Raw genomic sequence first — 140,110 nt, 5'->3', positions numbered from 1 at the left:
TTTCAAAATACAAAGTGCCTGCTGGGGTTGCCTCATAGCATGTCCTTATCAGCTGCAGAAATGGAGAAGCCGAAAGTCCTCTGGAGGGAGAGAGAGATTTTGGAGCCTGAGGAGAGCACTGTGATTCCTCCTCTGACCCAAACGAGAAGGCCAGAGGATTTCACCCACCGTTTCCTGAAGTGAGCCCATCACATCTTTTTGGAGCATTGCGAATCTCAGCGAGCTGCTATTTCACACAACGATATTACATCACCCAGCACTTGAATAGTCCTAGTATTGACATGCTCTGATTCATATTATTTTATTGGTACTGTGGTATCAAGAAGTCCCAAGCATAGAAAACCTCCTCTATGCCATGAAGTGAATGAACACCAGGGAGAAAAGGCAGTCCTTGCCTTAAAGACCTTAGTTATCTTTCACTTCTAAATCTATCTGGGTTTAATCTCTTTTGTAGCGCCAGTTTCTGTACCCCACCTGCCTTGCTCAGAAGTGGCAGCAGCAAAGGGCTCAAGGAAGAGACAGACAATGGCATGAGTGAGATGCAAGATGTTTTGTGTGTTCTCAGATGTCAGTCATAAAAAAATAAAAATAAAAATGCCAGGGTCTGGAGAATTGCATTGCTGCAGACAAGACTCCTTGAGGTCTCAGGTCTCAGCAAACCAAGAGGAGGAGGTGGCAACACCAGGTCCAGCTGCCTGGCATGCAGCAATCCTCGCTGCCACCTTCGTCTCCATCAGCGTGCCGCCGGCCGCAGGAACAGCCGCTGGCTCAGCTCCAAAGTCGGCAATGAGCATCGCTCAAAGCCACTCCAGTTTGCACTGTGTCAGCTCAGCCTCCCTGTCAGGTGCTCTACAACAGCTCACGTTTTGCGGGCCCATTGCTTTCGTAGAGGTTTGAGTTTCGGTGGTTTCTAACGACTTGTTCAGTTGCTACCGAACTGTGGAGGAGTTGAAAAGTCAGCTGTGCTCTTGGCAAAACCCAAGCCAAACAGGTAAATGAAACGCCAGTACACAAGGTAGTGCTTAGCCTGCACCATGTCCCTAAAATGACTCTACACATCCCTGAAACTGCCTGTTTTCCTCCATCTGCTGATATCCCATGGCTTCCCTGGCACCAGTTGCTCCCTGAAGGCATACAGCCATGCTCTGCAGAATCATCCATTTGCAGAAACATCTGGGATGAAAAACTGAGCTTTCTCTTCTGCTGCCACAAGCCCATTTACTTGGGAAATGCTGCTGCATGGGCAAAGGCACAGTGGCACGATGCAAAAGGCTTCTAACAGGTGCATACATCTTCAACCCATTCACCTCACAGTCCACTGCCACACATGATTCAATTCGGAGCAACAAGGGTTTGTTTGTTTGTTTTTCTCCCCAAAATACATCAAAATACATTGAAATATTTAACTTAAAAAAAAAAAAACAAAACTATAGGTAAATATCTTCTTTTGCACAGACATCTCTATCTATAAACTCAAGAGCCCTTCTCCTGTTGTAGCCTTCCACTAATACACCTCTCAAATAAAATCCTTGTTTTCATATGTATGTGTATGTATACATGTAAATATATGCTTATATAGAGATGTTTTATATAAAAATAAATATATAATTTAATCAGAATGCAACGACAGCTATATTTGCTTTACAAATGAAGGACCAATAGAAGACAACTTATTATATTATAAGCTTCTATCAGTCAGGAAACTGGACCTCCCCTAATATTAACAATTCCAGCACTTTGTACTTATTGTCCATGACAGGTTTTTTTTTAAGGAAAAGCATCAAGAACTGACTGAAAAAAATCCCAGCCTGATGCCAACACAGGCAGCTTTTTCACTGACTGCTCACGAGGAGGGAAACAACTTTCATTTACTTGGCGGCCGAGACCGAGCAGGTGTGCAGAGAGCTGGAACGGAGCCTCATGGCTTGGCCTTCAGGGAAATGGGAACCAGAGATGTGCACGTATCTCGCTTGTACTGGCTGGATGGTATTTTATTGTAACCAGGAAGCTTTTCTCTCTAGAGGCCGGCGTCTCTCCCATCTTGGTGAACCAAGAAAGGAACCAAATGTCCCGTTAGAATGAATGGAGAGCTAATGCTCATCTGCTTGATTTAGGACTTAGATACTACATTGTTTGGACCCAGATTCAAACCCTAAAGACAAAGCCATACATCGTGCAACATTAAAATGCTTTATTTCATCTGTCATCCTGGATTGAAGCATGCTAAGCATCTCAGGAAGGCTTCTTCGGACACGGGCATTTGATCTGATTGCCAAAGGAGCATCTACAAACCTAGATAAATCTACCCCACAAATGTTATTTCTGTGCCATAGCCCCCAGGCTGGGAACCCAGGAAAAGGGCAGCTTGGGCATACATTGACCAAAAGAAAGAAAGAAAGAAAAGAAAAACAAGACTTGAGGTGAGAGACGGGGGGGAGGACCAAACACATTTCTTGAAGATTTTCTGCAGGTGGCTTCAGTTTCTAAACCACTTGTGTCCTTCACTACAGAGTGTGTGGCTGTCCACAGCCCCTTGAGGTTTACTGATCTTCTGTTAAGCTGCTGAAGCTAAGAGCACAGTGCTTTGTACACACAGCCACCAAGAGAGCTGACAGCTCAGAGGCCTGCAAAGCAGCCTGGGTGGATTCAATTATTACGGCTTCGAGATGAGCAAGTAGAGCAACAACAAAGGACAGTAGCTTCAGCCTTTGAAATGCTAGCGTAGAGCATGAAGGCAGTGAAAAATAATACTTTGTTAACTTCTTGTGTAGGAAAAAAAGCAGAACACTTCCTTTAATGACACATTAGCTGACAGTGGTGCTTTTATGACTCTTTCGTAGTCACTGATGAATCACTGGATGGAAATGCGAGGACAGACTGTTCCTATCTAAAGGTTGCTGTCCTGGTACCACCAGGACACTGTCACCTGCAACAAGGTGCTGCTCCTTCTCCTGCTTCCTCACACAGCATCGTCATCAGAAACCCAGCTGGTCAAAGCTTTTGCGGGTCTGATTAGCCTGAGATCACCTCTGAGCACCCGGAGGTTTGCGTGTCACCAGCAGAGCCACAGCCAAAGGCAGCTCGCCACCATCACTGCCAGCATCTCGGCTGTGTCACTGCCACCACAGCTCATGCTTCCCACCACAGCAAGCCAAGGTGTCTCTGGAGGTTACCAGGCTTTTCTTCCGCTGTATTCCCTCCTAATGCAGTTCGTATGTTTAGACATTTCCTTTCACAGGCAACCGTTCTTTCCAAATTCCTTACATTTTAGATTATATATCCTTGTTTTTGATCTTTTGCATTAAAAAATGCTTTCATTTGAAGCTTAATAGTGAGGGCTCAGTGCATCTGCCAGAGTTCCTGGCACAGCTAGCGTCCTGCAGGAGCAATTACTTTCCAGTGAGTCTCCAAAATTGCTTATTTACTTTCACTTGTATGCCAAAAATACTTTAAAATCAGGACAGTTTTTTCCAGTTACACAATCACCAGAAATATCTTGAATCCATACGCTTCCACTGTGGTTCAATAGTTAATCTGAAAATAGTCAAAACAATTTATAAAGTATGCAAAAAGTGTTCTGTCCCAGGATGAAGGCTTCAGAAGCACAGCTCCATGTGGTCAAGTCAACGAACGCTACAAAGAAAACTCAGTTCCCCCCTCCCCGTTATAACAACACAGGGGAAAAGAGACGGCAAACGCTACGGCAGCCAGGCTCTGCTGCTCTTCGGCAGCTTCCTGAGTGGAATTATCGCAGCCAACCACTTCTAGAAAGCCCTTTCATGTCTATTCATGTTGGGTTTATTTACTACTGTTGGCAAAACAAAATGACATTTGATTTCTGACAAGCCAGGAGATTTAGGATTTTTTTTCCATTGGTGCCTTTCAATAAATTATAGTTAATTAAGAACTTTAGTGAGCAACAATAGCTGCTCCTGCCCCTTTTGATTTACCAAAAGCACTAATAAAATGTAGTTTTCGTCTCTCCTGGTTTAAGAATCAGAGTCTGTCTCCTCCCTGTCCTGGGGGCACAGGTAAGGAAGCGTACTACACCCACAACACCCATCTTCTGAAACATCTTCTCAAAGGACTTTTTGCAAATTGAGGACACCACCACTTGTTTTCCTTACTCATGCATATTTTAAATTCCCTTTTAAGTTTCAACGGTTTGCATCGGTGTAATTCAGAGCAGACTGGGGCCTTACATATTTTGCATACCAACTAGTTATGTGAGTCCAATTTCTGAAAAAAAAAAAAAAAAAAAAAAAAAAAAAAAAAAAAAAAAAAAAAAAGATTATATGAGCATTATGATGCAGTTGAGGAGTAACCAGCTGGAGAAAAAATTACAAGAAAACCAGAAGGATTTACTTTTTAATTTTAAGCGCATGTTCACAAATGAATGCAAGCATTGTGTCCATCAACAATGGCCGGAATGGAATCAGCCTTTCTTCAAACCTACTGAAGAACCATGGTCTTAATTTGTAGGTTTAAGTTACTAGCACTCTTTATATATATATAAGGCATCCAGACTTTAAATGATATTGCAAAAGTAGAAATAGCATGATAAACCTTCAAAGCTGAAATAAAAAAGAACCTGTGTTTTAACTTAGCGTTGAGTATTTATACAGCCGGCACCATTTAGTCCGGCATGTTTGAGTGAGTGCAAGTCTGTGGTTGCAGTTGTGTATAAAAATATTGTAGCCTGCTCCTGCTTTAGGAACTAAACTTCAGTTCCCAATAGCTCCCTCTGTAATTCTCTTTCCAAATAAAAGGAAGAACTATTCCTGGCTCGTAACGGTGTATTTCTGTGGCTTCTTGAACTATAATGAAGGCAGTCTGGAATGTTAAAAATTACATGCTCAATGCCAGTTCTTAACCCAGGGTAATTTAGGCTTTAAATGTTTTGAAGTTTACATTTTGAGTCTGTTATTGTACAACTTCTTAATTAAAATGTTGCTATAGTCCAGATCACTAATGCTTCTTGCTCAGAGATCCATTAACATCTATCTTAAAACCACTACTTAGGGAGTTTGATAATTTTGGTATTGAGGGCTAAGGCCATCTGCTTGGAAAACTATTTGGTTTTTATTTGGCTGCTTCTAATTGTAGAAATTCAAAGACGTCTTTGATATCCACTGGACTCCAACAACAGAAACATCACTTCTCTTTCAGTAAATGCTTCAGTGCTTGTCTTTACTATAGAATAAATCTTGGTGCAGCTCAGGAAATAATCATCCAAGCTTGTCACTGGTGAATCAGGTTTGGATATTCCCCTGTGCACTACAGGGAAAATATGTACCACTGATGCTCTTTGTCATCTATGTGTTTTCCCGTTGAAATGCTGCTAAAAGATCAGAAAAATGTGCCAACCTCACTTGGGGCCTCTGATGTCATCAAAACACAACAATAGCTATTGTTCAGATTAATATTGTCCTGGACTCTTGTTATGACCTGTAGCAGAGTCATCAGACTAGCCTAGAAATATACTTTCATATATACATCCTTTGTACAAAGAAGTGCAACAGTAACCTGACTTTAACCCTCAGTTTAAGTTAAAAATCCTCTCATTTGACATGCAAATGGAGGGAATTTAGAGCAGTATCAGTGACAGATACAAAACATGAATGTTAACATCACAAGATTTTTTTTTCTTCTTTTGATGGGGGGGTATCAGAACTGGGCCAGGTTTTGAAAAAGATTCCCTGAAGGCTTTCTCAGCCCAGCCCCAGAAATATCCACTGGCTGTAGGAATAACCCAGCAGGACAGCAATGGCTTGGTAATAATTCTGAGTATTGAGGGGGAAGTCAGAGCTTTCTAGCTGAAAAGATCCATGTGCTTTCTCATACCAAATAACGTGGTAATTATTTAATTACTTTCAGCCCAGATTTAGGTTCCTCTTTGGCCTAAGGCACTTGAATACACATCGTGTGTGTACATGTGTGTGTGCATTTACATAACATACCTTTCTCCAGGACAATGTTTTAGTGCCAAGGCTTTGGCCATTTGACAGTGGGAGGCTCTTATATCTTTCACGTGAAGCACGTCTGCTTTTTCTGACAGCTCATTAAAACCTATGGGACCATATAGTAAAAGCACCCTAAAATGTGAGACAAGACACAGACACTGCAGTCCAGGAAATCAGCTTGCTAACAGCAGAGAACACCCTGTCCAGCCTGAGCCTGCATAATGCACAATTACACAGTTATTATCCTATTTACATTTACTAATTATTGTCCCATAATAACACTTTCCAGGGAGCATCCTCGGGATTCTCACAACTCCCTCCGTGCACTGTAATGTCCACTAAGAGCCTAAGGCAAAACCTCGAGGCTGCTCTAGCAAACACAGTTCTTTCCTATCAGAGACCTCAAGCCCTCAGTCGGTCAGTTGAAAGGTATGCTAAAAAATACACTTGACCTCTTCAACCTCTTTATATGGCGTTTCAGACCTTGACTTTTATCACCCTGCACCTTGATATGATGTACTGAAGAAATGCAAACCCCTCTGACACATCAGATTAAGCGCTCTCTTCGCACCAACCTCATGCTTTTATCCACAGCCCATCTCTGAACAGGACATGGTATCTGACCCTTCAGCTCCATGCCTTATTTTTAGCTCTGAATTTTGTTTTTCAGGTGTAAGTAGAATGAAGTGTTATTATTTCCACATAATCAAGGCAAAAACAGTTTCACTTTCTTTGAAGCTTTTTATCTCCCTACAACTGGATTTGAATCTCTGACTTCATCACCACAACCCCAGAGCCATAACCACAAGGCCACATGGTCCCAGAGCTGTTTTTGGAGGTGGTAGAGATGTGAGTTATTTTAGAAGCTGCTAGCTATAAATTTCAGTTATATTTGAAGGAGGGTAAGTTAGCTTTGAAAGTCCTTGGTGAGTCTGTCCTTCAGAGACTAGTGGGCAATTACTGAGGCCACTGGCACGAGCTTGAATGGAAGGCTGTCCTGCAGTTTCTACCATAAACCATCCAGTCCAAACAAACAGCAATTGTGAACGACAGTTAAACTAATTGTCCTTGTTGGTATTACTATCCCAAGACGGGTTGTGACGCAGAAAGTCAATCTGCACAAAGTCAGTTTTTCATTACAGTGAGCTCCAAATAGCATCAAAACAAGTCAATTTTAGACCGCTTGACTACGCTTGATAAATGCAACCCAAACACCTTGATTCTGTTTTAAAAGCCTTCACCCTGACCCTTCAGTTCATGATGCATTTTTGCACTCTTGGTTTCCTGCCTGAAAATAAATGTGAATCTGCCATTGCACACCACTTTTTCCATAAACTACACAAAGAGGTAGGGTGGAAAATGCTATGAAATCCAATTGCAACTGCAAAAATTGCATTTGCAAAGTAAAGATCATCTGCCAAAATGATATCCTGAATTTGAAAGGCTTGCTTGCTGGGATTTGTCCAAAGGAGTGTGCCCCTGGCACACCCAAAGCCCAGTTGTTGACATGAGATAAAAGCCCTAAACAAGCAAAGAATGAACAACAGAATGAGTTGCTAAAACTAAGAAACATGGGATTCATCTTTCACATCTAAAAGCTGTTTACATTTTTCTTGTCTCACAGCAGTAATTTTCAACTGCAAAAGTTAGCCACATCTGTGTGAAATGTAGATAACTTTGGGAGTGAAATGATTTCAGTCAGAATAAGGGTCATCTGAGAGATGGTGGTAGTTACTCATTCAAGATCGTGCTTGATAGCTCCAGCTCCCAGTTCAGTATTTCATTGTCACAGATAGAGCAAACCACAGCTGCTCGAGCAGTGCTGTCGATATCAATAACACAGAAACTAATTTTACTCTCTTCCTTGTGCTATACCTGATTCTTGCCATTGGAGATGCCCTCACACAATAGACAAGGTCCAAGGGAAAAGCACATGGCAAAAATGCTGCTGGCTTTCAAAACCAGCAGAGATGATCAACCTAAATATATATATATTTGTAAGGCATAACCTAGTGATTCAGGGGCGTGAATGAGCGTAATGAAGGACTAAAGAGAGCTCTTTAAAAAGGAAAAAAGGAAAAAAAAAAAAAAAAAAAAAAAAAAAAAAGGAGTTCCTCAAATCTGTGGAGCTGGAACAGTATTACCTGCAGTATTAGCTGTCCAAGAACTGGCCATATCATCCCAGGGTGGGATGAATTATCAACCACTTTCTCCTTTAAGCACAAACTGTCTTATAGGTCCTTAGCCTACATGCCCAGGCTGTGAATGTTTAAAATGGGGAGAGTAAATGCACATCACTGCCCTGCTGAACCTGCTCCTGCAATGATTGTGTTTGTGCCTCCAGCATCTCAATAAATACTCGGTATAAAGAGGCCAGGTAGATGGCACAGATGGTTCATGTTCATGCCTACTGTGCACAAATAATCCTTAAGGTGCGGTTGACTCAAAAAATGATGAGACTACTGGAAATGCTCCTAGAAAATTAGAAAATCACTTAGGTCCACTGTTCTGGAGTTATCCACAATTTCAGGTCATTCTTACTGACAGGCATGAGAAGTGGCTTGATGGTAAGATTTCTTAGCATATTGTAAAATGTAAACTCAGGATAAAATAGCATTCTTGGTGTTGAAGGTCACATCTATTCTGATACGTGGAGGCATTTTTGGAAGCAGCAGTCCCTTTGGAATTGCAGCGAAAAGTCCCAAGAAAAAAATAAACCGTGGAAGACTAACGTTATGCCTGAAACACGTGGGCAAAGGCATCGATAAAGTGCAACTGACCTCTTCTGCTGTCTCTCAGGAAATCAGAAGTCAGTTGTGCCTGCTATAACTATTATTTAATAGTTGTGGAATGGCAGCGGTTGTTGACCTGCACTCAGCGCAGGACACAGGCCTTTTACCGAAGAGCTCACAACAGCCATTTTGTCCTGGTTTCCAGGAAGGAAAGGTTGCTCTGGAGCCTAAGAAAACCGTCACAAAAAATCTCAAAGGAAGAAGAAACAAACAAACAAACAAACAAGGAAAAAATTTCACTAGAACCCATCTTTGGAAAAAAAATATATATATATATATATATATATAAATATATAAATATTTTTTTCCATTCCGAGGAATAACTATAAATAAAGTTTGAACTATTAAAAGGGTGAACGCAGAAAAAAGAGCTATTTACATAGGAGCATTTTGTGCTGTTTCAGTCTAATTTGTCACCGATGTAGGAGCCTCATACGTTAGCTGGAGGAAATCCAGAGCTTTCAAAGGTTTTCTGTCAGGGCTTGAAAAGTTGCCAGTTTTTTTAATGGAGCCGAGCAGTCTCAGGCCTGTTGTTCTCAGAGATTTTGCGAGCCAGGGCCGCATGTTAGCAGGAAACAGAGCCAAGTGGGCTTCCTGAGCGTCTGAGAGAGGAAACACTGTAATAAGCATGGAGGCTGTGGTTAAAAATAACTCTGGTATATAAAGGCTGCAAAGGATCCCCTCTCACTCACACACGCCACTGCCTCTTGGCTGGCTGCTGCGCGCTGATTTCATGTGAATGAGACACTTTGCCATCTCCGTGGAGCAGGTGGTTTTTAAGCAAAAGAAGGCAGAAAACAGCCCAAGAAGAAGTAAAGAACACGATGGTCCATATTTTGCATGTTTTCGGCAAACGCCATCGTATTTTTAGTGGAAGAGCACTGTCAGGCTGTCACTTTAGTGGAAGAGCACTGTCAGGCTGAGAGAAGCCGTAGTTACAGGCACAGCGTTTCGGTATCTAACTTTAGGCTGAAGTAAAAGTTACGCTGAAAAATAACTCGGTTTTCTGTGATCTGAAACTCAGAAAAAGGGAACAGGGTGAATCATGCAAGCTCTTGAGCAACACGAGAAAGGGCCCCTTAAATTGTCACCACAGGGCCCAGTGTGGCTTGTACCACTTCTGCTCCGAAAGCTTTAATCCCACTCTGTGCCCCCACCCCCCCACCCCCCCGCTGGTGCTGGCCAACTGGAGAAGCTAAATGTGGCAACCACACGGAGCGGATCGGCAACCAGCAATCTGTGTTCTGCAGTCCTGGAGCTCTGCTTGCCTGCCAAGCAAAGACGGCCTGCTTCTCCTCGCCGCGTTCAGCTTGCACAGAATGAGCCCCATCTCTTTTTTGCTTCCAAAGGCAACGATTTTCCTTGCAAATGCGGGATAAAATCCTAGCAGTTGTTTGGCAAATTAATGCCCTCTTTTTCCCTGCTGTAACCTGATCCTAACATCCATACTGAACTCCATTCTGAACGCTTCTTTGTAGCCCACATTATGCTGTAATTGGCAAAACACGTTCTTCCCAGGCTTGTATTTTTATTGCAAACATTTATTTGGCACTTTATGTGGCAAATGAAAAGAAAATTTCACAACTCATTCTACAAAGTTGCATTGTACTAGGCTGTCCCTTGAAAAGAATTTTATTGCTCAAGAATAGCTGTAACCGTTCAAGGGATTTCAACAGTGTTATGCTCTTGAACTATAATTGCTCTGTATACTATATCTGCTATAGCACCAAGTATGAATAATTTCGATCAATATCAACCCTGAAATCTGGCACTTAATTTCCCCATAGAGCTTAGTGTCAGTAATAGGTGTGACATTCTTTGAAGGCATATCAGCTCAACACTTCAGAGTAAATTTCAGGGTGCATGAAAAAATAAGTTGGACTGTTGTTTCTGAATGGAAAGCAAGACGCAAAACACTGCTCCTGAGCTCAGAGGTATCCAGGAATTTAAATGTATAAATATCCCAAAAAGGTAGGCATTAATAGCTCAAGGAAAAAAAAAATAAAAAAAAATGTTCACAACAACGGTCATAAGCCTCTGGAAAAAAGTCTGTCCCAAAATATCTCACTGAAGTTTCAAAGCTTAATCATAATGATATAACAAATCGTGATCATGGAAAATATATATACCATTCTGAATACTTCAGTGATCTAAGTCTGAGGACTTCACAGTCCAGGAAGACAAATGAGATCAGCTGCTCTATACATGCAGCCTATCATGCAAAGATGCCTGTCTTCCTCTCACTGGCTAATTCACTTAGCTCTGATTCATACTTCCATGTATTCAAACAGGGAAAGTAATTCCAGGCAGCAAGCAATACCAATTAACAGTGTCACAGTTAATGAAATGCTTGCTCCAGTATTTCCCATTACACAACTGCAGGACATATGACTAATAAATAATACAGGTGCAGTACAAAGAAGGCATTCTGTAAAGGAGAACTAAACCCCACATGTTCATCATGTTAAACAAGGCTTACCACCCTACACCCTATATGAACTCCTACTTTGAGTGTTTGGTGACTTTTCCTCTACTTATCAGATAAAACCATAACCTACAAAGATACTGTGCACATCAATGAGGGGGATTAAAAAAAATAATAATAATCTTCCTCACGTCTAAGTAATTCTCTGCTTGTGGCTGGTTTTGAGCTTTGTCCAGTCTTCTCTCCCTCCCCTAGTTAAAAACTGTGAACTTCAAAGTGACAAAAAATCTGCTAAGAAAGCCATCTGCATCTGCCATGCTGACTCAGACTGGAACAGATCTTACAAATTAAAAAGAAAGAAAAGTGCATCTGATTAGCTCTTTGAAGTTCCCTCAAACAGATTTTTTTTTCCTGCATTAATTAAACCCCAAACACAGTTCTCACTTCTAAAACCAGTTAACTTTGCATGTCTTACAACATTACTAATTGTTCAGAGTGGACATAAGAGATAATACATCATTTTACTTTTTTCTCCTGTCATCTCCAGTAAATTATGTAAGTTCTTTCCTAAAACACAGACCAGGAAAGACATGAAAAGTATGAAACGTCACGATGAAATACTCATTCTATTCCAGTATTAAATGGTGGTTTTCAATCTATTATGCTTTCTTGGGGTTAATGGAAGCTTTTACTTCATAACTCAACCATCCATGACCTGACTTAGTGCCACTGTGCTGACACAACTCACTCGTGTATTTGCAAGGGGGAAGAAGGCAGAGTTGGAAACCTTGCCCAGGGAAGGCAGGCATGTCCAAGGAAGCTGTTGATAGGCAAACAGTTTGTTCAGGCTGTCCTTCCACTTTCTTACTTACACAGAATCCCATTTCACTTCCCTGCCCCATGCTGGTTCCCAAATATTATCTGCAACTTGCTAGGGCAGAGACGAGCTCTGCCTTTTGAGTTTCATCTTACCGGGCTCTTGACCTCACCTATTATATGTTTGTTAATAGCAACAGTTATTTTTCTGAATGAAACCAAATAACTACTTTCTGGCCTCTGCCACACCCTTACTTGTACATCTCTTTACTACTGATTCTGTAATGAAAGCTATTTGGCAGCAATTGAAAATTGCTATACATAATCAGAGCCCAATAATTTAGGCAGTTTCACTGATAAAATTAAACGTTAGTATGGTTTTTGAAACTGTGGTATCATTTCACAGTTCTGTAAAAAAAAAAAGAAAGATCTGTCAAATGTGTTTTTAATTGACAGCTGAAAGGGACATCTGCAATACAACATATGTGCGTTCAACACACATGTCAGTAAATGTTGGCAGAAACACAACTACATACCTAATCTGAGCTGATAATTTAAAAACTGGCATAAAATGTTTGGGTCTGAAGGGTCCCCGAATCAAAAATGACAAATAGTAATTTACAGCTGAATGCTACCATCCCTCACATAGCAAAGTGGTGTAACAATACATACTTAACCTCAATTAAATTCATGAGACATCTGACGTTTTGCATGATTTATTGAACCATGAGCTTGCTTTAATGACAGGAACAGCATTTCCTTGAGTATTTCTGAGACAGTTTTTCTTTTTTATAAGTAGACTTATTTATTGAAAAGGACTTTAAGCTTAATTTTACTTTGCATCTATGGATGTCTGCATGCAGTGCTTTAAAGTATCAACAGCTGACATTTGTTAATCTTTGTGAAATGAGCTAATAAGGCTTTCACTAAAACAAATTAAGATTGCCATCACAATGAATGGAAATGATAGACCTGTCAATAATAATGCTGAAAAAGCAGAAGTGCTAAAAAATACTTCTGTTCTCTCTTTGGGAAAAAGCCAGATGCTGTATTCAGATCAGACAATAATGATGTTGAAATACTTTCCATTCCAGTAACCAAGGAGGATGTTAAAACAACTGCTACTCAACTCAAACAATATTAAGTTGCCAGGTCTGGGTAACTTATAAGTAAGTGTTTCAAAAGAACCAACTAAGGACATATCCAGATGGTTAATGTTTATTATCAATCAATTTCAGAACAGTGGGGAAGCCCCAGGTGACTTGAAGAATGTTAATATTATGTCAATATTTGAACAGGGTAAACAGAATGACCCACATAGGCTCATCTGTGTTATATAAACCTGAGCAAAATGCTGGAAGGACTTAATGCAGAAAAAGAATCATAAATAAAGAGAGTTGGTTTAGCTAATGACAATGGCTTTTGACAGTGTTTTAAATAAGGCAGCAGCGTTGATGTAACAAGCAAATCTCTGTAAGGATTTGCCTTATGCAATATGGTTTTCACAATAAGAAACAAGAAAATGACAAATCAATATGGTGTGCACACGCAAATTGGTCCAAACACAAGCTGATACATCTTGAAATCTAATTTAATTTTAATCAAGCAGGTTTATTAGTTCTTGATCTTTTTTATCGTCACTTACAATTCAACATTGCTAACAATGACCTGGAAGAAAACAGAAACTGTTACTGATAAAGTCTTAGATGACAAAGATCAAGGAAGTGCTATATAATTAGAAGGACATGCTATTGTTTAATAATTATTATAACTGCTTCACTATTGATATAGAAATAAACACCATGCATGGCCATACAGAGAAGCTTTAAAGCTTCTAGGAACAAAAAAATGCAAGCAGCTCGGCTTTTTGGCATAGGCAAAACCAGATTGTTACCTGGGTCAACAGAACACTAATGGCAGCAAAATTGCCCTGCTAGAGATGGCCGTTGTGAGATGCCTCTTTTAGTGGTACCTTTTCTTACAGGAAGTAAGGGCAACACACTAGCTGCTGCCCACACACAGTCTTCACCTCCCCTCTGTGCAGCCTTAATAGGCTGGGTTCCTCCCAGCTGCTCCAAGCCTCTGATGATGCCTCCCAGCCCTGCATCGTGGCCCACCATCACTCCCACCCAGGGCTCTCTTCTACTTCTTGGTCTTCTTTGTGCCCCATATATTCTGATGTCACTAAAACTAAATCCAGTTGAAAAGTCTTGAGCCTGCACTGAGTGCTGACCATATTTACATGGTGGTGGTACCCTTGGCTGGGAAGCTGAGATGCCGTGAAGGAGCTGGGAGAGAGGAGGGCTTTGTGAAATTCACTCACGTGTGAGCTTCCAGGGGAATGCCATAACTGGAAGTGTGCAAGTTACCCCTCAGCTAAAGAGGGGTACCGTGTTTGTGTGCTGATTCATGTTTTTGGTGCTCAATCTTCAAGAAAGATTTTGAAAATGTGCACACAGTTCAGAGAATCACAATAAATAAATAAATAAATAAACAAATAAACAAATAAATAAATAAAAATATGTCATATCAAATGAGCCCCATCAGTTTAAGGTTATCAAAGAGATGAAGGTTCACCTTTGTCTTTAAGTTCTTGTATGGGAACAAACTCCAGTCATGAAAGGTCTGGCTCAAAAAGGCTCCTTTATCAAATTAATTTGTGTTGTTACTTTAATCAGATAAAAGGCTTACAGGGTTAAATCACTGTCCTGGAATTATGAGATGCCTATCTTAAAAATACCTGTATATTTCATTTTATGTGGTTATTTACATCATTTTACCAACTTCTTCTTTGAGATTAGACTTTTAAAAGTACTCATTCAGAATCTGCAGTTTGAATTAACCAAAACCTTGTGAGTCAACAGAGCTGTGGTAATTTGAGATACAGATATGGGCACACAGAAATCCTATGATAATGTTTGTCTCATTTAAATATGTAATGATTGGTCATAGCCTTACTATCACTGGGATTCTGAACAGTGTTCTGAGAGGTCTAATTCTCATCTTGTTTACCCTGCTGTTACTACGTTAGCTCTAGGTGCAAGTCAGGGCTTTCTGAGAACAATCTCATGAGAAAGGAGAGCTTCTTTTGTTTGTTTATTTGAGTTCTGCAATGACTCAGAATGCTCTAGAAGCCAGGTGACGTGGGCATTCTCACCAACTGATCCAGCTGCAGTTTCACCAAATGTGCAGTTCATCACACAGCCCCGACTCTGAATCTTCTTTTATTAACTTGTGGAATCTTGACTACAATCCCTTCAAAAGTTTCTCTTGATGTAAAAGCAACAACAGAGATCAGCAGCAACACCTATAAAAATCAACTTTGTCATACAAAAATGGTAGAGCCTGTGTTTACTTTGGCAGGAAGACAAATCACACTTCATTTAGTTCTCCTCTACCCACAGCAGATTAACAAATACCTTTTAATCTCACATTCTTCACATTTATACACCAGTGGCATCACTCCTGATCTATGCTGTCATAAGTGAGATCAGTGCCAGAGTCTCGATTTTAGATGTTTTAAATAAGCGTTGCATGCAGGAGAAAAAAAAAAAAAAAAAAAGAGCCAGAAAATTTAGCACAACCACAAACCAAGTGGAAGGTCATGGCAACGTTGTACTCAATTTGTACAGAACTAGTGACTCACAACGTAAATAAATTCTCGCATTCATCTTACCAAGTTTAATATAGTAACATTTTTTTAGCTTTGCAGCTTTATTTGAAAACAAAAAGAAACTAAAGGCAGTTAAATTATTATTTCATTAATTTGGCTTTCATCCTCACTGCCCACTAAGCATTTCCTTTATTCACAGAAAAAAACATGACAGTTAGGTGACGGAGTCAGTGCAGGGCTACCAACGAACGTCCTTTCAGTGCCTACCAGCAGTCAGCGTCTGACTAGACTTCTCAGTGAAATGTACACATACAGTTGTATATCCTAGAAACAAAATATTTTGTTATAGCTGTTGCTGAAATCACAAGCACATAAACTGACACAGACATTCAGGGTGTGTTATCAAGGGAACATTCACATTCATTCGGAATTCATCAGAGTATATTTTCTTGGCTGACTCACGGCACCATATATACGTATTGTACACTTACTAACATTTTATTAGAGGAAAAGAGTTTACATTGAAAGATTACACAAGTGTGACATTACATAGCTATGAGTCATACATCTTTGTGTACTTCGTTACCATGCATTCAGTGTATTGATTCTGCTCCAGTCACAGAAGTTTGGCTGCTCCTCCTGGCCATCCTGTGAACTTTTAGAATAAAAACTATAGAAAGTTATACAAGAGATATTCATTATTTTAAAACATGTGTAGCTATTGAAAAGATCATTTATTCACCCTAGCAACTGTGCTTTCCCGAGATGGCTGCATACAGCCACAAGCCTGGGATGGGCTTTAGTGAACATGTTCAAAATGTTTCTGAGAACCAGAACCCATCAAGGGCCATCGCTTTTTCCTCTCCCAGGGCACACAGCATATAAAAGTGAGAGTTGTTCTCCTACACTCTTCTGATCTCAAGCTCACTTAGAAATCCTTTCAGAAGTGATTGCAAAGGAAATATGGAGGAGGTACAGGGAAAGCATAGCTCTTTCTCTGAACAGGCTCTCAAAGAATCGGTCTATCCTGTGATAGATGGTCGTTTTTCCCAATTTCAGAATTGCCACTTTTGCTCTTTTGGTCTTGGCTGGCTGCCAAGCAGCTGCGATTCTCAAAAACAGGAGCCTGAACCACATTAGCAAAAAATATTGGAGAATAGCTCCTTCTGACTGGGCATCTGAGCTAGAGGCCAAGGTAAGGGAGAGGAACAGTCTTCCCTTCTAAAAAATTCAGCCCAGGACCATGATTTGGCTACGGCCAAAGCAGATCACAGAAGCTACTTGCATTATTTCTCTCATAATGTCATAAGGAAACGTTGATTTTGGCAATCTTTGTGCAGCAAATGGAAACTCCGCTAGAGACCCGAGCTTCCATTAAACGCAAGTCTCCAGCTTTTTCCTTGCGGGGAGACCGCTTGCGAGTGGGGTAAAAAGACTCTCCTACAGTAGTGAAGTGGGTCTGTGAGGCTGGAGGGTGACCATTGCGTTCATCCACACGGAGCAGTGCCTCTGCCTCCCGTGCTGTGCTTGTTGCACCTCCTGCTCCCACCCAGCTCAAACTCTTTTTATGGGGCACAGCCCAGGGACGAGGCCAGGCTGTGGGGCAGCTGCTGATCTTCCTCAGCATCCATGGGGCAGGGAGCCATCCGCGTCCCCCATTTCACAGCAGGTCCCTCACAGTGTCACTTGGAGCACGGACCCATCGGCACCCCCTCATGTCCCAAAGAGTCCCCTCAGCGTCCCCAGGGCAGGGACACCCTCTGTGGCCCCTCATCCCTCAGCGCCCCCAGGGGAGGCAGGATCCCTTCAGCTCTGGGGTCCCGAGGGCAGGGTCCCTTCAGCGTCCCCTCAGCTCGGGGTGTCCCGAGGGCAGGGAACCCTCAGCGGCCCCCGGGGCAGACCCCAGCCGGAGGCAGCGACCCGAGGCGGGGGTCCCGGCTTCGCGGCCGGCGGACCCCGCGCTGAGGGGAGGCGGGTGGGGGTGGAGGGGCGCGTGGACCCTTCACGGCCCCGCTCCGCCCCTCTCCGCCCCGTTCGGGCTCGGTTGGAGCTGTTCGCGTCCTTTTATACCGGGGCTAAATTTAGGCTGCGCCCGAGCCGCTGCCTCCCGCCCGCCCCGTCCGGGACGCGTTTCCTCCGCTCCCTGCAATTGGCTTGAGGGCGCCCGCGCCCGCGTTATAAGGTGGGGAGGGCGGCTCGCCGCGCCGCGCCGTCCGCCGTCCCGCCCGGCCGCACCATGGCGCTGAGCGACACCATCCTGCCCTCCTTCGCCACCTTCGCCAGCCCCTGCCGAGAGAAAGCCCTCCACGAAGTGAGTCCGGCCCCTGTAGTCCCCCTCAACCCGCCCCCCGGCGCGCTGAGGCCGGCGCCGCTCATCGCAGGGGTGTGCGGCGGTGCCGCGGCCCCGCTGCTCCCTTAACCCCGCACCCCTACAAAGCCCTCCGTGTTCCCCAAACAGCACCGCTAACCTTCTGCCTTTTCTTTCTCCCCCAGAGGTGGAAGTGCGACCAGGAGGCCAAGGCTCCCGCTGGCACCTGGGGCAGCCTCTCCCCGCGCAAAGAGGATGAAGACCTCAACAACGTGCTGGATTTTATCCTTTCCATGGGCAGCGACAGCTATGGCCAGGGAGCTGCCGGCGGGGACTATCCCCCCACGCAAGGGGAGAGCAGCGGCTTTTACCAGACAAATCCGTCCCCGGGATGCTACAGTGCCCTGGAGCAGGGCAGCCCTCCGCCCTACAACGCTGGCCTCATGCCGGAGATGATCCGCTCCGAGATGGACTCCAACTACTGCCCACCTGGCAACGTCCACGGGCGGTTCTTCGTGACGCCCAGCTTCGGGGGCCCGCAGTTCGTCGAGAACATTAAGCCCGAGCCTGACATGGACAATTATGGGCCAGTCATGGGTCTGGTGCCCCAGGCTTGCCCGAAGATCAAGCAGGAGGGCAACGCAACCTGCATGATGGCCTACGAGCAGCCCCGGGTGGCCAGCTCTCCCCAAATCCCTGGGGCAGAGACGCCCCCGCTGAGCCCCGATGATCTCATGGTGAATGACTGCCACACGCAGATGATGTGCACCTCGTCCGTGTCCTTCCAGCAAAGCTACCACCCAGCCTCCAGCTTCCACCACCCGCAGACCCATCTCCAGTACCAGAACACCTCCCAGTTTGGCCTTTTCGAGGACAGCCTGCCCTTACAACCCTCTGCTCCCAGAGGCATGCTCACCCCTCCTTCCTCGCCTCTGGAGCTGCTGGACTCCAAGCCAAAAAGAGGACGGCGCTCCTGGCCTCGGAAGAGGACAGCCACTCACACGTGCACCTACGCAGGCTGTGGGAAGACCTACACCAAGAGTTCGCACCTGAAGGCCCACCTCAGGACACACACAGGTAAATACCGCTGGATGCTTCATCCGTAGATAAGTTGCTTGCCTGTTGGGATAGCCACCTGTGTAGAACAGTTTGTATGCAGAGCGCAGACTGAGCTTTAACCCTGTAGCCTCTAAACTCCAAAAACTTTAACAGTTGGGCTGTGACAGGTGATCAGACTTATAATATCTAAGTGTTTTCCAGTGCATATGAGGGTCAAAACTGTTATAAGGGCTCATATCTTCCAATGCTCTTTCTCAGAAGACTCAGTGCAGGTACAGGATAGTAAAGGAATTGCTAGAGGAGTCTTGTGGCTTAATATTACTTGGATCTTACTGCAGAGAGCTTGGTGGGAAATAAAAGGATATGCTGAGATAAAAACAGAAAGTTGCCTAGCGTGTGATGCTGTCTGTATGTGGGAGTGCCGTGCTGAGTCACAGTCTCTGTGATTTCTCCAACAGGTGAAAAGCCCTATCACTGCAACTGGGAAGGCTGCGGCTGGAAGTTTGCTCGCTCCGACGAGCTCACCCGTCACTATCGCAAGCACACCGGCCACCGGCCCTTCCAGTGCCACCTCTGCGACAGGGCATTCTCCAGGTCAGACCACCTGGCTTTGCACATGAAACGGCACATGTAGCCCCAGAGACTCTGACCTGCGAACAGTGGACGTTATTTAACTGCTCAGGTGCAGAATTGTTAAAAACCTGTAGCTGGTACTACGTAGGGAGGCACCGACACTCTAGCAGTGGAAGCCGAGGAGGATTTGACACAAGGAGACTTAGCCAGTCATCTCCTGCAGAGAATTTGACGTGACTGTATCAGTGAACCTGCCCGTTCCATTCAGGAGAATAGGGGTTATTTATGCAGCTTCTGTGAAGGGTAAACTCTGTAAGACTCCATACAGATTGTATAGAAGAAGCTGTAAATACGTTTTTTTCCAATTCTAACTGCCCAGTCCTAAGCTTTATGAGACAATGTTTGTATGGAAACTGCCTGAAGTTGACCCTAGAAGAGATTAAATGAATGTTACTGTAGCTACCGATGTTATTTTAGATCTCAGTTGAAGGCATGGCTAAGAGAACACTCCTATTGTTAGACTGTTTGTTTCACAGGTGCAATAATATTCTTGTTTGCCATGATCTACACTAGAAGTACAGGGCTTGATGTCTTGTAAGAAAATAACCTATTTTACTGTAATTTTTTTATATATTGTAAATAATTTTATACAGTGAGAAATATTGTATATGTAAATAGAAGACAAATGGGTATTTTGCCTATTTCTGTTTTTATAAAAACGTAATTTTTCAATGTTTGAAAACATTTCATCTTTTTAATAAAATAAATCTTTAATTCCTGTGATTTTTTTTTTTTTTCTCCTTTGAGATTTCCCTGTTACTTCTTCCCTGATGGCTGGACCAACAACCACCTGCTTATGTTTTAAAATATCAGTGATAGTAAGAAGACTGAAAAATCTGAGCTATGGGTTTTCTAGAGTAGATAACAGAGGACACAACTCATTCTCTGGAGTAAACAAGATACAACATGGTGTTTTATCAAAAAAAAACAAATAGGAAAGTAGATCGTATTCAAAATATACTTCCTAAAAATGGTTAAGTAAGCAACACTGTAATTTCAGTCTCATTTCTAGTTTATGCTAGACTATTTTAATAGCATCCTTAATGTTTTCCAGATGCAGTTATAGTTTTGCCAGCAGTGTGTGGGTTTTTACTATAAATTTAAACACTGCATTTTTGTAATTACGGAGGCTTATTTTAAGGCATCCTTGTACATAAATTATCCTTGCTCTCAAGAGCTCAGTGCAGAATTCCAATAGAACAGTAGTGGAATTTAAACATAAATTCACAACACAGGTTAAAATACCTTCATAACTCATTCCCAAAAGCTTAAATTTGCCTAATAATTTTGAACCCTACCTAGATCTCAGGAGTTCAGAGAGATACTTACTATTTTGGAGGAACAGTTAACTACTAATCCAGATTCTGAAAACTAATTTGACACATGCTGGATACTGCAAGAGCTACAGGAGTAAATATCTGCAGCAAGTCAAATAGAGCCCCTCTAAAAGCTCTTCCACAGCTGTAAATGAGATCATAAGTCCAAGCAGTATATTTATGCAATTACTTTGAAACTCTGATGAGGCTTCTCTGTTTTTGCAGCAACAGTTTAGCTGTGAGCCTTGATAATTCTCAAACAAAATCACTGTTTGTTAAACACACAGATTTAGCTTAATATTAACGTATTTTTTCTTAACATCTGGACAGTGTGAACTTGATTTTAATCAAGATTGTGACATTTTTCTGACTTTACAAGTTAGAATGCAGGAATGAAATCAACAGGAATACATTTAAAGAAAGTACTAATATAGCTATTCTTCTGTGAAAGCAAAGTCTGCAGTTGTTCATGTGGAACAGATGTATTTTAGGCTTCTAATCATTGACATGGAAGAATGAGTTCCACATTTCACTTTTATAGCTCTTTCAAAGTGAAATATAAGGGAGATTTAACATTTCTTCATTAAAAACAAAACTCATTTATTTGCTAGAAAAAAAATTGCACAACCTAATTCCAGAAAGTGAGGATGACTTAAAGATGTTCTAAACTTAGCACATGCATTGTTGCAACAGTTCTAGGTATTTCCTTCTCTTTCCCCATAGCCAAAGATTTTCATATTTCAGCATGCCTTTTGGTGGTTATAGCCTTAAGAATGACTTTTTTTTTTTAATTAATTCCTACCCTTACCTTTCCATAGTGATTTCTTTCCCTTGCTCTTTCTGAGGAATTGGGAACATTTTTTAGTCATTCCAGGGTTCAGTGGTACAATGCTATCTTACACTATTCCCTTCATTAACATAATTAAATAAAAAAGAATGGGGGTTTGCCACCTCAGTGCTCTCAGTACAGCCACCCCTCGGTGCACAGTCCCACATCTGGCTCAGGAAGGTCCCGAGACAGAGATGTCCAGCAGCAGGAGGGACCCTGGCAGCATCACCACCTCCTTATCGTGCTCTGCTAGTCCCCAGCCACCTGTGTTGACCTCTAGTAGAGGCTAGGCGAGCCTGCAGTCCAGCCACTTTTATATTTTCCCAGATTACACTTGTGGGAGACAGCCATCGCCAGTGGACTGTCACAAAGCACATGAACCCTGCGCTCTGCCTGCGTGCAAAGAGAACTTTTACTGCATTCACCACCCCTTAAACAAATGTGCATGGCTCCTCTGCAGGACCCACTGCAAGAGCTTGCATGGTCCTCCTCCCTCCTCCGTTACCTCAGCACGGGAACGTCCAAACTTCCCTTTGCTCCAGTGAAAGGTCTGGCTGTGAGGCTCAAAACCTCCGCTACCTCTGCTCCTGTTCACTAGGTCTTCAGACAAGACACTTCTTATCTGCACAGTGCCGTGTAACCAAACAAAGCTCAAATCATGATGAACAGCAGGGACATGCTCTCCCGTGTTGCTGTTCCCCCTGTAAAAAAATAAGCAGGTTGTGTCCTCGGAGCTTTCAGATTACTTGCGACTCATCTGAAAATAAGGCAAAGCCATCCTCTTATATATAAGTATTTTTTAAAACGAGATAGAAAGATATATAAACACAGGCCTCTGAAAGTGGGGAAGGACTGGGGGCACAAAACATTAATAAAAACCTGTGATCAACTTTATTCTAATTGCTGGAGGGAGGGCATGTATGATAATATTTGTGTGGTCTTCACAGGAAACTGCAGGTTCTTGAATTTCGAGATAATCTCTTAGCATAAAGAAAGAGATGCTGAGCTCATTCTTCTCACATTCTATTATGAGTAATTGTCAACTCTTTTTTTTTTTTTTTTTAATTGACTTAAATTAGTACATCCAAAGATGTGCTGGTGTGATTCCACCACGCTAGCAAGCTTCCCCTGGCCAGCAGGAAATCACTAACGCTCTGCAACGTATTTTAATAACAGGACGTCAGCTCATAATCTTGTATGTGATTTTGGTCTAATTAACACGAAAGCTCCCAAGCATCTCCCAGGGAGCCTGCAGGAAGCACGGAAGGGCAAGAAGTGCCCTTCCAACCTGCAGCTACCCTGGATTTGTCTTCGACATGCTAGAAAAAAAAAAAAAAATCGTAGTCGAACACGATAGGAGGAAATGTAGAGTCCGTTGTAAACAAGATTTTCACACATATTCTTGTAAGATACCACAGTGATGGGCTCACTACACTTGCAAGATAGATCACCAGATTAGATAGAGCTAGTTAAGCACAGAAACTAACAAATCCTGCACGATGTTCCAAGTGAAAGTTTTAGCAAGCAGATCTGAGCGCCAGCCACCATCCAGCACCGTTTCTGGTTGAAGTCAGTTAATTCCACGCCGGGTTTCAGAGCGCTGTGTTTCGCTACGCTGAAAACCGTTTTCTCTCACCTGCTGACTTCAGAAGTGTCAGTTAAGCCCGAGCTACATGGGAACTCGTCTTCAGCAAACACCGTAACACGCTCAGCCTGGTGCTGCTGAAACAGCACCGAGCCCCGACCCCACGTCCTGCCGCCCCGCGGGGCCGCTGCCATGGCTCAGCTCTCGGGGGAAAAGCAGCGCCCTGCCGGAACGAGCAGCAGCACCCCAGCACCCTGAGCAGGCAGGGAGCTTTTTTTCAGGGGTTATAAGCCCTGAAAGGGAAGGCTGGAATGGAAAACCCTCGTGCTTTTCTGGGAGCTTGCTGCAGAGCATGGATGATCACAGCTGGGGGAGTTTGAGCTTTAATTGTGGCCGTGGCTCACCTCATGCGGGGATGGGGGATTTCAGTTTGTGGGAGTCCTTGGTTGCTTGCAGCCGTTTGCAAGCTGCCTAAAAACACTCCCTCATGCTAAACTTTGGTCCTCCATCCACAAGAAGTGCCAAAAAAAGTTTGTCCATTCTTCAAATTATAGGATTGTGCGGTTCTGTGGTTTTCTGTGGTAGAAACTCTGTGGTTTCCAAAGCTATTTTGTGCACCTATAACAGAGAGTAGCTGTTAGGCTTTTCTTAAATTTAATTTTCTAAGCCAGAATCCCAAGCTCTAGCAATTTCTTTTGCTATATTTAAATAAAACAAATGCAACGAAGTCATGTAGCCATCGCTATGGTAACTGGCAGTGTTGGGGGGAAAACATAAAGAGGTAAATTCAATCCAAACCCCCTGTGATTCAATAGGGAGAAAGCTATCCCTGTTGCTAACTTCGGAAACATACTTGGTGGCATCTATAAACTTTAAATTCCTGAACGTCCTCAAAGCAATCGCTCTCAGCTCGTACCTGCCTGGGACTCATCCTGATCTGCCCCGGGGTGCAGCAGCAGCTCCCTGTCAATAATGAAGACCCAGGCTTAGGCACACGTCCTTTCAGAAACGTGCTTGCCATAGATTCAGAGAAAGAATGGATACACAGGCCAAGCACTACGAACCCACAGCACGTAGCCATACGTGATTTACAGGCTCTGGAGGTAATGGGCTCCACTTATGGACTCCCAGAGACTCCTTAAAGCTCCGCACTGTTTGATCCCGAACACCCAATTCCCCATTTCTCAGGCTGAGATTGGGAATCGCCTCTACCATGAAATAGTACTCTACACTTCTGGTGCACAGAGGAGACAGGGATTTATCCTGAGCTTGCTAGGCAGAAAATACGTTTGATTTAATCTTTTGAGGTCTGAGTTTTCAGCCACAATTATTTGATCTTGTAACATTTTATGTAAACACAAAAAATGAGTCATACGCACTGCTTTATAGGCTGGAAATGTATTAACTTTACAAAAAACACCTTTCCAAGCACAAGGAGAGCAGGAACAACAAAGTTCTCATTTACTCTGCAACTATAGTTAGCGTTAGTTACCTCCTTATTTGCCTGCTTCAATTATAATTCCTTTTAGTAAATCAAAAGTATTCCATCCTTTGTAGTAAGCATAAATTCAGCAACACAGAAATTGCAGATGAACTTCCTTACCTGTCCCAGGTTTATAATTAGATATGGTATCCCTTTAAATCACTTTTACTTTGGTTTCTTGCACTTCTTACAGCTCAGAGCATTCCTGGAGTTCTGACCTATCATTATGTCATCAGGAAACATCTGGAATATCACATTGGACATTCCCTGTGACATTTAATATATAAGAAAAGCTACTGAGCCTGAGGCTTAAACACAAAGAAAAAAAAAAAAAAAAATCCTTAAATCCCAACAACCACTATTTTTTTTACAGCCCATACACGATGACAGCATCAATAGTTTTTTGATATTTTGATGATTTTGTATCTCCAGCACTTCCAAAACTAGGGATACGGATGCCTGGGTGCCTTTCCCACAGGTGCAAGGGATGGGCAGAGGAAGCCTGCAGCTCTCTGCTGGTCTCTGCACAGCTTCCTTGTGAAATGCTGTGATTGAGGACAACGTTTATGGGCAGTTCAACAGCCAAAATGTATTATGCTGGCAGTTGGCAAAGAGCGTTATGAGACTTCATCAATAGGGAAGGCTGCAGCATTCGTAAGAGGTGCTGCATCAGCACCAATAAAAAGTTATAATTGCGGTCATTAAATGAAAAAAAAAATGCTCGCACTGCCTTTGCCAGAAAAATCGGCACCTAGAACCAGACAGGAGGTAAAAAATGTTCACTGTGACTAAACTCAGTCCCGCAGAGCAGCCAGGAGAGTCAGCAATTTTCTCCCAGCAGCCTCTGACAGGGAAAAATGCGACTGCAGCTTCCGTGGCAGGGATGGCAGCAAGGGCTCTGAGAGCTTTGACTTCCACAATCCACGCTGCTCGTGGGGTGTTTTTAGGTCCAGGCAGCAATGCCACATTTGCTCTTGAGGTTTAACAGCTGGGCTAGTTGCTTCGAGTTCCTTTATGTTGGAAGTTTCCACTTGTAAATGTTTCTTCCCGAAGAGGGATGCGTGCGCTTTCCTCCCTTCCTTGCCGAAGAGGCTCTGCCTGGAACCTGGAGTTCTTTCAGATGACGCCTGGATAATGCAGATCAGGCACAAATTTGGAGAACGCTGGGATCACTGTGTTGCATAGGTCAGGCTCCAGAAACCGAGCAGGAGCAAAACCACCGAGCTGTGGCCCACATATTTTTTTTTTTTGGTACAATTACATGATGAAAGAACCTGGTTAGGAAGTTGCGTCTGTTTGTGACATGCTATAGCAAAATCCTGGCTTTAAAATGTCAACGTACTAAAAATATTGCTGGAGAGCAATTTCAAGATAAACCTGCCTTGGCAAGCTGTCGTTAACCATGCCAATATGTGCAGAAGCTGAGTAAATAAAACAAACACATGGGAGCGTAATGAGTCAAAGTGAATAATGCAGAATAGCATGAGAGTGAGGTGTGTTTTTCCACTGAACAGAAAGGGCTTGTCTCGGGTGATCTCTGTAACCCCTCCCAGCGTAAATTGCCTGGATGTTTAGCATTGCGGCACACAAATTGTTTTGGAAAGGGTGCGGCGTTGGATTTTCTGACTGGTCAGTGCAGAGCAAATGTGCTCGGGACACGGAGGCGAGGACAGAAGGGAAAGCAACGTGCCGAGGGCTCCCGCCAAAAGGAGGAAAAAAAAAAAAAAAAACACACAACAGACCTCAGCACCAACAATAAAGCAGTTGGTCTAAGCAAGATCCGCGAGTTTGACACGAGAGCTTAGGAAATCATGGACAAAAAAGTAAAGAAAGATTGCCGAAGTCTCAGAGCTCCAAAAAGTAACTTTTCATTTATTATATTAAACAATAACATCTCTCTTATTATATTAAACAATAAGCACATGAGATGGGTTAAAATTAAAATACCTTTCTTTCAATTTGTTATGATAGTCAAGAGATAAATATAACTATGATAATGTACATATTTGGAGATATTAGTCAAATTTAGGTCAACATTGCAGTTTCCACTTTATGTTTCCACCTTTTTTAGGTCATACTAGAGAAAGTCGTATTAACAGGGACACCAAGAAGAGCACGCTATAATTGTAACAGCAGAAGGAACCATATTCACTAGGAGTCTTCCTTTTATAGTTAAAAGGGAAAGGCAGAAGTTGGAGAAATGAAAATTCCATTTTATAACAAATTAGCCTTTATTTATAAAACTTTCAAGTAAAAAGAGCATTATATCAACTGATCAAACAAATGTGTCAATGAATAATAGTTAACATATTTACTCTAAAAATAAATCTTCTAAGATTCCACCATACTCCAAGCAAAATTCCTTTCTAAGAAAAGGTGTTGTGGAGTCTACAGAGAGATGCAATGGCTGACACACAACAAGAACTTGGCTGTTCCTCTGGCGTCGGAAGATATTTGAACGAGATCATTATTAGCACAGATAATTCACTTTAACTGAGTTCAAACGCAACATTAGGATTAAACAGAAGTGAAATTCCTGAGAGGGAGGAATAAAACGCAGGAGGAGGCAGAAATCAAACTCTGACATGAGGGAAAGCAACAATTCTACTTGGACCAAAATTCCTTGGGCCTCGGTTCTACAGAATAAATACTCTTCTCAATGGAGAAACACTAAAGAAGAAATAGTAACCCCAAAAGGATTATAAGAAGAATCCAAGAAAAGTGCATTATCTTTCAGCATAAGATGACAAAATGATTTCTACAAAATTTCTGTCAACAGATTTCACAGACAGGAATTAAAAACAAAAAAATGTTACAAAGTCGGACACGGCTTGGAATTGCCTACACTTTGCGAGCACATGACATGAAACATAATACAGTAAGGACAGATGATCCTCACAGGGCAGAGATTTCATAAGGAAAAATTTGCCAATATAAAAACATTTCATACAGCAGTATTATAGGAGTACTGCTTTTATGAGCATCTGCTTTTATTGCAGAATGACTGGTATGTTTTACAACAAGAGCATTTGACTATGTCTCAGGGAAACCACTTGAGGCAAATGCGAACATACTGGTCTATAAAGGAATAAGCGGGTAATTCAATATCTGTCCTACATGCAAAGTTTGCATGCGTAGGTTCAATGTGAAAAATTATCTGTCTTTCCTGTTTTAACTGTTGTGCCTCGGTGCTGTATGCAATTCATGGTTTTCCATGAGTCATTCCAGCAGTGACGGTACTCTGTATAAAATACACATGTGCCACTATAAAAGCCTACTAAACTCTTTGTGATTGCTCAACGTACTACAGAGTCTAATAATTTATCCAAGAAGAAAGTAGAATCACCTCCATTCTTTCCTCAAAGCCAAGAATGCAATGGATAGTCATTCCTCCTGAAGTAAAAACTTAGGTGGAAATGGAGGAAAAACAGAACTGAAATCCAGATGACAATTATGAGCAACCCATATAACTGGAATGAGGCAAGAAAAACACGTTTTCCACCTTAGCATGTGCCTGTTTGATCTGTGTGTGTGTGTTTGGGGCGTGGGGGGGGGACGACAGATCCTTAAAAACAGTATTTTAAAAAGGAGAAAAAAAAAGAAAAAAGTGAAATAGAAGCAAATGTAGGAGAAAAATCATTGCCTCAGCCTGAGAAAAAGTTCACGTCACATGACCCACACATGCAAGAAGATCAGAAATTAAGTCTACATTTCAAAAAGACACTTGAAAAACTCAAAAGAATGTGAAATCACATCCAGTGCAGATGATACCTACTTTCTGCCAGGTTTCTCTCTCACACTTGGCACAACTAATGAACACAGGTTTTCATGCCAATAAAAGTAATCTTGAAACAAATTTATTAGTAGTAGTCATTCCTCCTTTTTTTTTTTTTTCTTTCACCAGAACTTTGAAATTCTAAGAGCCACGATCTAATCTGTATTTCTGTATAGATTCCATTTCTGTATCCCTCTCTCTCTAGAGAATACATACTTACACATAAATGTTAATATATAGAATATATATGCATATTCTACATATTCATTGTATATACACATTTTATGTACAGCACAAGTAACTATATACTAGACATAGTATGTGGACATATATAGTATATACACACACTATTATTACATTATTCAATACACTATATATATATATACACACAAATAATATGGATCTCAATGTACACTGTATATGCACTGTGTATACTCACATTTTATATATCTTGCATTGTACATATTTTATCTGCCCAAATAGCAAAAGGCCTATTTGTGCTTGAAATTTCACTGTTCTGGAGGAAGAATAAGATCAGTATCTTGCAATAAATTTTGTCTTAGAGTAAGTGCAGTTATTATACAAAACACTAAGTTACAAGCATAAGGGAAGAATGTGGGCAATCTTCCTTTTTACAAGGAAGGAAAACTGTATTAAATAAAGCAGAGAGAAATCACAGCTAAGTTTTCCTCTACCACAGTGTCTAAAATGTTGAATCAAAAGTGTTTCAGTAAACCTAAGGTCACTAGATCTTATACACTGTGCATAGAGGACATTTGCTTGATCTTCTGTTATTGTCCAAGCAAGTAAGAAGAATGAGTCCATAAGGAAACAGGAAAATAATCAGTTCTAACACTATGTGGAATGCTAGATTAATTCACATTTCTGGCTTCCTGCTCAACATCTTGAAAACACCGACTCATTGCCTGAGAAGCATTATAAATTACAATATTTTTCAGTACTGACAAAGCAGCAGAAAGTCTTGTTATGGTACATAACACAGAAAATGAATCAAGCTATTTAGCTCATCCACCCTGTCCCACTGGAGTGACATCATCCAAGTACTAGTCCAAAAGTGGTTATCCTTTCAAAAATGACACTACATACAAATGGTGTTTTATTCTAGCAGAAGAGACACTACAAAGACTCTTGCCCAGTGAAAATGAAAAGGAGAATCTTACTCACGAATACGATTTGTTTAACTTCACTGAGAATCCTGCACTGCAGCCATTCAATTATGAAAACTGCTCTTTCACAGCAAGTTTCATATCTTGTTAGCTATAGACAGACCATGTTTGTTTTCAGAGACTTTGAGTCTTGTAAACCAACAGAAAAGAGAATTCATTGATGTTTTAATACGTTTGATCATTTAAGCTGACATATTTTAGAGAAAAGTTATTTCAATGAGAAGGGAAAGCAAATCAGCTTCTGTAAAATTAGAAATCCTACTGCATTCAGGAAAAAAAAAAAAAAAAGGAATAAAAATCATCAAATGGTTGTTTTGATGCTAGAATGCATCTTCTCCCCTTCTGAGGCAAATTAAAGATTCACATTATTTGTAGTACCAGTAGCACAGGAGACACACAGAAAACAGGGCATTGTGACTCCTAAGACTGCATTTTGAGATAGGGGGTTTTGGGTTTTGTCTTACATATTGCTGCACGTGTAAATGAATGGATGTACACGTGTGTGCATGCACACACAGACATGCACTCACCCATATAGCTAGTCACAAAATCCTGAGACAACCAATGCTATGTTTTAGCGACGTTTCAGAACTGAAAACTACTAATAAGATTAAAATAATCCAATTTGATAGTTATCTCTGTGCAAGGAAAGCATCCAGAATAAGGCAATTACAATAGCATGGGGAAAGATTGCTTTCATTCAATGAACAGGCACTATCATTGTATTTTGAAAAATAAAATTAAGGAAGCAAGGGCATAAAAAATGTAAATGCATTAACGATGACAAAGGAATAGCACGTTTTCCAGAAAATAGGGAAAATGTTACAAGATAATGGCTGCATGTGTAAAAACAAAGAATGTTAAGTACCCGGTTTGTATTCCTACAGAACCAAGGATAGGAAAGCAGATGCACGTTAAGGACATTAAAAAAAATTGTGCTAGATGCCTACACTATTTAGACATAAAAGTGCAAGGCAAAGACAACTGAAGTCTCAGAATTCCTGTAATTACCAGAAAAGGCATTTTAGTAAGTAAATAATTCACAGACTTATCAGAAGGGCTTTCTATATGACATGGAAAACGCGTTGTGTTATCCTTACCAGGTGGAATTTTTGAGTTCCTCAAGTGTATATAAAATCTGTTCCTACTTGGACTTACTACTGCAAGACGTGTTTAAAAGCCAATCCAGTTCTATAATTTATGCATGAACATGTATTTTGCAAATAAAATCTGTTTGAATTGGGCCTTATTTCAGCTAAAGAATGCTTTATCTGCAACCCCATACTGTAAGATAGATGGAATTAAAGAAAACAGAGGTAGAAACTGTCTCACACTATCAGATGGATAACACAGAAAATATGATCTTTGTTCTGGCAGGCAGAGCAAAAGAGTAAAATGACTTGTTAGGGAGAACTCAGCTCAACCTTGCTAAGTTTTAAGTTGCTTGATTTTACATGAAAGAAGCACTCAAACTTTTACCACAACCCTGTAACCACATTTGCTTATGAGATAAAGCTAGATTTTACCTAGTTATTTAATTGCCAAACCATCATATTTGTCCAATTTACTACAACTGAATTAACTCCCTCTTTTACATCACCTACAATTAAAAGCCAATGCAAATAAGTGTTTAAATAAGGAAAACTACTCATTCTTACAGGATTCAGATTTGAAATATTTAAACACTTCACTACGTTTGTATTCATCATATATAAATTGCCAGATTCTTTCATAAAAGCCATATATCCTGGATAAAAAGGGAACATCTAATAATGAATTTATACTGGAGACTTTGATGTAGATAACACACCCATTAGCCTACTATGAATAATTAAATAAATGTAACAAGTGAAAGCTAGTTCTATAAATATCTTTTTATAACATTTTCTTTGAAATTCATACTGCAGCCTCAAAAAACAATGGAAGTCAGGTAATAAAAAGCCAGGTTCACAAGTTGCAGTTTTCTATATGCAACATTGTCTTCAAGATAAAGAAATTTTGCCTTCGGTATCTTAGGATCACGTGTTAAATTTCTTACAAGCAGTAAATTTTATCTAGAACATATAATACAGCTTATACAGTGTTTCTTGCATATTGCGCATTTGAAAAGCCACACAGAGCCCAGTTTGATTGAACCAGACAGCCTTGTTTAGAGTTGAGGGTGACTAGAATTATTTTCACAACAGAAACCAAGAATTTAGTATTTTATAAAAGCCACGTTTAAAGGATTCACTCGGACAGGGTGGAGCCAAACAACCTCTAGGAGTTTGGCATATCAGCCTTACTGAGCGCAATAGCCAACTCAAGGTCTTCTTGTTCTTGTCTCCGCAATCGAGCTAGTCTTTCTTGCTCTGCTTTTTCACTCTCACGCTTTGCCCAAGCCAGCTGCTGTTCTTCATTTCCAAACTAAAAAACGAGAATGGAAAACGAATTAATAAATTTACCAAAAAGCTAGTAAAAAACCACAATGAATCAGACTCGTTAAAGAATATATGAATCAAGTATACCAAGCTGTCTTAGGGTAGTTCTCCTGAACTAAGACAAATTCACTCACTCATTTCCTCACTTCATCCTTTCCTTTATCTCCTTAACATCTTCCTCCTCCCACCAGAGAACTAACCCATCTGGGCCGCACGTCCCTGCATCCATCTCCCAGTTGTGTATGGACGTGGCCAGAAGACTGGAGCCAAACAAAAACCCCACAAACACAGAAGTTAGCGGTTTGGGAGCATCACAACCTACATCCACTTTTGAGGATAGCAAATGTGTAGCTCTTAGCTGGTTAAACCAAGACTTATTTACTCTTCTGCAAGTCCATGGCAGAGTTTTATTGCAATATTTCCTGCTAAGGGTGAGGGGCTTCAGTAATGACTCTGGAGACTGCTGATTTGTGGGAAGATTCAATGCTCAATCAAAAGTTACAGGAGCACTTCTTGCAACTGTTCATAAAATACAGGTTGAGTTTTTCCAGTAAGAAATAATGTAAGAGAATCCAATTTACTTCAGCAGAAAATACTAAAGAAATATAACACATTTTAACATCGAGCTTCCAAGCCTGTTTGTGCTTCCCAAAACACTTTAAGCACAACGCAACAAAACTGTTCCAAAATTATGGTCCGGTATTGAAGTATGTACAAGCTTGTTTGCTCAAACCTTCTCCATAAAGTACTATAAAAATAGTTAAATAATAACAATTTAAAACTGAAATACAATCTGTTACTGTTTAATTTTAGCACCCACCGAAGAGGATGATGTTAGCAGAAGTTTTGGCAGAGGTGCACACAAATGTTTGCATTATATCCCACTCCTAAAATTTGCTTTGTTCTATCTTTTTTTTAAATGTTCAAGAAAATCTGTTTCTTTTTTTCCCCCTCTCCTTCTCTCCTGGGAGAGAGAACTACACGGAACGTATAGTTTTAATTTCAGCTGAATGTACGCTGCACAATTGCCCTCTGGACCTCAATACAGTAAGTCTGAACACAGCAAAACAGGCCACGGCACCAGCTGGCACGGCTACTCCTTCCCAGACAAGCTTGAAATATTGAATTTTACTGAATTCTAAATGCAGCTTTAAGTAATAGACCTATGCCTAGCTGCATATGTGCTATGTGAATGCCCCCACCTTTGCCTTTTCCACTCTGCATTGTATCTGTGATTCATATTTTTAAATAAATGCAGCTATTTGTATTTGTTTAAACCCAAGTCCAATTTGCATTTACTCAAGTTAAATTATGCCTTGTCTGTATGCTCACACTTCCTCATTTTATTTCTCACAATACCTGCAAAATCATGGTAATTTGATGCAAAGCTACTTCTAAAGCTACTTTTCTTCAAACAGTGCCTCTGCTTACAATGCCACCAAAACTTCTCTGAGAACCTTTGCACTCAATGTTATTGACATACAACAGAAGAACCACACATTTAATATCTTACAATGAAGAAATCCTACTATCATTACTCCTTTAAATATTTTCAGGGAGCAGATGACAGGCAAGATTTAAGTGCTAACTAGAATTTTAAATAGATTTTTAAATAGATTTTTTTCAAGATATAGTGAAGACAGGCTCAAATAGAAGCAGGACTTCTCCACGTATTCCAAGGATTCAAAAAGAACATCCTACAGCTAGGACCAAGAAAAACAGTTATTATTTTCAGTAGTTTCAGAAATACAGTAAGCTTTGGTCAAACTTTCTGGGGTGCCTTTTTTTCTCTTTAATGTTGAGAAAATACATTTACTTATGTAGCTTGTATCTTTGGATAAATCTTCCAAAGCTTATGACAGCCCAACTTATGACTTGTTTACAATACACACTTTATTTTAGTGGAAGAAAAAAAAAGTAAGAAAAAAATTGGAACCAAATCTGTATGTGCCTTATTACAAAGAGTTGGCATGAAGTAAAATTTTCAGGAGCATAACTGACCATTAGATATTGAAACAATTATTCTGGCCACTGATTCTTGCACAGATGGCCTACAAAAAGGTCATGCAACTCAGTTACAAATCATTTAAAACAATAACATTTTTTTTGGATATGTCCAGGTTTCAAGAAGTCTATAAATATGTATCACTTATGTGACATTTCATAAAAACTCTCATAGCTTTTTTTTCAAAAGTACACTCAGACCCAATGGCTAAATGAGGAAAACAGCAGGTTCTGCTGCAAAACTAATGACATACAAAAAAACAAGCTATGCTGACTTGTGTTTGCTAAATTACCAGCTTATATTAAGAGAAAGAAATCAGCTTGGTTCTAAGTGCTGTTTTTTTGGAAATTGAAATGCTTTCTTTGCATTGACAGATAGTTTTTCTTGTTATTCCGTAAATTGAAGCTGGAAACTAGAAATACTTGAAACATGAGCTACCAGAATATTTTGGTTTGTTCCAAAGAGTCATACCCAATGCCAGTAAAGAAGTTAAGAATGTAATACACTTGAACTCTGGGTGCATGATTTGGCCAATATCTCTTAAAAAAAAAAAAAAAAAAAAGGCACATTTTCTAGAGTGCTACTAAAAACTAGTGAAGATCTTCATGTTATTCACTTGCAACAGTAAAGAATTCCAATTTGAAGTCAAGTTAATCAATTACTCAAACCTACATTATTCTAAGAATCTGTTCACAGGTTTCATTGACTCAATCTGCATGTCAAAATACCTTCTGTAAGTAAAATTGCTTTTAATTTTCTTTATGAGCAAAATTTCCCAAAGAATAGGTGAAGACAAGCACATCTTTCCTGATTACGAGGTAACTAGTACACTTAAGACTTTATACAGAAGGATTAAGAAATATCAGGTGTAGCAACATAATCGTGTTATATAGGCAAGCAAAAAATAAACACTGAAAAGAAGCAAGAAACACTCTCTTCTCAAATTGGTAGCATTTTGTTGTTGTTCTTACAGGAGTAGAAAGCAACTCACAAAATAAATTAAAATTTAATTTTATTGGATGAAGTGCCACCTAACAATAGTTAGAAGTGGCTGCTACTCAAGATCTCACTTTTCCTAATTTTTCCTCGTCTTTTAAAGTTACTCTCACCTCCTGGAAACTTGATGGCACAGAGAATTAAACGCTAGACCACCCATTGGGACAGTGATCAGAGATTTTGGTTAATCGCTTGATGCAATCCATCAGTGTAAGCCACTCTTTTAAGTTAAGAAATGCAGTCTGTAAATAAGACAACAATAGCTGGGAAACAGTCATTCCATTCCTTGTCTCTCATTCAAGGATGAAACTAGGTGGTGTTCAAGAAATTTCAGATAAAGCAAGTTTTGCGTCTTATTTTTATTAAGAATGTCACCATTTTGTATACAATCACAGAATTTAACTGTGCACCAAATTCAACAGGCTAATACTAACTGTGGTAAAGCATACATAGTATCTTCATCTTTGACATCTTCAGTATCATAGATAAATTAAAGCACTGAGGCCAGCCAGAAGTATGCATAGATGACCTCGAGTAACAATATAAAATAGAAAAGTGATACACATTTACTAGGAACTAGTAACTAATAATCAGGGGAAAACATTTAACAAATCAGCAACCTGAAAATTTCAGCTTAAAGATCTCCACTTGCTGAACACTGAACTGTGTTCGTCAGAGCTGAGTGACAGATTAAGCTGGCAATTTCACTGCGTGGCAATGTGACAGAAAAAACACATGAAAGAAGGAAGAAGTCTGAAGCTGTGGATAGAACAGATTTCTACCTACGTGTGGAAGCATAAGAACCACGCTGCTACTATATTTACATTGATTTCCAATTCAATAACATACCTGCCAGCACTTAAAACAAAGCCAGGCTTTTAGAAACCTGGATATATTTAATGAACAAGTACTTGGCTTCGCCTTCTGATACTGTCTTTCGGAGTGCAAAATGGATGCTTCTGTATTGGTTCTACAAAACAATCGTTTTCTTTGTCTAACAAGGGCTTTTCTACAATACCAGTAACTGCAACAAAATTCAACAGCTAAAATTTCAATCTCTGTCTCGTTTACGTATCCTTAGCATCACATTCCATTGTATACAGCAAACATTGTGACAGGATTGTCAGAACTTTTTTCACAACAAATACAAATACTTTAGGGAATCTTTCCCTTTAAGGATTCACTTCTCAGGATATGGTGAAATTGCTATATAAATGTCTCCAACAATTATTTTTTGAATCTTTACATCATTGGCTCCCCAAAACCAGTTTACAGAATAGCCTCCATGCAACAAAAACAATACACAGATTCTGCTACAAAGAATTTGTGAGTAAAGGCACACTGTACTAAAATAATTTAAATGCAAATAAACCCTTCAAAATTTAGTATGAAACTTGAAACTTCTTTTTTATTGAAATAATACCTTTTTATTACAGAAATATTAATACAAAAACAATGAGGACAGCATGAAGGTACTAAGAGACAGAAGCCAGTGAACAGTAGGTTTGCAGTTAAAACAAAAACCCAATAGATTGCTGCAAGCAGAGCAGAAAGTGGTTTGCTCAGAGACAATGAACTTAACTTACAGAGCTGAAGTCTGCAAACCCCAAGGAAGAGTCTTTAGAAGTTTTACTTGAAGAGGAGGGAGCAAATGGATCTTTTCCACTAAATGGGTCCCCAAACCCCTTTTTACTCTGAAACGGGTCACTGCTGTCAGCCCCAAATGGCTGGAATGGATCATGGGGCTTGGGAAAATCTGAAGACCCAAGGTGGCTTACAGGAGTACTTTTACCTGGAAAGTTTAGGGGAAAAAAAAAAGGAGAAAAAAGAGAAGTTACTTACCACGGACAATGCAAACCCCTTAAATAGGAAACTTGTGATGCAATTTAGCATCATCCATTCTTCCTGGGGTAGTTTAAAACTTAACCAAATACAATACTATTCATTTCTCAATGCAAATCATCTCAAATAGTTGATTTAATTGATTATTTTTCTTACAAATACTCCATATTAATACAATCAAGGTTTAAAATTATAAAACCCAATGTAAAGACATTTGATCAGAAAAATTTGACAAGCATGACTTCAGTTCAATTTCCAGGATTAGAGACATTTCAGATTGAGATAATATAAATGTCAAAATATTTGGAAACATATTAGTAAAGATAAGTAATTAACCATGTTAAACAGAACAAAATAGTAACTTATCTGTGACTTTACAGAACGCATGCTTTTTTTTTTTTTTTTTTCCTGGAACTGGTTTATACTTGTACCACTATGTGCAACGGAAAACAGCGTGATGAAGAAATCACCTTGTTCTGGGGTGCTTGCTGTGCAACCCAGTTTCTGTAGGTGACTTCTTGTTCTTATACTCTACCCCAGTAACAGATGCAATCACAGGAGCTATTGTGTATGCTCATGAATCATGGTTGCAAATCTTGGTTGTTGCATGTAGAACCTCAATGGTTACTTTTAAATTCCCTTTGGAAAAACTGTTTTTAGGTCAAGTAACTAAACAGAAAAATGTAATTCTTTCATTTTATTTTATTTTTTTTTAAAAAAAAGGTCAGTCATGATGATAATGTATACTTGACAAACGATAAAGGAAAACCTAGAAACATTTTTAAAAGAAAAAATATTTACAACTTCTCACATAGCAACCTGAATTACATACCTTATTTACATTCATAAAACTATTTTTTAAAGCTTCCAATTGTCTGAACTATAATTTAATAGGAATCTTATAATTTACTCACATCAGGGCACACACATCAGTGTGTACTTGCCATGTTTAAGACATGGCCTGCTATCTTTTAAGAAAGTACTTTCAGTCAGTGGCAGGTGCTTATAAACATTAAAAGCTGCATACATCAGGCAGAATTTGCCTGAATCTGTGGCAATCCTCATTTGTCAAAGAGGAGAAATAAAAGATCAGCAGACTTGCACTAACTAAATAATCCATCCAGCAGCCTGCCTCCACCTGCCATTAAATCCCAGCTCAGCCTTCCCGATCCCAGAGGCCACCCAAAGGCCCATGCCCTGCGGTCAGCCTGCAGGACATACAGAATCAGAGAATGGCCTGGGTTGAAAAGGACCTTAAAGGTCATCTAGTTTCAACCCCCCTGCTCTGGGCAGGGTTGCCAACCACTGTCCAGCCCAGCCTTGAATGCCTCCAGGGATGGGGCATCCACAACCTCTCTGTGCTGGTGGCACCGACTGGAGGACTGCAGGGGCTTTGTGGTCCTCAGGCTCGGTCAGGAAGAACCAAGCAGAGTTACCTCAGTAGCGCTACCACCAGCCCTGTTCTCCACTGAGAAGGCATTCAACAGATATTTAATGCCTGCCAATAAGCCAATGGAAAAAATGGGAAATGAGAGCAACAGGACCTCAGGTAGGACCACATCAAATTCCTGATATCCTGAGTTGGAAGGGACCCATGAGGCTCATCAAGACCAATTTCTGACTCCACACAGGGCAAGCTAAATGTTTAACAATCTAAGAGCATCATTCAGATGCTTCTTAAACACCAATTGATCATGACTTGCTGATCAGCAACAAAAATCTTAGAATATTACACGCAGACATTCATCATACTGGAATGTATATGCAAGAATGTTGTACCCTATACAGGGAAAATTATTTTTTCCACTCAGGTTGGGTCTCAAACTGAATATGGCAACTGTGCGTCAGGGAAAATGCAAAGCAAGTTAGGAAAGCCCTCAGGAGAACGAGCATACAGAAAGAGGTGCAGGAAACAAGACACGTGCAGCAGGAGACATAACTGGGTTTGTTTAGTCTTAAGAATATTCAAGGGGAACCCGATCATAGTCTTGGCTGCAAATCGGACACCAAGAAAAACTAATAGATTTAGACGTTATGAAGACAGATTTATATTAGACAATTGCTAAAATTTCTAAAAAACTTAAGAATACTCAAGACTTCTTAGGGAATTTGCTGCATTCCCCGTCATATCCAAGGGGTTCAAGAAACGGTATCTAGAAAGCACGCTGGTCGTGCTGCCTTGAAGCTGGACAATGGATGAGCTCTTAAATGGTCACTCCAATACCATTTTCCATGGGGAATTTTTCAACTATAATTTTCCAACTATATTTCCAACTAATTTTCCAACTATATGTGGGGCTTCTAAAAGACAGGCAGATCCCATCAAAGATTTGTCCTTCATCGAAGGAAGTGACAAAATATACAGGAAATACCAGCAGCATTTGTTCTCCCCACAAGCCTGGACCCTCCTTAGCCAGTGTTTCCATCTGCCTTTGCAGAGGCCATGTTTTGTTCACTGGAAACATTTTACTGCATTTACATCCCGTTCATCTCCATCAGATCTCACCTTCTGACACATCTATGCAATGTAAGGAACAAACCTGGCAGAAGATGATCAACTCAGCAGTCTTTTAAATATAATTCTGCAGATAAAGGAGCAAATCATTTTTTGAATTACAGAGAGCTTTCTATTTTTAGGTCAAGGCAAAACAAGAGCCTACATTTTTTTCTTGTTCCCCTACTGCCAGATATAGCAAGCAAATTCTCTCCACCCTGTATTGTTCCAAACCAGATTTGATGGACGGAGGAAAGACCAGTCCATTTTAAGCTGCTCCTTTCAGAGGTTAAATCTTCTGTTGCTGAAACCACTTTGTGGAATTGGTGACTGTTAATACGAATGCAGGTTTTGCAACGTATTTGCTCAGCAAACCTGTTTTTTTCTAGGTGGCCTGTTTAATGTTTTTGCACAAAGCCCCTAGTGGTTTCAGAACATAAACAGAGAGCATCAGGGGTTTCTTGTGCTTCATCTTCAGGACAGATCAAAAAAGAACAACTTGGCTGTAGAGGAAATGTCACCGTGAATACTAGAGTTACTGCTAATAACATAGAAAATGTTCATTTTATGTTCAGAGTGCCATTTTCTTTAGTTCTGTTTGCTGAAGAATAGAAGAGGAGAGGATTTTAATGCTGTTATTTTGAAGAATACCAGAAAGGGGGCAACCTTTATGAAACCTAGGTTACTTTTTGCAGAGAAATTTAAGGGCAGTGCCCACACGGAGAAGCCAATCCTAGCACTTGCAACAGACTCCTCAACGAGTCCTCTTTTGGTCCACTCTGTATACTGCTTATAGCCTGTGATATCCCGCCACACTCAGCAAACATGGTTTTGAAGGCCTGGCAGAAGTTTGTTTGGTTTTAGATGTTCAAATTTACTAATTTATTGGCCACAAATTAGTAATAATGACACCAGAGTTCTCTTTCTTACGATACATCCTTGCTGGCTTACCCCAGGTGTGAATCCCCCAATGCAGTAAGTATATATTTAAATAAAACTTTTGTATTTATATGTTTAGCATGTCAGGGATGTGGATAAAGTATTTCTATAACATAAAGCAAAAATACAAAAATCATATTTAAAAAATTACCAACTGAACTGAAGGACATTTGTAAAATCATAATATTGCAAAATAAACTATCAGTAGTTACTGAGGTGCCATTAATCTTATACATACTGGTGACTAAAAATACTACATTTTATAACGATACTGCTTAACATTTTTGAGGTATGGCAATATGAAAGCAGAGGCAAACAGTTGTAACCCTTACTTATTTGATTTTTCTGCTAATAGTTTCAGGGGAAAAAAGTTTAGAAAAAAGCAAAACAGGTCCTATTCTGAAACCACAGCAGTTTCAGCAGTTACCCAAGTGGTGCACCCAAACCACACCGAGGACTCACTTCAGCAAAAAGAGATGATGAACAAAATGGTTTACCACAGCAAATGCTGTTAACTTATAGTGAACTCCACCCATGTGAAGGGTTTATCTAATTTCATACCCCACAGCAAACTTCAGGGTTGAGATCTATAGTTCAAGGCAAATATAATCTCACTGGTAGGATGCAATTACAGAATTTGACTTACTGCATTACAAGATACTGACAGTGAAACAATGAAACATTTATAGTTTTCACTATATTCCATGTTTCAGGGATGATCCTAGCTTTTTGCTTAGAAAAGTACCCCCTGTATTACAAGAAATAGCATGTTTTTGTGTGTTTAAAGACTTGTATTATGCATGCTGACAGGCAAACATGGCAGAGTTGAGGTGACATGGCTTTAAACTTTCACTACACAGGTACTCCTTTCTAAGAAACGTTCTAAAGTGAAAAATATGCTCTAAGAAGTCAGTCATGCTATGTAGGATAGGTAGTGACAGTATGAGTGAAGTCCATACCTGCAATTATGTCTGAACAAGTAATGCCAAGGTTCCTCACACATCTTGTCTTGTATCTGCCAGAGGAGGTGTTACTCTAGCAAATTTTGAAGACTGTGCAGTGTGTAAGGTGTTCCCCAGCAGAACTCTCCCTTGGCACTTAACCTAATTTATCTATTATTCCTAACTTACTCAGCATGTTTTTTTTTTAACCATGCTGTTAAACTATCCAGCTCTTCCATTGATGTGGAATAAAACTTTTGTAAACTATGAGCTTTAGGAACTTACAGAAAAAAAATTATTACCAGCTTTCAGTGTTCTTGAAAGTCCATTAAATTAAAACCAATTTTCTACAGAATACTCAAAGGTATTTGTCCTCAACAGGGGCTATTTTTGCACTGTATTTCAAACTCAACTGTTTGGCTATCAAGCTGTGTGCACAAAATCATAATATATAATTTTTAGTAACAGAAAGTAAGGATTTTTCCTATGCAAAAAAAAACTCAAAACAGTTTTTGCTTATTATTTCCAAAATTCTCACCTTTTGCTAGTCAGTAACTCTCACCGTCTTAGCTTAAGACAAATATTGTTAAAATTACAGACTTCTGAAAAGGTGAGGTTAGCAGAGGAATCGTTGTATATGCAGATAACGAACTGTTCTGAAACAGATTCTGAACAACCTATTTCAACAATCGGTACTGAAATATCTTTACTGTGAGAGATCAGCATAAACAACAGAATCAAAGCGTGAATGGAATTTTTAGTTTGTGGCTAGGGCAGGTGCTCCACCCATGAGTCATTTATCCTAAACAACAAGGGATGCCTGTATTCTAACGCAACTGTCAGGTCTTCTAGAAGGTATGAAAAAAAAAAAAAAAGTTTTCCTGTCTGTCACAAACTTTTAGATTGAATTTTTCACAGTCAGCTGCAGATGAGGAAAAAATAAAGGTGAACAGGCACCGTGCTACTCGTGAGTAACCTTGGGGACTCAAGAAGCTCTAAGGAAACAGGTGCGTGGTACCACTTAGAAATAAACAAAGCACTCCTGTGATCGCGCAGTGAATAACAGTACTCTATATTCCCCTTTAGACAAAAAGGTGATCTGTATGTCTTGAACATGCCCATGCAAGTTTAAAAAATGTTCAAATGCAAGGGAATTATTTTAATTATTTTTTCTCTCGTTAAACTGAATGCTTAACAGAGGGCTGTTAATAAGAGGTCAGTGGTCATGTAAACTGACAGTACTTTTGCACTGCTTTATAGATGAAAAATAAGTCTAAAATTATAAAAACAGTCAAACCATAAAATGCCTTAAATTTAGAGAAGTGACACACAGAAAAAAGAACTATATTTATCAGAAAGGACATAAAGGGGGAGGAAGCATCAAATACAAAGGCAGGCAGCAGCAGAACAGGGCTCTACAAACATTGTCATTCCGAGAGCTGCCTGCCCTGCCCCTCCGATTCATGCAAGCAAAGCTGTGGCTGACAGCATGAAGGATCTGATCACGCACAGTACTGCAAGGCATCTACAATATTTCAGGGGTGCAAACAAAGTTCAACAGTTTGGGTCTAGCTCAACAGCTTCTAGTTTTCACGGTAGTTCAATAAGATATTAAGATCTTAATAGATCTTTACTAGATCTTAAAGACCCCACCCCTTCTCATTTTTTAAAGCCATCAGCAGATTTAGATCTCTTTATCTTCCAACTGGCAAGATGAAAAAAAAGTCACATAAGCCAAATCTGACTGATTGAGTCCTATGTCAGTGGGGCCTTTAGAGACTTAATTGCTGTCAACAGCAAAATACTTCTATCAGCTCTGCAATTTGTCATTTGGTAAAAATACTGAACTCTACCACCTTAGTAAGCTAAATTTGTGATTAATAATATTATTATGTAATAATTTCTAGTCACTCATATTAAATATTGGGCAAACCTTTGTGTTGGCACTCAGGTCTTTTGTGACTCCACACAAGCGAGGCATCTCTGAAAGATGAGAATCATACTTACTAATTCAAGGAAGGTTAGTTAGTCCCCTATTCCGTCTTCTCAAGATTTTTTGCAGTATTTTGACATTTCAAAAAACACTGCCTGTCAAAAAAGCCATGTGAGAACGGAATCGAAGTCCTGAACTCAAAGATTGAGGTGTTAACCACTAACCTCTGAAATGCCAATTTATAAATTCAGTTTCCATAATGCATCAAAGCTACCAAGAATAAATGGATCAAAAAACAAAGACAAAGTTATTTGATGAACTGACTGTGTGCAGTCTGGAATAACAAATTCCCAATACCGCTTATTTTAATACCTGTATGTCAAATAGCAGCTAAGTAAATCCACTAATTTCTTTTTTACACGGGATGAACTCAGTACTTAGTCCTTTGATTACCCAAATTATGATCTTTTTCTGCTATTTAAGTTTTTGTTGGGAATACCAATACATAATTTTGTTAAGTACATTATCATTGAATAAGTCCATCATTAATATAACACCCACCACCTCTATTAGTCACTAATATTCAATATATTTAAAATAAATCCTAATATTTACAAAGACTGAAAAAAGCTGGAATGGTAAAAACAATTGTTTTTATTAAATAATCACTACAAGAAGAAAACACACTGAAACTACAATTTCTTCCTCCATTTTTTGGACTTTTATATTCTTTCAAGGTTAAAAAGGTCAAAACCACTATAAGCAAGCAATAAAAATTTAGAAGAGGTTGAAGGTTACACACTGGTTAGTGGTGAAGGTTCTTCCACTAATATCACTGGTTAACAGTACTGTTATAACCGCAATGTGGAATGCATGGTGCTGCATTTAAAGGAAGTGGGTAAGGGTGGGGCAAATGCAGTAGGTCCCACGATCAAAGCACTAGAGCATTGAATTTTACTTATAACCCAATCACTGACACCCACACAGCAGCTTCCTGTACTTTAAAAAAAAAAAAGAAAAAAAAAAAAAGAAAAAAAAAAATCTGTTTCTCTCTTTTTGTAATCAACAACTTTTACCTAGAAACTAGTTAGCGGTGAACTCTGACTGATTTCAATCTGCAGCTCACGGCAGAAAACATAATTGTTAATCTGTGAGAACCTGCATAGACCATTTTAACTGCCAGGTTTCAGTGTATCGTCTCTTTCTGACTACTTATTCCTAATTACACAACAGTTCTCCAAAACCCAAGAACTGGTCTAAAAAGTACAAAATGACCAGAAGTTCTGTAGTGCTAAATAGCACACGGAACGCCTTAAGACAGAAAATAAAATATATTTATAAATCTACACAACTTCAGTTGTTTGTTAGGACAGCTTGAGAAAATAACTTCCATTGGAATTAACATCCCTGTCACACTTTGCTGAAGCACTTCAATATATACTATTATTTTCTGAATATAAGTAGCAATCGACATTGCCTTGTTTTCATTTAATAAGCCAAGGAGAAGACAAATACAAAGCTCATGATGCAAAGCACAGACCTGCTTATATCTGGATAACCTTTTTGTGCTTTTTGAACATTATTAAAAGGACAGCATCAATAAATAGAGGAAAAACTTTCACATCTCTCAGAAGAAACCTTCAAGTCGTCCGGTACCACCTGGTGAACATCAAAGTAAGTCAGCCAAGTCCCAGGGGAGTTGTGCTGAACCTAATGTCCATCAGGAACCTCATGGACTACGAATGCATTCCTGAAGAAAAAGAGCATGCACATACTCCTTGGGGGATTTCTATTAGAACATCTGGTCAGAGTAGCTGAAGAGCTTTTTCTTAGCTGATCTTCCTCAGCCTAAAAAGAATCTTAAACCAGGTAGGGGACAGAGATACTGATTTTTCAAATCTTTGCATGTAACAAAGGGGTGTTGGAGCTTTGACATACACCTACATCTAGGCTCGTTGCTTCTAAAATACTTCTTGTCATTCTTTGTTTTCACTCACTAATTCATTAACCTTCCTCCAACTCTCTTTAAAGACTGTACTTTAAATAGTTACGTGGAAAAAAAAACAAACATTTAACCAGAAAAACAAACATATGGAGCTTTCTCTTGGATCAAACATGGATCGGTTTAAGACTGAGAAACATCTGAAAGATCTTGAAGACTTTGGTTCAAAAAGAAGAGGAAAAAAGGAGGAAAGTGATTTATGAAGAACAGAACAACTGTAAGCCTGAGAGTCGGCCTAAGATACAACTTTTTTAACTTTAACAATCTTGTGATGGTTATCCCCTCTCCTAACCTTAGTTTTTGAGAAGGGAAAGATACAGATCTCAAGGGTGTCTAATCCATGCCACACAGTGTTTGCCTATCCTTGCCAGATAATAACAACCACAGACAGCTGTGAACAGAAGTGCCTGCTAACACAGCCATCAGATCATTGCTGCTTGTCAACTTCCAAGCTTCAAAAAAAAAACAAAACACCAGTGAGTACAAAAACAGAAGAAAAAAAAGAAAAGCAACGAACCTTTCAGTTTATAGGTTATGATTTATATGGTGAAACAATGATTGCCCACTGCAACCCTTCTACAGACAAAGCTGCCATAACTGAGAAATCCCCTTAAGCACGACCTAAAGAGCATCTCCAGAGCCTGTCTGTATTTGAGAGCAGCTATCTGAACTGCACATTCCTTTTGCAGGTTTCTGCAGGTACACCTGAAGGCCCTTTGATCTGACCTTCACAAAAAGAGGCTATGTCTGACTTTTTTCCCTGTCCCAGTGTTCAGTTCCAGAGGTTAGCTCTGCCTTTGTCTTCATGAAGAAAACAGACCTGAGCTGCAACTCCTCATTCATCTGGACAAAACATGGATGTGTGGGCAAGGAGGGAAACCATGGCACACTTTGGCCACATCCTGGTTGTCCAGCACACTCTGCAGTACCTTGACAGATGGATCAGACAATGCTTGTGTGTCACTTAAGTCCTAACGAACTCTGAATGTTGAAAAGCACTCAATCAGGAGCAATCCCTGATGGATTTTATTAGTTTTCCATGTCAACTGCTACTTTGGGAAATCAGGCAGTTTTAAAGCTCTGCAAAAATATTAAATGGTATTTTCTACTTGAGTTTTGAGTGTTGAGGACAAGTAAAGCTTTATGTGAGATCTCTATTGCAACTAAGAAAAAACAAGCAAGTCACACAAGGAATTTTCAGTATTAAGATCTGACCCTTTCTACAAGTTTTACAAAAACAAGTATGAACTGGGAACAGAAAGGCAACCTATAGATTTGTCTGTTAATAACTAGCATTTATCCATCTTTCAGCAAGATCTTTATCACATACTTTTTTTTTTTTAATTAAACAGACCAATGAGAAAAGTAAGAAACAACGGAAGTTTCTTTTCTGTTGTTTGTTTTCTGAGCAGTGTTCCCATTTCTAACACATATTTGTATGCTTCTATCTCTTGTTTGAATCGCAGTATATTACTATAAAATTTCTCATGCTCTAAGTAACCACCGAAGATTGCTTTAGTGTGGAAGGAAGGGAGGAGTATAACTGCATAAGCACACAAGGCTCGTTTGCTTTAAAAAAAAACTGCTTTGTTTCCTCCTCAGTCTATTTTATCATAACAACATTTGCTTTTGGTAGAGCAGCGGAACCTTAAAAATATTGTGTCTCCCAATGAAAGGGAGAAGTACACATTTAAACAAATTTCTGAAAAGACGGATTAAAGGCTGAGTGCACACAACTAAATTCAAAACAAATTATTAAAGCTAGATGTCCAAAATTCTTCAATATGCACAAAAGAAAGATTGAAAAGAGACAAATACAACAACAAAAAATATGTAGGTGAATCAATTCTCTGGAATGTATTGCTCATTTTTGCTGTTAATATAACACTCTATTTGCTAGGAATAATCATGTTTCAAACAAGAAAAAAAAAACAGAAAGAAACCACATGAAAGAGATAATATAGGTGTATTTAGTACTTGACTCTTTCAACTCTATGGAGGCCCTTTAAACACTGAATTGTTTTATGCAGACATTTCCTAAAAAGAAAAAGATGGTCACTTACACACCTCCCTTGAAAACCAAAGAAAGAAAGAAAAAAAACATCATAGGTGATGGCAAGTAAGATTACCTTCAGCTTTTGAACTTATGCTTCTATTGGCATGTGTCCTATTTGTTGGTATTTGTCAACATCACATATTATATCTTTTTCAAACTACTAAATACCCTCTAGTACCTCGAAGTGGGAAATACTTACACAAAACAAGCATGGAACAGACTGCTTCAAGAACTTTTCCACAATCCTAGAGCATTTTCTGGCAAATTTTCATCAATACTCACCTACACAGAACCTCATCATTCGACTTCAAGGTTTTAGTGTGCATCATAATCTTTTGAGGAATAAAGTCATAGTAATAGGAACAAATCAATGCTGCTGCAATGGTCTGCTTATAACTCTGTTCTATTAAACAGTATTTTCCAAACCTGGGATCAATCTATGGGACACCCTTGTGACAGCACTGTTTCATGTTATCCAAGGAGCTAGTTCTAGCACAACTGGTTTGCAAAACCAGTCAGAACAACAATACCTGTTATAAACAGGATGAGTGCAGAGTGCATGCTTTTCTCCAAAATGCAACTGCAGAAAGGTAGACAATTCTCAGTAGTATGACTATCAGACCAGTAGAAAGGTAGACAAAACCTTCCAAGTTCTAGACGTTGACCCCCATGTTTGGTGTAAACTTCTGTGCCTATTCAAATGAAGAAACCTGAACTTCTTTTTACTTTTTTTCTCTTCTTCCCTTTTTTATTTTTATTTTTTGGAAGCCAACTACATTTTACTCCTAATATTAACTGAACTATATCATTGCTGTTAAAAGTAGACTTGAAACTAACAGTTCTAAAGTGGCTTCAGTTCTTCAAACAGTTTCACTGGTATCTGAATGTTTTGACAAATCAGCTCTAGGAGGGCAAACAAGTTGAAGTTGAATCTCCAATCAGTTCCAGAGTTCCAGTCTTATTTTTTTTTTGGACAATTCCTGCCAATTTACTGATAATCTCATACCTTTTTCCTCATGGTTGAAATATAAGATGCGATAGAAGACCGTCAACTTGTCCTTACTTCAAGAATATACAGTAAATTGGGGGAACTGGTTATTAAGAAAGAAAACCTCCTTACCACTGGGTGGCTTGGGCCGTGGAGGGACATTTTTCTTCGGTGGTAATGCTGGTGTGTCTGATTTGCTTTTGAAAGGGTCATCTGAGAATCCCATCCCTCCAAAAGAGGAGGTGAACGGGTCTGAAGCTACTGACTACAACAGAAGAAAAAGAAAAGGAGTGTAAGCACATTGCAGAAAATCTGGCGTTTCACAGAGGCTACAGGTTAACACATGGAAAAACATTAACTTCAATTGTGTAGGTCTGACCTCATTTTTTATGTCACTAGCATAAGATATGAACATCCACTGTCAGAGGTACTAGGATTTCATTAACACTAAAAGATATTTACACTCTTAATCACTTAAGTATGTCTAGAACTTTTACTCCTAGCAAAAAGCTGATAAGAAAAATAAAAGGAAGTAAAACTCTATTTTTATTAGTTGGCAATGAACAGTCATATTACAGTGTGGCCTTTACTCTGTGATAAGCAGAACCATGAAACAAAGTAGTAACTGGAAAAACATGGTAGCTTGCAGAACAGACACCCTTTTTCCAGGTTTTCTTAAGTTACACATGCCTATTTGTTGTTTTTGTTGTTGTTTTGTAAAAGCTCAGGGAAAAATTTAAAAAATTATCATTTTAACATATTTCCTATATTCATCTGGCTTTTGCAAAGGACTCTAATAGTGATTTTAAAAGGCACAAAAAACTATGCCATGCAGGAAAATTTATCATCCCGAAAATGACAAAGAGGAGCTTTGTAGGCAAAGCTAAGGCTCAGCCAGAGCTTCACTAAAGCTTCCAACTCAAGCCAAACACACCAATATCAGTAAAGACTGCTGCCACCTAGTGGGGAGCTAAAAATCCCACAAAACGGTAAGAAAAGTTAGGAAAAAAAATACAGAATGTTTAATTAGCCAAAAAGGTAATATATTTTCTAGTAAACATTTACTCTACGATGTTCAAGCATTATTGTGTTGCAAAATGTAAAAAGTCAGGCAACTGTAATTACAAGTCTGCCTCAAAAAAATAACAGCAGAATGACTATCCAGACAAGACGGTAAGACATAGTTCTATTTAGAATACCCTATATACCCTGTTTATAACAATAAACCAAGAAATAGCAATTCTGTGCAAAACTGTGAAATGTAAGCACACAATATTTTCCACCCTCCCCTGGTTTCCTAAACTCAGGGAGAAGTTTAAGAACAAGTTAGAATATCATGAGAGATGCAGCATCCAAGTGGGCCTCAGAACTTAGCAATATATTGCCAGGCCTAAACTTCCTTTATCTGGAACAACTACCTTTGCTTACAAGGAGTTCTTTCTTTTGCTCCACTGGTATTTGAAAATGTATATGAAAAATCAATTCCCCCCCTCCTTGAATCTACTGGTCTTGGTAAGACTTCACTGTACCCGAGACGGATGAATAATGTTTTGCTAAGTACTTAGTGAGACTGATCGGAATAAAAGCAGAAGAAACATGTTGTCAGCTCAAAAAATACAATCTTATCACACCCTTCAAACAAAAAAAAAATACAATTTTTTTTAAAGGACATTGGCTTTCCTTGTAACCTTTACCTTTGACATCTGACTGAAGTCTGCAAATCCCTCCCCACTACTGAAAGCGCCACTTCCAAATGGATCCAATGTTCCAAATGGATCTGAAACGGATGTAGAAAAAAAAATATATTTAAAATATTACATAAGAATTCTGAATAACTTATTGCCAATAAGGTACGAAACTGGGTAGGTGATTAAACACTTGCATTTTAACCTGCCAAGTGATGTTAAGAGAAAATTGCACAGAGCAATAGGTTTTCTATCAGTTGTTTGAAAGAAAAAATAGAGCAAAGTATATAGTTAATGTGAGGGCTTTATCTTCATAAAACATAGTAAGAGTACAATGGTATTTACCACCAGTTCACAATATACTTTGTTTATTCTCAACTATTTGATTTTTCATTCATAAAGAGATACCTACTTATTCATCTTCACAAGAAAAAATGTTCTTCTTACCTGGACCTTTTGAAGAGACACTGGAAGATGTAAAAGGATCACTGCTTTCAAAAGGGTCAGACTAAATAAGAACAGATATACATAATTATTGTTCTGCTGTACTGTGCACTAGTCTTTCTGTGCAAAGAAAAATCTATTTCTTTAGGACAAATTATTTCTAGTTTCAGACCACTCTATTGTGGACATGTGAGAGGATGAAATTGAATGAATAGATGAAATATGGAGCATTAATCCATTTGGCTATTGACAGCATTGAACAAAAGTAAGTAAACTAAGTATCTACATGCAAAACACATTTCAAGTGAAAGTTTATCACATGAATGATATGAGTTCCTAAGGCAAAATTAAAAAATCACACTCAGAATCTGAATTGGAAGAGACCCACAACAATCATCAAGTACAACTCCTGGCTGCACACAGGACCACCCAAAAAATAAAAATATCAATAATAATTAAAAATATATATATATCAAACCATATTGTCTGAGAGCATTGTCCAAATGCTTCTTAATGCTGACAGTCTTGCTGCCATGACCACTTCCCTGGGAAGCCTGTTCCAGCACCCAGCCACCCTCTGTTCAGTCATTAGTATTCAGTCTTTAAGCAACAGAGACTGAATATTCAAATCAGACATTTATATTATCAGTAATTCAGAGATACTGTATATCCCAAACTTCTTTTTAAACAGATGGTGTTTACAGCTGCTCTTCTGCACAGAAAATCTGCTGTTACCTAAGTACAAACCTATAGACTTCAACTAACTTTCCACTGACTGATATTAGTTCTAACTCTTGGGTGGCAATAGTCAATGAATTCTGTAAGAGTAGAAAAATAAACAACAGCAAAACACCACACATACATGCCAGTACAGCTCAAGAACTCTGACTGTGATTATACATTTGACAAACATGTTCTGGGCAGTCCTTCCACTGTATTGGCTCTATAATCCTTTAGCCAGATCAGTTCTTCGATCCGACTCACTATGTGACTGCACGAACAAACACCGATGGAGTGGAGGTAATGGTGTGAATGAGTGAACGTTGGAGGTATGAAATTTCAAACAGAAAAAATGCACCCATCTTCATAATGAAAACGCATCATTATTATGGAACTGAAAAGATCAAGCTCCTGATCGCCCCAAAAATCCATACTAATTAAAAATAAAATGAATTGTGTTTTCACCACTTAAGATAAAAGTTTTTTTTTTTTTTGATATTTCTTTCCTTTTAGCTTGTCAATAGTGAAACCTATTGTATGTGAATTTATAAATTACTGACCTTCGAGGGTAAAGTGGAGGGTTTTGTGAATGGATCTGATGTAAATGGGTCGCTCTTCACCTGTTTCTTGAAGAAGTCCTCAGGGGCAGAACTGCGAAATGGGTCACTTTCCTTAAATGGATCGCCTCCAAATGGATCTAGAAGGAGTGTTAAAAGGCAAATAGGATGTAGCACCTACTAAGCAAAACAACAAAGTAACACCGTAATGAACCATCCTACGTTTCTCCTTACACTCACTGATTTTTTTTCTTTATTAAAACCAACACCAACAACACCATCAATCGAACAAACTGCCAGATAGTTAGTACCCAATATAGAGAGTAAGTTGTAACAAGTATGTATTTTCAGTAAATATGTGACAGGGTTACAAGACTTTACTTAATGAAAAGTTACCCACGTTATTAACATATTGATTCTGAATGCCAATATGGTCAGGTTTTTAAGTTCCCACATGCAAAACAAAAATTTGAAGCCCGGGAAACCTTGCAATCCATCTTTGCATTTGGCTACAAATTGTTTATCTCATCAGTCCTGTTATCGTAAGGGCTATTACCTGCTGGAGCAGGTGGTTGTTCTGCAAAGGGATCATGCTGGAATGGGTCACCTATGCAGAATAGAAAAATAGTTTGTTTTATCCATTATTTAGCAAGATGATAGAAGTTTGAAAATGTAATTTACTCAACAATTAATCTTCAAGGTCTCAGGTAAGCCATTGGTCACTTACTGCCTTTGAAAGGGTCTGCTCCCTTAAATGGATCAGATTTGAAAGGATCTTCTGACTGGAATGGGTCTGTATGCAATTCTTGTGTGTTATTTGTAAACATCAAGGCTTTATTCTTAAATGGGTCATCCTAAAAATTAAGAGAAGAAACATTACAGCAACTCATCATTATTAAAATGTTCAGCTACCCATTTAGCAGAAATTCTATGGTATCTTGGTTCCTGTTTAAAGATCCTAAAAGTGACTTCCTAAAGAACTTTCTGAATAAAATTAACTTCCTAAAGAGCTTTCTGAATAAGTGGCTTCTAAGCAGAAGTAAATACACAGCAGAAACAAATTTGTATTGTGGACAATAAAGAGGTTGCCAGTAGAGGCCAACCTACACCTTTCTCAAATTATAAAAAACCTCTTCATTGCCCAGTCTGTGCCACAGTAGCCATATGTGCATATAGCACCTGTATAACAGAGTTCCATTGGCAACTGGAGCTTTTCACCTCTAAGAAATACCTCATACTATCCCACTGATACTGCCTCCAACACTAGAAAGATATCGGTTTTCTGTAATCCCTTTACAGGATGCAAATGAAGAAATCTTAATTAAGACTTCTCAAAACAGAAGAGGAAAGAAAAAAAAGGAGGAAGAGGAAGAAAGTACTAAGAAACAGGAAAGGGACACAACATTTTAAAAATTTACTATGAACATATGCCAGAGTTTTCTACCAATGATACTTAGGTTTTATAAATAAGAGAAACATTCTGAAATTTTCCACTGGAAATTAAGCATAAAATTAGTCATGCAAGCACAAAAACGAAGCACTAAATTGACCCTTAAAACCATTTATCTCTATGCATTGCTGTTCTTAATCCACAATCTTTTTTTTTGTGCATTATGTTTTTACAGAGAAAGCGCAGGGCACAAACACAACATGCCTTTTGAATACTTATTAATACACTATAAATATATATGATGTTAAAAAATTGTTTTCACCACCAGCATTAAAATTTTTGCCTTGCGCTGGAGATTTCTACCTTGTAGGAATCATGGTATTTGCTAACATCCCAAAAGTCAACTAAACAAACATCTTAATGATTTTAGATTAAGTTACAAATTGTAAAATACTCAAAATAACAGTATAAAAGTTTTACCATAGTTCCATAATTGCTTCTTTCTGTCTGCCCAAGGCCTTCGCTTATGTCTGCTAAATTTGTCAGGCTACCACCATGAATCCCATTGAGAGCTTCATTATATTCTTCTATACTCTTATTGACTTCTTGATGACTTTCTTGAAGCTGAGAAAGTTTACTTCTTGCCTAAGCGGTAGAAAATATTTCAGTATGTTACTCATTCAATAACCAGTCAGAAAGGCTTAATTCATGCACCAGTATTTTTTTCCTCTTCTGTAAAGACATCTTTCTAGTTGACGTTCAACTTTTAGCATTCAAGAAAGCAAAGGTGATGTCATACAAACTACAATGAATACCTGGTTTATTTCTTCCTGTGTTGATTTTAAAGATTTGATTATTGTTTCAAGCTGCACTTTTCCAGCCTGGATACTCTGCTCTAGTTGAGTCTCTTCTTGCTGGAGGCGATTCAGCTCTGCTTTTGCTCTATTAAGATCATCTTCCTGTGATTTTAAGTCTGATTCCTGAGATTGAATCTGCATTTTCAGTGATGAAATCTGAAACAAAACATTACAAAAATCAAAGAAATTTCAAGTAAATGTACCTTAGCACGTTATGAATTTATAAATAATACAAAGCTATCAACTGCTACAGAAGATGAAAAATGTCATTTGAAGAACTGCATACCTCTTATTATATCACACAAAATCTTTGGTAAAAGCAGGGAGGATGTGCAATAAAACTAAGAAATATTAGTATCTTAAACGACAAAAAATACCACACTAATTATAAAGGTAATCAAAGTGTTTCTTAAATAGTTACACTGTAGTTTTCAGAACTTGGATCCTTTTCCATTCAAATATTATCAGGTATTACACAGCTAATTTTTTTAACTCTGATAAGAGTTACATTTATACCATTGCACAGGACTCCGCTCCACTTTCTTGCATTACTTTAGACACTGAGTTTCTACATGAACATAACACGCTAACTACACTGACAGTTGTACCCCCTGAAAACCTAACTTTAACTCAGAATACTGACATGAGGTTCACAGTAAAAAATATGCACTGCTGCCCACGGGCTGTCTCATGGGTCAGAGGTAATGCTTCTCAACTATTCTAAGTGGCTGAATAAATATTTCATATAATTACAGAACAGCAGTAATTTACGTAGGAAGGGACCTCTGGAGATCATCTAGTTCAACCCCACATTTATAATCTTATGAAAGGCATTCAGGCTAGCACAATCCTTTCTTGGACCTCTGCATTTGTGTGGAAATTGCTATTTATGGTTTAAAAAAAAGAATAAATAAATCAAGCTTATTTATGAAATAAATGGTATTTCCTTCAACAAAAGATGTGATATACTTGAGCACCTCAAGGATTAGCATACACTCACCACCTGTGTTTCTTCCTGGCATTTCTGCCTTACATCATTCAGCATATCTTTCAGTTTGGCTTTCTGCTGGTCCATTTCATCCAGGCGGTCTTGGGCATCTTGTTTTTGAGCCTCCAGCTCTTGCAAGTTACTTGTCTCCCTATCTAAATCGTTTTGCAGTTCCTGAGGAAAATTCCACAGTTTAACTTGCATTTAGCTTTTGTCTTATGGGAATGATCAATCATAGAAAAACAGGTTGGCACACTCCACAAGCTTTTCTATGTCATATAGACTATTTCCTGCATGTGCATGCTTTGTTTCAGCAGGAACTTGTATAAGATATCGTACAAATCAGTGCCCACAAAATGGAAAGAGACTGTGATGCAGAACACATGGAATTGACTTACCCTTGCTATAAAAAACAATCCATTTTGAATAATGATTTCATAAATTACAGTGCCAGTCAAGCACTAATAAACAAATATTTAAAACCACACATGTAACATCCTCTACTTGTATTAACCAGCATCAAAAGAAAGTATTTCTGATGGAGAACAGGAAAATAAACACCTTTTGTAAGTTAGAGGAAAATCCCACACAAGGGAGGAGACTTGCCCAGAAACAACATAAAACAGAAGAAAGAATGCTTTATGACCCCTATATTATTTTAGATTACAATAAAAACTAGTAATTACAAGCAGAGGAGTTTTTACCTGAACTTCATTGGTTTTCTGTCTGATTGATTCTTCCTTTTCCCTAATGTCCTGCTCTAGAGAATATTTCTCTCTGTAAGATAAACAAGCAAACATTTTCATGACTGGTTAAATAATACAACACAAACATACATGCAAGAATCAATTAAATATTATTTTGGAAATACCACAGAAACAAAAATGCCAGCCCTCATTCCGATACATTCTTTCAAGAGTAAAGGTGTGTACATATCAATTATTCTTACAAAATAAGAAAAATTCTATAATTAATCTTCTGAAATCACCTGCTAGACTCCAGGCTGCATTTGCAAAATTGGCTAATTGTGTGGTATTGTTGGGAGATTTACCAACGACTTCAATGACAAGCAGTAACAAACTGATTAAAAGTAACATAATTAAAAGAGAAGTAACAGACATGAGTAGTATATACTTAATTGGTTCTCCTACTCCAAGATTTTGTTAATTGTCCACAACTATTACCTCTGCAGCTGTGCAATTTCTTGACTAATATCATCCAGTTCCTTCACCCCTGTAAATTCTCCTGATCCAACAGAACTTGAACTATCCTATTAAGAATAAAATAGTCTGTTAGAAGGCAGAGTCAGAACAGAACTTACTTTACAAAGGCTGAAGACAAAGGTGAAACACAATCATGATACGCAATTGCAAAATCATGTGGAAGATATCAAAATACTACTACACAATAACCACTGAGTATGCCACACAATTCTCCCTGTGAATCTCCCTTGCCTTTTAAGGGAAAAATGTTGTCAAGTTATTAAGAAAGGATCTCAGTATTTGGTACAAAATCTGACATTATTTTGAAAAGGATTTCTAATCCTTTGAAAAGTCCCTGTAAATAAACAAAAACTACAAGATGGAACTCACTGCGAGTATGATAAATCAGGAGACTTACCATATTTAAATAGCATAGTAAAAGGAGGAAAGTACAGAAAGTGCAAAGCAAGAGCAGAAGGTGTAGAAATAAAAACTTTTTTGAAGTTACAAGTACATGAACAACGTTGCAACATTACAATTACTCACACGGCGCATTTCTGTTAGTGCTGAGATCTCAGTTCCTACAGGGGTCAAGTAACCTGACAGAGTCTATAGAAAAAGGATACAGGAAAAAGCTTAAAAGGACCAGAGCAATAGCAACAACAAAAATACACTCAGAGGCTCAAAGGCTTTCTGCTTAGGGAAAGTAAACAAACAAAAAAAAAGTAAAGGGAAATACTACTTAATTTACAGAAAAGGTGAATGCATTGACATAACAGAAGCGTTCATTAATTTAAGTTTCAGAAATACAGTGAAACACTATTGAGGAATGGAACACAGCAGGATCCAGTAAGAGATTAGATGCTCTTATGACCAGTAATATGCAGTTAACAGTGATGGATACAGGGCTATGGACTGTCATGGGAAAAGGGATGAGTCAAACACCAGATACCAGAAACTAAGTCATCACCCTTCAGTTTCCCATTAAAAGAGTTTTACATTTTCATAGGAGGAATGTAGTGCTGACCACAGCCAGGGTCAGGCTACTAAGACATCTTTTAACCATTCTCTAAAGTTTACAAAAACTTCTTTGAGACAAAGAAGTATTTTTCAAGCTAGGCTTTTCTCAGAGTTATTACTGCTTTATTTATAAAATATGCTACTGTATTGTTCTTTATTTACTGTCTTGTCAAAAATTTATGTATAGTTTGAAACATGAAAGAAAACTCTGTACAAGGAAATAAGAAAAAAGGCAATTCTTTACCATAATATTGCAAAACAAACATACTACGAAGCTAATACTCAAAGTCCACTACTGTTAAGGCACATAAGCTCAGTGTATCTACAAATAAGCAGTGACTTACCTGTATAGGCGTGTTCCTCTCTGTGGGAGGGATCATATCTGGGGACAACACTTGTGGAGGATCAATCCCTTTACTGACCTTCTGTTGAATGAGATACATTGCTAGTGCAAACTGATCTTTGCTTAGCTTTCCTATCTGTCTTGTATCTGCCAAAGCCCTGGTAAAAAATAGATCATACTTATAAACACGGGAAGCATACTTCCTAACCAAGAAGTCTGAAATACAAATATATACGTAATTTTATTTTGATTCAGCCTTATCAGAGCTTGCTTATTCTAGTGAAAAAAATCCATGAACAGAGCAGCACTATTAGACTTAGCTGAACAGAACAGCATTACTATGAGAAAGTTCTTAATAGCACTAGAACTACAAAAAAACAACCAGAATTCACAGTGTGACCTATACCTTTACCCCACTTTCAAGAAAGCAATGTGAGAATTTATTTCTCCCTTGTTTTTCATATAGCCCACATGTTGTAATACTGCAACAAGACAAGTGAAGGAGGGTGATGGGCTTTTTTGTTTTGTTTTAGTGCTAGAATTACAATTCTGGATGGATGAACTGCCTTAGTGAATTGCAAAAATACAGCTACTAGGGAATTCTTACCATATATGTGCTAGGAGAGTCTGAGATAGACCTGAATGCATAAAGATGTCCTTTACTTCTTGGCCACTCACAAAACCATCCATGTCTGTGTCTGTTTTTAAGAAAATGTCATCATATCGCACTTTCTCAGACATCGGTACTACCCAATTCACAGATGGCTGTAAAACAAAGTTTTATATTTCAGTCAAAAGAAGATAAATCACCTTTACCGAGGCACTGAGTATATATAGTTTTCGTCAGATTTGGATTTTCTGAGCACATCTCATACAATCAAATCTGGTAAACAGGTATTTCCCCTTTTCCATGGATGTTTTAGCCAAACACTTTTTATCTGAATTATGAATTTTAATAAATTCATATTATGATAAATACAAAATAAATTTTAATAAATTAATCAGCTGATAAACACTAGTTCTTTGGTAATACAGACCCAACTAGGTATACTAAGTCCCCAAGCTAATAACAAAGCTCTACACAGGAGTTTTGTAAGGCAGATTAATTAATTCCTTGGTATTAAAGCAGATATATGAATAAAACCTTTCCATGGAAAATGGAAATTCTCCTTAAAATTTGCTACACCTCATGGTCATAGTGACTAAAATTCACATATTCTTCTCCATTCCTACGCCATTCTCTCTGCTCAAATCCTCCAAACAACAAACATTTTCAGAAAAAATGCTTACACCAGGAAGAGACCAAAAAGAAATTTTATTCGTACCTGTGCTTGTTTGATGCTGTGCTTAGGAGACAAACTCCCTGTGCTGTTCAGGCTGTTTACACTACCGTGAGATGGAGTGGAACGCAGGCTATCTTTTGGTGGAGGACTTGCAGGGAGAACAGGAACTGCACCAGGAAAGACGGGCGTCTTCTTTCTTTTAGAAGGTGGTATGAGAGAAGGGGGTAACAGCGAAGGAACTGGCTCTTTCTCAAGAGCTCTATAAACCAAATGCATGGCCTGCAAAGGCAAAGAGATCAGATATTACATGTCAACAATAAGAAGACAAAGCAAGATTTTCCAGCATCAGTCATTTACATATTAGTAAAGCAAAAGACAGTAAGATTAGCGACATAAGCCAGAGCAGAGCATCATTCTGAACGTTATTCCGAAAAGTTTAATCTTGATGACACAACCATGCATCAGTATGGTTTTGAAAAAGGTCGTAACTGCATGTGAATGATTTAGACCTTAAAGCAGACTGCAGGAGAGAAACCTGCAAAGCTCAAAAGACAACTGAGAACGACTTGCTCCAGCAGACACACTGTCAACTGAGAACTTAAAGCAACCTACCACAGCAAATTCGTCTTTGTCCAGGTGACCATCTTTATCAATATCACTGAGATCCCAGACCTACAACAATTATGATAAAAACAGTGACTTTGAGAACAAGTTACATTCTGTGCTTTTCATGATAATTGTCATTGTATTAAGCATGCTCTCTAACAGCTCCTAACAGATTTTTTGTGGAAATCATATCAGTTATATTAGACGTAGCTAAGCATTCTCTCGTGAAACTGACTGGATTTAGAGTTTTCTGGCAACATGAATCAAGTATTTTGTGGAAACAATGGTTCTAACAAATTCTGCATGCAAGAGAGGCAGGTTTTCCATCATTCTGTATTGCAATTAAGGATTCAACAAGCTGACTAAAAACATCCAGAGGTGGCTTTTGGAATTCTCCAGACAGTGTGTGCTAGCAGATTATCCCAAGTTGTTTTACAAGAAAGTTAAGATATTTTAGAAAAATCAATATATTTCTAATTTGCATTGCATTCCAAGATTTCTAGTTTTCTTTTTTTTTAGTCAAAAAATACATCCACTTCTCAGAATTACTTTGCCCATTTCTTCAATCTCCTATCTTGTGAACAAACTCTTCTTGAACAGGAACAAGCTTCCTGCGTTTTGATCATGAAAATAACATGAGAAAATATGAAGACCTTCAAGACTGAGTGCTTCACAATATTCAGGTGTAGAATTAAAACAAGTCAGACTTAAATTTTACAGATAATATATAGAAAGAGTTCTTCTTAAATACATGAAAGCATATCATAATGCAGATACAGCTCTTCCATAGAATGTATTAATTCTCAATCATATCAACATGCAGACAGTAAAAGGAACACATTTTAAATTCAAGTAGGAAAATACTTGAAGGTTTGCTTCCCTTGCAAGTATACAATGGATGTGCTAAACTCAGATCTTAGAAGTATTTATAAATATACGTGAAAAAATACTTGACAATTTGACAGCTACAATAAACCAGGATGTTTTAAAGTGCTCTCTTATACAAACAGTGGATAGATTTAATGGTATGTCTAATAACTTGCACTTGGAAAAGTGACAAAACAGTGGAATACAATGTTATTAAAGCTATTACGGTTTAGGAAAGCTTTCTGTTGTTGTTGTGTGTTTTTTGTTTTTAATACAATCTCAATCAAAATTTCCAGCTCTTAAACTGAACACGGAGATAACGAAGCCAATCTACATTAGGGCCCAAATTACTATTATTATTTTTACTTCTAAGTGGATGACTTCAGACCCTACTTAACGTTCTAGCTTTATAGCAAGCACTTGATGTAAAATCTCAGCCAAAACATGATCTATGTTGATAAGTTACACTTAAATATTTAACACTGCAACTAAAAGCTTAACAGAGAATAGCTCCATCTAAACAGCATACTTACCCTTCCCAGGATATCAAGAGGTAGCTTTGAATTCATCAGTACTGGTTTTACTTTGTCTCCTGAAAGTAAACCATTTACTGGCAAAAGGCTTTCAAAAATACCATCAAACTTTGCTTTTTCTTCCACCTAGTTGGTAAGAAATAGCCTGAATAAGTAAAAAAGTGTGCCTGTGTGAGTGTTGAAAATGAGATCTTGCAAGAAATTAAGACTGGTCAGTAATGCATTTATTCTAAATTTCCAAGCTTTCTTGCAAGTGCCACCATGCAGTATTTAAATGTAAAATCCATGGAACTAGATTTAGGAGCTTAGTTTCAAGGCTAAAGTTATGATACCTAAGAGATTTTAACGTGCAACATGTAAGATACATTTCTGTAGTGTTCTGAAAGGACAACACAATCTGATTAAAACACTCCTGACAAGATTTTAAACTAGATATTACTCATTCCAAATAATTTGTTTCCCATTTCATAGTACAACATGCAAGTAAAAGATCAACGTTAGAAGCTATTTTGGAAAACGTTTGAATCTGAAAAGTACCTAAATACAAATATTCCAATGTATGTATCAAAAGTTACTTTATTCCAGTGATATATATCGTGTATATCACTGAATGCTGTATTAGAACATATGAACTCAAGCTTTAAATTAATACTTCAGGATGGATTTCATGAAATGCTTCACTATTCTCAGTTGGGTTCCTTATACAAACAGGAAAGTGCCTACTAATAGGATTCTGAAAGAAACGTAGGCAGAAGATTAAAATTCATTGTGTCTTAACAACATCACACCAGGGGTTGCCAAAGGTTTGTTTAATACTTATTTCAAGCATAAAACTGCAGCTCAATATTCTCTATTGTGCACTGGGAAGGAAGGACTGCAAAGGAAGGACTTTTGAAGTGGGAAATATATTTGATACACAATTGTCTCACTGCAAAAATTACAGACAAAGAAAATATTTACTTTTAAAGAATGGATGGAATGTGTTGTCTTTTACACTTACCCTAACAGCCCAGTGAGTCTCTGTTGAAGGTGGTGTGATCAGCAAGGGACTGCTAGTGTCATGCTAAAATGAAAGATTTAGTTTTATACAAAGACATGCACACATTTGTCTCTAATCCTTACTAAATGCTTTAAGAGATGGTTACAGGCATGAAGCTTAACTACACTGGAAAAAAAAAAAAAGAAAAAAAAAAAGCTGTACATATTTCCAAATAAAAAAGTATGCCATACTAACTTGTACTGTTACAGTACTTGGATGAGGACACCGCTCACTAGGTCCCCAGCCCCAGAACTACGACAAGCTAAGGTACGATTCCACATCAGCTTATGTAGGCAAAGCTGCAGTCATGCCCTTCACTGTTGATCCAGTCCCAAAATAATATTTTTTTAATTATCTTTATATATATATTTTCATTAATTTAGGTTTTAACCACATCAGCTTCCTGAACGAGTTAAACTCACACTGATTTTGGAGTCCAGGAAGGGGCTGGAACATATTACTCAGGAAGACAGGACAGTTGCAGACATGACTGCAGCTATCTTACGGAACAGTCTGACAGCAACCTGAAGTCTCAGAACCATGACATTTATGAGACAGATGATTCCAGTATTTCAGCTGAAGATTTAGCTCTCATATAATACATACATACATTCATGTACATATTACTTACAAATTTAGGAGGTGGCACAGTCAAGTTCAGATTGCTCAGGTTAACATCATGGCCATTCTGTGCACATGCTACAAGGCGCAACGCGACATAGAAACCCTACAAACAATAGTGCCTTCTATTAAAATAAGCAAGCAGTTTAAGTCACCCTCTCCAATACATATATTAACAGCGTACATGTTCCCCTAAGTATGGAAATAACAGACGCAGAGCCCCACTCAGTTAAATGCACAGCACCAACTACCTCACCGCTTTTAAAGATGATTCAAGAAAGACTTTACAAAAACATGGAAAAGGGAGAAAAAAACTAGTGCTCAAGAAGGTTTGTTCCACAACTATTTTTAACATTTGTTTCTTAAGAATTGATAATATTCAGAAAACAAACGAACAATGCTCCATATCTGCATGTTTACAGAGAATTTATACTCCAAGCCATTTTTAATAATGCCAGTTATGTTCTTCCATGCAAGAAAGATTTCTAAAACAGGTCCTAAAGTCATGGTTGGTATTTGTCAGTTTCAGTGGCTTCAGTGACTATGTATCTGTATCACGCACAGTGATTATTTACAAAACAAGAGGAAAAGAAAATGAGAACAAAAGTTCTCCAGCACCCTCACTGAGTTAATGCACTTGGATACGAGCAGCACTAGGAAAAAAATAAAAACAAAATAGATCTTGTAAATGAAAACTTACCAAAAAAAAAAAAAAAAAGCTAAGAATAATTATTAGGGATGTCAGGACTTTCTTGAATCAAGGTTCAACTGTGAAAGGTAACGTAAGAAGTTTACAGGCACATTTTATTTACCTGTTTATCCAAGTACCCTTTCCCTTCTGGGTCAGCCAAATCCCATATCTGTGGAGATACAAAATAAAAGCCATTGTAACTTTAAAATAAAATTTAATTCAGCTCAACACTTCATACTGAATGTCTTCTTGAACTGTTCATTGCAGCTTTTAAGTTATGAAATATAATGTTATTAAATTCTCAGGTTAACAACAAAAATGTTACACAAAAGACAATTTCTCCTTGCTGCATCCAACAAAACTCAGACCAAGACCTTGGAGCTATTACCAGTCTCTGACTAACAAAATGTTCAAAGGATTTGGTTTACATTCCACCGCATTCCCGTCTACAACCCCCTTCTGCTTAATCTTAGCTGCAGTTAAACAAACGCACAGATAATTACTGCACAACATTGTCTAATTCCTTCAACTTACTTTCCCAAGGATAATATCAGAGAGACCAGACTTTTTAAGGAACAACGCCGCTTCACTTGCCCCAACTCTCCCCGTATATGCTGGATCTACCTGAAAGACAAAAATTGGCATTCAAGGGAAGCATGTCTGCCATGAAAGGAGAGATGAGAAATGAAATCTCTTATCTCTAATTCAAAAGTTATACATGCATGTGGCTACCACTCAGCAGAGAGAATTTACAGAAGTTTAGCATGGGAAAAGGGGAAGAGAAGAGAGGGAAATCTTGGGTAAAGGAAATCGTACTTTCTTTTTTAATCTTTTTTAAAACCTACCTGTTTGTAGTAAGTTTCATATAATGGATTTCCAGTTGAAAACTGAAAAATAGGAGAGAGAAGAAAATGAAGAATGAATTGCAATCACAAATAGCCTACCTTTAGCAAGTGAAAGAAAAAAAACAGCACATACTACTTTGTGTATTACTTCTATTAAAGATTTTTTTTAAAAAAAGTTAATTTGCTCATGTTTCAATTACCAAGTTTGGAACAAAATGTGGAAAGTAGTGATCCCCCCAGACTTGCAGCCAACAGACTCATCACCTTCCCATTCACCAACATTCATAATTACACTCACACTTTTAACACTACACGGTACAAGGTTGTGTTGAACAGCTTTGAACTATTTGCAAAGGTGACAGCTGGAGACCTACTAATAGTAAAAGCGGAGTTTTTAATCATAACACTGACTTGATGACCTCCTACATCACATAGATACTTATGGAGTACTTTCAGCAAACAATTATACACACACAGCCCTGCCATCAAAATATACCTGTGTCTATGTTTTTTTCATGATTTTAAACAAAAACAGTTAAAAAAAAGAATGAATTGTATGGTTAATTAACAAATGTTGCAATTCCCTGGCAATACTGTTTGAAGATTTCAGCTTGATGTGACCATTACAACAAAAGCAGCAAACACACGGCCCTGCCTTCGTGTATTAAACAAGCAGATTCCTCTTCCCTCTTGCTGACAATCCAAGGAAGTGAGAGCAGAAATGCCAAAAGAGCAGAAGCCCCCAAAGGCACCTTCCCCTTTGCCTCCTGCACTAGCCACACAAGTTCTCGTCACGCGAAGGTCACACCTCCACACTGCTACCTCAATGCCAACAGCAAAAAAAATTACAGCCCAACCTCCATCTCAAACAAGTCGCTCCTTACGGCTGTCGGAGGCCTTAGAAAACCAGTGACAAAGCAACCCAATAAACAGGGCTCAGGGATGTTGAAACACCCCAAAGCCTGCTCGGGATGTTCTACAGGACATAAGTCAGACACCTGACGAATGATGACTTCACGCTCACTCTGTCACCTCCCAAATGCCATCTTCATCCTCGTCACCCACGGGGACTTCTGGATTTTCTACCTACTCCGATGGGGAGACGGAAATGTGACAAAAGAAAACGAAGACTGACAAGAAGCATAAAACTTCATTTGATGCAAAGAGGACCTTCCTGTAAGTTTACAATAAACATGCCAAATCTTTATTTAAGGAGCTATCCAAAACAACCAGCCTCTATTAATCGAAGGCCAGTGAACACTGAGCACTTGGAATGTCAAGTATTCTACCCGGCTAGCAAGACCACACATTTAGAGGACTTTCTTAAACATCTTCAAGGCACTCCACTTAACTCCATCAGCAAAATAAGGCACTGTGTTCGCCAACATCACGACATGCTCTTGTTCTTCTGGAAGCTGCAAAGCAGTTCAGAGGAAGAAAGCTGCGGCCATAACTCATAAACCTGACTCATCTTTCTGCTGGCTTGTAAATGAACGGCATAGTTAAGCACCACGTTCCTGTCCAAAGCAGGAAACACATCGTTCAGAGAAAAGGAGGAAATAGGAAATGGTCTGTCCAACTCTCAATAAACCGCTGTGTGTTTTAGCCAGCTTCCACCCAGCCATACACCCCTTATTTCTCAGAAAGCTCAGAGCAGCTAGCCAGAGACCAACTCCAAGCTCCTCTAACCAATTTGGCGAGTTTCCTAGAGCACGCAGAGACTGGATTCATACCAAGATCGAGAGCAAACCGCTCCAGCAGCCCCATGGAATGACCTCACCCCGTCACCAGACGTCTTCCCATCCTCACATGATGCTGTCAGCCACGACACGGAGCTGACTTACCTGACGGAGGCGGCAGGAATCCAGGGTGTTGTGCTTAAATGCTGCGAGGTTTCCTCTACGGCACTGTGAAGGCATCCAAGTGCTGCTGGAAAGCACTCCAACACTCCACTACGTGCAGAATTTTAACAAAGCCTAAGCCTTTCTGACCGATTTACCTAAATGACTGCTTCTCCGTGACGAAGCAGACCAGACAAAATGGGCTCAACTGATAAAAATAGCATAGCCGCCCAGCCACCCATCAGCACGCGTGACTACCTCACCATCATTCAAGATTATTCTGTGACTTGATGGCATCAGCTGATAAGGAACCTACATAACACGTTAACGTTGGCAATCAGACGCGTTTTGAAGGGCTCGCAGCTGATGAGTAGCTAACGGATATAACCTGTTACACAGCAGCTCGTGTGACAACACTGGTGTCTGCGCCTACTCCATCCTCCCAAAAACGTCACCGAGGACCAACGCTTTGCCCTGTCTCCCAAGCAGACACCTCGGAACCATGGTGCCTTGGTGTTTCACCTCTAAACGATTTCCTGCGCAAATGTGAAGTTCAAAATCTCTGAGAACAGACCCGGTACACACGCCCTGCAGCACACACACGGACGCGCCTCCACGTCCCTTACCACAGATCTGGGAAAAAAGGCAGGAAGGAGTAAGCTGCTGCCACCAGAGCAATTACTAAACTAATTAGTTTAGTAGTATTAATAAACTGATACTAAACCAGCTCCTCTTCGCTGAGGTCACGTCTGGGCCACAAAGGACCCTGCACCAGAGGAACCATTTTTCTTTGTTGCCCTCCTGATTCACAACTTTCTTTTGGCTGCTCATCACATCACAAGGTGGATGAGAAAAGGAACTTTGAAAAGAGGAAAAAACGGGTGTCCCACAGAGATGAAAGCCAAAAGAAGGTTGCTGCTGCCCCAGAAAGACTACCTTCGCCTTTACTCTGCTTGCTGAGTATCCTGAGCCGTCTCAAAAGACAGAGCTACGAAATGATCCGCGCTGTCCCAATATCTCTAACGCAACTCTCTGTAACCTTCAGAGGCTGTAAATCAAACAAGCCTGCACAGTGGAAAGACTGTAGATAAGGTGGCCAAATATTCAGGAAAATAAAGTTATCAAGGGTACATCAAAGCCGGTTCCCATTGATATTTAACACCAAGAACTGATTTTATGTACTTGTTCTTCAGCCCTTTTTGTGCTTAAACAAAGACAGCTGAGATTTAAGTATCGTGCATACTGTAGGTTAGACACCCAAATTTTTCCTTCACAAAAATGTAACTTCATAGGACAGGAAGAGCGCTATAATTAAATTCATTTGTGAAAAAAAAAATATTATCAAACACTTTCACATGCCTGAATTAGGCGCATTGCTTATAACTCCTAGTATGTTGATTTCAATATTCTTGTACTATAACTGAATTAAGACGCTTCAGCATTATGGTGCATGTAACCTGTCCCGTTTCTCTTAATAGCATTTCTGGCACTTATTATAACCAGCGTTTATCCTTGTAACAATCATGAAATTGAGGCTATTAAAAGAATTTTACTAATTCCTTGTTTACTGCCCTAACTACAGCTAGATTATTCTTGACAATTCAAAATAGAAGTAATTCTTTTCAAAGCAACGCTTCCAATGAACTAGTTGTTAAATAACGTTGAAATAACACATATATGCAGAAGGCCCTTTTTCGAGATAATGTGTTAAGCTATACAAGAGAAAATACCATTGATGCAGTTATAATTTGCACAACAAAGCAGCACAATTTCTAGTATAATAAATATTTGATGCGTTTTTACTGACGTACTACAGCTATTCCACAACAACAAACTCTTCCATGTCCAGGGCTTATTTTCTCTATATATATTTTGCACCACATTGCTTGACTCGAAAACTTTGGCTAACAGTTTGTATGTTCATGGATGTTCTCAGATGTTTCTGAGCATGTTCTTTTAATTAAACAGATGTTAATCAGGACTCTTACTGCTTCCCCAAAGCTAAAAAGAGGTATTCTCTCTTAGTAAGAGACACTATAAATTACGTGTCATCTAAACATAACGTAGCCTCGTTGAGAAATTTTCAATGTCACAAATGAGAGTTTATTATTAAATGGAAATAGATATATGTGAATAATTTGAACCAGTAGCAGTTGTTCTGAATGCCTTCCTGGCCTAGACACAATGCAGAAATAAAATAGTTTTTGTTTCAAGGCATTAGAGGGATTATTTTGTTTTTATTGTTTTACAGGAAACAAGTAAATTGAGTATCTTCACAGTGCCATAAAAAAAGAATACGCAGCAATCACACTGATCAGGCTGAAATTACTTCGGTGAGAAATTAATCAAAAACCCTAATGACAACAAGAACAGGATTCTGGACAAGCATCCCAAATGCTGAGGCACAGCTCAGCACAGGGGCAGGCCGACCCTTGTTGGGGCCCAGCTCCGAGGCTCGGGGTGCTCCCCTGGCCCCCCAAAGCCTGCAGCTGCCGGGTGAGCCCCTTCTTCTCCTTCCTTCATCCTGAATCCTTCCTTGGTGTGCCCGCGCCTCTCGCTACTCCTCGTGCGCCTCCCAAACATTCGGTAACATCGTGACACCCCAAGTCGTGACACCCCAGGAGCCGAAGAAGGAACCACCCCGCGTTACAACCAGGCGAACGGGGCGACGTGCCTCAAGTCAGCGCCCGGAGCAAAGCAGGGCGCCGGCCCCAGCCCCCCTCAGCCCTGCCCCGCACCACCCGCCCCGACCCCCCCCGGGGCCTCCATGAGGGGAGGGCGCCGCCGCCTTTTGTGCCCCCACAGCAGCAGCCGGCACCGCGGGGGGGGCTGTGCCCAGCCCCAACCCGACCCCGGGGGGGAGACAAGCGGGGCCTGCTCCCCGCCGCGGGCCCGGAGGAGGGAGCCCCGCCGGGCAGGGCCCGCTCCCCGCTCCCCCCCCCCCAAGCTGCGCCCGGCCGCCGGCCCCGAGGGCCCGCGCCTCCCCTCAGCACCCCCCGGCTGAGGCGCCGCAGGGCCGGGCCGGGCCGGTTACCTGCTGGCTGAGGGGGATGAGCGCCGCCATCTTCCTCCCGCTGATTCGGGCAGCGGCCGGGGCGGGGGAAAAGGCGGGGGAAGGCGGGGAGAGCGGCGGCGGGAGGCACCGCCGGGCCTCCGGGGCCTGCTCCGTCGCCGCCCCGAGGAGCGGGGCCGCGGCTTATCGGGCTCCGGCAGCCGTCCGCGCCCCGAGGAGCGGGCGCTGAGGTGGCTGTGCAGGCCCGCAGTCGGTTTGCTCCTCGCCGTGGCTCCGCTCCAGCTGCCTCAAGCGAAGCTGGCGGTGACCTACCTACGTTGGGGACAAAGTAGGGCTAGGGAAGGCAGGAGCTGCCTTAGGGAACGTTGTTCCAGGTACTGAGTACTGATCGACCTTTTAACTTGGCTGCAGCTCATCCAGCTATCTTTTGACTTGGTTACACGAAACCTTGTGGAAATAGACTTCACCCGGTTAAGCTGCCTCGGGTCTCCAATACAACATTTAGCATTAAATATAACAGGGTTAACAGCTCCCTGCCTGGGCAGTATAGATATCAAAAAGCAGCTTGAACAAGGCAAGGTCACTGCAGTCATATAAAAGCTAAACCAAGAGGAACTGGTAGAGGAAAAGAACTAAAAGCTGGCAGTGAAGTTTTTCAGTGTCTATAAAAATTCTTTAGAGGGTCATTGCAAGTTGTCTTACAAGGTGCAGGACTCAGAGATAAGTGAAGGAATTTGACCTCCATTGCACCACAGACCAGACAACGAGCTTCCACTGCTCCTTCCACTCCCCCTTTCCTTACTTCACTGAACTGTTCAGGCAGCAGCAGGAGAGGTGGTATCAGAGTAGCTAAGAGGTAAACAAAAAACAAGGGGCTCAACGTCTGGCTTCAGTTTTAGCTAAATTTATAGCATTACTTTTAAGAAAAGTGGAAGAAAAGGAAAGAAACCCACACCTAGAAATGCAGAAGAGCAAAAAGATGAGAAAAGAAGGAAGAAAGGACACGTGATAAAAGTGACTGAGCAAAGTTAAAAGAGCAAGAAGTTACAAAAGGTCAAACAAAAATATGCAGTGGTTGCTGGCTCAGAAATCCTTCCTCAGATCTGCACCCCTTCAAAACTGTTGTTTCTAGTGGAAAGGTTGTAGTTTTAGGACAGCTTCTAGGTACTGTACACATTTGTTTCAGGTTTTCAAAGGGAAAAGTGATCTGATTATTTGTTTCTAAGGGCAGATTTGCAGATGGACAGACAGCTGTCACCTAATGACATACACTGAAGCGAAAGAGAAAGGGAGTACCATCAGGAGATAAGTACCACAGAAAAGCCAAGAGCAACCCTAGCAGGCTCCCAGCAGCAATACAACTGTAGTAATCCTCGAACCAGGGACAGGTGCATAATTACTACAAAAGCTTAGCAAAGCTTATCTCCTTAGTTTTAAGAATGTAGTGAAACATGCTTCACACAGCTGACATGCCAAATCCTTTAATGAAGTAACAAAAAGCTTATTTTGATCTCCTCAAAACAAGCATGAATTTTAATATTAAATTACAAAACTGTTCCAAAAACGGTGCTCTTAGTGCAACACTTAAAATGTATTTAATACAATTGCTATAAAAAATTAGTTTTTAACTATAGTACTTTCTAATAAAAGTAACTGAAAAGTTCACACACTATTTTTTTAAAGTCCAGTCTTAATACAGCCTCATGAATGCAAGTTTCAACAGGCTGTTAGCCAAACATCAAAATCGTTATAGAAAGATATAATTGGGGAAAAAAAAGTGTCTTTCAAATAATTAAAGCTCTTCTTTCCTGATAGAGCTCCTCATCACTCGATCTCTTTGAGATTTTCTTTTTTCCTTAAACCGTTGCTCGAAGTATTTTTCTTCTGTGACCCTTTCTCTCTTCTGCTCCTCCTCAGTCTGCCTGATGTTCATTTCCTTTTCAGGATCCTAATATTAAAGATTTCATTTTGTGCACCAATAGGATCTTGCTCAGATTAGACAGAATTTTTAAGATGTAACGCTCAAGAACCAAAATAACCAAGAATTTTGTGTACTACCTTTGTTTCTCCCCATGTTTCATCTCCAAAGTCTTCTGCATAATCCTCATCATCTGTTATCAAGAAGTTGTCAAAAATTGTGCCAGCTCTCACCTTTGAGGGAAGAGGGGAAAAAAACAAGATGCCTGTTTTCCTTATGGTTCTAGTTTCATTCTTTTAATAATGCTTGTATTATATATTCCATAGATAGAAAACATGTTAAGAACCCCACAGCTTTCTGCAGAATTTGATAAAGTATTCTCTCTGTTTTTGGAAAACTAGCAACTTTGGAAAAAGCAACTTCAACTTTAGATGCTTTACTGCTCATAGAAATTTTAAGTCTCAGTTTTAGCTAGTGATGAAACCTGAGGTAGAGGAATATCTCAGAGGGGCCTCCAGAGGGCAGATTTCTCCTCGTTAACCTTTGAGAAAGTCAGGAGTAACTGAGCTGCTTGAAGTCTCAGCTATGAGCCTCAAGTCAGGTGGAATAAGTCATACTTTACAACACTCACACAGATTAGTTTAGGCCCCTCACTTAGCCGTAGATGGTTATGAACCAAGAAACAACTACAACAGAAGCCTAATGCATTTTGTAAAGACTTTGCGGTTTTGTATATATATTTAAGTAAAAGCAAGTTAAACACACTGGTCATCACAGATAATGCTTACGTTCAAAGGTTAAACAAACTGCCATACATCCAGTGAAAAAAGTTCTTTATTTTCCACTATCTGCAGTAAGCTCAACTCACCTGCCAGATATCTAGTCCAATAATGCTGATGTTTTCATAACTGTAGATATTGTAGTCTGGTGAGTAATTTGGATTGTCAATCTTTGGGTGAGGCCAAACCCCTCTGTAATTTGGGTTATCAATCTGCCTTGGTTGCCACTCCCCCTAGGATAAACCGCATATTCTGAATACAGTCAGGCAAAGAAAAGTTGCTTAACATGCTATCCATAACTAGATCTACAAGACTATTAATACTCTGTATAGAGGATTCTTGACCATAGGATAACTCCATTTTCCATTCACAGAATCATCCCAGTCCTCAGGTTTCTCAGCACTGGTGTCCATTATGTATTCAGGTTCATCCCAATCCTTTAAAAAGGCACAGAAAGATTAAAGAAAGCAAAGCTAGTGCACAGTTCAACTACATCAATCAGCTTCAATAGAATCGAAATAACCTGATAATGCAGAATAAGATTCAAGAGACCAGGTTACCTCAGGTTTGAGGTCATTTGGATCATCAATTTGGATTCGATCATCCCAGTCACGGGGCTTCTTCACTGCTGGATCATTAATTTTCCTTGGTGGCAAAAAATCTAAATCATCTTCTAAGTTGCCTGATGCAGCCACTTCATTATCAATTTTTACTTCATACGTCTGATCTGGCCTTATAATCAAAGTATACAGATGCGTGTATCCATCAACCTGGGTTTTAAAGAAAGCAAGTCAAATCTTTTACAAGCTTTAAATATAGCTCTTAGGAACTTCCTTGAATCAGAGTTACTAATTCTAATGGATTTTTTCATAGACAGTAAGAAAAAACAGTTTTCTGGAGAGGGAAAACAAAATTATTGACGTGTATTAACATTCCAAGTATATTTTCTAGCCTTTCCTTCTGGGTCTGAGCAAGACTGAATGGTTGCAGGAAAACACAGCCCACATCTGATTGGCAAAAGGAAATGTCACAAGATTGCATATAGTGGTATATAAACTAAAATGACTACTTTATCTAAGTTATTTATACCCCAAATAGCTGGAACAAAGGCACATGAAGTTTACCACATAGCTTGAAAGCGAAAATATTTAATGTATAACCAGCAACTTACATTTACATCCCAGAAAAAAGCACTCTCTCTCAGAAATGCTGAATTAAAGTTACAACAAAGAAATACAAAAACATACAGTTCTTAGTAACATACAGCAGCCTTACAACCTAGTTCCACCCTGTGTCAGGGTCAGGTGATTATGAACACAATCACTGAACTACAAAAATTACCGTGAACTGCAAGATATCCGAGGTCCTGAAATTAACATGATTTTTAAGATATGGTGAAAGACAACTTCTCAAAGGTGATACATGCTTAGAATTGTGGGCTTTTGTTTGTTTTCAGTTCTTAATATTCTTCTAGTTTGGTCATCTTAAAGTTTATCTATTCCCAAAGTGTGCATTTACCTTACATCTGATTGGTTTCTTGATTGGGTGGGGTTTATTCTTGTAATCTAAAATAACATGGACTTTCTTTGTCTCAGATCCACAAATATCTGGCCCTACAAAGAGATAACAGGCTTTGCATCCTTAACTTGTTTGTAGAAAGATACTGGTTGTTTACTTTTCCTTCTAACACTACTAGACATCTCTCCCATTCCACATTATTTTTGTGGAATGCCATTCCACTTTTAATGAATGACGTGGCTTCCATTCTAAAGTTTCAAAAGCTACCTTAGAATTACATAATTACATTTTGTCTAGTCTGAGGCTTATTTCTGTTACAGCCTTAACTCAGAAAACAAACAAACAAAAAAAAAAAAAAAACGAAATCCAGGCAAGATGAAAGTTATCTGTGGCATAAGCTGAATAACTATGTAATCACATGACCTACATAATGACAAATTTCACTTAGATACAAACACACTAACTTTACCACATCACACAGGAATGGATGCAAGAGCAGATAATGGCCTACAGAACATATTTCAAGTAAAAGTCGTCAAAAAAATCTTGCTGAGTGGCTTTTGTTCTATGCACACTCTCTGCAAGCATGGAAGAGCTCACTGCTTAGTCACGACATTCTTATTCTTATGAAGCCTTCCATTACTTTTTTCCTACTATTCCAACAACCTTCCTTTAGAAGCTGCACAACAGCAGGGACAATATTTTCATAATGCAAAAGTAACTTTAAACTCACCAAACATTATATAATAAGGGGAATCTCCACTCAGGTTCTTCTGATCCAAATCTGAAGAAAATATCTTAACATATCCCCCACCACAATCTATCTTCTGCTCGTGTTTCACAGTGTATTGAATGACCAGGGTCTTCCCTTTGTTACTAAATGGTTTAAATCGTGAGGAGATTGCATAAAATTTGGAGTTCTCACTAGTCTGAAGACCTGTAAGGATAATTAGGATAACATTCAAACATTCACTTTTCTCGCTGTTTGTGCGGAAAGAACACTTCTATTGCCACACATGGCAGGTGCTATTAAGACCAATCCCCAGCTCCAGAGATGGCTTCCACGGTGTATTTTTCACAAAATCCACACACCTTTATCTCGCACTGGATCTCCGTAGAACTTCCCAGCCGTGAGTTTAAACTCCCCAAGCCTTTCTGCCTTGTACTCGGAGTGCACCCACCTCTTCTGCCAGCCGGCTGCCCCGCCGGGCGGTACCAGAGCCCACAGGGGACACAAAATGGCCGTTACGGGAAGGGAACAGCGTGAAAGGGGTCCCGTTTCTCCCCACCGCCCCCTCCCTCGCCCACAACCTCCATCCAGAAACTGCTCCTGGAAATACACCGCGGCTCGAGCAGCCCCCAGCGCGGCCCCGAGGAGCAGGAGCGGCCCCAGCCCCCGCCTCAAGGCGCCGCCGCCACCGCCCGGCCCCGCCGCGGCCGCCATCGCCCTCACACAGCAGCGGCCTCGCGCCTCAGCCCAGCGCAGCGCCTCCGCCTCGCGCCTTCGCGGCCCATCCGTTCTATGGAGAGCTCTGATTGGCTACCTCTTCCCCCGCTTCTTGTTAGCCGCCATCCGATTGGCTTAGCTTCCCCGAGGGAGGAGCGGCTTGCACGTGCTCGCGCGGCGAGATGCATGCTGGGGCTTGTAGTCGGCGCTCTGACGGCCGGGCGGCAGCACGCCTCCTTGGGATTGGCTGTTTAAACTCAAGTCTCGGCGGCGGGCTGGGGGGGGGGCTCTGCGCTGAGCCAATGAGAGGGCGGGATATTAGGGGGTGGGTGTCTCCGGGATACGGCCCCGCTCAGCCGCCTCAGCGCGTCCCGAGATGGCTGCGAGCGCTTGGGCGGGGAGGGCGCCGGTGGGCGGCCAGCAGGTGAGGGCCCGGCCTCGACAAGGGGGTCCCCGGCCGGTGAGGAGAGCCCTCAGCGGAGAGAAGGCGGGAGGAGGCGGCCAGGCGCCGAGGGAAGCGGGGGCCAGGCTGGGCCGGGCCGGCTGGGTCTGCCTCTGAGGGCTCGGCCGCGGGAGCCTCACTCTGTGTCCTCCTCCGGGCAGGGGCGCGGCGATGCGCAGCGCTGGAGAACCGCCGGGCCTTCCTTGCTCCTTCCTCGCTCCGGCAGCGAACTCCGTGTGGGTGAGACAGGGTTGGAGATGGCTGGAAGAGCGCCGTGGCACCGCAGCAGATTCCTCAAGGTGCAGGATGTGGAAGTACGGGGAACCCAGCGGTGCCAGGCGCTGGGAGGTGCTGTGCAGGCGATGAACAGAGGCATAGCAAAGAGCGCTCCGGGTGGTACTTCCCACACGCGATCAAGCTCAGCGCTGAGGAAAGTGGCACAACTAGAAAGCAAGATCATGAATCGGAAGAAGCAGATGGAATTGCAAAACGCTGACTCCAGCCAGAAGCCTTTGGATGAAGAATCCCTCTCATCTGCTTCCAGTCATGAGCGCAGTGCAAGAGGCAAGAAATACCTGAAGAATTACGCTACAGCCTGTAAAAATACAGCTGTCAGTAATGCCTGTCCTAAGGAAGAAGAAAGCACCCAAATCCCAAAAAAGAGTGGTACGGTTGAACCAAAGCCTGGTTTGGATAGTGGAGAAAAAGAAATGAGAGGGTTCACGGAGAACTCTCTCGAGTTTCCCTGCGGAAATGAGAATCGGAGGGTTGGTACAAGTGATTCTAAGTGGAGTGGAAAGGTAAATACAGACTTCACTGGATTATATCAAGGTATTTTTAGTTGGTATGTCACTATTTATTAACAGCAGAAAATAGTTCTTAATACTGTGTTTGTAGCTTGCTTGTGATATGTTAGCTTCAATTCACACTTTAAAACTATGGGGTTTACCCATTATAATGTCTTTTTAGTGATCTACATACAGCAGATGAAGTAACACATAAATCTCTTTTTTGTGTTCTTTAAAAGAGTAGGACTCCAGTTTCAGTAGGAATGCCTCCTCCGTCTCATAAGGAAATTTCACTGACAGAGGTATCCAAAGCACCTTCTCTTCACAGCAAAGACTCAGAGAAGAATGTTTTCGGTACAGTTGATTTACTGACACCTCCACCAGCCAGCAGAAACCTGTCAGCACTACGTCGTATGAAATCTCCATCACCATCTTCTTCCACGAAAGACAATACTGTAAAAATTACCTTGCCTAGAACAGGCAATGCCAAGCAAACCCAAATATCACTTGGAAGCGATGGAAGTGAAATAAAATCATTAGATGATTTATTTTCAAAAGCAGCTGATGCAGACGATTCAACCAGCGTAAGCTCAAACGGTAAGCTTGTCTTGTATTGTCTTGATAGACCTGGCACAAATTGTACTAATAATCTACTAATAAATATGGGCAAATACTTGCTTTGAAAGAATTCAGTAGCCTAATTTAGAAAGAGCTGTTGCTAACTTAAAGATTTAAACAGTGACTGCGTACTATTACTTCTTAGTATTACACTTTTCTTCCTGTCACTTAATGGAAAGTGTACTGTAACTTTCATCTGAGTCCTCATGGCAGTTTGTCACTCAATTGCAGACTTCAGACTGAATATCCTGAGCCTTGATGATTTGGCATCGAGTATCACCAGTGAGGTGGCAGAATTAAGGCAGCGAGTAAGTAGAAATTCCATACTAGCACCTATCTATCTCCCTTCTGCCATTGTTTGGTGAAGGGTGGAGGTTCCAAACTAAATACTTCTACCCATAAGCTATCAGAGATGGGCATGGCTCACTAGCTGTAAAGGTTAGGTCAGGATTTTGCAGTCTACTGCAACCGGACCAAATTCTTTTTGTGTGTGTGTCTTTGCACTTTCTTAGTAAACTGCCAACAATGTAAAGCTTGCAAAGTGACACAGAAAAGCAATGTTCTTATCTCCTCATAAAGGAGTAGCTGACTCTCAGTAATATGCAGTGGAAATGATCAAGAATGATTAAGGCATGTTAAGGTTATGTATTGCTGATTCCTCTAACATACATCTGTTGGATTTTACAGGGGACAGACATTGAAATTACTCAAGAATCAAACAGAAATCAAAAAAAAGATACATTCCAGGTGGAAAAGGACCAATCCTCTCATAAAACAAGTGCAGTAACTGGTGTGAGTGATCCTTCCAAAGGGGATACTGAAAAAAATGTGACTGAAGCTGATATCTCTGAACATTTAGGCGAAGTTTCTGCAGATTTTTCTAGGCAGGGACAGGATTATCCCGATTGTGATGAGAGAACTGTTCATTCAGAATATTCTGAAGACTTTGAAAAGTCTCTGTCCACGACAGACAGGGAAGCTGTATCAGAAATGTCAGAGAAAAATTCTGAGAGTGGCACATATTCTGGAAAAGACCCATCTTCTTCAACATCAGCACCTTTGCTGACCAGAGAGAGGCATGAACGGGTGCACAGAGTAACTGTAAAAGAAACTGCAGTTCAGACAGTGGATTCTCCGTTCACCTACTGCTGGTCAAAGAGTAAGTTCGTGTTTAAGTCAAGATACCGCCCTCTTCAGTCTTGAGCTTTTTCATGTATTATATTCTAACCTAGTCACCATTAACAGTTGTTAATGCAATTAATGATGTTCCAAAAGATTGATAAACCAAATTCTAGCACTGAACCCTCCAAACCCAGTAACTAATTCTATCCTGTACACAGCAAACAGCACTGCAGTACTTGGCCCACCTGTTGGAAACAGCTACATTGATCCAGTACCTATTGCCAGTCATGTCATCAGCATGGATGCAGTAGAAGGTAATGAAAAACACACTATTTAATACTACTTAACTATGTTTTGTGCATGTAGCTCCAACTTGTTTAGCACTTACTGTCTGACCATCTGTTAAAGTATGCACTCTTTTTTCTCGCAGCCTTGACTGCGTACAGTCCATCAGTGCTTGTTCTAAATGCCATGCTAAAACAGCACTTGATGTTGACCCAGCAGTTTGTGGAGAACATTCAGCACCTACACTTATGCCTTGTGGAGTCGTTAGAGAATGAGAAGTTCCACTATCACACACTGGAAGAGGCTAAAGAGGTATTTATGATAGACTAGAAAGCAGCCTAGATAAATATATACTCCTTTCCAAACGGTTTTAGTGTTTGCTGCGCATTTTGTTTTCATCGTATTAACACTGAATAAATTAATAATAGAAGACTGTATTTTTCATCCCTATACTAAGAGCAAGTCAGGTGTTTACAAAAAAGACAGAGCTAAAGTCTTAGTGGAAGCCGTAGTTTTAAAAGAATAAGTTTTCTACTCATCTGTCCACAAATGAGGAAGGATCTTTGTGATGTTAGAACTAAGGCATCAGTTCCTGTTGCTAGTAAAGTGCAGGTATTATGACAAAAAGATTATATATGATAAATATCTACACAGATAAATGGTGTATTAATTCTTTTGCAGTACATCAAGAATCACAAATCCCCACCTCTAACACTTGAACAAGCACGTGAAAAAATTCAGAAAGCGCAGGAGGAGAAACTACTCTGACCCTATCAACATTAAGATTTACACTTACAAAGCTCAAGCTGCAACAAGAACCACTTTCAAACTATACAGATAAAGTTGTAAACTGATTTGTACCGTTTCGTATCTTGTAATATAATTTATTTTCCTGCATGTTTTTTTTTTCTCCTGTACATGATGGAGGGATAGATGCCTTCAGTCAAACTACCTCAGTGTTCAGAAAAAAATATATAAATAAGAAAACACTTCTCTAAAGGTAGGGGGGTAAGTCAGCACGGACGACGTGTTTATCACATAGCTCATTTATCTCTGATTGTGGTAGAAAGGCAAAATCTATATGTAGCACCAAGGACCGTGATCACAGTAGAAAAATACCATCCTGACCTTAGTGCCTTATTTAAACAGCCCCATCAAGTTGCTACAAAACCAAACGTATGCAATGTTAAGGTAAATGCAGTACAAGGGTGCTGAAGTGCTGAAATCCATTTAGTCTCAAGCACGAGCCACTGTGTTTTTTTTATTAAAAAAAGTGTTTATTGGAAGGCAAAACAATAAAATTCACAAGTTGATAACATACAGGTGTTGTATGCTGATTCACAGACAGTTACAGTTCCACAACTACAGTAGATCTAGAACAAACTGATATTTCACCATATTAACTGAATGGTTTTAAGAGGGTTTCTGCTATACAAACAAATTACTCTGGGAAGAGGTTACCACCACGCAGACCTCTGGAGTAGAAGTGCAGTGTAAGGGCCTAATATCTTTAGCTGGTGGTCTCTGGAAACAGTTACAAAAGTTGTTGTTTTTTTTTTTCTCATTTAGGTTAAAGGAAGTTTCCAATAACATTTCACTGTTAGAAACTTGCAGAGCAGAGAAAATTGATTCTCTTCTATTGAACTAATTAGCTTTTATTAAAGGGTATATACAAAAATATAAAAAGCTTAAAGAATGTCTTCCATTACAAAGCATTGAACATCCCTTAGAGCGCTTGAAAAGCTAGAACAGTTAACCCTCGTGTTCTGAACAGAGTTGTGACTGCAGCAGCTGGTGTGTAGGGGCGTTAAGTTGTATGGTAGGTTCTAACAAGCTTGCACAGTGCTCATAGGTCACCTGTACTGGAACTAGATGCTTCATTCCCCATTTAGACATTAGGATACACTGCTCAGCATCAGTCTGACTTGATCCCAAGGCAGCACCCCTCCACTTCAAATAGAATTAACCTTTTGAGAGAAATAAACATACATTATGGAACTAGAGACACATAATGGTATCAGTTAACGTCTGTATTCCACAGGAATGAGTGAATCACAATCCTGGACCAGGGAGAGCTTGACTGGGGTTTAAGTCTAGTATAAAATGGCTAACTAATTAAAAAATTTTGCAAAATAAAATGGAAATTCTTAAACGTGCTAGACATGTCAGAGTAATGACTGGCCTTTTTAAACACTAAATCACAAGTGTTGAAGTACATGTCATAGCTTTCCATTTTTCACCATAGTTTTAAAAGTAATTCATTTGTCACTTCCTCCAGACTTTAATCCGGATTTATACAAAGTTTAATGTTTTGTAGAAGATGCAAGACATCTTTCTTCAGAGAGTCTTATTCAGGTGGTGGAGGGTCTTGCGTTTCACGCTTCACTGAAACAATATGGAAAAGAGTGCTTACACATTCTGCAGTTACCTAAGCTGTCCGAAATGTTTCATGGAATGAGGGCTTTATTAATAAGGATTTTTTCCTTTTGAGCTTTATTTTAATTCATTTTATTATACAAATCTACTGTGGCCATAAGTAGAAGTGACTTTTCATCTGGCATGCCAATTTTTTTTCCTTTTAATCACTCAAGTGTAGTTCTAGGTAACACAGACTCTCTGCAAAAATCTATCGTTCGGGTAATTCTCTCCATCTCCTAAGAAGCAAGAAGCACCTCCACTTTTTCTGCACCCTTCCTGAAACTGCACTACTGTGAAACGTATTACCAGTTCTGGGTTTGACAGATCACAACACTAACTGTAGGAAACTAGGAGTTGGGCAGGGCCAAACAGAAAGCGTGGGCCAGCTTCGTTCCGACCACAAAGACCTCCTTCCTGCTTTGGCAGCCATCCATCCCGTGGTATGGCTCCCGCTGCTACTTTTATGACAATCCTATTTTTTGAAGGATAAGATTTTAAGATAGAGGCTACTGGTGTTGAAGCCAGTATGTGGCTTACACAAAACAAGCTAATTAATGTTTCAGAAATAGAATACAACATAACCCTGAAAAGGAAAAGATGCAGGGTTAATCACAGTGTGTCTACTTACCTTGTTGTGTGTTTTTTTTAATCCATTATATTAGAACGAATGAAGAAATACTCAAAATTGAGTTTATGCTCTACAGTAAAACTCTAAATAGGACAAATATCACTAATAAGTCTGACCGTTTTTTAAAATTGCTTAGCAACATTCACTTACATTCATCTCTGGCCTTCATGCGTGCGATAAAAGAGTAACTTTTATTTCTTCGGTAGTTTTCATAAGGGTCATCTAATGCAACTCCCACTCCTTTATATTGATCCCATTTGTCTCGGATATCCCCTCCTTTAATTGGATCCTGAATTCCTTGCTCCTTGGCTCCCAATCCACCAGATCCACTCCATCCTGCAGAAGGGACACAACATTGCAAGCCTGTACCTATTATATTACTAGGATTCTGAAGAATAAGCAAACAATTTGAAAACAGCTGAAGAAAACATCAATTCCAGTCTGAAACATTAGATGCCCCCCCCCCTTTCTTTTTCCAAAAGCTTTAACATGCAGCGAGTCTGGGAGTACACAAACATCAATGCTATCCCTAAGAAACTTTATGAGGACAAGGGGAAAGACAACGCAAGCCCACTCCCTTTGGTCAGATGCTGATTACGCTGTTGGGAGATGAAACTCTAGGTAGCTGAATCCTATTTGATGCCAAACTGCATCTTCCTGTCTTCCATACCCTTCCCAGAAGGGCAACTACCATCATCGTTCCACGTTCTGGGTACTTACGTCTCTGAATATCCTTACTCTGTCCTCAGAATGTGAAGGTGCTGAAAGGAACAATACTTAGGAATGTGCAAAAATTAATGATGTCCAAGAGCTGAGTGCCTGATTATGTTTCCTGGCTTATGTCAGATTCCGAACCAGTACCTTACCCATTTTCACGAGCATCTGATGGCCTTTATTTTCCTCTCCAAGCCTTGATTCTGGTATAGGAGGTCCAGAACTGGAGCCCAAACCAGCAGAAGAACTAAGGAAATAAAAAAAGGAAATTAAAAACAAGCAATACGGTTCTGACTCAATGCAATGGACTTGAAATCCTGTTCAATATTAACATCCAGCATAATCCCATTCACTCTATTAAGATTTTTTTTTTATAAATCTATTAGGTTATGGAGTTTTAAAGGTGCCACCAAACCTTACCTGCTTCTCAGTACAAGGTAAAAATTAAACACTAGTCTTCCTCACACAAAGACTTCTTGGAGGATTTTTCCTCCACTCTAGGAAGTCATACAAGGCTTTCAGAGTTGCAGTGTTTTGTTATAAAGAAAGCCATCACAAAACGGTAATGTTTTCTCTCTATATATACACAAATAGCATAAATACTATTACCAAATCTGCTTGTCATCTTTTCTACTATTTGGTGAAATGCTTAATGCATGAGAAAAGCTCCCTTTGTGGTACTTATCTGAACAATCCAGGTAAAAAGAGAAATAAACAAGCTTACGGAGGAGTGGGGCTGCGAGACCGGGACCGGCGCCGCCTTCCTGGGGAGTAAGATTTTGATCTGGATCGTGACCGTGATCGCGAGCGGCTATGGGAAGAGCGGGACCTGCTCCGGCTTCTGGAAAGAGACATCACATGAGATCAGAAGCACAAATTTCCAAAGCAACATCCAGGGTTCTTCTTTCAGCCCTGAAGGTTGTTTCCCACTGCCTCCGACTTCCTGAGATTCACCCCGTTGCACTGTACCTGGACTGAGAGCGTGAATAGGATCGTGACCGAGAGCAAGAGCGAGATCGTGACCTTGAATAGGAGCCAGATGATTTTGAAGATCGTGAATTGGACCGGGAGGATGAACGACCTCGGCTTTTAGACCGACTGCGAGACCGAGAAGGCCCACTGCACAGATAAAGGCAGAGAAACTCCAGTGAAATTCCTTGGAGATGCTTGAGAAATGCAAATGTAACTGTGATCAAATTCAAATTACACACAAGCACTCTATTTCTGCAAACAATCCAATCAAAACCTGAGCGTGAAAAAAACAAAACTATTTTCTACAGATTAGACAGAATTTCCAGCAATTTAAAATCCAGCTAATTCCACCAACATATTGCTGAAGAGATTTTCCCTATACTAGTCCAATGTAATCCTAGCACCTTCCAAATGAACAGCGCGCATCAGAAGGCACCAGACGGGATCTCTCACCTATTTCTCTTCTCCTGACCTTTCCTCCGTCTCGCTCTCATTTTAGCTCTGAAGAATTCATACAGTCCATTCTGCTCCCAGCCTTCACTGCAATAAATCAACCACACATAGAACCAACATCAGTAAAACCCTACCTCGATCCACGCAGCAATTAAGGATTTCCGCTCGATTTTGTAGGGAACAAAGGGCCTGGGCAGAAAGGTCTCACACATCTCAGTGTAAGATCAAACAGTTTAAAATACAACAAGAGCACTTATTTTCAGCATTAGAAGAACCAAGACACAGGCGAAGGAAGACAGAGGCACTTCTTGTTTTGAGACAGCTTCGTAGGGCATTTTCCTTACCATATTGTTAGCTATACCTACTCTTACCTGTTTCTAGGCCTGTCATGAGATGGTGGACTATAAAATGCCTCAACCGCAGCCAGTAGTCTCTCACTGGGGGGCATTGGGGGTGGAAGACGTATATCTTTAGGATCTAAAGGTTTATACTCATGATCTTCAAGCTGCCGGAAACAAAACAAATTACATTCTTGTCATGTGTCATGGGGTTGCTACCCTGAAGAGATAAATATAGATTTAACTGTGTAGGGACCTCACAATTCACTATCGGATAAAAAAAAAACTGGTCCAGCAATAAGGATTCTGCAGATGACCCACTGCTCCCTTGTGCTATCACCAGCGTTTTGATTTCTATGAGCTCAGCCAGCACAACGCCTATTGGAGCATTAACTGGATCACCAGGTAGATAAAACGCACGTCTTATCTATCCACCTCTGCGACAACAGTGCCTGGATGGAAACCTGGTAAAAGCTGGTGTATGCTGAGTTACACGAAGTTAAGAGATGGAATAGACCTATTCGTTCATCTCAAACACCGCATGATAAACGCACATATCCCCCAGGATGCTGATACAGGTGAGTGTTTGCTACCATTCTTGATACACGTAACAGCAGTGTTGCAAAACATCTTTGTAAGAGAACTCTGAACATCAAAACTAGTGCACAGTGGCCCCATCAGAACTGCAGGGTCTCTCCGCCCTTCTGAAAATCGCTGGGGGTAAGACTTTGAAAAGCACACGAGTCTTTCACGTATACAGGCTCAACTGGCTTTCACTGGGACACAACACTTGAAGTTTTTACCCTTTTCACTACCTCCCCTCATCACCCGCCCATACAACAAGGTGCTGAGCCTGAGGGCTGCTGGAGGGAAAGATGTGAAATGGAAAATGTACACGTTGAACTACCCATAATATTCACCGTGGGATTTTGATCTTTTAATCCTACTAGTCAGGGCCCAATTTCAAGCACTTACTTTTACAAGCGGAGCCATCAGTCCAGCAGGAAGATCAAAGTAGGGAACGTTTGGCACCAGACTGGGATCATCGTGGTTCATGTGAGGGGGGCCCTGACGCCGCATGTGAGGAGGCTGCCCGTTAAATCCGTGTGGGGGAGGCCCGAAATCAGGGTGCTGTGGCCCTCCCCAGGGAGGATGCTCGCTGATTCCAGGATGAGGCAATCTGTGACCAGGGTGATGATGAGGAGGTCCGATTTCTGCACAGAGTGGGAGGGTTAAAACATTTTACTTAGCTACAGAGAAGGGGAAGGCAATCAGAGAGGTGTACATCAATTAGCGCGTTTATCCTAAAAACAAGTCTTGGCACCGAGAGCCTTGCAGACCAAGAAAAGCAACAGAACCAAACAACTGGAGGCTGGCTACACGTCCATGTTCACAAAAATCTTGCAGTGCATCTCTTTTTCTGGCTACAGCCACCACTCTCAAGACAACGGGAAGCTAACTCTAAGCCACCGTTTACTTTGGGACATGCTGCGGTCAAAAAGCACCACAAGAAAGATGCTCAAGAACAAGAAGTTTCAGCTGCGGCAGGCCAGCTGCTGATGGGATCTATTTCTGAAGCCTGAACACACAATTGTGCCTTAGCATCAACCTAAACAGATCTGAGATACATGCCGCCTCTATGCCAAATCAGTACACAGAAAGAAATTAAAGTAGCAGGAATTAACTCACGGGAGTAGGTGACAAGAAAATGCTTTGTTTAAAGAGGTGTTTTGAGAAGAGGTAGAGATAATATCCTGTTAAAATAGGAGTGAGAGACACCCATCCCACCACCGATGGACAAACCACTGGCCATGAAACACCAGGAGACCCTGCTGAACTCACTGTGCTATGCAGGGAAAAATGGAAGACTGAAAATCAGTACCTTCTGCGGGGGGACCAACGGCTTTTCCAGGAATTATAGCCACCACACAGTCCTCGGCCTCTGCTATTTGACTCATCTTTATTAGGATTTGAACATAGGCTGCACTGTCATTGCTTCATCACTTTCCTAATTTTAGCTGGTTTAGCAGATTCCCCTCCTCCAACAGCTTTGCACGATACAACAGATGTTCCGGGTCATCAATACAACCCAAAACACAGCATCTTTTTGGAGCTTAAAAACCTTAATTTCCCCCCACACACACCTCGCCCAGACAAGAAAAGCTGCTCTTCCTACTCACTACCACAACTCTTAAAGACAAAAAATCTTTACTGGAGAACTTAAACACAACCCTAAATACATAATTCATTGGTTTCCAACCTTCTGGGGACTTGGGGAAATAAGAACCTTTTAAGCTTAAAATAGTAACTCCTACATTGCCATTTTTAAAGTTGTCACACAGAACCACAGGGACCTTTAGATACTACGTTGACAACGATCATTCCAGAACGATCATAACTTCTAGATGTGGAATAGAAACTAAATCAGGGCAAAACACCACCAGACCTCACCGGGGGCGGCAGCCAAACCCAAGCCACGAAGGGCAGGCACACAGTGCCCCGGCCACCTTCCCATACATCCCCGCGTTCCAGCCAGAGAGCAAACCCAACAACGAGGGAGGGAAGAATCATTCCACCAGACACTACACCAAGCCACACAACGCTAGCCACGCACAAGACAGACAACTGAGAGCTTTTCTCTAAAAATAAAGAGGAAGAGAAGACCGCGGGTACACAAGAACAAATGCTTCCAGCCTGCCTTCCTCTAACCTTCTCTGTCTGTGGAGGACCTTGTTAAAAAAAAAAATGAATCTGCAGGCAAATCCTGCTTCTCACCTCTGGACTATTTTTAAAATGAAATAGTCACAAAAAGAGCACCCAAAAAGCCAATGACCTGAGCTTGGATTACAGTTTCTGGTTATTCATACCTGTTACAAAATGAAGACACAAGAAGCAAGGAAGCATCCAATTCTGCACATATTTTCTACCGAGTAATTTAGTTGTAACTTCCCAAACCCAAAAACTTGGTATTTCTCAGGAAAACCTGAGCAGTCCACCAAAAATATGCTGTCACCCCAAAGCACTAAAGTTTGTAACAGCAATCAGTATTGCAACGTAAGAAAACCTGGCCCAGCACACACTTTACCTTGAGGAAAATCCCCCTGGGGGTAATCAAAACGATGAGGATAAGGAGGCCTTTCAAAGGGATGGCGAGGTGGAAAATCATCCTGCATGAAGCGAGGTGGAAAGCGGTTGAAATTATGCGGATGCGGGGGCTGGTTGAATTGGGGATGTTGCTGATGTGGAGGAAATGGGCCTCTGAAGTGAGGTGGCCGCTGCATTCGAAATGGAGGTTCCCTTTGACCCCCACCCCATGGAGGTTGTTCGTGCTGGTTGTTCCACGGGGCTTCAAACTGGTTGTTCCAAGAAGGATCGGGCTGGTTGTTCCAAGGTGTCTCTCGCTGGTTGTTCCAGCCTTGATCTCTCTGTTCGTTCCACATTCCTTCATGGTTGTTATTCCATGGAGGACAGTGAGGTGGTCCCTGGTGGTAAAAGTAACGAGCCTGGTCATTAGGCTACAAGAAAGCGATAAAAACATTCCACCTTTTAAAGTAAATATTGCCTCTAGAGGATTTCAAAAATATTTCTGAACAACTGTGGACTTTTTCTGTCTTTTCTCTGAAGCTAAACTGCTAGGGAACCACACAGTGCTGAACTCAAGGAGAATGCTGCTTGTTCTGCTCATTCATATGGAAAAGCGCAAGAGCTGACAACCCGAAACGCAGCTTAAACTTTGCTTTTAGCTGTGCTGAGAATGAGAAAGCTTTGGATTTGTATCTGGATTTATAACATTCCCAGCTCTTCAAAACACTCGCACTCCCAAGATGGTCTTTCTTAATAGGTGAAGTTCCACCTCCCTCCAACATCTCGTTTCAGAACGGCGCTTGGTACCTGCTGTTGACCCCATGGTGCAACAGGGTGAGGTTGGTCAAACCACGGTGGTTTATTTGGAGGAATCTGATCGTGAGATCCAGGGCCACGTGGTCCACCAGAGGCAGGATCCTGCACTCCAGACCCTGTCGCGTCATACTCTGTAGAACCAGCTAGGGGCATCTGAGATTTACCATCATCTGGAACAAATTGGAGACAGAAGCACCCAGGTCAGAGGCAGTTACTAACACCAGCACACTTACAAGACTCCATCAGAATTTTGCTGGATACATACCCACACATTCTACTAATGTGAGAGCGCATTTCTGATTTCAGTTTAACACTCCTAACTTTTTTCCTCATTTATATTCAAGCATCAGACTGCACCAGATGCAAGGATCCAGGCAGAAGCCTGAATCTGTTTGAAACAAACCAGCACACCACAGTAGCTCACAAGTTAAAAAAAAGCAGGGAAATAAATAGATAGAAAAATAAAAAACAAATCTCTCAATTTTCCACCCACTGATTTCTGCACAGGTCCCCAGAACAGGTTAGTACCTGCTTGTGTAACTGGAGCAGACGGTGGAGCTGAGGCTGGTGCTGCTGTGGGGGCTTGGGGCGGCGGTGTTGATTTCACCTCATTCTCTAGCGGCGGTATTTGTATTTGTTGCTGCTGCTGCTGCGTTAAACTGTTTACAAACTCTTCGTGCTGAGTTTTTAGGTTCTGTATCTGCTGTTGGAAGGCTACCTGTACAGGCTGCACTACCGTCGCATACTCAGTGATCAGATTTGCCTGATAAAGTGAGAAATTAAGGAGAACAAAGTTAGTACTGCACCTAAAACAGTTCCCCTATCTGCTCATTCAGAATCTCCTGTATTGCACCCTCCCCCTTCCAAGAAATACATGAGAATGCAACATAATCTGCTGGCAGAAGGACCTGGTCACACTATGAAGCTCTGAAGATTTACAAAATATTCTCTGCAGGCTAGAATCCACTGTCCATATTAAGACTCGCTTTCAAATACAGCTCAAACCAACAGCATTCATTATTAATGCTAAAGTGAGTACCTCCTGCTGCCAAAACCATTCTAGCGCTTAGCATATACAATTTAAAGCTAGGGCAGCGTATACAATTTAAAGGTATGGTTTCTTTAGTCCCCTTTTATCAAGGTCAATTTCTGTAAAAAGAAAACACTCCAAAATATGCGTGACTGAAATGCAGTAGTTACTAACGCAAGACTTTATGGGATCATAGCAACAGCCAGATAATTGAATGTAACAAGGTAACGTTCCACATTTCTGTAATCCCTTGTAAACAACTTCAATAGGGAGGAAGAGGAGGAGTGTTAATAGTTGCCTTTCAAAAAGAACATTTCCTAAATTTTCATATTTATAGACATATTTTGAAAAGAGTTACTTTTCTTTTGCGGCTAACCTGGTACTGGCCAAGTCCAAGAGCCGGGCTCTGTAACTGCTGAATAATTGACTCATCAAAGTATCCATTTTTCTCCCAGAGTTGAAGAAGCTGCATAAATTCAAGAGTGGAAGGTGCTTAGAATTGATGAACAATAATGGAAAAATTGAGACAAATTTTTTATTTATTTTCAGTATTTCCAGCTCGATCAAAAGACCTAGGCTTTAGTCAGTTGTATTTGTAACCACCAGAGACTCAAATGCATTCGTCCTTTTAGTAACTGCTAAAGCCCGAGTACTTTTAGGTTCTAGTTCAAATAGGTTCAAATGCAAAGTAAAGCTGTGATAAGATTTTGCGAAGACAACCAGACTAAAAACATCTCAGCAATCCTCTTCTGTCCTTGTATTTGTGAATTGGCCTGGCATTAACCTAACAGGGCAAAACACAGTTAAACCAAAACCAGACACTCACTCTGGCAATTTTCTGTTGCTTATCCTCCTCCACGGCTAAAAAACTGGTACAGTATATAGGTACAACCACCTTCTGTAAAGCAGCCAGGAGATCCCGTGCTTGCTTCCGCTGGCTTCAGAAAAAGAAGGGGAAGGAGAAGAGTTACTGCCTCTCACTATAGCATTAAGAGCATTGCAAATCAATTCCTCCCAACTTCCACTGTACCAAAAGATTCACAGAAATAGAGCTCCCTTCTTTACATTTTTACTGTACAGCCTTAACTTGAATAAAAATATACAAATTAAAGTTGAATTTGATTATTAAAGCACCAGATCTTTGTGCCAGTTACAGATGTGTTAACATCTGCTGACATCTGCTAAAAATAACAAATACATGAAAAATAAAAGGTGACTAGTCAAAGAATATACGTAGCAGAGACAGTTTTCACCAAATTAATCAATACATAAAACTGAAAAGCACAATTTAATCCTTACCAGTGATGCAATACATCATTAATTAAGTAAATCAGATGTAACCGAAGCTCAAAGTGAGCTCCTTCGGCTGTTATACGATTTCGCAGGTGCCCAGCCATCAGCTCACAGTGTGCAGGAGATTTTGCATTACTAAACATCCAGTTCTTGCCAGCCTTAGGAAGAAAAAAAAGCCAGTCTAATGTATTCACATTATGAAGACCTCCTAGAACACTGAAATAACTGCCAGAAGAGAAATTTTCAGGGAATTTTCTTGCCTACCATACAAAACGTAGCTGTTGTTTTCTACACAATCCCAAAACTCCAATTGTTCTTAATCCACAACAGCACCCAGTAACTGCTCAGATGTACACCACTTACTGAGATGGCATCTTTTGTGCACGTGTCGATTATTGGCTGCAAAAGGTTGTCAAATTCGTTCATATCTAACTGGGTTTCCTCCAAAACTTTCTGCATTTGTTGCTCTATTGCAAGGGCCACTGCTGATGTGACTTGCTCCTGAAAAAAATAAAGTTGTAAAATAAAATTAGATTACATCCCATTTTCTTTTAGAGAACTAAGCTGCTGCATCCCAGGCCTCTTAGCCTCTTAACCACAAGCAGCTATCTCAAAGACCAAGACGAGCAATGTTATCGCACACAAATGTTTAGATTATTTGGTTTTCAGAAGATTATTCTCATTCTTGGGAAAAAAAAACTGTATTTTTTTCCACTTCCTAATTCTCTCCCTCACTGATAAAAAAAGTTACAGACAGGTCCTAAAGATGTAATCCAGGAGTGCTCCCTTCCTCCAGGAAGTCCTCAGTTTGGTTGCCAGTAACATTAGGGCAAAGTGGTGCCTAGCTCAAGTACACCGGCCCTTCCCTCCCCAGAGCAGGATCTGCCTTAAGTACAAGATTCTTTCAGGCTCCTGCTGAAGTACAACCACATTTCTTGCAGTTCCCAGCAACCTCCAGCATCAAACGCAGTCACAATTTATTCCACTCTGCGAACCAGCAGGGCTTTTCATATACTAAATATAATATCTTAATCAAGGACCAATCTTACATCGCTTACATCTGTTCTAAGGATATGGTGGCAATTACCATGGGACAAAAATAAGTAAAGCAATGCCCCCTCTCGTCCCCACCACCCAAACCCACCACCCACCAGTCAGATGGAAGCCTTTCTCTCTCCCTTCGCTCTGAATATTTACAGCCACTGGTGGTTTAGGATAAGCCAGATGAGTGCTTATTTCACACCAACCTGTCTCATGGCAAGGAGATGCTGCTCCTGCTGCTGCAGGTTCCACTGACTCTGCTGGATAAGTTCCTCCACAGAAGGAGTGCCCTGAGGAGCCGGGATGGGAGCAGCCGGTGGTGGGAGAGATGGCTGGGGCAGTGGCTGGATCTGTGTCGTAGCCTCGATATCTTGACTTTGCTTGCACAGCACTATCAGACAAAGTAAACTCTTAAAGCAAGCCTCAAACAGAAGCCTGTTACCACCAGCTATTACACACAAACTGTGCTGGTTCCAGACCCTCGCTCTTTACGTAACGGTTCGATGCAAAATGTCAATCGTGCAGTTAAGGGCGGATAGTGCAAAGAGACAAGGGGGACAAGCGACTCCTCACACAACGGGAGAGGAACAGCTCTGGCACCAGACCAGCTCCCGGAGCTCTGTGCGGGACCTCCCGCATCCCGAGAGCTTCCTGTGCCCGCAGCCAGCCCAGCCTAGCTCCAAACCCGCAAACGGGAGGCGCGCAGAGCCACAGGCAGGGCTCGGCCATCCACCTGGAGCTCGGCCATCCACCTGGAGCTCAGAGGGCAGGAAGAGGCCGCAAACCGGTGCCAGCGGGGCAGAGCCGGGGGAGGGGGGGCAAAGCGGCTCCGCAGGCCGGGGCCCAGCAGGGACCGAAGAGCAGCAGCCGTCGGGGGGGGGGGGAGGGGGCAGGGCCCGCCGCCACCCTCGGCAGGCCCCGAGCCGCGACCCCCACTCACGCTGCTGCTGCTCCAAGGCCAGCTTGTACTTGTAGTAGCCGTAGAAGTCACCCCCGAAGAGGAAGGAGAATTTGGGGTTCTCCTTCTGCTTCTCCATCGTCATCTTCTCGAACTCGGGCCCGTTCCGCGCCACGAACTGCGCCAGCTTGTCGATGACATTCCGCAGCTCCTGGTCTGTGGGGAGGCAGTGCCGTCAGCCCGCGCCGGGCCCGCTTCCCCCCTTCACAACCTTCACAACCCTCCCAAACCTCCCCTGCACCCCCCGGGCCCCCCCAGGGCCGCGCTCACCGTCGGGCGGCAGCGGCATCTCCATGGCTGCGGGACAACGGGGGCGCCGCCGCCACCGCCGCTAGGCCGCACCGGCCGGAAGTGCCGCCAAGCGCCAAGCGCCACGCGCGGCCGCGCTTTACGGCCGCGTCGCTATGGAGACCGGCCCCACAGCGCAAAGGGCGGGAACCTGACAGGGCCCGGCCCCCGGGAGGGAAGGGGCTGAGGCGGCGGGGCCAGGCCCCAGCCCCCGGGGAGGACCCGGAGCGGTCACGGTGCCGTCACGGGCCCTTCCCCGCCGCTCTGTCAGGGTTTCCGAAGCCATCTCGGCCCCAGGGTTCTCCCTGCCCAGCCGGGGAAGCTTCTTCTGGGCTGCGGGTGGCTGCCCGCTCGCTGCCGTTCCTGCAGCAGCCAGTCGTTCTTGTGCTTACCAAACACTAAAAGTACATCAAAGTACATCCAAACTAAAAAGTACATCCACATCCAAACTAAAAGTATATCCAAAGTGCACTGAGGCTGACAGAAATCCATAGAGCACATTAAAAGAAAGGATGTCATTCAACATCTGTTGCATATCAGGGAAAATCTATCACTGCAGCGCTTGAGCTAGGGTAGAACACAGAAATGATGTAAAAATGTTAGGAACGTGGATGTGCAGGGAGCTCAGTACAGGGCCAACCAAAAAATACAACCATTAATTGCCCTATGAAGGGACATTTAACCCACACCTGAGCACTGTTTCTTTCCACATTACTTAATTTCTTTACACTCTTAAATGTTCAAGTTGTTTCCAGTCTTACTTTACCTTATTCTTCCTTTGGCACCTGATGGTCCATTATCTTTCAACATGTGATTAAAACTATCTGACAGCTTGAGCATCCCTACAAAAGTAAGGTGCTGATCTGATCAGCTTCACAGCCCAGTCAAGCGGTACGAGGCTTGGTGGGAATTGCTCAATTCCCTCTGCTTGCTGACACAATTTTTAGAAAATGCTTGAAGACCATTTACAGGAAAACTAGAGATGAATTGTAGAAGGCCAAAAGGAAGCCTGAGTAATCTAACACTTTTATTCAGTGCTCATGGGGATTTATAATCACTTTCTTAAATTTTAGGTATTAAATTACATTTTTCAGGATTTCCAGCCACATAGATAACACAGACATCCTCACAAAAAAGTTGAACTTTTTATTCTTAACAAGACATACCATGAAGACCCCACTATATTGTCTACAGAATATAAAAACTCAGAAAGAAGATGGGTGTTTTCATGTATCCAAGTAACAACTGAAAAAGAATATCAGATACAGTCTGATCATGATTCTACATCACCCTGCAGTCCTGAAAATTAACACTGATCCCAGAAGACCAGATTAAGTTCAAAACTTAAAGATATTTAAATCTTATTAAAGCTCATATTTAGAAGTAAGATTTTTTTCAAAATTCATAATGACGCCTTCCAACAAAAATGCTTGGCACATCGGAGCCCAGGCCGTCACCGTCCAGGCTGCCATGTTCATCAGCACACAGCAATGGTTTATCCACCAAGTGCCCCAAAAGCTATAGTTACCTGACAGAGGTGTCCGTCAAAAAACATCTGAACGCCTAATATATTTTAGGCAAGAAAGAGTCCCAGGCCCTGGAAGACCGATGCAGTATCTTCCCATCATCCCACACAGGGATCCCAGCTTCAGCACCAAGATCCACAGGCTGGAGGGCTGCATCACAGGCAATCCAATTAAAGTAACATCTGGAGCTTCACAGAACAACAGAGTTGAAATAAGAAGAAAACAACACAAAACTGCACATTTGCTTAAGTGCCAGATTTCATATCATAAGGATTGCGGGATTTTCTTGGTAAAACCACCTATACTCACATCAATTTATTGACTACTAACATAAAACAAAAACAAAGAAAAAAGATGGGTGGTGGCTGCCACCTGCATATTTGCACTTGCATATCTACATAGTATGATTTATCATACACCTGTGATCTCAGGATGAATGCATGTTTTACCAGATTGTACCATCACCATGAAGATATTTTCGAATTACCTTTAACAGCTTACAACATGGTTCAGAAACGGAAGCCTTAGAAAAACAAAACTTTCCCTTTATTTATATTGCACCTTTTTCCACAAATAGCTACATGGCAGAAGTTTCTTCTGCTGCAAAATGCTACATCAGAAAAATGTGGCTTTGAACACACATGGGAAAGAAAAGGTCTTGAGCTTCAGAAATTGTCATGAATTGACCCCAAATTACCAACACTTCTTTTTACAAATCAGTGTACTCCTACAAAGCCTAAGTATTGCCTCAATTTGAATTATTTAACATTCAGGTATTTTAAAAAAAAATAAAATCAAGTCACCCAAGCATTTTACTTGATGGTAAAGATGCTCTAATTACTACTGGGTACTAAAATTCACTCTGCAAGGGAAATGCTTTCAAGAGATCTTCAGAGCACCACATAATCTAGGGAGCTATCAAGAGAAAACACACAGATAGTGGGGGGAGATTAATTCTTTCACATTGGTATTTCTAAACTATCCAGGACTGTTTTGGCAAGAATTTCCCAATTTTGTGAAGTATTTACATATGTTAGAAATGCACAATGGAAATCAAAACATTTCTAAGGCTACCAGCACTAGCGTCCTAACACTAGTTATAACATCCAAATCATGCTCGTTTCAGTCTAAGTAAACATCCGGTAAGGTGTCACACCCTTATTAGCAAAACATTAATCTGATTTCTCGTATGTGGCCATTACTAATGTATGGCACTCCCAAAGTTTCCTGCAAGTAAAAAAAAAACAAGCCAACCCCCTTCACTTTAATAACAGGGTCGTTATACACGATTGTCTAGATATGCCCTTTTTATTCCAGTGTTTCCATACTTTCTACAGACCTATGTACATAAATACGTCATTAATTTACAAACCATGTTAAAACAAATGCTTCACCTTGCCAAACAAAGTCTTGTAGCAGTCCAAGATTAAAATATATATTACAACAGTATCAGAAACTTCCTTTACCTGAATGTGGGCAATATTGCTTAAGGACTTGGATTCAGATACTCAGCGAAACCACCTCTTGTAACTGATTCACTCAACCGTTTTAATTATACATCGTACCATGCAAAATTATCCCTGTTGACCACAGACGTGAACTACAAGAGCATGAACACTGTCAGACAGGCTCCAGGGAAGAAGCCCAGAGATTCACACTCTGGGCCCGGTGCGATATCCCTTATTTTGGGTCAGTCCCTTTCTGCTCTGCAAGTACAACAGTTTCGTTTCAGAGACAAAGTCAGGCCATGAGCCCAGGCTGGAACTTGGGACAAGGTATTTTCAACAGAAAGCCCTCACCTGCTACCATACTCTTGACAGAAAAAGCTGAGCTAAAAACCTGCCACAGTAAGCGTGCATGCAAGCTCTCTCTTGAAAGAGTTTCAAAAAGATCTGGTTATGTTCTTCAGAGAGCAAGCCATCTAAATATATTTAATGAAATCTCTGACCTGTGAATACGGTATGTGGAGCTTTATTCCAACTAACAGTTCCAAGCTGTATGAATATATTACAGTGGTAGACAGACCAGAAAATTTACAGATGAACTCACAGCACGTCTGTACATCCCTGGGGCCCCCACTGCTACTGTCTTCTGGTATTTCAACCCCTCCGAAGGAGGGAAACTGAGGCACGAAGAACACGAGCATTCGCAGGAGTCTAACAGTTTCCAGCTATCTCCCTCTGAAAGCAGTCAAACAACTTCAGTTCCTCTCAAAAATCTCAGCCTAAATGTTTCATCCTCAAATCAAACTTGTGCAGAGCCAGAACCTAATCCAAATCCAGAGTCCACATGATTCTTTCTACATTTTTGTAACAGCGCTTAAATATTGGGAAGTGAGCCTTAGAAATACACGTTGCTCTTTACAGTATTAAAAGAAATCATCATACATAAATTAATACTGGAATAGGCAAAAGCAATTTCATACGAAGGAATGCTTTTCCTCAACATCTTGTCCTTGTTATTCGGGGTTAGGAAATAATTTATTCACATTTTATAAACTAAAAGCCCATGTTCTAACCTAGTATGAACAGATTAAACTCCAGTCAAGTCAAGAAGTTCTGCTCACGGACATTAGCAGCATATTTAACCCATCTCTGAAGTTTCAGATGGACCATTTCCTCTTTTGGACTGTATTGTGGGAGGCAATCTACAGAACTACCTCCATAGTCAGCCAAAAGAATAAGATCAGGTTGACTTTGCCCTTAAAAATAAATTCTTTATTATCCAGAAAGGAGTCAAATCATCATCTCATATCATGGAAATGGTCATTTTTAAAGCAATAAATAGGTGGAGGGAGTGTTGTGTACAGCACCACACCCTAAATGTTGTCACTGGTATCTAATACCTCTAGTAAAAACACAATATTTATGCTATCAAAAATTTCACTGTACAACAGCTTTTCTGTTAAGGAAAGAAGGCCCCTAAAAACCTTTTTGTTTGTTTGCTTGTTTGTTTTTTGCTATAGTAATAACAATAATAATCTGATTCAGTGAAACCAAAGTTCAACGGGTTTCCTTCCTTTCATGCACAAATGCAGTATCTGATGCATGACAATCAAATCAACTTGTCTTGCATTTTGTTCATTGATACTGACTGAATCAGTTTTTATTATCCATAATTATATATTCACTGCTGATTTAAATAGTTTTTTCCTCAACAATTTACTATTTGAACTAGGGGAGTTGCAGGGACAGAGAAGGATACAAAGTGTAACTTCTTTCAGCTGAAATTAGAAGTCGGACAAAATGCACAAAGCAGCTCCAACTGCAGTAATTAAGAAACTTTTTAAAAAAGCAATTAGGGGCTAAAAAGATAAGACTTGTTTCTTGAGAATTATGATTATTCAAATTCACGCATTCATAATATATGAATCATATAAGGAAGCATAATTTATGCATAAAACTGAGAAGAAAACACCTTAGACCTTTGAATTTCTAACCAAGAGTTTTATAAGAGGTGTAAAGCAAGTTAAAAAAAAACGTATTATTCCAAATGTTTTATTTGTCAAGGTGTTTTCTGTATTGCCAGGGAAGAGCAATGTCTGAAGTTACAAGACTGTATTATTCAGAAAACAATGAGGATCTTAAGCTCTGTTAACTACAGTGACTGGGACAATAATGACATTAGAGAAAACTGTTTCTCTAAATATGAAGCTTGAAATATGCTTCTTGAAGGGATCAATCTTCCTACTGTCTATTCTTTCAGAAATACTTCTCGTTTGTTATCAAAAACTGAAGGCATAGGCACAGAAGTAATTAATACCCACACAAAGTTTCTTATTTGCTCAAGATGAATTCAAGACTACTTATCTGCAACTGATATACATATGTCAATCCTCCCAAACCAACAAATTCTGATAATCAGAAGCGTGCCTACTTACAGTTTTCCCCTAAGCATCATTAAAACATAATAGAGAACAAATTAAAGGTTACGTTATCGGTGTGGAAACAAAGTACTGGCCAGAGTTTAGCTGCCAAAAGAATACTCAGTTGACAGACCCCAAGCGGGAGCAGTGACACCAGGTACTTTGCTCTGAAGTTTTGTATCTGCAGTTCACCAGACTCTCTGTACAAGAGCTACACTGTGCATTTCGTTCCAGTGTCAGATCTAGCTGTTTCACGTTTAAAGATCTGCTCGGCAGAAGCTGAAGGTCTGTACCACTTCCACTACACATGCATCTTCCCCTCTGCAAAACCTGTACAATAAAATGGCTTTACATTCATGGATGTACTAAAAGTTTCTGATAATGTTGGGGACACTTGGATATCACAGTCTATACCTGTGTGCCAGGACTCTAAATATCAAAACGATTTAAGTTGTAGGTAGTTGGATAGTTTTGCCGATTGTACTGGAAGTGATCTGTTAAGATATTGGTTCGCCCATACTGATAGTCTCCATGCTGTGCAAATGCCGTAAGTCCATTCTGAGACTTTTCAGGAGTGTTTCGATGCCGGTCCAAATTCACAAGGTCTCCAGTTGTAACTGGAAGTAGCTGCTTCTTTGCTTCTTGGTTTGCATCGTATTTTGTCTAGGAAAGAAAGAAGAAAAGAATGAAAGAAAGAAAGAATGGTCTTCTAGGCTATCACCTAACATATTCTCCTAACTAGGAAAAAAGCACACTCTTAAAATTACACTACTATATGTCTATTAGAATTTTAAAATCCTAGTGACTTCTAATAAAAAACTCATTCTTCTCATACGCCAAATCATTACGTTTCTCTTCTGCTCAAGAGATTTTAGCGAGTTACTTCCTAATTTTCATTTTTCGAGAAAAATATTAAGATAAAAGTTTGTCAGACACCTACCAGCACCTGGCCTGACCCAGGTGCTTCAGTTTTATGACATGCATAAAATAATCCCAAAAGACATAATTCAAAACTACTGGACTGTTTCAAGTGAGTTTCCTGAACAAGCAAACAGATAAATGCCTTACCTTGTTATATAAGAAGACGCCTAGGATAGCCGTCATCATTCCAAGAACGTTGGTGCTAGTAACCGGATTGCGAAGCATTATAAGGGACACCGTGATGACCATTATCCTTTTGGTGGCATTTGCAACAGAGTAACTTAGCGGGCTGATCAGGTTGAGAATACTGAAGGCAATGACATTCTGGGCAAAATTGCAGAATCCACTGATTATAAGAAGCATCAAGGTCCAGGACCAATGAGACATCGTGCTCTGTCAGGAAAACGAACGTTACAAGGAAAAAGTTTATCTCAGCTTTTAGGTAAGTGACAAAGTAACAGAAATAAAACACGGGGCACTTCTTACCTGCCTTTTGATAGGAAGAACATCTGCAAATTCCCTGTGGTTAAGAAGCACCCAAACATGCAACTACAGATTCTGAGAAAACACCTCTCACCACACACGTAACAGGCACTCCGGGTGCATTTGTTCCTGTCTCCAGCTCTCAGTTCCTCAGAGCTGTCACATAAGCTACCTCTCCTAACCCTGGCATGAATTCTCAGGATAAACTTGTTTCTTATATTGCTTTGTGAAACAGTTTGCGGCTATTTCCCAACAGTTCCTTCCATGCTGATGAGGAACTACACTGAAATACTTAAGTGCACCTTTTTGTATGGATGTATTTTTTTTCCTCCTGTCTTAATTGCAGACAGTTTCCCAAACGTAACACTTACCAAGTCGTTCTCTACTAAGAAGGAAGAAAGATCAACCAAAACCCATGTTGGGATCATGAAGAACACAGCATGGCACCCAAGTATGTTCAGCAACCGAAGATGATGTATTCGGGAATCTCTTAACACCTTAGGAAAAACACCGTGTAATCAGGAGAGATTCGGTAGCCATGTAATAGTAACAACCTCAGGCAGACAGATGCACCATGAAAATAAGCGAATACTGTTATGGTATGAATTCCCAATAAGGATGACCGAGAAAAAACAGATGTGTCTCCGAAAAACAATGGTTTCTTCACTGGTGACTCTTAGCATTAACAACTTACACTTCTAAAAGGCTCTACAAACCAGAAATCATTTTGTAACTACACACGTTCAAGACACACCTTTTAACTTCGTCTCTTTGTTTCTAAGATTTCAAGGAGTGCCGGGTGTTGACACTGACTCATTCACCACAGGAAAGCGATTTGATACAGCAAAGTATGTTAAAATTTCAAGGGAACTGTTACATTTAAGCACTATCAAACTGTCAGAAGACAGGGCTTACAGGAAAGATAGGGAGAGACTTCAGCAGAGTGTGTAACAATAAAGGATATCTGTTTTAAACTAAAAAAGGACAGATTTAGGGCAGCACAGGCTGCTCAGAGAGGCAGTCAGTGCCCAAGGCCAGGCTGGATGGGGCTTTGGGCAGCCTGGGCTGGCAGGAGAGGTTGTGCCCATGGCAGGGGGTGGAACCAGATGGGCTTCAAGGTTCCTTCCAACCCAAACCATCCTATTACTCTAGGACAGTCAACATCATCATCATCTGTACTGGAAAATACATGCTACTCCTCTGAAGGGTGACACTACTGACCAGTAACACGAACAGCAGAGCTATTACCTTTTTTGAGAAGATATTCTGAAGTGAAAAACACAGAGTAGCAGCAAGTGCGCTGATGAGTCCCCACATGTCAAAGGAAAGTTCGGTGACGGTGGCCAACAGGACCCCAGTTATTATGGGGATTAGAGACAAGTATACCTGAAAAAGGAATAGAAAAGAACAGCTTACATCTTCTAATAATTTTCATTTTAACTGAGTTTATACACACTGCTGATTTGGGGAAGAAAGGAGAAAAATAAAGTAACAAGGGATCAACTTCCATACTGTTGCAGCTTGAGGAAATTAAGTGCCTACAATAAATGCCAGAACAACTCCAGCATGTAGGAGAGCATCACCTCGCTCGATGTTTAGATGTGTTAAAAGGCAAAGGAAAGTGTAAGAACTACGTGACCTAATCTCAACCACAAAATTCACCCAGGTGACCAAAGCCAAGCCTTCCTGATCCCAGCCAGCAAAGCACACCACAAAAACCAGCAAGAGAAGAAACCTCAGCAAACCTGTCCGCACCTTCGTCGTCTGCTTTTCCTTCATTATGATCCGGGAAAGAAGAACCACCCATATTGGCATCGTCGCTTTTACTGAGAACGGAAAGAAAATTTCGGTGGGGATGCGAAGATTGGGCCAGTTCCATTACAGACCGTCAGCAGAGGGCGAGCACTGGGGATGGAGCAGGGGCTCAGCTCTGGTCCCACCACAGCCAGAACCTCAGCCCACATGGGGTCGTCCCTGTCACTGCTCTGGGCACCCATACAAGCGTGGGACAGTCCTTCGTGGTGCTCGGGGACATCGCAGCAGGCACCTGTACAAGCACACGCTGGGGCATGGGATGCTGCAGCGGGCACCCACCCGAACACACTCTGGGCTCTGGGTCCCTACAGTGGTGTGAGCATGCACAGGGGGCCAGGACCCCACGCTGGGCAGGCACACACACACCGCTCCCCATAACACTGCAGTGGGCACTCACGAGGGCACACAAGGCTTTTCTTCTCTCAGAGGGTGGTGAGGCACTGGTGCAGGTTGCCCAGAGAGGCTGTGGATGCCCCATCCCTGCAGGTGTTCAGGATTGGGTTGGATGAGGCTCTGAGCACCCTGACCTGGTGGGTGGCATCCCTGTGGCAGGGGCTTGGAGTTGGGTGAGCTCTTAGATTCCTTCCAGCCCAACCCATTCTGTGATTCATGTCGCTACGTGGGACACCGACAGAAACCTGTTCCGGCCTCCAGGTCGCCAAGCAGGCACCAGTACAAACACACAGAAGGGACCAGCACCTTCCAAGCACCCACCAGGCCTCGCATCCCCCCCCCCCCCCCCGGGCCACCACGACGAGCACCCCCAGCACCCCAGGACACCCCACGACCCCCCCCAGGGGCCACCCTGAGAAGCCCCCACAGGGGTCCGCGGGCCCAGAGCCCCCTTCACACCCCCCCAGGCCCCCACCTGTGTGCGCGTAGGACACCGGCACCCTCCAGAGCGAGACGTGGGCCGAGACGGAGGCGAAATACTTGCCGAAGGCGAGCGGCAGGATGTAGCGGGGGTAGGCGCGGGGCGGCAGCTGGGCCGGGCCGGCCGGCGGCACCCGCCAGGCCCTCAGCAGAGGCGGCAGGAGGCCGCAGAGCCCCAGGATGTGAAAGAGGGAGACGGTGACGGGCCGGGGGAAGCCGCCGAGCAGCAGCTTGTTCACCACGTTACCGCCGGCGCTCAGCCCGTACCAAGCCAGGCACAGCACAGACACCCGGGCGCCCTCGCGCAGGGCCGGCCCGCGGCCTCCTCGCCCTCCCCCCGCCGTTGCCGACGCCGTCGCCGACCCGGAGCCTCCCGGGGCCGCCAGCGGGGCCGCCGCCATGGCTCCGTGCTCGGCCCGGCCGCCGCCGAGACGTCACCGCCGCCAACGCGTCGCTTCCCGGGGCGGGCCCGGCCGCCGCCGCCGCCTCAGCGCCTACGGGGGCCGGCAGGGGCCGCACGGCGCCTCCCCTAACCCCCACCTCCCCCTTCAGTCCGTTAAAGTAGCCCGGGAGAGGATGGGGAGGACAAAAAGAGGTCCCGGTTGTGCTCCCTGAGGTGTTTTGTGCCGTGAGGGGGCATGGCAGGGCTCCAGGCGGCGCTGGAAAGCGCCTGGGGAATGCAGAAGTGCGGGCAGGGCGCTGCGAGCAGTGCTGTGACTGAGGGAAAGTCACGTCCTCGGAGGCACAGGAGCTTTAAAAGTAACCCAAGGAAGGTGTGATGGGGGGTATATTACAAGAGAGATGAGTATCTGTCAAGCAGGAGGGGGTTCTACACCCCCTGTCATCCATGCGCTCCTCCAAAACACATTTCTACACTGTTAATGTACCTCTAAAACATGCACTTTAGGGAATGGCGATTCCCAAAAGATTTGGGGATGAGCTATTTCATGTCATTCACTGAAAAGAAGTGACTGTCTTACTAAGATTTTAGGACTAAAAGAATAAAGCCTGTAAAGCAGTTCAGAGAATCCAGTACCAGAGAAACTGAGTTCATGCAAAAATGAGAGTACACAGCAGATACGCACATGGTAAACTTCATTTGAACTTGTTTACAAAATTGACAAAAAAATCACCTTGTAAACTTATTCACATTTTTTTGGAGCTCACAGAACTGGTTATACTAGCATGCTGAAATAAAGATTGTCAAGCCTCATCTCACCCTGGATTATATCCCAAGTGAGTTGACCCTTACAGCAGAAACAAACTAGGTATGTAACAAGATTTAAAGCTTGCACTGAGTGAATTTCTCTAGCGATTTTGTACCACTAGGGAAAGGGCTGGGTCCAATACCTGAAGCTCCCTCAAGCAAAGTGAGCATCAGCATGGTCAGTTTGCTGCCGAGAGCCGTAAGTAATTTGAGAGCAGTGATGAACTCATGGCATCACTTGGCTGAGCGTGGCCCTCGTGGACCATGGGTTGCAGCAGAAATGTAAGCAACATAAAAAAAAGATGGTTTTTATAAAGTGTGCTTTGTCATTTCCTGAAATTTGCCCCATATTCAAAGGCCTCAAAAGAGCACAGACCCTGTTCCTAAATAAGACCATTCAAGGAAAGAGGAAGGGGCTGGGGAGGGGGAGTGGAGTAAGATGTACAACATTTTTTTTTGTTTTTAATATAAAACAAAATAAGCATTTTGCAAAATGACCATCTTTTTAGCCCTCTACCATCAAATCTACCTTTTTGAGTTGCAAGATAACTTTCTGCAACTCTACAACACACTGCCTGACCTCATCAACTGTAGAAGGATAAAACGGAAGTAAACTGAAAATATACTTGGAAACATTTTTTGGTAACCACTTTTTCAGGATAGGAGATTTCACGCAGACCTCAAATTAGAGAAATGGAAGCAAACAGACATCAGTAACGTTTCTGAGACACTCACACATTTCAATACCGGTCAAATCACAAAAGCAGTAGGTTTTCACAAGAATGACTTCAAAATAAACCAAACGTTTTCAGTTGTATTGCATGGAACGATCCACCTAATGTATACCTGGTGAGGAACACCTTTTTAAGATATGATCTGACACCGAAGAGCTTGACTTTGCTCTCAAAGGCAGCAGAACTACTTTTGCCAAGGCTCTTCCACAGAGGTGAGATCCAGCACAAATGAGTTAACATCACTAAACCTAGAAACGTTTTTGGTATTGTGTCCCCTCCCCTTTTCCCCTGGACAGAAGCCCAGTACCAGGGACTGTAGAAAACAACTAGTCCCAAATGTTAAAGCAATTACAGTTAATAAAAATTCTTAGCTTTCTATACTGAATTAGGCTGCTTTAGAAATCATTTTTAACAATTCGGAATAATATATTACAAAATTACTCAGAAAAGATGAACTACGATCTTTTTAGACTTTGAGGTACGTTAACGGTAATTGGGTTATCAGTCTCTAAACCCTGGATGCAACCAGAGTTTAAAAAAAATCCAACCTGTGCGACTGAATACCACCAATATACTTGGAAGACATCTTATATATCCCTAACAGCCAGCTGCTTTTGACACTGTCAGATGGGATTCAGCTTCGCCACACTGCTCCAATGGATTCTCAGTTAGTTTGAATCGAGCAAACTTCTAAAAATAAATTAGTTCAGTATAAATAATTCACAAACTGCTTTGTGCAAATTTTTTTTATTTCCACATTTATATCACAATGTGTCCACTTAAAGGACCAAATAGCAAAGTTGCTCCCTTCTGCATCCCAAGAACACAGAAGTCTAGTTACTGTACATTCACTAAGGCTCTTTGTTTTTGCAAATTGCGTTTATGATGGATATCCATAAGGCAAACAATATCTAAAGGAATGGTAACAAGTATATTTCCAGCATACAAACAGGCTTCCTTTTTCCCTCTCACAGTACAGTTACAAACTCGTAGCACCCTCATTACATTTAGATTCTAGAAAAGGTGAGATTTTCTTTTTTTTTTTTTTTTTCCTAGAAGTTTGCAGGAAGGGAAAAGGAGGAAAAATATTTGGCTGGTGGTGGTGGGATCAAAAATATCGTTAAACATCTAGTTTTTGCAGCATTTCTCAGAGACTGGATTTAAACTGAAACCAGACTAAAATATGTGGATGCCTATGGAATGTTGAGCTGAAGCTGGTCGCCCAGCCTGCAGTGCAACACCTGCTGTTTAAAACCCAATCTCCGTACCACATGACTTTAAAAACGCAATCATGTTCAGAGATGTGATACAAATAAAACTACAGTTTTTGCACATTGTCTCTCGAATATCTCACTGCCAAATAAAAACCCAAATCAAGTCAAATAAATAGATGCATATTTTGTTAAGGTAACTTCCACAATTTTCTCTGTACCTGCCTGTAATAAGATTCCGGCATTCAGAAAGTGCTGGAAATCATCTTCACTTCTTGGGGACTAACACTTTTTTATAGCTGGCTCGCTATAGAGTTTTGAACTCAGTTTATCAACCTTCGTATGCCTTCCTTTGCAATTGTTAGTAAACTGGTAGCAGCATTTCACAAAAGGAGAATTTAAAGGAAAGAGCTGTCAATACCCAGCTCCCTCTCACCCTCTGCTCGTTGGGCCTGTTTGTCCAGGACAGGAGGCTTTCTCCGTGTTTAAGTGGCATAGTGTCTGCCATTTTTGCTAACTGCAGATGTAAAAGCATTTTAGCAAAACTGAACTCAGTCTAGGCAGACATAAGGCAGGATGTTCAATCTACCATCATCCCCGTGTGGATCTAAAGATATGCACTGTGTCCAATCATACCAGTTACCCTGTGTATCATAACAACCGTTCACGCCTGGCCAGTTATGTTCACGTATTCTGTTGAGATCATCACTTGTGACCTCCCTTGTGACCCCAGGCAAGTCTGTAGGTTTGCTGTTAGGAGCTAGAACATGAGTCTTTCTAGCCTCTTTTCTAGTGCTTTCCTCCTGCTTTAAATATTCAGACATGAAGTAGTGAGCTCCTGGAGTCTGTACTCCTGATGAAGACAGCAAGCTACTCTGTCTGTTTAAATATGACTGAATTATTTCATTTCTGGATAATTCTTTCCAGTTCGTTTGTTCAAAAGGGCTTTGCAGGTTAGGTTTTTGCTCCTGCTTTTCCGTTTCTGTCCTGTGCTGTTCAGTAAGTGCAGGGATTTCTACCTGCAAAGGATCTTTCTGTGTTAAAGGTTTTATCTGTCCTGTCATGGGATCAAAAGTGAGTTTTCTCTCTTTTAATCTCACAGGTTTCACACCCCCTTCTGTCACGTGCCCGTCCAAGTTGACTGTAAAGTCTCTAGGTCGGTACCTTTTCTTCTTTTTACTATCTGAACCTGAAGCAGCATCATCACTGTCCATTTTTGAAGTGTCCTGTGAAAAGCCCACGTGTGGCGTGAGAGATTCCCCAGGATGGGAGCTGGTTTTGCAGCTGGGAGATGTGTGCTGTTGAAGTGTCCCTGCTGTATGCCTGTGCTGGCTTTCAGAAGGTACCTGCTGCTCCTGCCAGTGCTGAGATACCTCAGTTACTGATTGCTGAGGGAACTCCAGTCTTTTTGCTGGCATGGGAGGTGTGGATGGTTGCATCAAGGATGGTGGCGGTGATGGCACCTGTGCAGTATCTAAGAACTGAGACCTTTGAGATGGACTAGGCATTGAATCCTTTGGTGAGTACGTAGTATGCTGCCGAGCAAAAGTATCGTGCCTGACATTTCTAGGGCTAAACGAGGAACAGCGAGGACTCTTAGGTTGGTGCGGTCCTGTGGTTTCTTCTGATTTATCATGCTGCTGAAGCACTGCAGTCTTTAATAACGAGGAAGTGCTTGAAGGTTTTACAAGTCCCGGAGAACTGGTGTGAGGTTTTACAGCATTTACTGGAATCTTATTGTGTTTATCATTTTCACTGAGTTCTGTCCTGCTGCTTTCAGGCCCTGTGTGTAGATTTACATCTACAGGACTAGGAAAATTTTCAGGACTACCTCCAATTCCATTCGTTGGAGGGGGTGAAGAGTTTTGTAATACTTCATGACTAGCTTTGGAGACTTTTTGGGGAGGAGGGCCCTGATGCCCATCCCTGTGTTCACCTTTCCTTTTCCGATTTCCCAATTTCTCTGGTTTTGGAGAATTTAGTTTCTGTATGTCATTCCTGCTTTTCAATTCACTGATTGGCTTTGATCCAGCCACGGCAGGAAGCGGTGCTTCTGGTTTGCAGTTGTGAGCACCCCCATTTGCTGATCCAGGTGGATTCGGCAACCCTCTTGGCACTGGTTCATTCTGGGTTACAGGTTCTATCAACTTCTGCCAATTCCGCAACAATTTCTTGGCACGTTTGGCAAGTTCCTCATTGGATGTCTTCTTCCTCACCTCATTGATAAGCCTCCCAAGTCTTGTTTCCTAGAAAAAAAAAAAATAGAAGTTCTTTTACAAACAGGTATCATCCTAAACTAAATTCCAACTCCATTTTTTAAAATAAGTTTCTGCTTTTTAATGCTTACCCTAAGGAATACCTAGTATAAAACAATTAATGTTCAAGAGCTGAATTAGCCTTTTTGGAAGGATTAACCCACTTGGTCCAGCACACTGCCGCACAGAATGAAACCCACTGTGCGTTTTAAGCCATCCTTTCTTTCTCCCCTGGCTAAAGCACCAGAGCCACTAGCTGTGAAAAACATCAGAAAGGAATTTTTAATCAGCAGGAATCTTGAGAATATAGGTGAAAGCTCAGATTTGAGGGGAACTGCAGCACCCAAGGCAGAAAAGGTGCATTTATTACAGTGAAACTGAGACCTGCAGAAAGAGGCATAAGGAGAAAATCCAGAGTCTCTGCCTGTCACAGTAACACACTGAAAGCACAAATCTCCATTTCCCAAATCTGACTGCCAAGGTGTGATTTATGTCCTGTCTTCTTCCTTCATGTCCTCCCCCTTCACTCCTAGTAGCTTGAAAGGGTGCTGAAGACCAACTTGGAGGCTTTTCTAGGATGCCCCATCGCGATTCTGCAATGGGAAGGAAGTGAAGCGTTTGTGTCCAAAGCACACTTGAAAACAAAGAATTCCACCTGTCGGATTACTTAAGAGCAGCACTTCAAAGGAAGACAGTGGATTTTGTGAGAAATGTGCAACATGTGGTACATATGTTGAAATGCAACTAGAGTTGACAAAAATCTAGACAGGTTTCAACGTCTCCAACTAGAAAAAATCATCTTGGTATTGCACCTCGGTTTTACAGAATAGCTGTGTGATTCCCACATGGAAAGCATTTCCAAAGCGTTTGGTCCTTTATGAATGCAAACCCCTGGCACACCACAGTGCTTTCTGTACTGCTGTGCCTCAGAATCTCAGTTGTTCTGAGATTTGTTCATTCTGAGACTTGTCTCCCATGCGGCAGCATGGAGAGCACTTAGCACTTACCATTTAAGGCTCACTACAATTATTTCAGTGATTGTATTTGTGAATATCACGATTCACGATAATTATTTGCATTGGCATTGCGTTCAGTACTCACTAAGAGCTGATCTTGGAGTGCTGACTGCTTACAGCATCAACTATCTCAAACCATCCTATAGCTACCTGAGTCTAGGGAAAACAGTCAAAGGTTATAAAAAAAAGAGTTAAAAGCAATTTCACGATAAAGATGGAAAACCTTTTTATGATTTACCCATAGAAGCCCCTTTGGCTCTGTATTCAAAAGTGACCAGAGGGACTGCAGTCGCTATCCCAGCTGATACTCCAACTTTTAATACATCTAATCTCACCACGTAGGCATTGAAACATGCTGGCCTCCATTTAAGGTTAATTTTACAGATACAGAGGGACTATGTTCCTCTCCTATTTCAGATTCTTCATTGCTTTGTCACCAAACAACTAAAAAGGTGACCAGTAGCTCAGCAGGCAGAGAACGCAAAGAATGAACAAGTAGCACGTAACGATTAACGTAGCGCCTTACACAAATAGGAACCAGGCTGCCCAGAACACTGATCTGAATCCAGAAAGAACCACTGTGTACACACTGAGATGTCAGAAGCAGCACGAGAGGGACAAAATAATATCTTAATTGTGAACCCTTTGCAATCAATCTATTGTTTCAAGAAAAGCTCTTATGGAAATGAGACGGGCTGAGAAAGTCCTTTTATGCACGCAAGAAAGCCAAGTGACGTTCAGATGGTGACATACCTCAAGTGCCTCTTTGGTAATGGGATATTTCTCCAGGCTGGAGATGACTTCCAGCACTGCCACCATGTTATGGATCTGCAACAAGGAAGAAAAAGTCACTTCATGTTTCACGTACACGTCTTCGTTATCAAATGTACTGTAAGACCTTCCACTTTATAATTGCTGGCAACATTAATCACAAAATTGCTGTCACACCGTCTGGCTTTAGGGAGCTGATCGTTCAAAGAATAGGGACAAGGACGCTTCATGACCTAGTTGGAAACTGAAGGAGCTGTAACAAACACACACTTACATAAAGCTAAAGGAAATATTAGCAAGAAAACCAGCGTGCAAATTAGCAACATTCTGAGACCCTAATTAAGGTAGTAGTTAATTGTCCTAACTGGAAACATAAATGACAAGCAAATAGAGAGTAACCGGTGAAATCGGAAATGCAGCGTTTATTCTTGTAGGCACCCCTTCAGATTTACACAAGTCACTGCTGATTAATTTTGCTCCCAACACCGGTGCTTCCTGTAGCTACACCAAGCGTCTGCAAACCCAGGTACAAATTTCTCGGTTTGAAACCAGCTGAAGCAAGCTCAGTGCCCGGTAGGTGTCCTCAGCCCAGCACCAGACAAACCAGGCGTGGGATCCGGCCCCGGCTCCGAGCAGCCACCCTAGAAACTGTCAGCGTTCTGGAATTACACTTCCTGCTACGTAACGCTGAGGAGCAACTTCAGAACTTCGCTTTACGTTAAAAGAGCGTGTCAGATCTTCTTTCTGATGGGCTTCGCTGCAACATTTCTGTATGCACGAGTCCCTCCCAAAGGCAGTTGCCACGATCCGTAGATGTTAAACACGGGCACGATTTTAATAATTCCTCTGAGAGCACTCAGACTACACAGGGATCCAAATTTCCATGACCTGATATTAACAGCGCTGAAAACTGGAATTTCTAATTCACCTTTGTAGATGGATTTAAAAGATAAGCGAAGGAAAACTTGAATCACCGAGCCTCGTTTATTGCTTAACTGCATTTGTGACTCAACTGGACACGAACTGCAGCCCAGGAAAATCAGGCAGCCAGGACCCGTGCAGAGATCCCACGTTAACCCCGCGTCTTGCCCGAGCTCAGGCAGGCAGCCCTGCTCTCCCCACACCGCCGCAAGCTTCTTCGTGTTAAACAGAACACGAGTTTGTAAGACTCGGCTTTTTCCAACTCATTTCTGCCCTCTGATAAAGTCACAAACAGAAGCAGGATTGCTGGAGGTTGATGATACGCGGATAAAGCTGCAATGAAACAATTTGCCTGGTTTTTAGAGTAACTTTTCTCACATTCATTTTTAAATCTATACAGGTTTGGAGTGACTGCAACTCAAGTTATCAAACCTTTTTCAGACTAAATATGAATTAAGTCGTCACGATTCTTTCTTTGCTGAACTGCCAAGCCTCTGCATGCAGCTAAAGCCCTACCATCTGAGGCAGCTTCACATTTTAAAGCAGCAGCTTTTGATTTTGATCTGGTTTGGTATTTAGTATTTTACTTCGGCGCATTGACTTTCTTCACGTTTCGATCCTTGCATCCCTCACTGCCCAGGAAGGAGGATTTAGCACCACCGTTTAAGTAACATTTAATTCCCCTTTTTTCCTCCCAAGCTTCTAGATCTGGAGCACTCAGAATAGCTAATGTTTAATTCTGGGAGTTTCCAGACAAACGTTTTTAGACTTGCAAAACACGACCCTCTCCCTCTCAACACGTTTTACGCTCAGAGTTACCTAGGCGCAAGAAATGTCTGGTTTTGTGCACACATCAATAACCGGTACAATTATTTTTGCAGTTACTGGTAATCCCCAAACGTTCATTACCTAAATAAACTGATGGCAAAAAAAAAAGGATCATTAGCCTATCAGAAGGTCAAGACGAGGAAAGCGATATGCTCATATACATACACACACCTACAGAAAGATGAAACTGGTCAGGGAGTTTCCAGCAACAGCTTTGCTTTTGTTTTAAAATACCTATTGACACGCACGTGGTTGCCCCCAAACGCTAAATCACCTACCAGAGGCCAGGTCTGTACCCGAAGTGGTAGCTGTTGGCTGTTGCTGCACTCCCTTCCTCCGACAGAGGCATGGTACCAGCTAGGAGAGCAAAAGCAGCCTTACACCGCCGGGTCTGTGCTGAGCACTCAGCTCCTAGCAGAGCACAAGACACCGGCGTCAGACTCTGCATGTGCTCCCTGAATCGCTGTCGCAAGCACCCTGTCGCACTGAAGCCATCGCTGCAAGGAGCACGAACACTCGAACTGCAAGTAGCTTCTCCTAGTTTTCCTTCTGACCTTCAGGGAAGCCTGGTTGTCTTAAAAAAATAATTCAAGCAGGTTCAACAACTTCTCCACCCTTCTCCAGTAGTTTTGTGCTCTTATCTTGAAATGCTTTACCCAAACTGGCACTAAAAGTTGATCATAAAAATCATTTTTACCTGTTTCAAAATAATATAGACCGTGAAATCTCTCGCGGTATAGTTAAACACTATGATGGAAACAAGATGACCTCTCCAAAAGGCCTCAGGTATCATCTTTTCGGGCCGAAAGCACCTATTTCGATAACAGCAGTACCTCAGCATCGCACAGCAGGGTCTTTACCTTAAACCATCCGTTACTGGCTTCGTAAGAATCACATCCTGTCACACAACTGACACGAGAACCAAGTTATAAAACCTACCAGGACGTCCTATTTTGAACAGCGGCAGCAAGGACCATTTATTAACGCAAGCTGCTGTTAGAAATGCTTCTCGGCTACGCAGCGGATAGGCGAAGGAACATACAGCACAGTGGGACAAGGGAGTTTGGCAACTTCTCCTCGGACGCTGTAAGAGCACAATTGCATAACTCGGTCTCCCAAACTCGCACATCATCTCAGTTTCTTTTTGCCTTTGTCTGCTTCTGCTGCAACCGCCCCAAAACAAGAAGTACCACGAAGCGGCCCCAGGACCTCGTTCGTATTCACGACCTCGCTGAAAACAACCGAGAAGAATTCCAACTGCACTTCAACTCGTCCCGTGGTGTGAAGACCGACTGGCACACAGACTGATTCACTCCAAACTTTGCTGGAGAACATCTGCTTCGAGTCATCTTCAATAATCCTTTCCAGCCAACCCTAATGACAGTCACAGAAAACAAATCTTATTTATTCCACGCAAGCCTCCTGAAGTCATCCAGCCGGACTCCGGGGCTCGCTACTGGGATCTCAGATCTTTTCCAAGTTCAGCAGTAAATGTTTTTACTACAGCCTCAGACAAAAGCACGGGGTTCTGAACTCCGTGGAAAAGATCAAACAGCTCAATTTCTCCTCTTTAATTGCCACCTTAATCCTGTTTTCGCTTTTCTACATCGAGAGCGATTCAGGAACTGACTTCAGGGTAAGCGCTATATGGTGCTTTAAAGGGCTACGAAGTTTTTTGGGGTTTGGTGTGCTCAGCACGCAGCTGCTCCCTGCCTCCTCCTTCCCGGGCAGCTCTGCAGGCAGCAGCAAAGCAAGCGGCTGCGCACGAGCTGGCGGCAGCGCTTCCACGTGCCGGGGCTGCAGAAGGGCCAGGGCGAGCAAGCAGCCTGCTGGGGGGTTTGTCTCGCACCAGGCTCAGCGGTTCGGTTCTCTTCCTTTCTCTTCGGTTCTCTTCCTCCTGCACCAAGAGCCCGACACAGGGCGAGCGCCAGCCCAGCGCCTCCGCTCTCCCCCAGCACCACGGCCCCGCAGGCGCTCTCACCCCGCTGCTGCCCGAGGAAGAACCGCCACAGAAATACTCGAAATCGGTTTTTAAGGTTTCGCAGGGATGCTTCTGAAGATTTTTGCGTGACCACACCATGGTAGATGACAGACCAGACCTGAGCAGCACAGACGAGGGCCTGGGGCAGGACTGGGTGTTTTCCTAGGGCAGGAAAGCCCGAGAGTTGAGCACAAAGTTATAAAAAAAATTCCATGAAGCTGCTAATCACCTAAACTTCTCTAAAAAAAGTATAATGCTGTTATCCCCCTGAAGTCACAGGTTGTAATCATCAATAATGTGACTCCGTTATAAGTATTTTGAACAGACTACACAAACACATCAGAAGATACCGGCTTTGAGAGAAAGTATTTGACATTATACTACAATTTAGTCCTTCAGAACATGCTAGCACTACTCAGTTTGCTAGCTTCAAAGAAAGTGCTTTGTTCAACAAGTTCAGAAAGTTCAACAAGTATCACAGAAATTCTTACAAAAGCAAGCAAGAGAAGTGGACCTACGATGGAAGACGCAACAGATCTGTCTTTGATACCGGTATGAATCCAGATCTCTATCACCAGGCTGCTGTTTTCTGTTTGCAATTAACATTAAAAATGCAGCACTGTGTACCCAGAGGTTCATGGGGACGTTTGTACCATTTTTGTCTTCCCCATGCCCCTAGGACAGCAGCATTTTATTGGGAGTTACAGAAACTGTCATAACCGTGGGTCACGTAAATCTCTAGGCCAGATAACATTAAGGAAAGTCCTAGATCCAAGGTCAGTACGGCAGAAATTGCCAGGAAGGCAGAACCGATCTGAACGCAGGTGTGGCAGCAGCACCACGAGGGATGCCCTCCACTCACGCTCGCTTGCTCCAGAGCAGCGTAGCTCTTACTTACATCTAAGCACCGATTCCCACCCCAGACTGGGGGCTCTAATCAAGGCCAAATCCTGCTCGCGGCAGTGTATTTGTATAAAAGCCATTTCAGTGCATTATGATCCAAAACATGGAATAAGGAGGAGGAAGAAAGAGCTGCTATTCACAGGCGGCTTTATTTAATGGCTGCGATGGAAATACAGCAGCAGTGTTTATTTAGCACTTCATACAGGATGCAGCAGATACCAGACATGCGATACATGACATGAACAGCAGACTATAATGCCATTATTCGAAGGTACGGCCCAAACACAGTCAGAATTCAGGTTACAATCCGCTGGTATTTAGATCAGTTCCCTTGCAACTGATCTATTAACAGTTTCCCCTACCCCCAGCGTGCCATGGCGCTGTCTAAAGATAGGGTACAGCAGATACTATTCACAGAAGTGACATACCAAAAAGATGACCACGCACTACTTTGTTCATAACTACGGAAAGAGTTTGAAAGTTAGTTTGCGTTAACAGGGTTCGAGTATTCCCCGGTATTGAGGGAGGTGGAGGTGTGCTTCCTATTAAAGATCTGCTTTGCTAAATACTGAACGTGAAGAGATGATTTTTGCGTTTTTGGGTTGATGGCATCCCCTGAGAGCATCTTCTACAAGAGCAATTCACCGGGAGTCCACGCTTCGAAAACCGATCAGAGATGTGTTCCGCAGAACAGCAACAAGAAATACTCCTTGGCTACCAAGAGCAGCCACACAAGTGGTTACGTGCGGCAAAAACTTATCCCAGCCTCTGGATTTAACATTTCCAGGCCTAATTGAAAGGTTTAAAAGTCTGCATACATTTTGTGTGTACTCAGCTTTTATTTAATGGTAACGTTACCCAGATTCCTCCCCATACATACTTTACAAAGCCAGGATCAAACAGGAGAGAGGTCAGACTCCAGCAAGATACTGCAAAGATATCAGCAGACCCGAAACATTTCACTTGAGCAAGACACCTTAGCCTGTTACCCTTGGCAGTACGTACGCACGTGAGGGAGGTGTACGGAGACTGGGACAGCCAAGGGATGGAGAGGAGCTGGCCAGCAGCAGAGCTTGCCCCAGCCCTTCGGAGCAGCCTAGAGCCAAGCTCCCAGCAGCCGGTGAGCGCCACCAGCACCGGGGCTCCGCGACCCGCCCCAAAGGGGATTCGAGACCCCCAGGTCTGGCCCTGACACCGCCGGGCAGCACACGGCGAGGAAGGGGCAACCATCCCCGAAAGAGGAACCCGTTGGAGTCATGAGAAGGTACAAGAAGCAGTAGGATACGGATTAGGAGGACTCACACCCGAAGCAATCAGGTCACAGACCAGCAGAGACACGAGGGAAGTCTACAGAAGGAGGTCTTGAAGGCAACTAGAGAACAGTCAGGACTGTACCACTTTGCTCCATTCAAGTTTATTAAGCAATAACAGAAAGGCATTCCTACTGCTACAAACAGGAATAAGCGTCTGTCAACTTCACCATGCACTACGCAGCCTGCGTACAACCTCCTAAGACTTGTGTCCTAGTGCCTACCCCTCAAGTGCATACAAAAGATGGAAGACCCTCTGCAGCATGACACCTTGAAAGCTTCTTTCCCTCTCCCCGCCAAAAAAAAAATTAAAACAAAAACACCCACCCACCCCACAGCCCACCCAAAACCACCAGACCGTGAACCCAAGCAAAACGTTTTGGAGGAACAAGTTTACGAGCCTGATTTGAAAAGCCCGGCGACTGAAGGGAAGGTTGGTCACACAGAACACCATTACAGAGGCACGGGAACAGACAAGAATTGCTCACGTTTGGTTGCCATTGGGCCAGCAGGGCAGAACAGAGTCTCAACAGCATCTACCACGTCAATACCACGGCAAGATATTTCAATCTTGTTTCTCCCTCCACACCGTGCCGATAAGGAAGGGTATAGGCATCAAACTCAGCTGGAATCGCACGTTCATCCCGAGGCGCCGCAGGTCAAGAAGGATGTATACAAAGAGTTCAGAGGAGAGCAGTGATAAGGGGTTTTGAAAACACGGCTAACGAGAAAGAGTTGAAGTACTCAGCTCATAGAGTATTGGAAAAAAATTATAGGGAGGAGACACACAAGGTTTGAAATAAGCCTTCCAATGCACTATAGCCGTCATAAAGAAAATGGTGATCAGTTGTCTTGTTTCAAACTAAGTCAACGAGCATGAAAACAACTCTTGATGACATCTGAGGAAAAGCAGAGGACTACCAGTGCACTCAAACAAGCTCCCAGATAGCTTCCACAGACACTACAGAGCTTTAAGAACAGACAAGACGAACCTGGAAGGAGCTGCTTTACATAGGCGACGTTACTTCAGAGGCGGTGATGGACCACGTCGCTTCCAGACGGCCCTTCCAGCCCTACACCCCCGTGACACACACCTGGCTTTCTGAATTCTGTCTCCCCAAAAGGATGTGTGCAGGTAATTAATTAGACGAAGCAGTCCGTGTTATCAAGAGCTTGCAAAATTCAGCAGCCCGCTGCCACCCGTGGCCCACGGCTCGTCCTGCCGTGCGGTCCTCCTGGCTGTGCCCGAGCAGACGTGTGCCAGACACGGCGCCAATGTCAGCCCGGCACCGCTCCGGCTGCTGATCGCCACCACTTCAACCACCTCACACTTGCCACTCGACATCCCAACACCTCAGAAATGGCACGGGCCTGCCAAAACGAAGCACTGATTTAACGAAACATTAACAACCACGGAGCTAGTTGGTTTGACCCAGCCCCGTGCATCCATTGCCTTCTGGTGCAAATACCAGAGAGCGCAACAAATGTATTTAACGCTTTGTGGAACAATGCCACGTGTCTCATCAGAGCCAGGCTCGTGTTGAGCTGTACATCTAAGGGATTAGAGAATAACGTAACGTGCTCACCTGGGTGCGATCACTACAGATCATTTCAGCACAATAAACGATACCCACAGAACACAGCACTAACACACGAGCCCTAAAGAAACCCAAACAAGCATCACGCTGGTCCGGAGGACATCTAACCATGACACGTACACGATAACCCTTCCTCCTCTCCCTCCACCTGTACAGAAAGTTTAACCAGATGAATCTTGGTTGTTACTATTATAATCCATGAGCTGAAGGCCAAAATTGCTGAAAGATTCAGCGCCATACAACGACGTTGCTGTGCAACTCAAGCCACAGGAACTGGTCGTACTTCAACAGGAGAGAAATGGGAGTTTGTTGACTATTCAGACAGAATACCACAAAATATACGGAAAATCCAGCTTTAAAACTCACTCCTTTTTATTTAGAGTATTCTTGGTGCTTCCCATGGCGAGGAGCAATGCAGTCACTTGGCCAGAAGTCTGCACTTTGACTGCGGTTATTTGGGAAGGAGAAGTCAGTGCCAATGGTTAATGCTCAACAGGCAGGTACCGCACACCCAGCAGCTCCCCACTTCACCCCAGCTGCCCGCTGTTATCTCCCTGCGTTACCGTAAGGGCAAAGTCAGACGCTGAGCTAGATCATAAGGACCCTTCAAGGCATCGCCCGGACAGAATCATTCCGCAGTCACCTGCTTCATCTTAACGCGCCGTAAAGAACTAGAGGAGATTTCAAATCATGCAACCCGCATTTAAGGTCCTGATGAGAATGGCTTCAAAGGGTGAAGGGCTTCCTGAAACTCTTAAATATGTTAGTTACCCATCCCATGAGATACCTACCCACAGCTGTTATCCTGAATGTAACACAGGAAAACCCTAACGTCATTACGCAATATAATTTTCATGTTTTTCTTAAAAAATAGACATCCCCCATCACCATACTGAAGTACTTTTCAATGTAGCAGACCAATTTTATTCAAAGTGCCAAGGAAGCTTCTCAAATGATCCCTTAAATGACGAAGGAGGTTAAGGTAAGCACCTGCTGAATACATTGCACTGTGGGATTTGTTAATTCATCGGCTAGAAGGGCACGCAACGTGCTCGCATGACTGCTCGTGAGGTTTTAAGCATGGCGTGTTTGCTCACAAATCTGAGAAAAATACCCCTACAAACTGGGAAGGTTTTTAAATACCAAGTCTGGAGAGAAATAAGTCACTAGCCTTTCAACAGCAACTACTAACAGCAAACGTACGTCAGCGCACGCTATAGAGAGGTTTTATGGAGATGCCAAAAAAGTGCAATCAATTTATCCTCAAATTATCGCTCACCGAATCCTGGATGAAATGCTGCTGCCAATCACCCATGTCCAAATGCTTCCAGCACACCACCTTTCATCTCCGAGCTCACATATCAGCGGGCTGCTTGGCTGTAGGATCAGCGCCGCCCCGGGGCCAATCGCCCAGTGTGATCCTAAGGGGCCAGGAGGACCCGGCTCTGCTATCAGCCTTTTTTCTGTCCTTAAACAAACAGCGCTCAGAAGCTGGCCCTCACAAAGCAAGTTTCGTTATTTCCAACCTCCTAGCAGAAACCTCCGCGATTCCCACCTAAGAAAGCCCCACTGAAGCCAAAATAAGCTCATTCATCGCCTGTCTTCGACGTTCCAGCAGGGAAAATACTGCACGGGCTCAGACTTTGATACACAGACTCATTATACACGACAGCGGAGGTGGGATTTTTCACGACACGTTCTCAATTACTGTGCTTATCTGCACACAAATCACGACCCCCTCACCTTTTCAAATACATCCGAAGCATCCCCTCCTGAAGCCTCTCGCCATGCTCAGCTCTACGTGAGGGAAGCGCAGTTTCTCCGAGGATAAACTACTTCCCTGAAGCAGACGTTTTTCTGGAACATCCACGACAGTTACTTACGTACTTCAATATATAAAAACTCCGTGTTTCCTCCCACCTAACCAACACACACAGCACGAGGAGCTGTATGCTGACTACGCTAACCAGCTCCGAGCTTTAAGTTACAGACCCTTGGAGCTGTTTGTAAGCAGCCCTGAAGTTCGCTCGCTTCAGACAAGTTGCGAACGTGCGTTACCATCTTGGGACAAGCTGCTGCTCCCCTACCTTCACAAGTGCTGGTATCCTGAAAAAAAAAACGTGAAGATCTACAGTGTAATCATGCAAATCAGCACGCGGAGCGTCACCAGAACAATACACTAGGAAGAAGCTCCACAGAAGTGCTGGCTGTCAGTCTCAGACGAGATTTCCACCTCTGCACAAGCATCTTTACAGCGCAAAGTTTCAAAACACCCCCAGCTGAGCGTGTTCCTAACTACTCCACACAGGCTCGGACGTAGGATTCGGAGAATTCCTCGCCTCCCCAACAGCTAAGTTCGAAAACCACTTTGCTCAACCAAACAGAACTAATTACGTTTTCCTTCCAGTGATTCCCTCAATAGAAATTTCTACCACCGACTGTTTGGACGCGCTGGAAATTGTATACTTGGATATTAACAATCACGCTTCAGCATGCGCCACTGCCCCATGAAAGCCGGGCCCCGGAAAACACTGCCGCGCCGCTCAGTTCAGCGGACTGTACCTCAAATTAAAGCCATTTGCTAGCACTTAAATATTGCTCCAAACACCGAAAGCATGAATTACCCGCAGAAAAAAAATCATTTAGTTGTTAGAATTCTGAATACACAAACCTGCGATTACACGACAGCGGACGTGATGTACCTGCCTTTCCCTTCGTGCTTTACAGACCAGGCACCCAAGCGGGGCCACACCGTACCACGTGTCACGCGGACCGAAGAAAGTTGACTTGAAGTTATCACCAAGCACAAAACAGCCAGACAGGGCAGCAGCAAAGCGTTATCAGCCAAAGCAGATGTCTGTTTCGTTTTTTTTTTTAATTATATTTATTTTTAACTCCGAATCTAATATAGCAGAGTAACTACGCCTTAGAAGTAGTTCTGAATTAGTACCCAATTTCCCCGGTAGGCAGAATCAACTCCTCCTCTTCCTCTCCTGAAAATTACGGCTCCTGAAAAAAAGAAAACTCACGGCAGCTCCTTGAAGGACCTGGAAGAGGATCTCCCCTCCCAGGGTACCGGGAGAAAGCGCTTCAGTTGCTCTGGTGCTGCTTCGATCAGGAGCCAAAGGTGTCGGTGACAGCACCGTTACGCCAAAAGCCGATACCAAAAACGCCGGAGAGATGCAAGAGCCCACACCTGACGCACTCCTAACCCTTAACTTGGTTCCCCACAAGGTAACAGAGGACTGACAAATTCCAGTTTCTCTCCCCAGCCCAGACTTCAGGAACATGGGCTAAGCTGAGGGTCCTCATACTTGCTAAGCCCCCACATTGGGTCTCTGCCCACTCGGGAGCTCGTGACAGCAAATATTTTCCCTCCCTCCCACCCACGGCAGTGCCAGGCTGCAGTGCCTTGGCAGCCGGAGCCGCTCGCGCTGCCAGCCGCTGCAGCTGCACCCCGCGGCCTCCCACCAAGCTCCAGCACCCCTGGGACCCCCTGCTCAGCTGCCCCGGGGCTCCCCACTCACCCAGGTTCGTTCAGTGCCAACCCAGTGCCCCACAAAGGCTCACCCCGGGGTCCCAGGTGCACCGGTGGCTGCAGGAACGCAGCTGCCCGCGGTCAGGGCTGCTTGAGAAACCGCAGCCTCAGCTTCCCTGCTGCCTGGGCAGTTGGGTTCCGCGCTTCTCTCCTCCTGGCAGGGTGCACACCTCGCACATCAGCTGCTCTTTCCACGCCGTTGTTTCACTGTGACTGGGAGAAGTTATTCCAGACGTTTACCCTACCTACAGAAAGTTGGTTCTTCTATTCAGTAAACTGCTCCGTGGCTCCAAGAGGAACGCGTTACAGCCAATCCCCTCCCCACGCATCTTCCCCGAGTGACTTCGGTGTCCAAATCACAGGGTCCAGGCCTGCAGACAGGCGCTCGCTGCGAAGCTTGGCCATGTGGATTCGAACAGCTTGAGCCTGCACCACCCCCCCCTCACCTCTCCTCGCTGCGCAGTCCCCACCAACCTCCCTGTGCCCAAACCACCTCTCCCGAGCCACGAGGAGCCGGGGCCGGGCTGGGAGGTGAGCCCTGTGCAGGTAGAGCTGGGCCTGGTGGGCTGCTTCGGCTGTCCCAGTGCAAGGAGGGAGCAGGAGGTGGGGAAGGGGATCGGAGCCGCTCTGCTGCTGGGTGCAGCTCCGCTGACAGCTCCAGTTTCTGTCAGCGTGCGAGTTTAAGCCAAAACAGTTTAATTTGGGGTTATTTGAAGCATTAGCCGCTGCTGTAAAGTGGTTTACTCTCCAGTTGCAGAGCTCGCCCAGGAACTTCCCCATGGACATCCAGAAGGAAGCTGCCCAGCACTTCTCCCAGGTCCACGTGCCTGGCCACCGCGCTACTACATCGCAACAACAAGGCGGGAACAGCTCCAGACACCTCCGAACCACCCCGCAAAGACTCCACAAAGGAAAACTTGACCATAAGGTACCCGCTGCCGTCACAGAGCGCGCAGACAGGCGTGGTTAACTCCTCTAACACCGCCTCTTCCCTAGCTAAGGGAGCAGGGAGCACGAGGAAGCGAGCAGCGCACCGCTCCGCAGCCTCTGAACCTATTTAAGCACTTTAATACCCAATCCTGCTGCCACACCTGGGCCAGGACTACTCACAACGCACCACGAGTTGCATCAGGTAATTGAGCAACATGACGAACTACCAAGGGAAAAAAAAAAAAAAAAAAGATTCTTTCCCTTTTTTAGCCCAGATCAATCCCCGAGTTTGTTCTGCCACACGCTCCTGCACCAGCACACGTACAAGGGGCGTACGTAGCAGGAATAAGCACTGGGTGTTATTTAAATCATCACTGCCGCCAAAACAAGCATTCAAATTACAGTTTAAGAACTAATGACTACTGCCATCACCACCGCAACCTGTGGAGTTTCAGGGAATTAACAGTGGAAAGGTAATCTGGGGCATTCCCAGTGTCGGACCCCTCAACCCAAACTCGCTGTGACTTTTGTTCCGCTCCGATTCCGTCGTAGCAGCCTCAGGCTTTGTGACAGCGCTGCTGCAGTGGGTACTGCAAGCAAAATGCTTTTAAGCACCCCCAAAAAACTCTCCAGGAGTCACGGGCTGGGCGGCCACCAGTGACAAGCTGCCCCCGAGCAGCCAGGCAGCTGCACAGCCACGCGCTACCTGCGAGCAGTGAAACCCGGTACCTACGTGAGCAGCACCAGCACCGCTGGGATAAACTTCCAGCGAGCACAAAGGAAAACAAAACAAATTAGTTCGCAAGCTGCTTCGGAAAGGGATGGGGAATAAAACTGCAGGGCAAGGCCAAGAAGCCAACAGTATCTCCACCCGCAAACCAGTGAATTAAGTGAACTCAGCTGCTGACAATATAGAGCATCAAAAACCTCGTTTAGGGTTATTTAAAGTTCCCAAGAGACTGAACGCACCGGGACTTCCTGCAGCTGACTCCGAATCTTTCTCTGGAACCCAGGACTGATAACACCACTTCAGGTGCTACACATCAGGGAATACCACAACCACCTGCTTGCTTCCCCACACACCCGAAGCAATCAGCTGCCTCCATGCACAAAAGGAGCTGGGATCGCCCCTTGAAACAGGACGAGCTACAAGAAAGAAGCAAAAGGCTGGGAGAGGTCCAACAGGTTCCAGTCTCTTTGCACGCCGCAGCTTCCTTAAAACTGATAAGCTCATTAAGGGCCTCGCAGAAAAGGATAAAGCTAAAGCAAAAGCCATGCCTAGTCTACTTTCGCCCACACGGCGCTTCCCGGCATCTGGAGAAATCACCAAGACCCTCCCGAAGCGAAGCACTGCCTGCCTTCACCCCCAGCGCTGGTATTATTAGAGCGACGTCTGGCACCTTCTCCTGGAAGCTCTCCTTTTTGAAGTCGATTCTAGAAAGCGGATTTATCGCTGAGGACGCAGGCTTTGGTTTCTAGACTTCGGCAAGGCAATCGATACAGAGAGCGGCCATGGGAGCGTCAACTGGGAGATCACCCTGGGCCACCGCACTAAACCTAATAACACCCAACCAGGTTTATTTTTTACTAATTCAGATCAGGGCCATCTCAGGCAGGTCTGTGCAGCAAGGCCAACCGAGGTGCCGCACACACGGCAGGCTGATTTACAGCCAACACGATCCCCACCGTGAACATCCCGCGGGTTGTTACTCGAACCAAAGCCGGGTTTGCATCACAAAGCAGCATTAACGGCAAATAATTCGATGATTGTCTAATATTTAACATGCGAAGGCTGCTACATGTTCAGGACCAGGAACCATTTAATTGCAAGCGCGATCCGAAGAGCCAGTTGGAAGCGGCAGGCTTTCCCGCAGAGCAAAACCGAACCCATCTCATTATTCCTGACATCAGGTAACAAATTCCCCAAAGAGCACAGAGCGCAATTTAACAAGGCAAAGGTGTTCTGCTTGGCGGAAGGGGTGGTTTCTCCGCACAGTGCACCGAAGGGAAGCGTTGTTCCTATCAGAACCGAGGAAATCTCCTCTACAAGACCTCACACAACTGCCACAGTGGCGCCGGACACGTCTCCAGCTGGTGTTTCTCCCAGGAAAAGGATTTTCCTGCAAGGACATCACATCATCCATCACGTGGGTGCTACCACCAACCTCCTTCCTCCGATACGAGTCGCGGTGCGCTGCCGCCAACCCACAGGCTTTGGAAGGAAATCGATGTTGATACTTGGTGTTTAAGCCATGCAGCAGAAGTAGTTTGCCCATATGGGTTGGTTTTTTTTGATGCAAAAAGGCTGAATAAACGAAGACACGAACCCAGACATCCCGGGTGGCTTCCAAGATGATGTCATTTTTTTTTAAATAGCTTCTTTCTTATAGGTCTCGTTTGAAATAGAGGTTACCCATGTAAATTGTGAACTAAGTGCGCGAAACTAAGTTATAAATATATTCCGCAGCAATTACTAGAAGAGGTCTCAAGTGCTAAGTGCTTGTGTACAATTAAAGCATCGCTCCTGACTCAGCACAGCTTGATGCAGCAGTTCGAGATGAACGATTGGCACGAAGATGATTTCTCAAAGCAAGCAGGTTCTGAAAACTTGGGAAAAGATTATTTTGGTCAGTTCAACAACACGGATAGGGATTGTTTTTCCCTTAAGGCAGGACCTCAGGCTTGTTTGTACTCCAAAGGCCTTCAGAGGCATGCTGCAGTGGAAATCCATGTGGGTGGAGGGGTTTGTAGTAGAGAACACATCAAGGAAGCTTGAACTGATTGTGGGGTACTATTAGTTCAAGCTATGAAGAACCGTAACCCCCTCTCCTCAACCTCACCAAACCAGACCGCGTTTTCACACATTTGACGATATCCGTGCAATTTTCACCCCTCCTCCCGCAGAAATGCGCGCACGCTCACGCCAACAATTATATTGGAAATCCTGAAAGAAATCCAGGCCTCTAAGCTCAACTTTCTCGGTAAACAAGGAAGTCGATCACAATAATGAATGCTCCAAGTTTGAATGCAACCGCTTCTTTTAACAGAAGATTCTAAAAGCCAGAAGAAAGCGGCCACAATTTTCCATGAGCACCAAGTGCCGCGGCTCATACCTGCAGTGACTTCGTCCTGTGGGAAAACACCGGAACAGATCCTTATGCTTCTACCCTGGGACTCAATCAGACTGAATTCAAAACCTGCTTTGAAGCACGTTCAAGAAGTCAGATTTTTCTTCCCTTCACAGAAACGATGTGACAGTTTTTTGATCCTGTTTGCCATGTACTTTATGTGCTTTGGAGAAGAGTATCTGAGCTCTAAGCCTGCACAATGAATCTCCACACCACCTCTGCTCCCATTCGAAGAAGAGGTTAAAATGGAAGACAGCCCCCTGCCTACAGGCATCTCCGAACAATGGGCTGATTTTTCCGCCGCTAATTATTGCCCTGGATAAGTATCAAGTATGTAGAATTATAATTTAACATACATCGCTCCTAAGCTTATGGGGCTACTGACCTGCAGGGAGCTCAGCAGAGCTGCTGCCTGATGCTTAGACTTCCCCCCGCCGACAGCTGCCTGGCGCTTTCTGGCCCCCCGCATCACAACCAAGCTGCGAGCACTTTCCCAGCAGCGTTTACGTGGGGGGGGGGGGAAAGGAACCGCATCCATCGCAAAACGCACTTCCTAGCTGCTGAACTGCACGCAGAGCGTTTCAGAAAGCAGCACCAGAAGCAGGGTAACCTGCGCCGCCGGCAGTTTCGAAGTTAAGAGAAACCAGCGGCCTGGTGGAATTTTGTTTAACCGGGCTGACACTTGGCCTCACCAAGTGAAAAATCTGCAAGCCCAGGAGGAGAACCCTGAGCAAACAAAATTCATGAACTGACATTTCAGGGAGAAGTGAGTTAAAGTAGTGCAAACTCAAACAACTTTGACATTTAAAAGCCCCCAATTACCGTGATAATTCATTGCGGTTACTCCAGCACGCGGTATCGCTGCTCATGACAAATGCACATCACAGCAGATTACTAAAGAAGTTACAAGGTCAGGGTGATTTGGGGTGACTTTTCTTCAGTTTTCACGTCACGTACAAGCTCCTCCAGAACGTTTCCAAATGGCAATAGCTTTATTAGCTACTTCAAGACTGCGATATGCATCTATTATAAGAAGTTCACTTATTCATAGAGAAGCAGGTATGAGTTTAAGAGAGCCAAAATACCACTTTCTACGCCCAGCCTCCTGGAATACCACGCACGCACACGTTCAGCCCGACGCACCCCTGGCTGCCCCCACGACAAACTGCGGATGGCCAGGCCAAACGCACCTTCGCGTCCTGCTGCGGTGCTCGCTGATCTAAGATTACAGAAATCTGACAGATTGCAGGCTCCGCAGCCCTCTCAGCAAAAAAAAACACCTGAGTGTAGAACTGCTTTTAAACGCCAAAAAAAAATTAAAAGGAGGAAATAACGCTTTGGATAACTGTAACGTATACATGAAGGCCACTTACTGGTGAAACACACGCCGACTTCTGTGCTTACACTACATCCCAGAAGGAGCAGATAAGCTCATTAGCACTCTGCAGGGAAGGATAAAAGCGAAGACCGAGGCTGCCCGGGGCTGGAGCAGCTCCAGAGCCTCGACTCCAACGTCGAAGCCCTCCAGGTGTCCCCCAAAACCTGGGGCCGCCTTCCCGGCCCGGTGGCAGGCAGCGGCTGCGGCTGGAGGCAGCGGGGGGCCGAGGAACAGGTGGGCGCCCCCCGGCAGGTCCCGGCGGCGGCGGGAGCCCGGCCCAGAGCCCCCTGCAGGCCGCAGCCGAGCCGCGGCCTGGCGTTGGGAGGCCGCCGGGCCGCACGCCGCATGGCCGGGCAGCTCCGGCCGGCCCCGGGGGTACCAGGAGACGGCGGGACGCGGCGGAGCGAGGCCCGGTGGGGAGCTGGGGGGCCCCTCCGGGGCTCCCACTGGGGAGAAGGAAGGGGACGGGGGGGGCGCCGCCGGCAACCAGAGCCCCCCAGAGTGAGAGCAGGGCGCTGGGGAGCTCCCCGCTACCGCCCGCAGCGGAGGCTTCCGGTGCCCGGCAGGAGCCCGGCGGGAGGCGACGGGGGAGCGGCCTCGGGGGGGACCTCGGGAGCGGAGGCGGCGGCGGGGGGGAGCCCCGGGCCGGGCGGCCGCCGCCCGCCGTATCGGCGCTGCCGGCTCCGGGAGCCGCCGGGCCCGGCCGGGCCGTACTCACGTTGCTCTGCGGGTCGATGGCCTGCAGCAGCCGGTCCCTGATCTGCTGCGGGGAGGGGGCCGGAGCCGCTGTCATTGCCTGGGCGACGCGGGGCGGCTGACGGCCGGGGCGGGCGGGCGGCGGGGCCAGGCCGGGCCGGGGCGGCGGCGGCTCCTCACTCGCCGGCGGCGGCGGCGGCGGCGGCCTCTTCGAGGAGCCGGAGTCGCATGTTCGCTCCCCGCGAAGCGCGGGGGAAGAGGAAGAAGAAGAAGCGAACGGAGCTCGGAGCGGGGACGGGACCGCGGCGGGCCAGGACCGGGCCGGGGCCCGCCTGCTCGGCTCCGCTCCGCTCCGCTCGGGGCCCAACTCAACTGTGGGCAGGAGCCAGCCCCGCGCAGGGCACCCTGGGACACGCCCGACGCCGTTACGCACGGCGCGCCCCTGACGTCCCGCCGCGCTCATGGCGCGTGCGCGGGGGGAGGGGGACGGGGAGGACCGTGGGCGCCCGCGGGCCTGAGGGGAGCGGGACGGGATGGGACGGGGCGGGGCGGCGGCGGCTGCCGGCCCCGGCCCCGGCCCCGGCCCCGGCCCCTCACGGGGCGTCCCCGCGGCTCCCGCCGGCAGTTCGAAGCCTGCTGTTAGCGGCGGGCGAGGCCCCGCGTGTCATAGAGACACGGCTCCGCGGCGTGACGGAGCTTTGTGGGGTGAAATAGGGGGGAAACGCCCAAAATATGGGGGAAAGGAGATGGCTGAGGGGAGAGCTCGTTAACATGTATCAGTATCTGAGGGGAGGGTGTCGGGAGGATGGAGCCGGTCTCTTTTTCAGGTGTGCGCAGCGAGAGGACGAGAGGCAACGGGCACAAACGGAAGCCCAGGAGGCTGCGGCTGAACATGAGGGGACGCTTCTGTGCTGTGAGGGGACGGAGCGCTGGGACAGGCTGCCCAGAGAGGCGGTGGGGCCTCCTTCTCTGGAGATTCAAACCCTGCCCGCACGCCATCCTGTGCAATGTGCTCTAGCTGATCCTGTTTGGCAGGGGGGTTGGACTAAGTGATCTCCCGAGGTCCCCTCCAACCTCGGCCATTCTGGGATTCTGTGAAATGCCCAAAATGTGGAGGAAAACATAGAATCATACGCCTGAGGAGCCTGGAGAGCAATCCCTGAGCAGGTGGAAAGCAGAGCTGGGTAGTGGGGAAAGCCCTCACCACTTGATTCAGCAAGTGGTTTAGGGCCAGCTGGAAAAGGGAAAGGAACCACCTGAGGTTCTGGCCAGTTTAAAATAAACATTTGCCTTTGCTCATCTCACCAGTGTGCTCTCTCCATCTCTTTGCAGGACCACTGCTTAGATATTAAAGGATATACAGACATATGTGCCAAATATGTTTGTTTTGAGGCCTTATTATGGCTTAGGAGGAGGGTAATGCAGTCTTTTTAGTTGTGAAAACTCAAATGTGTCCTTAAAGAAGTTATTTCCAATTCCAAGCACACAAAAGACTAAAAAAAAAAAATGTTTTTGTCAACTGACAGAAGTTCATGTTCTCATTAGATTCATAAAAATGGGCAAGGCAACCCTTGTAATCCACACAGGTATTAGCTGGGAAGAGTTAACCCTATAAAAACTGAACAAATAGTTCTTTATAAAGATGTATTTACCTTCCCACTTTTGCTCTCTGTAGATTCCGAAGGAGGTGCAGTTAAAAAGTCAGGCTTTCAGAAGCTTGTAACACAAAATTGGATTTGGTACAAAAGCAGCTGTAACAAACAGCTTCCACTGAAAGCCATCCTCCACCACATGGGATATGCAATCAGGCCAGCATTTAAATGTCCCAGAGCATATCAAGAGCAGCTTAAAACCAACGAGTTGTTTTTAAAGCACATGCATAGGAGCTGAATGACAACTTTAAAACTTTTATTCTTTTCAAAAATTGAAATTGTGAGGCGGCAGCATGCTGTTAATCCATGTTACCTAGGCAGAGCTATAAAACTGTCCGTATTCCTTACCAGTACAGCTTGGTCACCTTCCATTTCCCGTACTCACCACGTTCAGAGTGTCGCTCAGAAAGCAGGTCATCTCTGCACAGGATCAACCATTTTTCGGCGTAAGAATTAAAACCCAGTCTGAAAATGAGCCCTGAGCGCTGCTCTGCTGCCTGCAGGGGCCCTCTAGCGGCTTATGCATAAGAGCGAATAAACCTCCCGCACCCCCACTCGTCTGCACGTCACTGAGGAAGACTCAGATTAATGACTAGTAGGGAGAAAATGCTTCAAAAATTATATAAAACACTAGATTTTGTTTAGGTGCCAAGGCAAGGCAGCACGCTACTCTTTCTGCTCATTAAAAAAATAGAAAAAAGGTTATAATAAAGACCACATGGTTAAATTTAACCTACGATCTTAAATACTTCTGTGCAGTTCAAACCATGCTGGTAGGATCCTTTTATCCATACATTCTTCTACACTCAGTACTGCAAGGCATCTCCCCTCCTCAAAAGAAAGCACAAAGGCTTCAGGTCATACAAAAGAGCCTCGCTGGAGTGAATTGCTTTAAGTGCGCAACACTTGTGTCTGACTACCTGACTGCATCCAGGTAAAATTCAAGGTATTTGTTGAAACCCAGGTGTTAAAGCCATTTAAACGAGGCCTACCTCCCCCTCAAGTCATATAGCTAAAAAAATTGAGGCTGAGGAGATGCCATTAAGAGTTTGCAGTTTGTTTTTAAAAGATAACCAGCACCTCACTCTCTCTTATTTTGGTGATGCTGAGGGAAAGTTAGGGATGAAGAAGGCTAATTTAACATAAAAAATACCAGAAGTTAGATGCAATAACAAGACTAGGTAAAATTTCTCAAAAAAAAAAAAAATACTGAATTAATTTTTCGTGTACCAGAATGAACACAACATCAAATTTATTTTTACTCTTAAATAGAACATCTTTATTCAACCAAATCCAAACTGATTCCGAAACTGTAGGATTGGCTTATAGAATTAGTTTTGCTATTTACCCATTCAAAATCCCTTACATATTGCTTAGAGGGAAAAAAAAAACTTTCTTTGAAATTTTAATTTGAAAAGCATTTTGTTAGGAAAAAAGTGAGAAAGTGACAATCTCTTTTTTCAATAATCCTTTTCTGTTTCTCCAAAGAAAAATGGAATAGTGAGGAAAAAATGAAAAGTTTGTCTCAAAGTTACAGGAATACTTCTCTCTGCTTTACAAAAATGACAGTCAAGAAGTGTGACTTCCAAGTGACCTAGACAATGGTGACATTAGCAGACACATCAAGAGCTGGGAGTGACCAACAATGCAGAGTTTTAAGGTTGTGGTCTTCAGTCCTGCCTCAATTCTACCCTGCATACTAGGCGCCGCACTCTAAGCCTAGCTAACCACTTAAAGTCCTCTTTATTTCAATGAAGTTGAAATACTTTTACTTTGAAGGTTTTGGTTCAGGGGCCTAAAGGCTCACTCCCCGGAGCAAGCGAACCAGCGTACGCCACATTATTACATGACTGGCTGAGGAGGATGAACGTGTCCTGTCCCTTGAATGTGTTAGGAGCTTGTACCGAAGAGCAGGCCACAATCCCAGGGCTGCCTTTTGAAAGCATTATCATCTTTTACTTTATAGCAAAGTTACGTTTCCAGCCAAAAGTCTCTTCCAAGTTAACAGCCATGTTTGTGGATGACTTTCAAGATCCAAATAACCTAGTGGATGCAACAGGAAAAAAAAAGATCAGAACCAGGTACAGCCTAACAGGCATGCCAGTGCCATTCCAGCTTGGAACACCAGCGCTCATCTGGTGATCCGTTTCGCTGTGCCCTACATCAGACCATACAGCTTCACAAGTGAAAAGCAAGCAGGTATTTTGCTAGCCTTTCTATCACAACTAAAACCTGAAGTTTCCACAGACTACTCTCAAGGCTGATTCCATTCTATTAAGTGGTGGTTTCACCTCCCCCCCAAATGAACAATCCCCACATTTACACTGAAATGCTGAATCCAGTGATGTCATATCTAAGGCTAAAGGACTTGTACACTGCTGAGAGAAGGCTTTCATGCACTGAAGGTGCCCATATTAGCAGAAAACCTATGAGGTCAGTCAACACCTTTTTGAAGATCTAAGGAGATGAGGGAAACGCAAAGTAATTATGGAATAAGAGAGTAGGAGAGGGATCAGAAAATACACGCTTACAAGAAAAACCCAGCAGTATATGACTTCCAATAAACAAATGGCACGATGCTGCACAGCTCTACTTACACAATCATACAGAACATCATGAAGACGTTCCACAAGGCAATGAAGATTCGAAAATACCTAAGACTCAGCAAGAACTCTCTGATATTATCACCTAAAAATCAAGAGGAAAACAAACTTCGATGTGACAATTACCTAACACATTGGCAAGTCACATTTTCAACACTACTTGAAAAACAGGAGCATAGAAGTACAAAAAGGTCAAAATAACAAGTTAAAATTTTAGGTAAGGATGTTCCATACTACATTCAGTACATCCCTACTGGGTGTGAGTGGCTGGTAAAATAAACGTGATAAAAGGGGTCACTTTTAAAACGGGAAGGACAGCCCGCTGTCATGGTTTGCAGCTTTCTGTCCCCTTCAGCAAACAGAGCTACAGAGGAGCAACGGGTGTGCACATCATGCAGATGGAAATCAGGCTGCAAGCAAAGCACTACCTCTGCACCACATGCACTACGCTTCAAAAGGAAAATAATAATAATTAAAAAAAAGAAGTACGTTTCTGTATTTCTTCTCAAGTCACCAGTTTGGGGTCAAAACTGACAATTGTCATTCCTTCACATAGGTGTCACGGAGGCAAATTTTAGGTTGTGATTTTGTAAATCGCTTATCCCAGCCAGAAAAGAATTGATGCTCAAACGAAGGGGGGGGGGGGGGGGCTAAACTTGTACTTGTGGTGCCTCAAACGTGCTTTGACCGAGAAGTTACTACAGAAAGCGCCCGTTCCTGCCCCGTGCCCGCGGCTCTGAGCGGAGACGACCCGCGGGTGACGGCGCAGCACCGGCACCGGGTCCCGTCCGTTACCGGTTGTCGGCTCCCGGGACTCGTCGCCGAAGCCCTCCGTGTCTCTCTTCCTCCTGCGGGACAGCGAGGCGGCGGTTACCGAGCACTCATCGCACCCGGGGGGCCCGGAGCCGGGCCCGCAGAGCCACAAAAGCCCCCCGAAAACCCCCAAAAAAAAAACCGGGGACCGCGGCCCCGCCCCCCCCCCCCCCCCAATCCCGACCCCTCCACTCACAGCCTGAAGTTGAGCACGGCGCCGGCGTTCACCAGAAGCGTCCTGAGGAGAGACAGAGAGAGCGCGTCAGGCGCGGCCGGACCCCCCCCACCCGTACCCCGGCGCCACCCCGGGCCCGGCCCCGTTACCCGCAGAGCAGCAGGTCCCCGATCATGGCGACGGAAACGGCGGCGGAAACGGAAAGGGCAGGAGCACGGAGAGGGAGAGGCAGCGCCTGCGCCCTCCCCGTTCCCTCCGCGCCCTCCCCGTTCCCTCCCCGCCGCCCCTGAGGCACCGGGAGCGGAGGCTCCGCGCCCCCGCCGCCGCCTGCCCGCCCGCTGAGGAGCGAGGTCCGCCCGGAGGACCCGGGTTCGAGACCGGCCGCTGCCTCCTTCCGCCGCCAAACCCCGTTAGAGGCGAAGCCGCGCCCCGGGCCCGGCCCTCGAGGCGGGGCGGCCGGGGGGAGGCGGAGAACGGGCCCGGCGGCGGCGGAGAGCGGCGGCCGCTGCCATGGATCTAGCGGGGGCTCTGCAGCTCGGGGAGCTGGCGGCTGCTTTCGCCGCTCTGCCCGTTTTTCCGCTCTTCGATGCGGCTTACTTCATCGTCTCCGTGCTCTACCTCAAGTACGAGCCAGGTCGGTGCGGGCAGCGGGACGGCCCGCCGTGCGACCGGGGAAAGCGGGGAGGGGGGGAGCCGGCGGCTGCCCGGCCACAGCCCCTCTGTCAGCGGCGGGGGGAGCCGGGGGGAGCCGGGGGGAGCCGCCGCCGTGGGCTGAGCGGCGGCCCCCGGCTGCGGGCTGAGGCAAAGCCTCAGGTCCTGGCACCGGTGTGGGGGCAGAGGGAAGGGGACTGGCTCAAAGTCATCTCGTGGTTTAGATCAGGTGGGGTCCGACCACGTTAAGGATCTCAACCCAGTCAGTGTTGGGTTCCGACCGCGTTAAGAACCTAAACACAGTCACTGAGCTGCTGTCCCCAGACTTAGCGTTGCATTTCTGTCCAGTTACTCCTCTGTTTTTGTGTCAAGGCTCCCCTCCTATTTATACACAAAAAGGCTGTAAGTTAAACCTTGCTTTCTTCCACCTTCTAGTCCAAGCCGTAACCTGTTCTCAGCACCCTAAATGACCTTGCTGTGTTTGTTCCCTTGGGCCTATCTTGTAAAGATCGATAGATTTGCATCTCAGCTTTCGCTTTCTCCGCTGTTGCGGTCTGACTGTGCCTTGGTTTTTTCCAAATGCTGCCTTCTCTGCTGTGTTCTAGATACTGCATGCACTCTTCCTGCTCTGTTGTGAACATTTTCAGTGTAATCACCCGATGACTGAGGGGAAAAAAAAAAGCTGCTTTGGTATAATTTTTGAAGCCCTCCAGTTGTCGGATTTCTGCGCTGTACAAGCAACATGCTGTTCTATTTAAACTCCATGTAAACAGAAGTGCTGGGTTTTCAAGGCCTGATCACTTACAGCTGTCTTCCAGCATTAAGTCCTGAACGGGACAGTTAGCAGGCAACTCATGAAAATACCTTTAAGAGCCCGGTAATCCACTTGGACTGCACATGGCTGGGGTGTACTTTTCACTAGATTCCTACACTGCCGCATCCCACAGCTCCTGTACTGAGGAGCAGGGTCAGGACACTAATGTCCCTTTTCCTCCTTGGGAGCAGCGTGGCTTAATGGAGCCAAAGAGAAATAAGTGTCATTAATATGAAGCCTCAAGCTAAACTTTGGGTTCCTACAGAACCAGCTCCATATCATGGCTATCGCAGCTGTCTTGCTTCCACTGGCTCTTCAGCTGGTTCAGATGTCTTTGGGGATGGGAGAGTCTGAGCAGTCATAGTTCTAGGACATGCTGATTCACTTACTGCTACTTAAAGTGGGCCACTGTTAGTAATGTTGATATAACATTTTGGCATTTTTTCTTTAAACTGCCTGTTAGGTATCTGAAACACTGCATAAAGGACTCAGGAATCAGTTTAAGGTGATGAAAGAATCTTACAGAATGTATGTTCTTGAGAAACTTCATTGAAGAAGCACAGCAGTGGATGAAAATGGTTAGGGGAATCAAAAAACAAGCAAACAAAAAAAATCTTACCCCACAACAGGAGGTTGTGGGATGAGACCATAATGCATTACCAAAGAGTAACACTGTTTTAATATCTAGTTGTATTTTATGAACTTTGAGGGCATTTGCAAAGTAGCACAGGAGCAGTGAAGAATCCTCAAATCCCCTTCTTTCAAATAAAGATTAAGAATGACTGTTCTATTTTTACAGGTTATCTTATGAATGAAAGAGCTGAACAGATTGTTCATGAATTCTAGAGGGCACCTAGGTTGAAGCAATGGAGAGAATGGTACTAGTATGCATTTTATTTTTAGACTGTAAAAATACACTGATTTCAAGGAAAAAAAAATGTTCTTTCTGATTGCAGTAAGTAGGAGCAAATGTAGGAGATAAACTCTTAGCCAATTCATAAATTTCTAATGACTCAGTTGATGTGAAACCTTGTGGGGGGCCTGCAAGCTGTGATCACCTATACCATATCTTGACTATATCTGGTACTGACCTGCTCAGGCTTCACAGAATATGCTTTTTTTTTTTTTTTCATTTTGTTTTACAAGCGCTTTTCTTTGACTTTTGGTTGTTGGAGAACGTGCAAGGCAAGTGTCTTAGAAGGTCTTTAAGTTTCTGCTTGTTTGCTGAATTCGTCTTCTCATTTAGAATTTGCTTCCCAGGAGCCGTGGAGATGTCTCGTAAGAGCCCTTTTGCCTCTTGGCTTTGTGCTATGCTCCACTGCTTTGGAAGTTACATACTTGCTGATCTGTTACTTGGAGAAGCACCTATTCATTACTTCAGCAATAACTCCAGTGTCATCCTGGCCACAGCAATCTGGTGAGTCCTCTGTGCTTCATCTCCCTTACCAAGCATGAGACGCTGCTGGCTGTGCAGAAAACCTCCGTGTGAGAAGGGAGGTATTCTGTTTGTGTGACACATGCATTTTCTTGTTTGGATTAACTAGCGAAAGTGGAGGCGGTATGAAGTAGTCTGCGAGTCTTTTGTATTTCTAGATCTAGTTTCCAGTTTCTCTGACCAGCTGTCTGATGTTGTGATAATATGGGTGGGGGCCAATCACACTGCCGGACACTTCTATTCATAGCTGCCACAGCTGGACCGTGGCCAAACCACAAAAGCAGCATGCACTGCTCGGCTACCACAAATAGCAGAAGAGCGGCACGCAGTGAAGATCTGGGGGCGTCTCTGTGTTAGTGAAGTGTGCACAAATTAACCACGCTTATTCCAAGTTTAATTTCCTCAGTGTGTAGGGGTTGTGTGTGCTTTTGCATGACAGAACGAGCATTTCTTTCTCTCTGACATAATTCAGGTGAACACCACAATATTCCTTATCCTCTATATATTCCATGTCAAGACAAACTCCTTGCGTTTTTGTTCCAGGTACTTGATATTCTTCTGTCCCATGAACCTCTTCTACAAGTGTGTTAGCTTTCTGCCTGTGAAGCTCATCTTTGTGGCGATGAAGGAAGTGGTCAGAGTTCGCAAAATTGCAGCCGGGGTCCACCATGCTCATCACCTGTACCACCACGGGTGGTTCATTATGATGGCTACTGGATGGGTCAAAGGTGACGCCTGGGATACTCTAAAGCAGGAGGGGTGCACCCAGCCTTGTGGGGAGGGATGGGGAGAGTCTGAGAGTGAAGCTTAAGGTCACCACATCACTCAGTGCTGACCAGCAGGCTGGTTAGTCAGCTGGCTCCAGTTAATCGCATTCCACGGAACACAGATTTATTCATACTTGCAGAATGTTAACTGAGTCATCATCTAACTTTAATGGAGGCATAAAGAATTAGGAGTCACTTATGGGTGTAGAGCTGAGGAATTCTTTATTCTCTCTCCTGTGTTCTACTATCTCTGGCCTTGCCTGTATCTTTGCAGAGGGGTTCTTGCAGTGTTGAAATGGTCTAGTCGGTTTTCCTTTAGTTGTGTATTTGTAGTAAGCGTTTGTGCATCGGTAAACAGAACAGAGGCAAACAAGTCATGGAAGTCCAGAAAGCATTTCATAGAATCATGATTTTCAGGTTGGAGAAGACCTCTAAGATCATCTACTCCAACCTCTAACCTAGTAATGCTTGTCCTGCTCTGGTGTTTTAGGGTAACTTCTTCTAAGTTAGGGAAAAAAGCCATGAACCTTTTGTTCCCCTTGGGTTATCCTTATCCCTGGGGCGTCTAGATGAATCAGCAGAGCTCTCTTCTGGTGTGGAAGTTCTAGCTGTTTGCTTTTTCTGTTTCACAGGTTCTGGTGTTGCCTTGATGTCTAACTTTGAGCAACTGCTGCGTGGGGTCTGGAAGCCAGAAACAAATGAAATTCTTCATATGTCCTTGTAAGTAGCTAGCCTGTACATTTTCTGTCAGACTGAAAATGGAATTTAAAGATCCATTCAGGACCGGATGCAAGTACACAAACCTTCTAGACAAGTTCTTTATTTCTCTTCTAGCCCTACAAAAGCTAGTCTGTATGGCACAGTCCTTTTCACTCTGCAACAAACTCACTGGCTCCCTGTCTCTGAAGCTAACCTCATCTTCTTTTTCACCATGTTCATGATAGTTTGCAAGGTACGTTGACAGCAGATTTGCTACTAACAATTCTACAGAACCAGAGAAAGGGTACAGAATTAAGCTGGGGGTGTTCACCAGTTTAAACTGAAACATAGACTTGGGATTGCTGCTTTATGTCTTGTTCAATGGGTTCTGCTTATATGGGTCCTCCTAACTTTGTAGGATTTCCTTGTAGGTGCCCATGTTTGCTTGGTGAAAATGTTATTTTCAGGAAAGTTAGTGATGAAAATGAGGTACTCCCCAGAGCAGTTAGAAAGCACTCACCAGTTTCTGTTAGTGAGATATTAGGACTAGTTCTTTGCATCTAGCTTTGGTAACCTTACTAAGCCACTATTGAAGGCATTGGCTGTACGTACCAGGAAAGATCTGCTCAGGAAACTATAAGCTAAATTCTCCATCATACAGGTAGTGTGCTAGAAGATCCTTGTGATAAAGCCTCGAGTTATGTATCAATAGGGCCTCTTATAAGATCTGGGATAAGTTGATTGTTCCGTACTAGTTAGCCTTTTGTAGCTGGTGTATGAGGTTTTTAACTCCAGGTATCCGTTGTTGTGTGGCAGGTTTTCATGACAGCGACTCACTCTCACGCCTCACCTTTTGCTCCAGTGGAAGGCTTCATCTGCCCAGTTTTCTTTGGCTCAGTTTCTAGCGGACACACTAGTCATGATCAGCATGGGGCTTCCCACGAGGTTTCCCATCCACCGCCTCCTCCTGTGAAGTCAAAAGAAGAGCTAAATGAAGGCACAAGGAAACGGAAAGCAAAAAAAGCTGAATAAAAAAAACAACCAAACAGTAAACAGGCCAAGAAAAATCTTCCAGAGCTGTGTCTCAAAGCCACCTGTGGCATCCTTTATCCTCCAGTCGTCTTAGACTTCAGAGAGGTGGAAGCCAGGACACTGCCAGGCAGGTCCCTGAATTTCATTTGAGTTCTCTGTGTTGCTGCTTGCTTCTTCGTCTGTCTCTATTCTGATCATATTTTCAGGGATTTGTAGATTTGTGCCAGGATGATAAGTGGGTGCCAGTTCCCAAATTGTCAGCAATTATGATGCAGCATTTTCAATTGATGTGAAATCTTTCCCTGTGTTTATTTATGAATGGCGGTAATGGTTTGTGTTCCTGCCACTCTTCAGTTGCTGCGAGTTTTCATTGACCTCTGTGATGTCTACCAAAACAACAAACTGTTTAGACACAATCAATGTGGAAATTGGATTTCATGCTCAAGGAAATTAAATGGTCTCTCATGAGCCTGATCTAATTTTTCCTAGCTCCCACATCTGCCATATCTCCAATTAATGTGACATTTTATATGCAATAAGGGCATCGAGTCTGGTGTCCTGGCCAAATTCTATGCTGTGAAACTACTTTGTTTTTTTTTTTTCCTCATCCAAGCTCCCTCTGATTCTCAATGGATATAACATTGTCACTTTCTTAACTAAGTCTTTACAAGACCTTTGAAGCTGTAAAATGCTCTTAAGTGCTATGTATTGGTACTGTTACTATCCTCAACTGTTGTGTAGCCTTGCACTGTTAACAATTGTGTGTCCCACCTCCAACCTGACTGTATTTACCCGGGGAAGAAGCATGGTTCTGGTTTGTTTGTAATGCTGTGGGATATAAGAAGGGTGTGTGAGTGTAAATACGTATTTATTACTATTTATTTATAATTGTCGGGGTACCTAATGAATGGACCTGAAACCACCTTTTTTAAACCATTGCGTCTTTATACAGGAGAATTGGATACTTCGAAGTACGGTCCCAAGCTGTGCTTGAAGCAGTGATTTTGGTGTGCTAGGGGACAGCCCGAACACTTACCGTATGCAGGAAGGAACACTTCCTATAGTCTTAAAGTAAGATATAAGGGCTGAAGGAGTGGATTTCACACCAGCTGATTAAAACTACATCAGCTGAAGAAATTGATTATTCTTTTTAGGTCCCTTTTGGCCTGGTCTGTGAAAACAACTCATGCCCAATGAGTGAAGAAGGACATGAAATGCCTTGCATGGCTCAGGGAGGAGTCTGTCAGTTTGTTCATGTTCTGCTTAGCGAATACTGGCTTTTAGGCTAGTTTTAAGCTGTTCTTGTAACTGATTTTGTCTTCAGAAGTGTCATCGTAAGCATTGTGCCCTAAAGACTGTAACTCATTCTGAGGTTGTTTTTTTGTTTGTTTCTGTTTTGTTTTTTATCACCAATGGCTGGGATCACTGCAATGGAAAAGGCATGCTTGGGGGTTTAGAATTGGGCTTTTAGTTAAGCAGTGTGTCGCCACGCCCAGCAGTAAGGATTGCTGCTGTCATCTTGCAACTGAGAATATAAATTAGAGGATGTAAGAAAAGTCTTTTTTTTTTTTTTGTTCCTGTTTCCTAAATTGAAACTCTGACAGCTAATTTTAAAAAAAAAAAGGACAAAGAAAATTAACAAAAAAAAGATTCTTGTATACAACCAGATGAAAGCCAGTGAAAGAGGTCAAATTATTTGTGGGCTTGGGTTCAGAAAGTGCCTTAACTTGTGGGTTTCCCTCCAGTAGAAAACAGCTTCTACCTGACAACCGTTCCATTTTGCAGATATTGGTCTACTGAAACCTGATGTATCACTAGCATGCACAAGACTATAAATAATGTTTTATGAGGTGTTGGATTCAAGGGGAATTTTGCTTTATAAAAGCCCTTAACAAAATAAAAATTATGAAGTGACTCGGTCCAATGGCACATGAGGAACTAATGTGTGTTTCTTTTACTCTAGCCAGTCTTAGAAGCCACACATTCCTTGATGGTGTTAGTCTCCTTGGCCCAATGACAGTGATTCTAACTTGACTTTTTTATGTCCTCCAAGTATGTCTGAGTATATTACAAAGGGAAACAATATGGTAAAAGATCCTCTGCTTTCGTTGTATTTGTAGTGTTCTGTCCAAGCAGATTTTCTAAGATTTCAGGGAGGGATATAAAGGAACTAACTTCCAAAATAGTCCTCCTGCTGTTTATACCAATTGACTCTATCTTTCCTTTTGTGACTAAAAGATGAAGGAGGACTTTCACCTGGGACAGGTATGTATACACAGGTGCACAACCACACAAACACAATTCTAGCATATCTAGATGGAGTTTCAGTATTTCTGTTTGAAACAAACTAAAATCAAAATGCTTTGAATGGATGTGTTCATTTAGCATGCAGCTGTTAACAGCTGCTGCTTGCTAAGAGCCAGAGCCCTTGCTCTTCAAAATATTTTGGATTGAGTGAAATCAGCTGCTAACCAAGAACAAGTAGGAGAAATATTCTGAGATATGTTAAAATTAAAGCTCTGTACACCTTTAACATTCGTCATCTGGAATGTGATTATCGAGAAGACAACTGCCCCAAGGAGGGCTCACAACTTTCATTTAGGGCAGTCTTTCATAGTGCGATACCGAACCTTTCTTGAATTTCCATGGCTCAGCGCTGGTGACCTTTGGTACAATTCCAGACAGGCCTCCTTCATCTTAGCTAGCAAAGACATTTCTTTCAAAAGTAGTGTATTTTAACCACTGCTGTAGGGGCACGGGGTTCTATGGGGCTTCTACACTTCTGGAAATCTCTTATTTAGCTGTACATACACTTCTTCCTTAAGGCTCTGGCACAGAGTTTGGAGGGAAGAGGAGAACTCGCTACCTGGCTGACTAAATGAGGACCTGCAAAAGGCTATTTATTTTTTGAAGGGTTCCACTTATTTCTCCACAGATCTGACTCATTTAAAATGTTTATTAATACTTATCAGAGCAGTTAAGAACTTAAGTTGCATTGGAATGTGGGATTTAAAGTCTGTGCCTGACCCAACCAATAGAAAAAAGGGTCAGTGCAAGCCTTATGCATGTTAAAAACAAACACAAGACCTCCAGGAAAAAGGCACTAAAAGATTACATGTGCTTTATCCATTCCTCTCTCCCATGACTTCCATTTCAAATTTTGCTCAGGACCCAGACAAAACAATAAGTAAGAGCAGGCAGATGAGAGTATGTGCTGCAAATGCTTTGAAAAATCCTGCCATGTCTAAGGAGTCCCATGCTGTGCCGGCTGTGCAGAATGTTCCCAGCTCCAACCTGCTGCAGCACAGGGTATGAGAGACGCATGCCAGGGCTTAGACTTCCACAGGACAGACGTCATTGCTTCCAAAGAAGTTCTGATCTGATAACTCCTGATGCTAACTCTATAGTGAGATGTAGCTAAATTTAGCAATAGGCTTAATCCTCAAAGAGGCCCTGGTTGCCTGATGGAAAAAGCAAAGTGTTTCAATTGCTGCTCTCAGCGTTTCTTGTTGACTGACAGGTTTCCCTTTTCTTTTACATAGAGAGCCAGAACCAGTGTCTACAGCTTTCATTGTTGGAGATTAGCTTTACAGATAGGGAAAGCTCTAGCGTTCATCCTATGCTTGTAGAAAAACAACAAAATATAGGATAAATTTGTTCACAGTATGTGAGCTGAAGTAAAAAAA

The 140,110-nt window shown here is 42.6% G+C and overlaps 9 protein-coding genes across 22 annotated transcripts; 3 read left to right on the top strand and 6 right to left on the bottom strand.

Annotated features, from left to right (window-relative positions):
- Positions 1-17,760: 17,760 nt before the first annotated feature.
- KLF2 (Kruppel like factor 2) lies at positions 17,761-20,332 on the top strand. The gene is made up of 3 exons (XM_035348035.1): positions 17,761-17,920; positions 18,103-18,994; positions 19,435-20,332. Exons 1-3 carry the CDS (start codon positions 17,846-17,848, stop codon positions 19,608-19,610), a joined length of 1,143 nt encoding a protein of 380 aa, XP_035203926.1. The 5' UTR covers positions 17,761-17,845; the 3' UTR covers positions 19,611-20,332.
- A 6,342-nt stretch (positions 20,333-26,674) lies between these two features.
- On the bottom strand, positions 26,675-69,123 carry EPS15L1 (epidermal growth factor receptor pathway substrate 15 like 1). Of its 6 annotated transcripts, XM_035348007.1 has the most exons (25): positions 68,967-69,122; positions 64,092-64,133; positions 63,781-63,870; positions 63,368-63,415; positions 62,566-62,661; positions 61,896-61,958; positions 60,896-61,021; positions 59,502-59,561; positions 58,932-59,168; positions 58,214-58,371; positions 57,608-57,764; positions 56,790-56,852; positions 56,226-56,311; positions 55,746-55,818; positions 55,054-55,215; positions 54,012-54,209; positions 53,677-53,841; positions 52,534-52,660; positions 52,363-52,413; positions 51,810-51,946; positions 50,533-50,593; positions 50,095-50,177; positions 48,533-48,665; positions 36,792-36,997; positions 26,675-32,190 (listed from the first exon to the last, which is right to left on the bottom strand). In XM_035348007.1, exons 1-25 carry the CDS (start codon positions 68,994-68,996, stop codon positions 32,044-32,046), a joined length of 2,799 nt encoding a protein of 932 aa, XP_035203898.1. In that variant the 5' UTR covers positions 68,997-69,122; the 3' UTR covers positions 26,675-32,043. The 6 variants fall into 6 exon arrangements, with proteins under 6 accessions (XP_035203898.1, XP_035203900.1, XP_035203899.1 ...); XM_035348009.1 differs by lacking the exon at positions 62,566-62,661 and having other exon boundaries at positions 68,967-69,123; XM_035348008.1 differs by lacking the exon at positions 56,790-56,852.
- A 1,502-nt stretch (positions 69,124-70,625) lies between these two features.
- On the bottom strand, positions 70,626-74,716 carry CALR3 (calreticulin 3). Its single transcript, XM_035348028.1, has 9 exons — positions 74,472-74,716; positions 74,253-74,357; positions 73,894-74,097; positions 73,161-73,255; positions 72,203-72,412; positions 71,966-72,079; positions 71,732-71,875; positions 71,004-71,096; positions 70,626-70,893 (listed from the first exon to the last, which is right to left on the bottom strand). Exons 1-9 carry the CDS (start codon positions 74,602-74,604, stop codon positions 70,738-70,740), a joined length of 1,254 nt encoding a protein of 417 aa, XP_035203919.1. The 5' UTR covers positions 74,605-74,716; the 3' UTR covers positions 70,626-70,737.
- A 183-nt stretch (positions 74,717-74,899) lies between these two features.
- Positions 74,900-79,180, top strand: C28H19orf44 (chromosome 28 C19orf44 homolog). Of its 3 annotated transcripts, none has more exons than XM_035348022.1 (8): positions 74,900-75,031; positions 75,211-75,849; positions 76,074-76,434; positions 76,687-76,763; positions 77,143-77,614; positions 77,796-77,891; positions 78,008-78,174; positions 78,544-79,180. In XM_035348022.1, the coding sequence occupies exons 1-8, from the start codon at positions 74,984-74,986 to the stop codon at positions 78,628-78,630; spliced, it is 1,947 nt and encodes a 648-aa protein (XP_035203913.1). In that variant the 5' UTR covers positions 74,900-74,983; the 3' UTR covers positions 78,631-79,180. The 3 variants fall into 3 exon arrangements, with proteins under 3 accessions (XP_035203913.1, XP_035203912.1, XP_035203911.1); XM_035348021.1 differs by having other exon boundaries at positions 74,956-75,067; positions 76,077-76,434; XM_035348020.1 differs by having other exon boundaries at positions 74,956-75,067.
- CHERP (calcium homeostasis endoplasmic reticulum protein) lies at positions 79,118-92,029 on the bottom strand. Of its 3 annotated transcripts, none has more exons than XM_035348015.1 (18): positions 91,878-92,028; positions 91,590-91,763; positions 90,856-91,040; positions 89,972-90,109; positions 89,615-89,766; positions 89,142-89,253; positions 88,692-88,781; positions 87,814-88,048; positions 87,277-87,455; positions 86,471-86,867; positions 84,361-84,599; positions 83,419-83,552; positions 83,048-83,134; positions 82,592-82,741; positions 82,347-82,463; positions 81,775-81,869; positions 81,059-81,244; positions 79,118-79,829 (listed from the first exon to the last, which is right to left on the bottom strand). In XM_035348015.1, exons 1-18 carry the CDS (start codon positions 91,900-91,902, stop codon positions 79,825-79,827), a joined length of 2,700 nt encoding a protein of 899 aa, XP_035203906.1. In that variant the 5' UTR covers positions 91,903-92,028; the 3' UTR covers positions 79,118-79,824. The 3 variants fall into 3 exon arrangements, with proteins under 3 accessions (XP_035203906.1, XP_035203905.1, XP_035203904.1); XM_035348014.1 differs by lacking the exon at positions 79,118-79,829 and adding an exon at positions 80,079-80,247 and having other exon boundaries at positions 82,347-82,460; positions 91,878-92,029; XM_035348013.1 differs by lacking the exon at positions 79,118-79,829 and adding an exon at positions 80,079-80,247.
- A 989-nt stretch (positions 92,030-93,018) lies between these two features.
- On the bottom strand, positions 93,019-101,825 carry SLC35E1 (solute carrier family 35 member E1). Of its 2 annotated transcripts, XM_035348030.1 has the most exons (7): positions 101,374-101,825; positions 100,446-100,516; positions 99,939-100,076; positions 99,062-99,187; positions 98,355-98,600; positions 97,701-97,949; positions 93,019-93,609 (listed from the first exon to the last, which is right to left on the bottom strand). In XM_035348030.1, exons 1-6 carry the CDS (start codon positions 101,777-101,779, stop codon positions 97,716-97,718), a joined length of 1,221 nt encoding a protein of 406 aa, XP_035203921.1. In that variant the 5' UTR covers positions 101,780-101,825; the 3' UTR covers positions 93,019-93,609; positions 97,701-97,715. The 2 variants fall into 2 exon arrangements, with proteins under 2 accessions (XP_035203921.1, XP_035203920.1); XM_035348029.1 differs by lacking the exon at positions 93,019-93,609 and having other exon boundaries at positions 94,711-97,949; positions 101,374-101,821.
- Positions 101,826-103,053: 1,228 nt separating this feature from the next.
- Positions 103,054-126,210, bottom strand: MED26 (mediator complex subunit 26). Of its 2 annotated transcripts, none has more exons than XM_035348023.1 (3): positions 125,806-126,210; positions 108,555-108,629; positions 103,054-106,776 (listed from the first exon to the last, which is right to left on the bottom strand). In XM_035348023.1, exons 1-3 carry the CDS (start codon positions 125,878-125,880, stop codon positions 105,082-105,084), a joined length of 1,845 nt encoding a protein of 614 aa, XP_035203914.1. In that variant the 5' UTR covers positions 125,881-126,210; the 3' UTR covers positions 103,054-105,081. The 2 variants fall into 2 exon arrangements, with proteins under 2 accessions (XP_035203914.1, XP_035203915.1); XM_035348024.1 differs by lacking the exon at positions 125,806-126,210 and adding an exon at positions 125,083-125,347.
- Positions 126,211-128,690: 2,480 nt separating this feature from the next.
- On the bottom strand, positions 128,691-131,269 carry SMIM7 (small integral membrane protein 7). The gene is made up of 5 exons (XM_035348058.1): positions 131,176-131,269; positions 131,048-131,089; positions 130,834-130,886; positions 130,033-130,123; positions 128,691-129,478 (listed from the first exon to the last, which is right to left on the bottom strand). Exons 1-5 carry the CDS (start codon positions 131,199-131,201, stop codon positions 129,463-129,465), a joined length of 228 nt encoding a protein of 75 aa, XP_035203949.1. The 5' UTR covers positions 131,202-131,269; the 3' UTR covers positions 128,691-129,462.
- A 207-nt stretch (positions 131,270-131,476) lies between these two features.
- On the top strand, positions 131,477-138,353 carry TMEM38A (transmembrane protein 38A). Of its 3 annotated transcripts, XM_035348048.1 has the most exons (7): positions 131,524-131,660; positions 133,291-133,369; positions 133,752-133,908; positions 134,470-134,654; positions 135,326-135,413; positions 135,528-135,645; positions 136,209-138,353. In XM_035348048.1, exons 3-7 carry the CDS (start codon positions 133,763-133,765, stop codon positions 136,422-136,424), a joined length of 753 nt encoding a protein of 250 aa, XP_035203939.1. In that variant the 5' UTR covers positions 131,524-131,660; positions 133,291-133,369; positions 133,752-133,762; the 3' UTR covers positions 136,425-138,353. The 3 variants fall into 3 exon arrangements, with proteins under 3 accessions (XP_035203937.1, XP_035203938.1, XP_035203939.1); XM_035348046.1 differs by lacking the exon at positions 133,291-133,369 and having other exon boundaries at positions 131,477-131,660; XM_035348047.1 differs by lacking the exon at positions 133,291-133,369 and having other exon boundaries at positions 131,514-131,649.
- Positions 138,354-140,110: the final 1,757 nt, after the last annotated feature.

Source organism: Oxyura jamaicensis, chromosome 28 (genome assembly GCF_011077185.1).
Source record: "Oxyura jamaicensis isolate SHBP4307 breed ruddy duck chromosome 28, BPBGC_Ojam_1.0, whole genome shotgun sequence".
In the NCBI taxonomy this organism is placed as follows: domain Eukaryota; kingdom Metazoa; phylum Chordata; class Aves; order Anseriformes; family Anatidae; genus Oxyura; species Oxyura jamaicensis.
Note: the sequence above shows the minus strand (reverse complement) of the source record. Positions and strands in the feature narration are given on the sequence as shown.

Bases quoted from the DNA above. Each gene is read 5' to 3' on its own strand.
- SLC35E1 (XM_035348030.1), bottom strand. From the start codon at position 101,779: ATGGCGGCGGCCCCGCTGGCGGCCCCGGGAGGCTCCGGGTCGGCGACG. The intron at 99,188-99,938 runs GTAATAGCTCTG...GTTTTTCCTAAG, and splicing joins AGAATATCTTCTCAAAAAAG to GTGTTAAGAGATTCCCGAAT. The intron at 97,950-98,354 runs GTAAGGCATTTA...TTTCTTTCCTAG, and splicing joins GCGTCTTCTTATATAACAAG to ACAAAATACGATGCAAACCA.
- MED26 (XM_035348023.1), bottom strand. From the start codon at position 125,880: ATGACAGCGGCTCCGGCCCCCTCCCCGCAGCAGATCAGGGACCGGCTG. The intron at 108,630-125,805 runs GTGAGTACGGCC...TCCTTGTTGCAG, and splicing joins CCATCGACCCGCAGAGCAAC to ATCCATAACATGGTGGCAGT. The intron at 106,777-108,554 runs GTATGTCACCAT...TTTTTTTTCTAG, and splicing joins TTACCAAAGAGGCACTTGAG to GAAACAAGACTTGGGAGGCT.
- CHERP (XM_035348013.1), bottom strand. From the start codon at position 91,902: ATGGAGATGCCGCTGCCGCCCGACG. The intron at 84,600-86,470 runs GTAAAGTGTGTG...CACTCTGTGCAG, and splicing joins CCAGGGGGATTTTCCTCAAG to AAATCGGACCTCCTCATCAT. The intron at 80,248-81,058 runs GTAAGTGAATGT...ATATTGTTTCAG, and splicing joins CATGAAGGCCAGAGATGAAT to TGAAGCGTGAAACGCAAGAC.
- EPS15L1 (XM_035348007.1), bottom strand. From the start codon at position 68,996: ATGGCGGCGCTCATCCCCCTCAGCCAGCAG. The intron at 59,562-60,895 runs GTAAGTATGCTG...TAATTGTTGTAG, and splicing joins CTCTTGATATCCTGGGAAGG to GTCTGGGATCTCAGTGATAT. The intron at 51,947-52,362 runs GTAATAGCCCTT...CACTCCTTCTAG, and splicing joins ACAACCACCTGCTCCAGCAG to ATCCATTTGGAGGCGATCCA.
- KLF2 (XM_035348035.1), top strand. From the start codon at position 17,846: ATGGCGCTGAGCGACACCATCCTGCCCTCCTTCGCCACCTTCGCCAGC. The intron at 17,921-18,102 runs GTGAGTCCGGCC...TTTCTCCCCCAG, and splicing joins GAGAGAAAGCCCTCCACGAA to AGGTGGAAGTGCGACCAGGA. The intron at 18,995-19,434 runs GTAAATACCGCT...TTTCTCCAACAG, and splicing joins CCACCTCAGGACACACACAG to GTGAAAAGCCCTATCACTGC.
- C28H19orf44 (XM_035348020.1), top strand. From the start codon at position 74,984: ATGGCTGCGAGCGCTTGGGCGGGGAGGGCGCCGGTGGGCGGCCAGCAG. The intron at 75,850-76,073 runs GTAAATACAGAC...TGTGTTCTTTAA, and splicing joins ATTCTAAGTGGAGTGGAAAG to AAGAGTAGGACTCCAGTTTC. The intron at 77,892-78,007 runs GTAATGAAAAAC...TTTTTCTCGCAG, and splicing joins CAGCATGGATGCAGTAGAAG to CCTTGACTGCGTACAGTCCA.
- TMEM38A (XM_035348046.1), top strand. From the start codon at position 131,537: ATGGATCTAGCGGGGGCTCTGCAGCTCGGGGAGCTGGCGGCTGCTTTC. The intron at 135,414-135,527 runs GTAAGTAGCTAG...TTTCTCTTCTAG, and splicing joins GAAATTCTTCATATGTCCTT to CCCTACAAAAGCTAGTCTGT. The intron at 135,646-136,208 runs GTACGTTGACAG...GTTGTGTGGCAG, and splicing joins TGTTCATGATAGTTTGCAAG to GTTTTCATGACAGCGACTCA.
- SMIM7 (XM_035348058.1), bottom strand. From the start codon at position 131,201: ATGATCGGGGACCTGCTGCTCTGCGG. The intron at 131,090-131,175 runs GTAACGGGGCCG...GTCTCTCCTCAG, and splicing joins GGGGACCTGCTGCTCTGCGG to GACGCTTCTGGTGAACGCCG. The intron at 130,887-131,047 runs GTGAGTGGAGGG...GCTGTCCCGCAG, and splicing joins GCCGTGCTCAACTTCAGGCT to GAGGAAGAGAGACACGGAGG.
- CALR3 (XM_035348028.1), bottom strand. From the start codon at position 74,604: ATGGCGGCCGCGGCGGGGCCGGGCGGTGGCGGCGGCGCCTTGAGGCGG. The intron at 74,358-74,471 runs GTTGTGGGCGAG...CCGGCGGGGCAG, and splicing joins GGAGCAGTTTCTGGATGGAG to CCGGCTGGCAGAAGAGGTGG. The intron at 70,894-71,003 runs GTAGTACACAAA...CTTTAATATTAG, and splicing joins AAACATGGGGAGAAACAAAG to GATCCTGAAAAGGAAATGAA.